This window comes from Pseudorca crassidens, chromosome X, assembly GCF_039906515.1.
Source record: "Pseudorca crassidens isolate mPseCra1 chromosome X, mPseCra1.hap1, whole genome shotgun sequence".
Classification (NCBI taxonomy): domain Eukaryota; kingdom Metazoa; phylum Chordata; class Mammalia; order Artiodactyla; family Delphinidae; genus Pseudorca; species Pseudorca crassidens.
This window is the reverse complement of record NC_090317.1, coordinates 45,817,800-45,961,978: the sequence shown is the minus strand read 5'-3', so window position 1 is coordinate 45,961,978 and position 144,179 is coordinate 45,817,800. Positions and strand designations below refer to the sequence as shown.

Genomic DNA, 144,179 nt, shown 5'->3' with positions numbered 1-144,179 from the left:
TGGAGCTTTGTACCTCTGTGTATCCCCCAAAGCACCCTACATAGTGCTGTGCTACAACAGATGCCAAATAAATACTGCATAAAGGAATGGTGCCAGGAGCACTCTGTGTGTGTGGTATGGGTTTCCTTCATTCAAAACTTAGTTTAAAATTCTCCTCCTCAGGGAAGCCATTTCTTTTTTCTTTTTTTAAATTGAAGTATAGTTCATTTACAATGTTATGTTAGTTTCAAGTGTACAGTAAAGTGATTCAGTTATACATATATATATACATATATATATATTCTTTTTCATATTCCTTTCCATTATAGGTTATTACAAGATATTGAGTATAGTTCCCTGTGTTATACAGTAGGTCCTTGTTGTTTAACTGTTTTATATATAGTAGTGTGTATATGTTAATCCCAAACTCCTAATTTATCTCTCCTCCCTGCCCCCCACTATCCCCTTTGGTAACCTTAAGTTTGTTTTCTATGAAGCCTTTTCTTTTTAACCCTCCTTCACTGTGATCACCTCTTCATCCTGGGCTTCCACAGCCCATTCCTGTTCTAGTTGGGTCATATGAATTTGCATTCATTTGTATGATAATTTGCAAATGTAACTATGAGTCATTTGCTATAAAAAAAAATCTTCCTTTCTTCAGCTGGATAGCAAGCACCTTGTAATCATGTGTTCTATCCTTCCTTATCAGTTGTGCCTAGAAGGGGACTGGCATTGCTAATTGTTGAGGCTGTCAATCTCCCACGAGAATCAAAGTGCAGTAACCACTGAGACACAAGAATCTCCACTGCAGCTCTGACTTCTTTACTGGATGCATTTCTCACTGCCTTTCTGTCCTATGCTCTCAGAACAAGATCCCTTGCCTACTGCCTTTTTCTATCTATCACAAAGGAGTGCATAAAGAATGATGGGCTCCAAACAAATGGAGTTTCTTCCCGCCCTTTTGCACTAAAGGAACACTCAACAGTGACAGGTTTTTGAAGGAGATGACAAAGAGAAGCCCTAAAATGAAAGCTGATGACATGGAGATTTCTCTGCATGAGGTCAGTCTCACCCTAATTCCTCCGTGAGCTGAGTTATGGAGCCATCATGGGTCACACAAATTGATAATGCATTTGATAGGGCATTCAAAATAGCATATAGGAAAAATTCTAGAAATAAGCTTTCACCCTAATGGAATTCGTAGAAGAAGGAACTAACCCAGCAGATGTTAACTGAAATGCCAGTTCTAAAACTGAGGGTCTTTCAGTTACTAGTCCCATCTTGACCTAATTCACTGCAGAATGATTTGACATATACAGGGGGTAAACTACAAATTAAATCCACAAGGGAGGCAGAGGTTCAAGATGAGTTTGAAATGAAAATATTTAGTGGGATCAAAGTTCATGTCTTAGCATGTCTATGCATCATCCTGCCAGCATGTGATATGTATGTGTGCTAAGTAGGAGAAGGGGGCGTGATCAGGAGTACACTCTGGATATGATTGGGGTTAATTGTCCTCATCTAGAAATATATAAAATATCAGACCTGATAAGCCCTAATTCAAAACCCTCATTCTATAGATGAGGAAATTGAATGAAGAGAGGGAGTAAATTAGGTCTCAAATCGGGCCTCTGATTCCTAGTTTGTATCTTTCTGCTCACCATAGGATGGGGATTACTATAGGGTAGGCTATTTAATGGCAGTTCTCAACTGATTTGCCCTTTTAATTGTATAAACTATAGTAATAATATCTTTTTGGCCATTTTACCTCCATGTAACTCCAGAACCACTATTCATATTATTGTGTGCCATGACTCTGCAAATTAAACACCCAGTTTCATTTTGCATATGGCACCACTGAGGGATGATGACTAAAGGGACTTTTCCAAATTCACAGAGGTCATTATAAACCCCAGTATTCCATCTTTACTCCCTGGGCTATTTAGAAGATTGGACTTTAGGATAAAAATTAATTCATCTCTACTGTTCCCTGAATATGCCATATGTTTTCTTCAGAGTATACCTTGACTCATGCTATTCCTTTGCCTGGAACATCTTCTTACTAGCCTAGCCATCCTCATCACAGTCTGTCAAAATTCTATCTTTCATGGCACATATAAAGTATTACCTCCTTTATGAAGCTTTCTCTAAACCCAAGCTCTCAAGCAAAATGTCTTCTTTTCTTTGAAGCTACAGAGTCCTCTGTTTATACAGCCCCAAAATACATGTCACATTCTTCCTTTATGATGGTCATTTTTTAATGGCAAACACTGTTGCCTTCTCAACAGATATTTCCTCTACTTTCTTGCCAAAAGAAACCCGGGTTGGTGGAGCAATGTGCCTAGCCCCAGGGAATGAATTCTAATTTACCTAAGCCAAATATGATTATTCCACTTTCCTTTGCCATATAATCTCTAGCTTTGCTTCTCTCACAGCTAGGATTGCCCATATGGAAAAAAATCTGACCAATGAGACTGTCAAGAACAGGGAAGGATCTGAGATTTTACCCTATTTACAAGCTAACAAGTTAAGCTGCCAGTGTTATGGATGCTGGCAGAAGACACACAATTCCTGAGCCAGAGACAAAGACTGTATCACTCACAACAGCATTAGTGATCAGACTCCCCATTTTACACAGGATGATAAAAAGAGAGCTGCACAATGACTGCAGACTCAGTGTGTTAGGTTACAGGAGAAGAACCCTGAATTCAGGAAGCATAAATCATTTATAATGGTCAGTACGCAGGCCTGCCCTTTGCCCTGAAAGAAGACATTATCTCTATCTTCCAAGCTATTTACTACACAAACATCCTTGAAAAAAATAATCCAGAACAAAGGTAGTCATTGTCTCTGCTCACAAGGTATGATGAAATGCAAATGACTGCTGGAGAATTATCTTCCAACAGAGAGGTACGTAGAAATTTGATGTAGAGGTTTTGTGAAAGATTTTTCTCCATAATAAAAAGAAAACTCTGCAAAAAATTAGAGCTCCTTCCATTTTTCCCTGCCTAGAACGCCTGCATGTGAGGACATGATCTTTAATACTTCTGTAGCCATCTTGAAACTCTAAGAAGAGGCCAGAAGAATTCCAGGGATGGCTACCTAGTGCCCATGGATCATCTTGTTCAGAAACACCCCTGAAATAACCTACTTCCATGCTTGATGGTAAGTAACCATATAGTGGCTTTACGGCTTAAACCAGTGTCAGTAGAACTTTCTGTATCTTCAGGCAAAAGTGTCCAACCTGAAACATTTTTCATAGTTCTTATTATTCACCCACTTTCTGAAACTAAGAACTGTGTCATATATAATAATTAAGACAGATATGGGTTTGAATTCTTAGTCTTCTGTTGACTAGCTGTATGTTTTAGATTGTTACCTAAGCTCTCTAAGCCTTAGTTTTCATGTCTGTAAAATGAGTATAATAATAACATAAACTACCTCAGAGAGTTTTTGTGAAGATTAAATGAAATTATAAATGTCAAGAGCTCAGCCCAATGTCTAGCATATAATAAGCATCCAATAAAGGACAGCTATCAGTATTTTTTTTCTCCCATATAAGGCCTAAGACAAAGCCACTTACAGAGTCAGAAGAATGTGTAAAATGAACTGTGCAGGGTCACATAGCCTGAGACTTAAATATAACTACTCCTCAACTCTCTGAGCTAAACAGAAAGAGGAAGAACACAGCTAAATAGTGCCCTTGGATAATCTCTCAAATTCATTTTCATCAGTATTTTCAATTCCCACCCCAATCCCCACTGAATATTTTTTGAACAAAAATTTCCCAATATAACAGTAGAGCATATATGTATAGCTGATTCACTTTGTTATAATGCAGAAACTAACACACCATTGTAAAGCAATTATACTCCAATAAAGATGTTAAAAAAAAAAGTAGAGCATGCTCAGTGTGCAAAATTTGAAAAAAATGCAAAAAATAAAATAAAATAAAATCAGGAAAAAAATAAATTATAGCACCACCATCCAAACTCAACCATTCTTACCGTTCAGTTGCATTTCCTTCCATCTTTATTACTGTGCATTTACATGCATATTTTAAAATATAGTTGTGTTCACTCTCTAAATAAAGGCTTGTGTTTTTTCTCCAGTTAACATTACAACATAAGCATTTCCCCATGTTATTAAAAGCTCCTTGTAAGCACATTTTTAAATGACTGCCTAATAGCACATCATGTGGATATGCCATAATGTACTTAAATATATTCCCACATTCTCAAACATTTTGGTTGTATCCTATATTTGGCCAAAAAGAAATAAGCCACAATGAGCATATCTGTGCTTAAAACTTCACCTACTTAACATCATTTACTTAGGTTATAGAGATTCCCAGAAGTTAAATTATTGCATCAAAAATATAAACTCTGTCAAATTGTTTTCCAAAAGAGTTGTATCAATTTCTACTCCCACTAGTACCATTTGAGTGTGCCTATTTCATTATACCTTCCTTGGCTCTAGTATTTTCATTTCCCCTCCTTTCCTATTTTGATGGGGGGAAAAGTCTTAGTGTTCTAATTTGTATTTCTTTGATTATCAATGAAGCCAAACATTTTTTTTCCATATGTTCTCACTAAACCTTTTGATCAATGATGCTGACATATTACAGATCTTACTGATTCACACTTCCCTTATTCCTACCCTGGAAGCAATCCCCAGAAGACAGGAAGAGGCAAAAAACAATAAACTAGAAAATCCTCAAAAGTCCAAGATGGCTCCTAAATAATCTGATTTGATTGTAGAAATAGTTGACTAGAAGTTCTCCTTCCCATGGTATTTCCTGCCTCTGGGTCTGTACCCCACAACATTCCAGTCACTGACTGAGCTACATCTGAGGTGGGCAAGAAGCGAGGTACTTTCCCACTGCCTCCGGGTTTCATAAACTTAAGCTGTAAGAGGCATATTAAAGAACAAGCAAGAGATGCCTGCTTTGGAAACCTCAACTTAGAAGATCTTGCTTAATAGACCGTTAAATCAGTCATCATGCCTGCTTTTAACTTTCCTTACTACTAAGGGGCCTCTCAATTTACAAGGAATGTAGTACATGCTATAACTCTTTGTGCATCAAGATCTGACATATTTCTCACACTTGCCTCTCACCCCACCTCCCTCACACCCACGCAGTTGTCAGTGGCATGTCCCAAAGTGTGATTTAGGCTGACCTCACTGGCTCACTACTCTATGTCAGAAGAGTTTGCCAGGAGGGAAAGATGTGCAGCTACGCCATGAGTGCTTCTCTCAGGTGACCACCTGTATTTTGAGGACCAGGAAAGTGTCCTGAAAACCCCCTCCACTAGTTCTGCCTGCATACTGTGAGAAATACTTTGCAGTTCCCTACAAAATTTTAGTTGCCTACTTGCCAGTATTGTCACAGTGGTTACCCATCCGGGCCCAGCTACAGACTTTCCTGCCTGAAGGAGATGACTTTGCCTCAAGTCTCTGCACTTGAGGGTATTTTGACTTCTGAGAACCAGTCTGAGAAAAAATTTAAAGCTGTTAGGTATGTGATGTAGAAGTTCACTTCTGCTTGATCAGAATTCTTTTCTCAGCTTCCAAAGTTTAACTGGATCCAAGAACTAGCTCGCATCATTTTCCAAAGCAAGGCCACTGTTGTGTTATCCAGGCAACACAATAGATCAACATGACAGGAGGAGTCACTGAAGGTGTTTTAAGATTCAAACCCATTTACATTTACCCAGCTTGACATAAAGTCGGCACAAGCTTGCATCTCTTTTAAAACATAATGGGCATTCTGTGATGCAGCTCAGTGAAATCAAGAGTGTGAGGCTTGTAATGGAGGCATCAACCTACAACCATTTTCAGGAATAAATCCCAATAATAGATGTTTGCTCTGGGGCTGAATGTACCATTATCATACTATCTTGGTCTGACTATCATGTCCCAGCCCACTTCTCTCAGCAGCCCTCTGATCCACTGCTAACATGTCAGACAAGGCAAAGCCAAGAAATTATGGACTCACCCTCCAGGGAGCATGTTGCAGTTTGACTCAAGGAGATGTGAGTTCCATTCAGAAATCTCTTTGTCATCCTCTGTTGATAATCTAGCTGCCTTTTGTTTTTATTTTTTTTTAAAGACGACTTTCTGTCCTGGTGAGAGTGGAGTGACTGACTTGGGTGTCAGTACCACGTCACAGAAATGATTCTGTATTGGCTTAAGCCACACATTCAGCACCAGAGCTCAGTGCCTGGCATTTGCTTAGCATGCAATAAATGTTGAATTGAATCTAATTGAACTGAACCACATATAATCAAATTGAATTAAACAGAATGCAATTGGTTGGGTGTATTAAATGGGGTCTTTCTTTTCACATATATGGCAGCCTTCCAAGTGCTCTATTTCAAACTTCCTCAAACAAACTGAGAATAACCAAATCATCACTAGAACATACAGCACAGAAAGAACAAAGACAGAGCTAGGTTTTTGGTTTTGTTTTGCTTTTGTTTTTTGTGGTTTTTTTTTGGTAATATCATAACTTTATTTATTTACTTATTTAGTTATTTTCTTCCAGTTTTATTGAGATATATTTGACATACAGCACTGTATAGGTTTAAGGTATACAGTATAATGATTTGATTCATATACATCATAAAAATGATTAGCACAAGTTTAGTTAAAATCCATCATCTCTTATACATACAAAATTAAAGAAACAGAAAAAAATATTTTTTCTTGTGATGAGAACTCTTAGGATTTACTCTCAACAACTTCCATATATAACATACAACACTGTTCATTATATTTATCATGCTGTACATTACATCCCTAGTATTTATTTATCTTATAACTGGAAGTTTCTACCTTTTGACTTGTTTTTGTTTTGTTTTTATAATGATAATCATATAACTAAAGGAGGGGGATAATTGTGCAGTTGGCTCAGAAAGCTGAGAGTCTAAGGAGAAGTCAGCTTTAGAAAGCACTATAATCAGAACAAAGTTTGTCCTCAGAAACCTTGACCTCTCCATTCGGGACCTTTTTCTGGGTCTCTCAAGCTTCTAGTGCCCAGCATGTTTATAAGCTTTCCCCCATAAAAATCCATTCTTGAGAAATGGTGAAATGTACAGACTCATACTAAGATGTAAAGTATCAAAAAGTGTTGAAAGCATTAGCCCTCCTGAAGATGCCTACATGTTATAGGGACTTAAAAGCTTATGCTAAAGGGATGAAGTGGTGTATCAGTAGTCATCTACTGAGGAGAAACATTAGAGGTTGGGGACACCTAGGTGCACTCAAATCATACCACATCACCAGGAAGTAAGTTTTCCTTGAACTGTCACTTGACCCAATTAAAAAGTTAGAGGGTTTTTTGTTTTGTTTTGTTTTGCTCTGATTTGTTTTTTAATTAGGCCAATGGTTTAACCCCTGTGGTCTTCAACTTCCCCATAATAGAAAAAACAAAAAAACACAGAGGCAGTAATCAGACAACTCTTCTTGGTGATGCCTGTGGGCTGAGATGTTTGGGAGTATGTTTCTAAAGAGTTAGTAGTAAAGCAAACCAAATATATACTTCAATTGCCTCATTCTCTTCCCCAAGGAAAATCTAAGTTGTGCACCTGGCAATCCCCCAGTGTAAACTGGTTCCTCTGTCCACTCGCAGAAGGTACTAGCTCCATTCAGACTAGCCAATCTTGGGATAGGAAAAGTTGCTGATGAGTACACTTTTGAATGGAATGAGAATGGCATAAGAAAAAGGATGGACAAAATAAAAAGAGGATTTTTTTTCTTAAAAAACAGTGAGGGAGAAATCACTCTTCCTGCTGTTAAGGCCTACTACATAGCTACAACAATCAAGACAGCTACATATGTGATGAAATTACATAAAACTATACACACACACACACACACACACTAGAACACACACAAATGAGTACAACTATAACTGGTGAAATCTGAAAGAGTTCTGTGGATTGTACCAATGTCAATTTCATGGTTTTGCAAGATGATAACATTGGGGAAGGAGGGGTGAATACTGCATTGGACCTCCCTGTATATTTTTTGCAGCTTATTGAGAATCTATACATATTTCAAAATTTTTAATGTAAGGTGAAACCCCAATTTCAATACGGGGTGCTGCTGCCTTCCACTGTAGTATCCTGCCTTCTAAGCTCCAAGAAGTGTAAGACTGGCTACAGCAAGCATTAAGAAGACAAGTCCCTTTGCAGAGACCTGACCCTGGCCTCTCCCTAGGGGCTAGATGCTAACAGCAGGAGCTAGTCCTGGGCTTGGACTTTTTTCTTGCCTCTGCTAATGTTTTAGATCAGGGCCAAAAGCAAATGAATATAGGGGATTGAGCCTGATTTCCTTGGAGTCCTTGAAACAAGGAACCTGTAAGTGAGAGGAAAAATAGTAGATCTCCCAGAATACTGTGAGTGCTAAGAGCAGAATGAAAATGGATCTTGGGGGCAGGCAACAGGATGCCTCCCTGAAGAGAATCATAGCATTTGGCCATTGCCCTTTTCAAAGACCAAATTAAGAAAGGGGACAGAAGGAGCCTATCTTACTAAGTTGCTTTTAGACTGCAAAATTTTATGCCTGGTTGTTCTACTTGCTAGTTTTCTCTCCTGTGATGTGAAGAAGGAATGAGTTTTTGCTTCACTGAAGATTCTACTTCTAAGTTGTGTCCTTAAGGTATTACATGTTAACAAAATGTTGACAGATCAGACAGCATTTTTAAATGCTTCTTTTTTTAACTAAGATTTTTTTTCTTAAGCAGAAGTACTGCTAGCAGCACCTTCAGTGTTCATTTCATCAAATGACTCTCTAAACATATCGTATATTTATTGCATCTTTGGGAGTAATAATTTTCTTTCCAGCTTTCAAATTACTACATATTTGTCATTGCACCGCTGAGGGAGGAGATCATTTGTTATTAGTTCCTTGTCTGATGTGAAACATTTAATTTGAACTGAAACTACCACACAAGAAAATAAACAGTGCATTTCATATGCAAAGTGTCTGCTTCCCTCACTAGGAAGCACTGGGAATCATTTTGACCGTATGGTGGGTATTTATCGTCTGATGGCTCATAAGCGGCTTTGCTGTCTGCCTCCCTTTTTCCCTCAGACCTGGGCACTGGCTCTTTTTCAAGAGCAAGTGAGGTCAGCTTGATCTTAGACAGAGATTCTAAACCCTGGGAGCTCATCAGAATCCTCAGGGGAGATTTTTTAAAATACCGATGACCAGGCCACATCACTCTCAGGTATGTTGCAAGGGTGGGGCAGGTTGTGAAGTGGTTACTCTCTTGGGCTCTAAAGCCAGATTGCTTGAGTATGACACCTTTGCCACTTAAGACTGTGAGTTGGTAGGCAAGTTATTTAGTATCTCTGGGCCTCAGTTGCCTCAAATGAAAATGGAGGTAATAATATTACCTACATCACAGAGTTACAGTGAGAGAATTCATGTAAAGTGATTAAAACAAAGCCTGGTTCACAGGAAGTACCTGATAATGTTGGCTATGTCCTTTACTGATGAGCACCATGATTCTTTTTTTTTTTTATTGAAGTATAGTTGATTTACAATGTTGTGTTTAATTTCTACTGTACAGCAAAGGGACTCAGTTATACATATATATATATATATATTCTTTTTCATATTTTTTTCCATTATGGTTCATCACAGGATATTGAATATAGTTTCCTGCGCTATACAGTAGGACCTTGTTGTTTATCTATCCTATATATACTAGTTTGCATCTGCTAATCCCAAACCCCCAGTCCTTCCCTCCCCCACCCACCTCCCCCTTGGCAACCACCAGTCTGTTCTCTATGTCTGTGATTCCATTTCTGTTTCATAGATAGGTTCATTTGTGTCATATTTTAAGTTCCACATATAAGTGATATCATATGGTATTTGCCTCTCTGACTTATTTCACTTAGTATGATAATATCTAGGTCCATCCATGTTGCTGCAAATGGCATTATTTCATTCTTTTTTATGGCTGAGTAGTATTCCATTGTGTATATGTACCACATCTTCTTTAACCATTCATCTGTGGATGGACATTTAGGTTGCTTCCATGTCTTGGCTATTGTAAATAGTGCTTCGGTGAACATTGGGATGCATGTATCTTTTCGATTTAGAGTTTTGTCTGGGTATATGCCCAGGAGTGGAATTGCTGGATCATATGGCAACCTTATTTTTAGTTTGTTGAGGAACCTTCATACTGTTTTCCATAGTGGTTGCACCAATTTACATTCCCACCAACAGTGTAAGAGAGTTCCCTTTCCAGCATTTACTATTTGTAGACATTTTAATGATGGCAATTCTAACTGAACACCACCATTCTTAACCTATAATAAGAAAGCTAGGATTTATCCTCCTATAAGTTGTTCTTACCCACTGAGTTTCTCCCCCAGATGCTTCACACACAAACACGCATGTGCACGTGTACACACACACACACACACACACACACACACACACACATTCTACACAAGAAAGGGAAAAGCCCAGAGCCAGTTTCAAAGTAGGCCCGGTGCAAGGCAGATTGGATCCTTTGTTTTGCTTAGAATCAGAAATGTCAAAAATGAGTGAAAAGAATCCTTTGAAGAAAACTGATGCTTTCTATTCAAAAAAAATTTAATACACACACACGTAAAATGCCAAAAAGCTTTGATATTCCAAACTTTATGTCTAAATATCTTTTACCATCTACACATTACTAAAATATCATGTACCAAGTGGGAGAAAAAAGACTCTATCACACAAATGATTAGAGCATTAAGTTATGAGACCATAGACACCTGACAGAATACAGCAAACACCATAGCATCCCTTCTTATACTCAAACTCAGATCTGATAACTCTGGTTATTATGCATCTAGAAACTCACACACATTGCATTTCTGATGTCTTCTAGTCTTAGCCCTATAGGATGAGTCAGAGTCACAGGAGTGCTATTGTCTTGAAACATGTCCTTTGGGCTTCATAATTACATTCAGAGTTATGTGGCTCTTTAGGTTAAAATAATGTTTCTGTAAAGCAGTCTCTTTAGTCTGCCTTGATATTGCAGACTGCCACATGTTAATGAATTGTCAAAAATATAAAATATAAAGAGGATGTGAAGAAGAAGCATATTGGACACGTCTCTGAGGGCTGTCATTTTACGTGTAAGTTAATTATAAGCGCATTTTTTCTTCCCATAGCACCTAGCAGTGCTTTCCACAGAGTAGGTGGTCAATCAAGATTTTGTGGCTTTTGAGTAATATAAAATTTTCTGTACCTCCTGGAGGGTTTACATGTATTTAAGGTACAATGTGTAGTATTATTGTCAATCCCCTTGTTTTACTTTTTATTGCTTAAAAAATAAAAGTTAAAAATGTCTTCTTTCCAGAGACACGAAATGGGGAGTGATGAAACATCTTTTACTTACAGTAAGTTTGGATCTCTTCTGGTGATTGTTTATTTTTTTTCACCACTCATATTCATCTTCTTTTATTGATGCTCAGCTACAAATCATAGCACTGTATTTATCATGGCTTATTCATAACTCAGAATGAACCAGCATTTGATAAGAGGGCATGAATCACTAGCCTCTCTTATCTAAGTCTATCCCTCTACATACTTCTAGTGTCCATTAGCCCATCAGCCATAGGTACAAAGCTAAATATATTAAATATATTACCCTTCCCTGTTAGAGATAAGAATGACACTTTGGCACAAAGTTTAAGGACCCCCAAATCACATTTTTACAGTCATTTTCAAAATATGAATATATTGTATTAAATTTAACCCTCAGAATACATGACTTCAAGTGAAGCTGTTAAAGAAACTAGTTGTATTGTTAAAAGGCTCTGCTTTTTCCACTTCTGGGCACAATAGGAAGTTAACATAATGGAAAGTTACTAACACACAATATTCTTTTAGCACAACCCTCATATTATAATAAGGTTTTACTTTTAGATCTTTAAGCAATTTAACACAGTATGGATCTCATTATCTTAAGAGAACTATTGACCAAAAAAGAAGGTGGGGAGAGGAAAGGAAAAAAAAGCATATTACAATCAGGAGGCTAATGGCCTTATGTGAAAGGGAATTTTGCTAATGCTTTTCCTTTAAAGTGAAATTGGACAAAGGCCAGACTGATTGTTGAGGGAACAGTGCTGCCATGGTTAGGAGGAAGTGAGCTAATTGACCTGATAGGTTCTTTCCGTATGTGATAGCCGTGATTCTATCATTCAATTCTTATGAATGCATCCACAGACAAATGAACTGTGGTCTTTCCATGTGTACGGTACAAGGAAACATGTAACTATCTGAGCCTTGGGTCTCTCAACAAAAGAGTAATGCTGAAATTGACACATAGGAAGGTCTTTTTACTCAGAAGACAATGTGTACTCATTTGGCATTTGCAGGTTCAAAGCCGCTAGACAAGAAACTATCCAGGAAGCAATCTGGTGAGGTGACAAACTTCAGTCTCCAGTGCTCTGTTAATTTCCAGTCCATGCCACTTCCATCTGCTAAAAGCATAGCAGCCCCAGCTATGGCCCCCACACTCCACACTCCACATTAAGAGTTCTCTCTGGAAACAGGTTTCCCTTTTAAAGATGATCCATCAGACTCCATTATAATCTTCTCTCCTGTCATTTACTTTGTTACACTTTTTGTGCCAACAGATTGTGAGGCACCAAACATTTTAAGCAAAGCTCTGTAAAATTGCTAACATCTAGCAATAAATATTAATGCCTAACTGTTACATAACTAGAGGTGGATATAAAGTTGGCTAACATTTGACAATAGTGGCAAATCATTATCTGATATTCACTTTAACAAATGTGATCAAGAGTGAACTCATTACTAGGATAGGCATGAAATACAGTTTTATGAGTGATTCTATTATATTTTCCTTTCTAAAGGGAAAATTATAAAAGATGGCTGAATGAATAGCAAAGATACTTTATTATATTGTAGTTAGTTGGGCTGGAGAGATTGGGGACAGGGAGACTGAGTCTATACTTTCACACTCACAGGCACACACACACACACACACACACACACACAGGGCACTGAAAAAATAAGTATTTCTCCTAATCCTTCAATATAGACTTTTCCCTCCTCTTACAGCCTCTAGAAGAATTTGTTTTTAGTGCCAGGAAACTAAGGTACAGAAAGATTAAGTAACTTGCCAAGCCTGACATAGGCAGTAGACTGGATTTAAACTCTAGGTTGCATGAATCTAGAGATGACAGATTTAGCCACTATGCCATGCTGTTTCTTCCGCCAGGACAGAGTACTAGTTTTGAAAGCCTCTACAAAATGCTACTATGAAAGCAGCCTGCAGCACCAACACAAACTTAGCAGACCTTCTAGAGACATCAGGCCAGCAACATCTAAGAAACTGAGCAGCTAACTTAGGTGGCTTTCAGAGACCCTCACAGAGAAGCACATAGGTCCTGCAGTATGAACAAGCTACCAAATATCATAAAATGATATTAGCTGTTTGAAAGTAGCAAAAACAAAGGCTGGGAGTGGGAAGGTTACAACTTTGTTATTCTGTAAGATGGACTGTGTTCGTGTACTTGGGTAATGTATTTTAAATACTTATTTGGAGAGCACTACATTACTGTAGCTAAGGACATGGGATGTGGAACCCTACAGTTGTTTCATCTGTAAGATGGGGTTTGTAATGTAATCTATCCTTTAGGGTTGTTAGAAAGGTGAAATGAAAGAAAATATGTCAAACTCTTAACACAAAGACTGGAACAGAGTAAGCACTCAATAACTGTCAACTCCTGCTGTTTTTGTTGTCTTACAGTTGATAATTTTTCTGTCTGTGCCTCCAGTTAGTCCATGAGTCTTTGAATGCAAAGACTCTTATTCCTCTTTGAAAGGCAGTAGAATGCAATAATTGAAAGAAGTCTTAGGAACCATACTACCTGGGTGTAAACCTGTCTCTGCACTTCCTGCCAATGAGATCTTGAACAGGTTATTAATCTCTCTGTGTCTTGGCTTCCTTACCTATAAAATGGACTTAAAGATAGAATTAACTTCATAAATGTGTCAGAAGGATAGAGTATAAGTTCCATGAGGACATTAATTTTTGTCTGTTTTGTTCAACCATATGAGCCCAGTGCCCAGAACATACCTGGCACACAATAAGTGCTCAGCACAAATATGCTGAAAGGTTAGACAAAATTCACCTCGAACAGATCCTGTACAGATATATAAAGGTTAGCTATTATTTACATCTCTACCATTGGAGCCTAGTATAGTGCTTTGCACAGGTTAAGCCTTCAAGAAGTATTAGCAGAGTGAATGAATGAATGTTGTCCTTCTAGTCTGGGGCAGCCCTCTCTCATGAGAAACTGTGAAGTTATTGAAGTTTAACCTTTCATGCCCCTGGCCTCCTTTACCTACATCATATACATACATGTGTAAATACCTATAGTAATTAAGAAAAATTTCTGTGGAGCAAATGAAATAGAACGTTAGACATGTAAGAGAACTCAGATCTATAATTCAAGCCTTCCATTTTGCTGATTTATTTTATATTCACTCAATATTATTTTATTGAGTGCCTACAATGGTAAGCAAAATACTTAAGATCCCTGCCCTCGTAGAGCTATGGATCTTATAGCCTCATCATTTCCCTTCTCTGCAGTTCATTTTCCTCATCTGTAAAATTAGGGAGTTGAATGATCAGTAAGGTACCTTTCAGCTAGGAAATAAAATGTAACATGCTGGTTAAAATCACAGGTTTTCAGATAAGGTTACTAGTATTTGAATCTCACTTCTGGTACTTGATAGCTGTTTGAACCTGAATCAAGTAAATGCTCTCCAAGCCTCAGTTTCCTCATCTGCAAAATGGGAATGATGATAATAGGAACTATCTTGCTATCATGTAAGGTGGACTAAATGAGAATATATATATTTCATTTTGATGGTGCCTGGCACATAGTAAATACTCAACAAGTGGTGGTTAATATTATTCTATAATGTGCAATCTCTGAGGCCCCATGTGAGAAGCTGCTCCCTGTAAGGCTAGCTGTGTCTATAGAGGTCAGATAGGGCCAATTTGCATATAAGGACTCTTTTTCTGAGATGTCTTTGGATTTCACCTCCTTTTGATTATCAGATAAAACAATGAAAGCCCTCAGCCCCTGCAATGCTTTCTTACCTGTGTCACATTACCAGGCAGCATCTGTATAGTGGGTCAGATTGTGATAAATTATAAGAAAAATCAGGCAGGGAAAGGGGATAGTAAATGTCTAGGATGTTACTGAAATTTTAGTTAGGGCAGCCAGGGAAGGCCTCACTGGGAAGTGCCACCACAACTAAGTGGCAACCCAAGAATGTGTGTCTATTTCCTTGAGGTTTCCAAATGTGGGATTCTCATTCTTAAAGTGTCCCGGAAAGGAAGGTTTTCTGGTGCTCACTGCCTTCTGACTGAGGCTGCTTTTCTAATCACATTACTCTTTGGTTTATCAAAGCCAGATGCAGCTCCCTGACAAAGTGTTGGGAGAGACTTAAAACATCTTCAGCTGCCTTTGGAAACCTCAGAAGGGATTGATCCAGGCCAAATATTTGACCTGTCATCTGAAAATAGTAAGTGAAAAACTACCATATGCTCAGATCAAGCAGCACCCAGGTGCCGTTTCTGGAGCCCAGCCCAGTCCTCAACATCACTCCCCACAGGGCCAGCCTGTTGCCAATGAGCATGACCCTCCCATATAGAACCTCACTAGTGAGTACTTTGTGTCAAACTGGCTATTTTTTTTTCTATTTAAAATAACTTTTTTAAACCATCTTTATTGGAGTATAATTGCTTTACAACAAAGTGAAACAGCTATACATATACATATATCCCCATATCTCTTCCCTCTTGCATCTCCCTCCTTCCCACCCTCCCTACCCCACCCCTCTAGGTGGTCACCAGGCACCAAGCTGATCTCCCTGTGCTATGCGGCTGCTTCCCACTAGCTATTTTACATTTGGTAGTGTATATATAAGTCCATGCCACTCTCTCACTTCATCCCAGCTTACCCTTCACCCTCCCATGTCCTCAAGTCCATTCTCTATGTCTGTGTCTTTATTCCTGTCCTGCCCCTAGGTTCTTCAGAAACATTTTTTTTTTAGATTCCATACACATGTGTCAGCATGCGGTGTTTGTTGTTCTCTTTCTGACGTATTTCACTCTGTATGACAGACTCTGGGTCCATCCGCCTCAATACAAATAACTCAATCTCATTTCTTTTTATGGCTGAGTAATATTCCATTGTATATATGTACCACATCTTCTTTATCCATTCATCTGTTAGTGGACACTTAGGTTGCTTCCATGTCCTGGTTATTGTAAATAGAGCTGCAATGAACATTGGGGTACACGACTCTTTATGAATTATGGTTTTCTCAGGGAATATGCACAGTAGTGGGAATGCTGGGTTGTATGGTAGTTCTATTTTTAGTTTTTAAAAGAACCTCCATACTGTTCTGAATAGTGGCTGGATCAATTTACGTTCCCACTAACAGTGCAGGAGGGTTCCCTTTTCTCCACACCCCCTCCAGACTTTATCATTTGCAGATTCTTTGAGGATGGCCATTCTGACTGGTGTGTGATGATACCTCATTGTAGATTTCATTTGCATTACTCTAATAATTAGTGATCTGGAGCATCCTTCCATGTGTTTGTTGGCAATCTGTATATCTTCTTTGGAGAAATGTCGATTTAGGTATTCTGCCCATTTGTGGATTGGGTTCTCTAATTTTTGATATTGAGCTGCATGAGCTGCTTGTAAATTTTGGAGATTAATCCTTTGTCAGATGCTTCATTTGCAAATATATTCTCCCATTATGACAGTGGCCTTTTCACCTTGTTTATGGTATCCTTTGCTGTGCAAGTTTTTAAGTTTCATTAGGTCCCATTTGTTTATTTTTGTTTCATTTCCCTTTCTCTAGGAGGTGTGTCAAGAAGGATCTTGCTGTGATTTATATCATAGAGTGTTCTGCCTATGTTTGCCTCTAAGAGTTTTATAGTGTCTGGCATTATATTTAGGTCTTTAATCCATTTGGAGTTTATTTTTGTGTATGGTGTTACGAAGTGTTCTAATTTCATTCTTGTACATGTAGCTCTCCAGTTTTTCCAGCGCCACTTATTGAAGAGGCTATTCTCCATTGTGTATTCTTGCCTCCTTTATCAAAAATACGGTGACCAGATGTGCATGGATTTATCCCTGGCCTTTCTATCCTGTTCCATTGATCTATATTTCTGTGTTTGTACCAGTACCATACTGTCTTGATTACTTTAGCTCTGTACTATAGTCTGGAGTCTGGGAGCCTCATTCCACCAGCTCCGCTTTTCTTGCCCAAGATTGGTCTGGCTATTCGGAGTCTTATGTGTTTCCATACAAATTGTGAAATTATTTGTTCTACTTCTGTGAAAAATGCCATTGGTAGTTTGATAGGGATTGCATTGAATCTGTAGATTCATTGGGTAGTATAGTCATTTTCACAATGTTGATTCTTCCAATCCAAAAACATGGCATACCTCTCCATCTGTTTGTATCCTCTTTAATTTCTTTCACCACTGTCTTATAGTTTTCTGCATACAGGTCTTTTGTCTCCTTAGGTAGGTTTATTCCTCGGTATTTTATGCTTTTTGCAGCAGTGGTAAATGGGAGTGTTTCCTTAATTGCTCTTTCAGATTTTTCATCACTAGTGTATAAGAATGCAAGAGAGTTCTCTGCATTAACTTTGTATTCTGCTACTTTACCAAATTCATTGATTAGCTCTAGTAGTTTTCTGGTAGCATCTTTAGGATTCTCTATGTATAGTATCATGTCATCTGCAAACAGTGACATCTTTACTTCTTTTCCGATTTGAATTCATTTTCTTTCTTTTTGTTCTCTGATTGCTGTGGCTAAAACTTCCAAAACTATGTTGAAAAATAGTGGTGAGAGTGGACAACCTTGTCTTGTTCCTGACCTTAGAGGAAATGGTTTCAGTTTTTCACCATTGAGAACAATGTTGGCTGTGGGTTTTTCATATATGGCCTTTATTATGTTGAGGTAAGTTCCCTCTATGCCTACTTTCTGGAGGGTTTTTATTATAAATGGTGCTGAATTTTGTCGAAAGATTTTTCTGCATCTACTGAGATGATCATATGGCTTTTCTCCTTCAATTTGTTAATACGGTTTATCACATTGATTGGTTTGCATATATTAAAGAATCCTTGCATTCCTGGGATAAACTCCACATGATCAGGGTGTATGATCCTTTTAATGTGTTGTTGGATTCTGTTTGCTAGTATTTTGTTGAGGACTTTTGCATCTATGTTCATCAGTGATATTGGTCTGTAGTTTTGTTTCTTTGTGACATCTTTGTCTGGTTTTTATATCAGGGTGATGGTGGCCTCGTAGAAAGAGTTTGGGAGTGTTCCTCCCTCTGTTATATTTTGGAAGAGTTTGAGAAGGATAGGTGTTATCTCTTCTCTAAATATTTGATGGAATTCGCCTGTGAAGCCATCTGGTCCTGGGCTGTTGTTTGTAGGAAGATTTTTAATCACATTCTCAATTTCAGTGCTTGTGATTGGTTGGTTTATATTTTCTATTTCTTCCTGGTTCAGTCACAGAAGGTTGTGCTTTTCTCAGAATGTGTCCATTTCTTCCAGGTTGTCCATTTTATTGGCATATAGTTGCTTGTAGTAATCTCTCATGATCCTTTGTATTTCTGCAGTGTCAGTTGTTACTTATCCTTTTTCATTTCTAATTCTATTGATTTGAGTCTTCTCCCTTTTTTTCTTGATGAGTCTAGCTAATGGCTTATCAATTTTTTTTTATCTTCTCAAAGAACCAGTTTTTAGCTTTACTGAACTTTATTATCATTTTCTTCATTTCTTTTTCATTTATTTCTGACCTGATCTTTATGATTTCTTTCCTTCTTTTAACTTTGGGTTTTTTTGTTCTCCTTTCTCCAATTGCTCTAGGTGTAAGGTTAGGTTGTTTACTTGAGATGTTTCTTCTTTCTTGAGGCAGAATTGTATTGCTATAAACTTCCCTCTTAGAACTGCTTTTGCTGCATCCCATAGGTTTTGGGTCATCGTGTTTTCATTATCATTTGTTTCTAGGTATTTTTGATTTCCTTTTTGATTTCTTCAGTGATCCCTTGGTTATTTAGCAGTGTATTGTTTTGCCTTCATATGTTTGTATTTTTTCAGATTTTTTCCTGTAATTGATAGCTAGTCTCATAGCGTTGTGGTCAGAAAAGATACTTGATATGATTTCAATTTTCTTAAATTTACCAAGGCTTGATTTGTGACCCAAGATATGATCTATCCTGGAGAGTGTTCCATGGGCACTTGAGAAGAAAGTGTATTTTGTTGTTTTTGGATGGAATGTCCTATAAATATCAATTAAATCCATCTCGTTTAATGTATCATTTAAAGTCTGTGTTTCCTTATTTATTTTGATTTTTGATGATCTGTCCATTGGTGAAAGTGGGGTGTTAAAGTTCCCTACAATGCTTGTGTTACTGTCAATTTACCATTTTATGGCTGTTAGCATTTTCCTTATGTCTTGAGGTGCTCCTAAGTTGGGTGCATAAATATTTACAATTGTTATATCTTCTTCTTGGATCTATCCCTTGATCATTATGTATTGTCCTTCTTTGTCACTTGTAATAGTCTTTATTTAAAAGTTTATTTTTTCTGATATGAGAATTGCTACTCCAGCTTTCTTTTCATTTCCATTTGCATGGAATGTCTTTTTCCATCTCCTCACTTTTGGTCTGTATGTGTCTCTAGGTCTGAAGTGGATCTTTTGTAGAGAGCATATATACGGGTCTTGTTTTTGTACCCATTTAGCCAGTCTATGTCTTTTGGTAGGAGCATTTAATGCATTTATATTTAAGGTAGTTATATGTATGTTCCTATTACCATTTTCTTTAATTGTTTTGGGTTTGTTATTGTAGGTCTTTTCCTTCTCTTGTGTTTCCTGCCTAGAGTAGTTCCTGTAGCATTTGTTGTAAAGCTGGTTTGATGGTGATGATTCCTCTTAGCTTTTGCTTGTCTGTAATGGTTTCAATTTCTCCATCGAATCTGAATGAGATTCTTGCTGGGCAGAGTAATCTTGGTTGTAGATTTTTCCCTTTCATCACTTTAAATATGTCCTGCCACTCCCTTCTGGCTTGCTGAGTTTCTGCTGAAAAATCAGCTGTTATCCTTATGGGGATTCCCTTGTATGTTATTTGTTGTTTTTCCCTTGCTGCTTTATTTTTCTTTGTATTTAATTTTTTATAGTTTGGTTAATATGTGTCTTGCTGTTTTTCTCCCTGGATTTATCCTCTGTGGGACTCTCTGTGCTTCCTGGACTTGACTGACTATTTCCTTTCCCATATTAGGGAAGTTTTCAACTATAATCTCTTCAAATACTTTCTCAGTCCCTTTGTTTTTCTCTTCTTCTTCTGAGACCCCCATAATTCCAATGTTGGTGTGTTTAATGTTGTCCCAGAGGTCTCGGAGACTGTCCTCAATTCTTTTATTCTTTTTTCTTTATTCTTCTCTGCGGTAGTTAATTCCACTATCTTATCTTCCAGATCACTTATCTGTTCTTCTGCCTCAGTTATTCTGCTATTGATTCCTTCTAGAGAATTTTTAATTTCATTTATCATTTTGTTCATCATTGTTTTTTGCTCTTTAGTTCTTCTGTGTCCTTGATAAATGTTTCTTGTATTTTCTCCATTCTATTTCCAAGATTTTGGATCATCTTTACTATCATTACTCTGAATTCTTTTTCAGGTAGACTGCCTATTTCCTCTTCATTTGTTTGGTCTGGTGGGTTTTTACCTTACTCCTTCATCTGCTGTGTATTTGTCTTTCTTCTCATTTTTCTTAACTTAACTGTTTTTGGGGGTCTCCTTTTCCGAGGCTTCAGGTTCATAGTTCCCGTTGCTTTTGATGTCTGCCCTCAGTGGATAAGCTTGGTTCAGTGGGTTGTGTAGGCTTCCTGTTGGAGGGGACTGGTGCCTGTGTTCTGGTGGATGAGGCTGGATCTTGTCTTTCTGGTGGGCAGGACCCCATCCGCTGGTGTGTTTATGGTGTATGTTACCTTATTATGATTTTAGGCAGCTTCTCTGCTAATGGGTGAGGTTGTATTCCTGTCTTGCTAGTTGCTTGGCATAGGATGTTCAGCACTGTAGCTTGCTGGTCGTTGAGTGGAGCTGGGTCTTAGTACTGAGAAGGAGATCTCTGGGAGAGATTTCGCCTTTTGATATTATGCAGAGACAGGAGGTACCTGGTGGACCAATATCCTGAGCTCAGCTCTCCCACCTCAGAGGCATAGGCCTGACACCCAGTCAGAGCACCAAGACCCTGTCAGGCACACGGCTCAGAAGAAAAGGGAGAAAAAAAGAAAGAAAGAATGAAGAGAGAAGGAGAGAAAGAAAAGAAAAGAAAGTTATTAAAATAATTTTTTAATTATTAAAAATAAAAAAATTAACAGGTAATTTAAAAAAAGGAAAGAAGGGAGCAACCAAACCCCAAAACAAATCCACCAATGATAACAAGCACTAAAAACTATACAAAAAAAAAAATGGGCAGACAGAGCCCAGGACAAATGGTAAAAGCAGAGCTATACAGACAAAATCACACAAAGAAGCATACACATACACACTCATGAAAAGAGAAAAAGGAAAATATATATATATATAAACAAAAGGAAGAGACCAACCAAATCAATTAACAAATCTACCAATGGTAATAAACTATAAATACTAAACTAAGATAAACATAAAACCAGAAACAAATTAGATGCAGAAAGCAAACTCCAAGTGTACAGTTGCTCCCAAAGTTCACCGCCTCAATTTTGGGATGATTCCTTGTCTATTCAGGTATTCCAGAGATGCAGGGTACATCAAGTTGATTTTGAAGATTTAATCCGCTGCTCCTGAGGCTGCTGGGGGAGATTTCCCTTTCTCTTCTTTGTTCGCACAGCTCCTGGGGTTCAGCTTTGGATTTGGCCCTGCCTCTGCATGTAGGTCACCTGAGAGCATCTGTTCTCGGCTCAGACAGGATGGGGTTAAAGGAGCAGCTGATTAAGGGGCTCTGCCTCACTCAAGCCAGGGGGAGGGAGGGGTACAGAATGCAGGGCGAGCCTGCAGTGGCAGAGGCTGGCGTGATGTTGCACCAGACTGAGGCACGCCGTGTGTCCTCCTGGGGAAGTTGTCCCTGGATCATGGGACCCTGGCAGTGGCGGGCTGCACAGGTACCTGGGAGGGGAGGTGTGGATAGTGATCCACAGGTTTCTTGGTGGCTTCAGCAGCAGTCAGCGTTTCATGCCTGCCTCTGGTGTCCACACTGATAGCTGAGGCTCACGCCCATCTCTGGAGCTCGTTTAGGCAGTGCTCGGAAGCGCCTCTCCTCACACACCCCAAAACAATGGTATCTTGCCTCTTCAGCAGCTGCAGACTTTTCCTGGACTCCCTCCCAGCTAGCCGTGGTGCACTATCCCCCTGCAGGCTGTGTTCATGCCGCCAACCCCAGTCCTCTCCCTGCGCTCCTACGGAAGCCCGAGCCTCAGCTCCCAGCCCCGCCCACCCCGGCGGGTGAGCAGATAAACCTCTCGGGCTGGTGAGTGCTTGTCGGCACTGATCCTCTGTGCGGGAATCTCTCCACTTTGCCCTCCGCACCCTTGTTGCTGTGCTCTCCTCCGTGGCTCCGAAGCTTTCCCCCTCCACCACCCGCTGTCTCCCGCCCATGAAGGGGCTTCCTAGTGTGTGGAAACCTTTCCTCCTTCACAGCGCCCTCCCACTGCTGCAGGTCCCATCCCTATTCTTTTGTCTCTGTTTTTAATTTTCTCTTTTGCCCTACCCAGGTATGTGGGGAGTTTCTTGCTTTTGGGGAAGTCTGAGGTCTTCTGCCAGCATTCAGTAGGTGTTCTGTAGGAGTTGTTCCACATGTAGATGTATTTCTGATGTATATGTGGGATGGAAGGTCCTCTCCTCATCTTACTCCTCCGCCATCTTGAAGGTCTCTCTAAACTGGCTATTTTGTAAGCCAAAGTATAACAGTGTTATCAGTTGGATCACTCTTTGGCAACAATTACTTATCAAAAGAAAGTAAACTTTTGTAGTTACTCCACCCTTCACTTACCCCATCCTAGAACCATCTAAGCACACTTCTCCAAACACACACACTCACATAATTATACTCACACACAAACACACAAATACACATATACACAGCTTTTTTGTCTCCAATGCAATCAAGTTTCAGGGATAAGAAAACTGAAGATGGTACAAAGTTAATTGTGACATTTTTTCCTATGAGAAGGCACTACTGTAAACTGTAAGGACCTTACATCTTTCAACAAAAAAAAGAGCTTGAACTTTTTTTTTTTTTTTTTTGCGGTACGCGGGCCTCTAACTGTTGTGGCCTCTCCCATTGCAGAGCACAGGCTCCAGACGCGCAGGCTCAGCGGCCATGGCTCACGGGCCCAGCCCCTCCGCGGCATGTGGGATCTTCCCAGACCGGGGCATGAACCCGTGTCCCCTGCATCGGCAGGCGGACTCTCAATCACTGCGCCACCAGGGAAGCCCAAGAGCTTAAACTTTTAAAAGTCAACATGCTGCAAAAAAAAAAAGTGGTGAGTGAAAAACAACTACTTGCAAAGTAAATTACTTTTCCTATGGATTTTTACTGCTGAAATATAACAATGATCTCATGCTTCATCAAAAGAAAAAGAGGAAACACCCCAAGTAGAATGACTAAACTGAGCTGAAAACTTTGGGAAGAGAAAAGTTAACCATTAGATGCCAACCTCGTAACCTCTAGAGGGTTACACTCCACCAGCAGCTCAGGGCTTTGTACTTTTCCTTAGTAGATTTTTTCCTAATTCTAAAAGTTATCATTTTCCTTCTCTCTGCCCCTCGATGTTCTTCAGTCTGCAAAACTTGGAGATGTCTCCTATTTCTGGACCAGACTATACTCTGAATCTTCTGATTGCAGGGAAATTAAAATGTCAGCATTCCAAAAGACACAGTCTACCCAGGGTTCCAATTCTCCTTTATTCTCTGTGAAATATAAAGCTCAAGTGTACTGACAAGTATTCTCCTCAAAACTTGTGAAGTATATAGGTAACATCATCTGAGAATTCAAGCTAATGTGCTATGAAACAAGAGTGTCTCTTTCTTCCTCTGAGTTGTGTTCTTTGAAAAGATTCATTTTGTGAAGTTGGCTTGGAGATTGAATTTATGTTAAACTGTGCTTTACTTGTCGTGTATATGTATGTACTTATTTTCATACATAGATGTGACCATTGTATATATTGAGAAAGAAAAAGAGAGAAAGAGATAGAATTTGTTTTGATTGATTGGGGTTTTTTCTCTCTTTAGTGATCGTGAAAATTATTTTCTAGCTCATTGCTTGCTAATCGAGGTTAGATAAACACTTCAGTTGTACTACGAGGGGAAGAAATGTAGAAAATAAGAAGTATGACATATAAAGGGGACACTGGTATGGAGCTTCTCAAGATCTGGGCCTATGGGTAAGGCACTGTATGATATGGAAATATCTCTAGTTAGAGCACTTACTACTCGGGATTGGGGATGAGTTGCTCTGCATGTGAAAACTGGGGGATCTTTGGGGAATGCACAAAGTCCTGGGAATTGTAAACAGAAGTCTTGTACACACCACTACAACAGTAAAGTTTAGTAGTTGCAACAGAGATCATCCAGCCTACAAAGCCTAAAATATATACCATATGTTCCTTTACAGAAGAAGTTTGCTGATCATTGGCATACAGAGTTGAATAGAAAATATCTGAGTGCATTGCAGGTAACAAGGATAATTGTTTGTGGAATGCTTGTTTTAGTTATGTGTGTGTGTGATACTGAGTCATCATGCAAAATGCATTTCTTACTATGCGGAGCAATTCCCCCAGATTGAAAAGCACTCTTGTCCATATTAAGGAGTTTGGACTTCATCTTAAGAAAATCATTGACAGGTTTTAAGCAGAGTTGTGACTTAACCAGCATTTTGTTTTAGCACTATCTTTCTGGCTACAGTGTGAAGAATGTGATAAATAGAGGCAGGGTGGATGAGAGGAGGCAAACTAGGAAACTATTTCAGCCATTCAGATGAGGGATGCTGTGGCCTGGATCACAGTGGTGGCAGAGGAAAGCTTATCAGATATTTGGGAAAAGCTCCTCTGTATTAATTTGGGGACATAAAATGCCTCTGTCTTGGTCTCTGACACTCCATATTTTTCTGCTAAAAGGAAAAAAAATGAATGCTAGAACAGTGTTGGTAAAACATCTCCATGCATAGCATTCCCTGTAACTCAATTCTGACATCCTAAATCCTAAAGAACTATGTCCCAGACTAAGTTCTGGACCGCTGAGGCAAACTGGACAAGATCATTTCAATAACAGGAATTTTAAAATAGGTTTGTCTTTAAATTCTTTATATCAAGGCCTCCTTTTGGGGAACCTGGTATATTCATTACCAGAAACTTCATGCATGTAATTGGGATCATTCCTCTCCTCCCTTCCCATTTTTCTTTGTCTGGCTTCACTTCCTAGTTTAGCTCCGTGTTAAGGCCCTTGCTGACTAAGAAGGACCAGATAAAGGGCATTTGGGGGCCTATCAACACCTCTTCGACCCCATTTGAACAATGAGGCAGGCATGGGAACAAATTCCTAGGCCTCTGGTGGCCAAGTGTTCACAACTAGTGCAGCCACTTTTCTCAGCTAATTTTTTTGACTCCTTGACATCTTTCTTTGCAATAGCCTGGGTTTCAATTTCTTTTCAAGCATGCCACCCATCCCCACCCTCACTACCACCCTGTTTTAGCCTTCAACCTACCTCACTTTCAATCAACTTTTTGGACCTAAAAAAGTCACCAAGGCCTGTTGTGAACATATATTGGGATTGACTCCAGCTGTGCTGACCTGTAACACACATGAATACATCCTTGACAGATTGCTTGAAACCCAGAGAGACAGATGAACATAGGGTTACCAGACCTTCATTTCATGGGCTGTTTACTAGCTAGTGTGCACAGACTCTAAAAGGAGCCATAGTTGTGTCGTGCATGACTAATGCAACTTGAAAGGCAGGTACTGGCTATAGAAGGAGTAGGGAGTTGCCTATGAGGCTGATCAAAAGCCCCCAGCTTAAAAATCCCACTGCTGCAATCACTTCTTTGGACCATGACACTGAGTTCACAAAAATCTCAGTTAAAATGTCAATATGTTTTTCAGATGGATAAATGCCTTAAGATATTAGCATCCATTGTTATTACTCTAGTAAGGAAGAACTTACCAGGTTGATTATTTGTCCCTTAAGAGTAGTTGAGAAGAGTAATAATTTCTAAGTAGATAGACATGGTTTTGAATTGTAGCTATGCTACTTAGTAATTGTGTGACATTGGGCAAGTCTCCTAAGCTCTCTAAGCCTCAATTTATTTGTGTATAAAATGGAGATAGCATCATCTACTACATAAAGTTACTGTGAAGATAAAATGAGATGATGTTTGTAAAACATCTGATACATAATAGGTGCTCAATAAACATTTGACTCCCTTAAACACTAGCAGAAAAAAACCGTAGAAGAGATGGGATTCAGATAAATTTTAGAGATAAAGTAGAGAGGGAAGTAGGGAGACCCTTACAAGAGAGATGAGATCTCTGGTTGGGGAGATGGGGTATATCGGAAAACCTAGAGAGCTAAAAGAAATTCAGGCTTTGGGCACCTGAGGAAAGTCAAGACGCAAAAACACACAGAAAAGGAGAGTAGAGAAGTGTTGGGACCATTAGCCCAGCTCCCGCCTCACTTCTGGGCAGAAACAGCAGGTGTTCCTAACAGGGCCCAATGGACTCCCTGCAGTGCACTGAGCCTTGAGAGAGTGGGATGGGGTTACGGCCAGTGAGCCAGGAATTGCATGTAATGGAGAGAATCTTGTATCACTTCCCACCTATCCTCCTTCTCCACCTCAAAAACACATGAAAGAATGCTCAACATCATTAATCATTAGGGAAATGCAAATCAAAACTACAATGAGATATCATCTCACACCAGTCAGAATGGCCATCATCAAAAAATCTAGAAACAATAAATTCTAGAGAGGGTGTGGAGAAAACGGAACACTCCTGCACTGCTGGTGGGAATGTGAATTGGTGCAGCCATTATGGAGAACAGTATGGAGGTTCCTTAAAAACCTACAAATAGAACTACCATATGACCCAGCAATCCCACTACTGGGCATATACCCTGAGAAAACCAAAATTCAGAAAGAGTCATGTACCAAAATGTTCATTGCAGCTCTATATACAATAGCTCGGTGATGGAAACAACCTAAGTGCCCACCATTGGATGAATGGATAAAGAAGATGTGGCACATATATACAATGGAATATTACTCAGCCATAAAAAGAAACGAAATTGAGCTATTTGTAATGAGATGGATAGACCTAGAGTCTGTCATACAGAGTGAAGTAAGTCAGAAAGAGACACACAAATACCGTATGCTAACACATATATATGGAATTTAAGAAAAAAAATGTCATGAAGAACCTAGGGGTAAGACAGGACTAAAGACACAGACCTACTGGAGAACAGACTTGAGGATATGGGGAGGGGGAAGGGTGAGCTGTGACAAAGCGAGAGAGAGGCATGGACATATATACACTACCAAACGTGAGGTAAATAGCTAGTGGGAAGCAGCCGCATAGCACAGGTATATCAGCTCGGTGCTTTGTGACCGTCTGGAGGGGTGGGATAGGGAGGATGGGAGGGAGGGAGATGCAAGAGGGAAGAGATATGGGAACATATGTGTATGTATAACTGATTCACTTTGTTATAAAGCAGAAACTAACACGCCATTGTAAAGCAATTATACCCCAATAAAGATGTTAAGAAAAAAAAAAAGCAGTACAAGAATGCAGTGTCAGACATGTGCAACTAGGTCATTTGCCAACATGAAGGAAGGTTAAGGACCCAAAACTCTAAGAGGACACCTCTCTGCTTCCATCCTGGAGAATTTTGTTTTGGGGGTTAAGGGTCTGATCCCCTTACAAGCCGTGGCAGTGCATCCAAGATGCTCCTCTCTCAGGCATATCTCTACCCCCAAACCAAAATAGTAAAAATGGTTAGTGCTATCTTTGTTCCTGGAGCAGCTGTCACCTCCTATCAGAAAACACCCTCTTAGGCATCAATTCCCAACATGGTTTCTTGACTCCCAACACAGCAAACCAGTGACACATTTGAGGTAAGTCAAAAGCACTCTGTTAACCAAAATGAAGAGGGGATTATTTTAATGATTTGTTTTATTGTGCTTTATAAATTTGAATAGTTTTGAGGTTACGCCTCTAATCTGGTCACTCTCCCATGTTAGGTAGAGGTACATAGTAGCGGTCCATGACCTTGGATATACCTATGTTGCATATGTGAATGCCCTTCATTACATGAGAATTTATTTACTTATTTATTTATTGCTCATTCTTTGAAGGATCTAATTTTAAAGGAGGAGTTTCCATTTCTTTGGGGACCAAAAAACAAAAGGTAGACGAAAGAGAGTCAAAAAACTTTTCTTTGCCCTCTTAGTGTGGACTAACCCAGAAGCACTCATAATGGCCTTCTAAGACATAATGTCCTCCAAGCAAGTGACAGACCAGCCTCCCTCCAATACACGTTTATGAACATCTGTGAGTCTGTGTGAACATCTGCACCTATACCAGTGTGTGTGACTTGCGTGTCCCCCCATGTCCATGTTTGCTTTCTGATGTAACACCTGCTAAACTGCAGCACCAAATAGCTGGCTATTGCAGCTTTAGGGCTAATTCTGGGAAATAAGATGCAATCTCAATTTAATACATGTTGGTAGCGATAAAAGGAAGATGGAGATCCGGGGAAGCAGTGGATTTCCTTGAGATCATTTTTTTTTTAATTGTCCAGAGAGAGTAGGTCATGCTGAAGCAGCTTAGCCTTTAACCACTAAAGGCAGTATTTGGAAATGGTCTGCCATGCTCCCTTTTTTTCCTCTACTCTGATTTTTTTTTCCTGCCAGTTGCAGCCAGAATGAATACTTACAGCGCAAGTGCTAAATCTCAGAGAATAATAGTTTGGATAAAGAAAGCTTGTCAGGGCTTTCACTGCAGCCTTGTTATGTGCAAAGTCAAAGTCTCTCCTGTTGCTTCTTTCAAACCTGAAGGCATCAAAGGGGCAGCCAGGTCATCTTTGTTTTAAACTCTTTTTTCCCCCCTGCTGTCAGCCTCTACTATTTCTCACCTTTTTTAAAATTAATTCTTCAGAGAAGACCCACTGTGGAGTTGGCCTGAAATGGTTTATTTTAAAGAAGAGTTTTAGTGCTCTTGTGTAAAGTACCACCCAGGAAAGTTGTTTACCACTCTGGATATGAATGGGTCTCCCTCCTCAGAAAAGGGTATTGACTGGGGTGGGAAGGAGAGAGGTACTAAGGAAATGACTGGAGCCTGGCTGAAGGAAGAATCTCCTCTTAGTTGGAGAATTGGTGATCATGTGAAATGAAAAAGGCAAAAGAAATCCTTTGGGTCTGAACATCAGTGAGCCCACCAAGGGCTGGTTCCCTCCTGGGCCTTATAGTCACCCTCACACCTTAGCCAACCAACACCCTCCGAGACAGATTTCACCAATCATTTTTCCATAATAGCCTTTAATACTAAAATGCATTAAATTTTTGAAGCAGAGAAAACACATTAAGGGGAAAACAGAGAACCACCAGATAAAAGGAAACAATGTGGCAGATAACACTGTCTAAAACATAACTGTAATAATTTAATAAAGCTGCTTTATCATCTTCATAAAATAGAGTGGTGATTCTTTTTTGTCTTTTTTCTTTTTACAATGATTCAATCACTGTGAAAATGTACACAACATACAGATCAGCATATACAACAATTTCATCTTCATATAGTCAGCAACAGAGACTGCTTAATGAGACATACTGTACTTGCATCCCTCTAAATTTCCACCCTGGTTTGACACGTAAACAGTAATAGTGTCATCAGGCTCATTCCCCTCACTAGAGGAGCGAAGGCGTAAGCCTTTTGCAACTAATACCTTAGCATTCAAATAGCACAGGAGGTATTTGTTGCTGAATTTCTAGCTCGAGCTAGTCTGGCTCTTGGTCATTAAAGTCTGTATCCTAGCCTTCCTCAGATGAACGCCAGCCAGTGCCAGTAAAAATCTACTTAACCAGTGCTGTAATGGTGTTAGCTGGTTTGTTTGCTAAGGTTGACAGCAACTTTCAGTTAGTAACAAGGTCATCTTTAATTGCCAACACAGCTGGAGCAACAATCAGCATCATCAGTTTTCCCTAATGACCTACAGTGCTTTCCAATCAAGATCAAGTTTTTGTGGGTTGTTCTTTACCAAGAGCGCCTTACGATATATATTTCAGACAAGGTGGTTGATTTTCTTTGTTTTACAAAAGCAATATGAGTTCTATTGGAAATTAATTCACTTTGCACAACATGTGACCCACAGGCCAATTCCAGCCTCACAAGAAAACAAAGAGAGCTGCAATAACTTCATTAGGACAATGTGTTTTGCTCTGGAATATTTCATATCAATATAAAGCCACCCAGTCCCAGCCCCACCCCCACACATCCCCTTTGAATATTACTTTGTTACATACTTAAACTAAAGAACAACATCTCAATACACTTCAGTGTCAGCAGATACAATTTGACTCATGAAATGACATCCCTAAATGTAATTTTACCAAGAAGGCAAACACTAGGACTGTATACAATGGACTTCTTAAGCTCATTTATGCCAGTTTTTCAAAGGCAGGTTCTTATTACCCTGGGTAAAGAGCCAAGTGGACCATACTTGTCAGGATGCTTTGGGGAACATTCAACATCAAAATGATCCCCATAAAGTGAATTGGAATCCCAGCCAGAACTTCTATTATGTACAATAATAATCCTTTTCCCACCCTGAATGCACAGTCAAGCTATCGCTACACCCTTGCCTCTCCCAGAACTGCCCTTTATCCTTGCTGCTTCAAGTGAACTGCTTTTGTTTTGCTTGTTAATACGATAGAGCTATACGAAAAGTTCAGCTGAATTCCCTTCAGACAATCAGTTGTATGCTGAAGTAACACTATTGGGATGACACTCTGGGTGGTTCCAATTTTCAGAGTTCTAAGTTGTATTCCTTTAATATTTTTGATTAGTGGTGAGAGGGTCACCGACTAATCAGTTTAAATGGGCACCTTAGGTGCAATTAGCTCTATTAGGCAGGTTCACACTGGAGCAGTGATACTCAAAGTGTGGTCCCTGGACCAGCTGCATCAGCATCACCTGGGAATTTTGAAATCAGCAAAGACTCAGGCCCCATTCCAGACCTACTGAACCAGAAACTCTAAGTGTGGGGCCCATCAACCCGTGCTTTAACTAGTCCTCAACCTTTAGTGGGCATCTGATCCATATGGATTGCTAGGTCCCACCTCCAGAGGTTCTGCTTCAGTTGGTCTGCATGAGGATGGAGAGTTACCATTTCTAACAAGTTCCCAAGTGATGTTGGTGCTGCTGGTCCAGGGACTACACTTTGAAAATCAGGAACTGCGGGGTCCCTTGGCCCATTACCTATTTGGGCAATAAGGTGGGCCATAATTTATTCTGCTGGCTTTAAGAGAATCAAAGGGATGGTAAGTTTCCTTCTGAACAGGTTCATAGATTAGTCAGTATAGGGAAAAGAAAAAAGAGACTCCACACAGCATGGCTCCCTTCTTCCTATTCCTTGTATGTAGTGTATTCCCATATTTGGGGAGAAGCAATCAATCAATGCAAACTAAAACCTTTATATTGCATGAAGATGTTCATCTGCTCAGGGACGTGCCCAGAACAGTTATTAGTAAAGCAAGTCACGTCTCAACACCAACTCCTCCCCAAAAGGGGCATCAGAATAAATGGAATAGAACTCCCTACGATTTAGGAACTGAAATTGCTGCCTCATATTTAAATGTGTAACATGTTTAGAGAGGAAAAGAAGAGGATATTTGGCCCTCTGGCCTTTGTGGCTTTTCATCAGACATGCTCAAAAGAAGGGGAGAAAAACATGAGCCAAAAGAGAAATTTAGGATCCTTGCACAAAATTCCTATTTGCAGCCACAGCCTGCCTATAAAACCAGCTTACAAAGCCCTCCTAGGATGCACTTGTGCTTCTGGGAGGATGTATACATCAAACAACTGTAGAGGAGAAAAAAAAAAGATATTTTCTTAATGAAGGGAATTCTCTGAACATGCTCAATAAAGGGTTTGGAAGCCAAAAAAATGTCTGACTGCCCATTGTGAACAAGTATTTTGAGAAGGAAAAAGGATTGGTCTATCGCTTAAAACTGAATTCTGGAAAAAAAATTGGAGGAAAATAAACACAAGAGAAAAGCAGAATCAATGTCACCCCTACACTAACATTTTAAACTTGGCTGGTTTAAAATGGTTAGTGTAAAGACATGGCAGCCAGTGGCCCCTCTGGCTCAATAGCCACATAACATTGAATGTTCCCACTTGCCACAATCTTTTCAGCTCCCTCATTCTGACTGAGCATAATAAGAAATACACCTATACAAAAACTGTCAAATCTGACTTGAAAGCGACCTTGAGGTGGTAGCCAACAACATGATATCAGGATGGATCAGGTGAGGAACAGTCTAAATTCTACAGGCAGCCATCATAACTTAAATGGAAAAAAATTAATTTTTAATGTGTTAATCAAATAGTCTATTCACTTGCAAACAGAAATAAATACCTAATTCAAAATCTACTACTAAAATGAAATGAATCAAAGGGGAAAAAAGCAAGAGAATAAAATGATCCAAAATGAAGATGCTATGGTAATTGATTTCTAATTGTGTCAGTTTCAGAGGGAAATTTGCAGCCACACCAATATTTTGCATGAGGTAGTATTCATCACTGAATAAGAAATAAGGATGAATTTGTAGCTTCATTATAACTTCTTTTTCAGAAATATTCTCCCCTACGTAACCCCATCCCCACTGCCTTACCCACCCTCCCCAAAACCATCCCTCCTGCAAAAGAAAATATTCCTAGTAATGTATAAAGCCAGGAACTCAGGCAAAAAATAACTAAAACATTTAAAAGATCAGACTTATCTACCTAAATTTAAGAAAATAAATCCTCTTTTGCATTCTTAGTGCTCTAACCTCTAAGCCTTTTTTTGCTGGATACTCTTGAATTTCAAAAAATGAAACAAATGAGAACATAACCACAAAACTTGTTTCTCTAGAAACAACTCTTTTAAGACCAAGGCAGAGCAAAGGTGACATATTTGTCTATTTTTAAATAATGAACTCTTAGGCTGCAAGAATACTATGTTGGCTAGTGAATATTAATAGACAGTAAATAAACGGGAGTTCGAGGAATGTTAAACAAACAAAAAAAGAATGTGTGTAACAAACTTGTTAATAAAAAAGATGTATTCCTAGCCTACAGCAAAGAGTTAGCTAAATGTAATGCATTTTTGATAGTTTCCTGTTCACATTTTTAATTTAAAAAAAAGTGTTAGTCATAAAAAGACGAGTTCAAGTGTCCAAGTGTCTCCATTTAGAAGGCACAGTAATTGAATTAATGATGCTGTTACCTGTTACCTGTCTTTTCCTAAATGTACACTTTGTACTGCTTACTCTATCCCTATTTATAATCCTACGATACAGAGCAACATGGAGTTCTCAATTCCAGCCCATGACATGCTTTGCAGTCTAATTCTAATCATGACGGGGAAACACTGAATCAGGAAGTGTGTGTCTGAAAAGATGCTTATTTAGAACTCAAAATAGATTCAGTCTTTTTGAGTTTTAGATGATTGGAGATAAGGAATTTCTAAGCCTGGAAACTGATAACTTCAGGAGCAGCTTTCCTGTTCAGGGCCTGAAAATCAGAAAAATTGATCTCATAAAATTTTCAGCACAGTATTTCTGACAGCTGCAAATTAGATAGCAGAATATCCAAGAATGTCTTTCTGCAATGATCTATCATGGATCTGGGCAGAAGACTGAAAGTCAGGAAAAATACCCTGCAACGTGGTGAGCAACCACTCCGTGGGTAGACTCTGTGAGTGAGTATCCTCCAAGTACTCAATCTATATGTGTGGTGTTACTCATTCACTTGTTGTCTCAGTGGTTTGCACTTTGTTTTTATCTGTAGTTTTATTTTAGTTTTTTAAGAAAAAAACACCAACTTCTAAAAGCCTTTTGCCATCACCACACACGTAGCAATTTGCAATATCAAATATGACAATAGCACAGCTAGCAAAAGGGTTCTTAAAGCAGGGATGTCCACAGCAAAGTAGTGGCATTGGAAAGTACTCGAGCTTCAGAAACAACCATTTGGGGGCTTGATTTCACATCACTGAATCAATGAATAGTACACAATAAATGACCATTAACTTGTCTACACTACAAAACAGTGGCGAGCCTATTAAAGGTGTCCAGAGCTTTTTTTTTTTTTTGCTTTTTTAAAATGTAATCCTCCACAAACAATGGTAATTTTTATTATAATTTTGACATACAAAAATATATAAATCCAAACACTTAATACATAATACTTTTCACAACTGAATTTGTCTCTGCTTCCCCAACATCAAGGCCCCATGAACAACTCAAGCCAAAGCTAATTTGCTCCAACGGAACACCCCTGCTGCCTGTTGAAACGAGAGGGATTGTCACAGAATGATAGTCACTTATAAACAATACATTTAGGGAAAGCTCTGAAATACAGCCACTCAAGAACCAACCATTGGTGAGCAATTAAAACGATCAGCTCCTGCTTCTTTGCTAGCCAGCATGGTTTCTATCTCTTCTTCCCCAAGACTGATTTAGAGAATGATATCCTTCAGACGCTTCACGCCAGGAGACTCTTTGTCTCGACCTTCCTTCAGAATAGGGCTGACCTCATGCACGACTTTCTCGCCATCAGCTCCACGGGGTTCAGCTTCAGAGGGACGAGAAGGGCCATTGTTGACATACTGCTCTAGATCGCGGGCCGGGGGCGCCAGGGCAACGGTGTAAGACACAGAAGGCTTAGTAGGCAGAGGGCTCTTGAGGTGCAGAGGGGAGGTGACAGGGCTAATAGCCTCACAGCCATTGCCTGCCTCCCGGATAGCGCCGTTGACTTTGGGGCTGCAGATGGTCACATCAACAGTCCTCCTGCCTTTCAGGGTGGGCTTCTCCTCAGCTGGGTGGTCGCTGACATCCTTTCCAAAGGTTGCAAAAGTCCGCTTGGTGGGGCCGCAGTCATCATAAGCTTCAACATCGGCAGCAGTAGCTTCAATGGACAGTGCAATGATGTTCCTCACATGCTCAGGGGACTTGGAGCGGGTGGGCATGGGGTTCCGGGGCATCCAGCACCTGTCAGAGTGGCCAAGAATCCGGCATTCTTCCCTGCAATGAAATCCTTCATTCTGATCTGTTTGGAGAAAATAAAATGTCAATTTCATCAGCTTTTCCCAGGAATCATTGTTAGTCCCCAGTGTTCTGGTTTCTTAGGTACCCACAGGCCCTTTTGGGAAATGATACTTTTAGATAGTCCTTTATTGCCTTTTGGAACAAGTGTGAAGAATTGGATTTTTAAAAAGCTGCAGATCTCCCCCTCAATACTCTCCCCTTCTTTTTTATTTTTATTTTTGTTGCTGTTCCCACTGCTGACAAAACTAAAAATCTAAAGGAAAACACAGTGTGATGAAAAAATATATTTTTAAGAAGTTTATCCTGACTGTAGAGGTGCTGAGAGTCAGCAATTTTATCAACAACTCTTGTTAAAAATCAACTGTGTTTGAAACTGGTTCCAGCAGAAGAGGGAGTGGAGGCAGAGCAGGGAATCCAACAGTCAGTATATCTGAGAAGTCTTGGCCATGCTTTTGAGCAGTAGCACTGTCAACCACATTCCCACCCTACCTGTTAATGATATGCAACGCTTAATTTTAGATTAGTAACATGCTTTCTTTGAAAACCCAATCATGTCACTTCTTTTTGACCACCAGTCCCACCAGCCAATCTCCTCACTAAACCATTTACATAATTTCATTTCCCATCAGAAGGAATATATTGAGATCTCTTCCTTACATGTGACCCAGAAGGTTCAATTGGCCTTATGCACACATCACTCATAGATTGAACATCATTTAATTATACCCAACTAGCCATCCCTCCTTATCTTTCTTATCTGCAGTTTCATTAGGGTCATATTTCTTAAAATAATTCTTTCTTGGATTACCTTAACCCTATCATAGAAGATCTCAGCAAATAGAATTCATAATTATTGGCAAGACATGCTTTGCTCTTTTCATATCGGTTCATTTAGACTTAAGGTTTTAATTTGGCTCTCAGAAAGGCTTTCTACAGGGGCTTCACTAAAGCATGGACCCAGGGTTAACGTCTACCTGTCCACTGGAAAACTATTAATGTCTGGTTTACAGCTCTAGTTTTCCAGATCAATTTATATTTGTTACATTCTTGCATGAGGATGACCTAATGAAGGTTTTCATAACATTGCACAATGCATCAAAATATTAGCAGCTTAACATTTATAGAAATCTTTGGGGCAGGATCAGAGGAGGTGGGGAGACCACAAGAGATCGCAAGGACAAAAAAGTACATGTTAAAAAAAAGTTATAAATATGCGCTGTGACCGCTTTTTTTTTTTTTGCAGGAAGAAGTCTGCAATTCAGGGTCTTGCCTGATATTAGTCTATATATAACACACCTTCCTTATACAATTGTATTTCTGTGTTTTAGTCTGTTTCTTGATTTTTTTAAAGAGTAAATGACGGAGCAAAGAGGCACTGCTCTGCCTCAATCATCAAAAGTTATTTTGGTAAAGGGGCACTTGGGAGGGGGCTCAAGAAATAATGGTTGAATTGGGTGTATACTTCATCATTTGGAGAAAAAGTGTTAGAAGCAGCTAAACATCAAGGCCTAATCCAGGCTGAGTCTAGATTTCAACACAACTCTGGAAATGGCCTTTAACCTAGTCTAAATATGGAAAGGCCAACCAAAGGTAAGACCTCCTTCAATGCACCTGGACACAATTTGCCGACTTATCTTTAAGATGGCCATTTTAAGCCCCCTTTCAGTACTGAAGAATGAAACTTTCAGAATTTTGCAGAGGTGCAACCAAATAGCAAATGAGCATTATCACCAAGAAGATAAGTGCCTTCCCCATACACAGGACAATGCTTCTGCAATCTCCAGCACAGTTCCATGTCAGGGTTGCCTGGCCACCTCTGCAAAATGAGGGTTTGTCAAAAGCCCTTTCTCTGCCTCTTCCCTGAAAACTCTCAGTGTTGCCATCTGATAACTTATCATTATTCAAAACACATATGTTCTTAGAGAGTGAAGTAAGTCAGAAAGAGAAAAACAAGTATTGCATATTAATGCATATATGTGGAATCTGAAAAAATGGTATAGACAATCTTATTTACAAAGCAGAAATAGAGCCACAGACGTAGAGAATAAATATATGGATACTAAAGGGGAAAGGGGGGGTGGGACAAATTGGGAGATTGGGACTGACATGTAAACATTATTGATACTATGTATAAAATAGATAACCTAATGAGAACCTACTGTGTAGCACAGGGAACTCTACTCAATGCTCTGTGGTGACCTAAATGGGAAGGAAATCCGAAAAAGAGGGGATATATGTATATGTATAGCTGATTCACTTTGCTGTACAGTAGAAACTAACACAACATTGTAAAGCAACTATACTCCAACAAATATTTTTTTAAAAAATACACATATGTTCCTGGGAGGCAGAAAGTATGAAAGTATGGGAAACATGTTGGGATATACTTGGGAAACACTTTGTGTAGACCCAAACATTATGAGTGGAAGAGTCTATAGCTGATCTACCCACATTCAATTTCATCCAAATCTAGTGGATGACCCCAGTATCCCTCCAGTAGGACAGAGTTTCACACCTTCAGAGTTTCCCCAAAAGATGCTTCTTCCTCAACATTTCCTCTGAGGCTTATCTCATAACTCTCTAAGTAATGGCTCTAAAGAATTAGTTTGAGTGTTTGTTTGGAGGTGGGGAGTAAGGAGGTGCAAGTGGGGGAACAGTTCAATAACTAACTTCCATTTCTATAACTGAGTGAGCTCCCTGGAAGTCAGAAAAAAAAAGAAAAGAAAAAAATGTCTGGAAGGCTGTGGGATCCCTGTCCTTTTTGTCCACAATTTAGGGCACAGAGGCATAGAGGCCTTAACCTTTGAGCCATGGAACCACAGCCATATGACCAGCTATGAAGAGGAAATCCCAGCTGACCTTCAGACTGATATTACAGGCCACTTGCTCATATGCCCAGAGCAGAACAGTGATGAATGACAATCTAGTAGAATCTTCTCAATAGGCTCAACATAAAGCTCTCTTAAGTTTCTTTTAAGTTTTTAGTTTCAAGTAGCTATCTTAAAATTTGAAGAGGTACTTCTTTTCTCAACACAATTCATTAAGAGAACACCATTCATGTGCCACCCCAAATCCACATACAGTGCTCCTTCCCTATGGTAGGCTGCTTCAAATGAACAACATAAGGAGACCTGGATCCCCAGCATACACAGAGGGCAGAGACCCCAGAGGTAGATACCTCTAAGATCTTATGAATTGACAAAGACCAGAGCAGGGAACTCAATCATCTCAGAAGCTTCTCTGCAAAGATAGTGCTTGCTTTCAGCTTTCAGCTTACCCACTGCCTAAGTGAATAGATCACTCTCTGGGAAGAGAAAAAGGTAAACTCACTCAGCACCCCCAGGAACGCAATCGGTCTAAGCCTACACACCAATCTCACTAAGCCCACCTCAGCCCTTTGGAAGCTAGAATAATATACAATTTTCTTTGGTTAATTATGTGTACATATTAGGTACACTGCTCTTACCCCATGCAAGTGAAGACTTCAATCTGAAAGACTCATTTACTCACAATGTCTCACTCCTGGTTTAGATCTGATCTCTTTATTTCCTTAAACCCTTAACAAGGGCAGTGACTTGCTGCTTATCATTTTAGTATCAAACAACACTCAGTGACATTTGTGTCCATACTATTGAAACAAAATCTAACCTAGCTTTAGTGTTTATAGACATATGAAATATGAAAGAAAATATGGAGAATATAGATGGACAGAAAGAATGTCTTCCCAGCCCAAGGTAACTTACATTCATAAATGCAATGCAGATGAATTACCTTTAAAAATCAAAACTTCAGTTTAGTAAGGAAACTAAGTGTGCTTTAAAAGTGAGAGGGGGGAACTTCAAGAAAGCGGAGGACTAAGACATGGAGATCACCTTCCTCCACACAAATACATCAAAAATATATCTACATGTGGAACAACTCTTACAGAACACCTACTAAATGCTGGCAGAAGACCTCAGACTTCCCAAAATGCAAGAAACTCCCCACGTACCTGGGTAGGGCAAAAGAGAAAAGGAAAAACAGGGCTTCCCTGGTGGCGCAGTGATTGGGAGTCCGCCTGCCGATGCAGGGTACATAGGTTCGTGCCCCGGTCTGGGAAGATCCCACATGCCGCGGAGCGGCTGGGCCTGTGAGCCATGGCCGCTGAGCCTGCGCGTCCGGAGCCTGTGCTCCGCAACGGGAGAGGCCACAACAGTGAGAGGCCCACGTACTGCAAAAAAGGAAAAAAAAAAAAAAAAAGGAAAAACAGAGACAATAGAATAGGGATGGGACCTGCACCAGTGGGAGGGAGACAGGGGGGTGGGCAGATTCCCACACAGAGGATCCGTGCCCACCAGCACTCATCAGCCTGAGCAGGTTGTCTGTTCACCCGCTGGGGAAGGTGGGGGCTGCAAGCTGAGGCTCAGGTTTCAGAGGTCAGATCCCAGGGAGACGACCGGGGTTGGCTGTGTGAACACAGCCTGAAGGAGGCTAGAGCACCACAGCTAGCCGGGAGGGAGTCTGGGGAAAAGTCTGGACCTGACTAAGAAGCAAGAGACCATTGTTTCAGGGTGTGCGAGGAGAGGGGATTCAGAGCACCACCTAAATGAGCTCCAGAGGCAGGCGAGAGCCGCAGCTAACAGTGCGGACACCAGAGACGGGCATGAGGTGCTAAGGCTGCTGTTGCAACCACCAAGAAACCTGTGTACAAGCACAGACCACTATCCACACCTCCCTTCCCAGGAGGCTGTGCAGCCTGCCACCGCCAGGGTCCCGTGATACAGGGACAACTTCCTCGGGAGAACACACGGCGCGCCTCAGGCTGGTGCAACGTCATGCCGGCCTCTGCCAACACAGGTACGCCCCACATTCCATACCCCTCCCTCCCCCCCGGCCTCAGTGAGCCAGAGCCCCCTAATCAGATGTTCCTTTAACCCCGTCCTGTCTGGGCAAAGAACAGACGCCCTCAGGTGACCTACATGCAGAGGTGGGGCCAAATCCAAAGCTGAACCCCAGGAGCTGTGCGAACAAAGAAGAGAAAGGGAAATTTCTCCCAGCAGCCTCAGGAGCAGTGGATTAAATCCCCACAATCAACTTGATGTACCCTGCATCTGTGGAATACCTGAAGAGACAACAAATCATCCCAAAATTGATGTGGTGGACTTTGGGAACAACTGTAAACTAGGGTTTTGCATTCTGCATCTAATTTGTATCTGGTTTTATGTTTATCTTAGTTTAGTATTTAGAGCTTATTATCATTGGTAGATTTGTTTATTAATTTGGTTGCTCTCTTCCTTTTTTTTGATATATGTGTGTGTGTGTGTGTGTGTGTGTGTGTGTGTGTGTGTGTGTTTTCCTTTTCCTCTTTTTGTGGGTGTTTATGTGTATGCTTCCTGGTGTGAATTTGTCTGTATAGCTTTGCTTTTACCATTTGCCCTAGGGTTATTTCTGTCCAGATTTTGTTGGTTGGGTTTGTTTTGTTTTGGATTTTTTTTTAGTACAGTTTTTAGCACTTGTTATCATGGGTGGAATTGTTTATTGGCTTGGTTGCTCTCTTCTTTCTTTCTTTTTTAATTACTTTTTAAAAATTTTTAATTTAATTTTTTATTATAATAACTTTATTGCATTTTCTTTCTTTCCTTCTTTCTCTCTCTCTCTTTCTTTCTATCTTTCTTTCTTTCTTCCTTTTTCTCCCTTTTCTTCTGAGTCATGTGGCTGACAAGGTCTTGTTGCTCCAGCTGGCTGTCAGGCCTGAGCCTCTAAGATGGAAGAGCCGAGCTCAAGACATTGCTCCACCAGAGACCTCCCAGGCCCATGGAATATCAAATGGCGAAAGCTCTCCCAGAGATCTCCATCTCAACTTTATGACCCAGCTCCAATCAACGACCAGCAAGCTACAGTGCTGCACACACTATGCCAAAAAACTAGCAAGACAGGAACACAACCCCACCCATAAGCAAAGAGGCTGCCTAAAATCATAAGGTCACAGACACCCCAAAACGCAACACCAGACATGGTCCTGCCCACCAGAAAGACAAGATCCAGCCTCATCCACCAGAACACAGGCACCAGTTCCCTCTGTCAGGAAGCCTACACAGCCCAATGAACCAAGCTTACCCACTGTGGGCAGACAGCAAAAACAACAGGAACTATGAACCTGAAGCCTGTGAAAAGGAAACCACAAACACAGTAAGTTAAGCAAAAAGAGAAGACAGAGAAATTCACAGCAGATGATGGAGCAAGCTAAAAACCCAACAGACCAAGGAAATGAAGAGGAAATAGGCAGTTTACCTGAAAAAGAATTCAGAGGAATGATAGTACAGATGATTCAAAATCTTGGAAATACAATGGATAAAATACAAGAAACATTTAACAAGGACCTAGAAGAATGAAAGAGCAAGCAAAGAATGATGAACAACAAAATAAATGAAATTTAAAATTCTCTAGAAAGAATCAATAGCAGAATAACTGAGCCAGAAGAACAGATAAGAGACCTGGAAGATAAAATAGTGGAAATAACTACCACAGAGCAGAATAAAGAAAAAAGAATGAAAAGAATTGAGGACAGTTTCAGAGACCTCTGGGACAATATTAAACACACCAACATTTGATACAAAAACAAGACCCATATATATGCTATCTACAAGAGAACCACTTCAGACCTAGGGACACATACAGACTGAAAGTGAGGGGATGGAAAAAGATATTCCATGCAAATGGAAATCAAAAGCAAGCAGGAGTAGCAATTCTCATATCAGAAAAAATAGACTTTAAAATAAAGACTATTACAAGAAACAAAGAAGGACAATACATAATGATCAAGGGATCAATCCAAGAAGAAGATATACGAATTGTAAGTATTTATGCACCCAACAAGGGAGCACCTCAATACATAAGGCAAATGCTAACAGCCATAAAACGGGAAATCGACAGTAACACAATCACAGTAGGGGACTATAACACCCCACATTCACCAATGGACAGATCATCCAAAATGAAAATAAAAAACGAAATACAAGCTTTAAATGACACATTAAACAAGATGGACTTTATTGATATTTATAGGACACTCCATTCAAAAACAACAGAATACACTTTATTCTCAAGTGTTAATGGAACACTCTCCAGGATAGTTCATATCTTGGGTCACAAATCAAGCCTTGGTAAATTTAAGAAAATTGAAATTGTATCAAGTATCTTTTCCGAACACAACGCTATGAGACTAGATATCAATTACAGGAAAAGATCTGTAAGAAATACAAACACATGGAGGCTAAACAATTCACTACTTAATAACCAAGAGATCACTAAAGAAGTCCAAGAGGAAATCATAAAATACGTAGAAATAAATGACAATGAAAACACGACAATCCAAAACTCATGGAATGCAGCAAAAGCAGTTCTAAGAGGGAAGTTTATAACAATACAATCCTACCTCAAGAAACAAGAAACATCACAAATAAACAACCTAACATTACACCTAAAGCAATTAGAGAAAGAAGAACAAAAAACCCCCCAAAGTTAGCAGAAGGAAAGAAATCATAAAGATCAGATCAGAAATAAATGAAAAAGAAATGAAGGAAATGATAGCAAAGTTCAGTAAAGATAAAAGCTGATCCTTTGAGAAGATAAACAAAATTGATAAGCCATTAGCCAGACTCATCACAAAAAAAAGGGAGAAGACTCAAATCAGTAGAATTAGAAATGAAAAAGAAGTAACAACTAACACTGCAGAAATACAAAGGATCATGAGAGATTACTACAAGCAACTCTATGCCAATAAAATGGACAACCTGGAAGAAATGGACACATTCTTAGAAAATCACAAACTTATGAGTCTGAACCAGTAAGAAATAGAAAATATAAACAGAACAATCACAAGCACTAAATTTGAAACTGTGATTAAAAACCTTCAAACAAACAAAAGCCCAGGACCAGATGGCTTCACAGGAAAATTCTACAAAACATTTAGAGAAAACCTAACACCTATCCTTCTCAAACTCCTCCAAAATATAGCAGAGGGAGGAACACTCCCAAACTCATTCTATGAGGCCAACATCACCCTGATACTAAAACCAGAAAAAGATGTCACAAAGAAAGAAAAGTACAGGCCAATATCACGTATGAACATAGAAGCAAAAATCCTCAACAAAATACTAGCAAAGGAAATCCAACAACACATGAAAAGGATCATACACCATGATCAAGTGGGGTGTATCCCAGGAATGCAATGATTCTTCAATATATGAAAATCAATCAATGTGATACACCATATCAACAAATTGAAGGAGAAACCACATGGTCATCTCAAAAATGCACAGAGAGCTTTCGACAAAATTCAACACCCATTTATGATAAAAAAAAAAAACCACCAGAAAGTAGGCATAGAGGGAACTTTCTTCAACATAATAAAGGCCATATATGACAAACCCACAGCCAAAATCGTCCTCAATGGTGAAAAACTGAAACCATTGCCACGAAGATCAGAAACAAGACAAGTTTGCCCACTCTTACCACTATTATTCACCACTGTTTTGGAAGTTTTAGCCACAGGAATCAGAGAAGAAAAAGAACGAAAAGGAACCCAAATCAGAAAAGAAGTAAAGCTGTCACTGGTTGCAGATGACATGATACTATACATAGAATCCTAAAGATGCTACCAGAAAACTACTAGAGCTAATCAATGAATTTCATAAAGTAGCAGGATACAAAATTAATGCACAGAAATCTCTTGCATTCCTATACACTAATGTTGAGAACTCTGAAAGTGAAGTTAAGAAAACACTCCTATTTACCACTGCAAGAAAAAGAATAAAATATCTAGGAAAAAACCTACCTAAGGTGACAAAAGACCTGTATGCAGAAAATTATGAGACACTGATGAAAGAAATTAAAGATGATACAAATAGATGGAGAGATATACCATGTTATTGGATTGGAAGAATCAACAATGTGAAAATGACTCTACTACCCAAAGCAATCTACAGATTCAGAGCAATCCCTATCAAACTACCACTGGCACTTTTCACAGAACTAGAGCAAAAAATCTCACAATTTGTATGGAAACAAAAAAGACCCTGAATATCCAAAGAAATCTTGAGAAAGAAAAACGGAGCTGGAGGTATCAGTCTCCCTGATTTCAGACTATGCTTCAAAGCTACAGTAATCAAGACAGTATGATACTGGCACAGAAACAGAAATATAGATCAATGGAACAGGATAGAAAGCCCAGAGATAAACCCATACACATATGATCACCTTATCTTTGATAAAGGAGGCAGGAATATACAATGGATAAAAGACAGCCTCTTCAATAAGTGTTTCTGGGAAAACTGGACAGCTAAATGTAAAAGAATGAAATTAGAACACTTCCTAAAACAACACACAAAGAGAAACTCAAAATGGATTAAAGACCTGAATTTAAGGCCAGACACTGTCTAACTCTTAGAGGAAAACATAGGCAGAACACTCTATGACATAAATCACAGCAAGATCCTTTTTGATCCACCTCCTAGAGAAATGGAAATAAAAACAAAAATAAACAAATGGGACCTAATGAAACCTAAAAGCTTTTGCACAGCAAAGGAAACCATAAACAAGACCAAAAGACAACCCTCAGAATGGGAGAAAATATTTGCAAATGAAGCAACTGACAAAGGATTAATATCTAAAACTGACAAGCAGCTCATGCAGCTAAATATCAAAAAAACAAAAAACCCAATCCAAACATGGGCAGAAGACCTAAATAGACATTTCTCCAAAGAAGATACACAGATTGCCAACAAACACATGAAAGAGTGCTCAACATCATTAATCATTAGAGAAATGCAAATCAAAACTACAATGAGATACCATCTCACAGCACTTAGAATGGCCATCATCAAAAAGTCTACAAACAATAAATGCTGGAAAGGATGTGGAGAAAAGTGAACTCTCTTGCACTGTTGGTAGGAATGTAAATTGATATAGCCACTATAGAGAACAGTATGGAGTTTCCTTAAAAAAAACTAAAAATAGAACTACCATACGACCCAGCAAACCCACTACTGGACATATACCCTGAGAAAACCATAATTCAAAAAGAGTCATGTACCACAATGTTCATTGCAGCTCTATTTACAATAGCCAGGTCATGGAAGCAACCTAAGTGTCCATCAACAGATGAATGGATAAAGAAGATGGGGCACATATATACAATGGAATATTACTCAGCCATAAAAGGAAATGAAATTGAGTTATTTGTAGTGAGGTGGATGGACCTAGAGTCTGTCATACAGAGTGAAGTAAGTCAGAAAGAGAAAAGAAAATATCATATGCTAACACATATATATGGAATATAAAAAAAAAAAAAAAAGAAAAAAAAGGTCAGGAAGAACCTAGGTGCAGGACAGGAGTAAAGATGCAGAGCTACTAGAGAATGGTCTTGAGGATATTGGGAGGGGGAAGGGTAAGCTGGGACAAAGTGAGAGAGTGGCATGGACATATATACACTACCAAACATAAATAGATAGCTAGTGGGAAGCAGCCGCATAGCACAGGGAGATCAGCTTGGTGCTTTGTGACCACCTAGAGAGGTGAGATAGGGAGGGTGGGAGGGAGGGAAACACAAGAGGGAAGAGATATCGGGATATATGTATATGTATAACTGATTCACTTTGCTATAAAGCAGAAACTAACACACCATTGTAAAGCAATTATACTCTAATAAAGATGTTAAAAAAAGACACTGATGAAAGAAATTAAAGATGATGCAAACAGATGGAGAGATATACCATGTTCTTGGATTGGAAGAATCAACAATGTGAAAATGACTCTACTACCCAAAGCAATCTATAGATTCAATGTAATTGCTACCGAACTACCAACGGCATTTTTCACAGAAGTAGAACAAAACATTTCACAATTGTATGGAACACAAAAGACCTGAATAGCCAAAGCAATCTTGAGAATAAAAAACGGAGCTGGAGGAATCAGGCTCCCTGACTTCAGACTATACTGCAAAGCTACAGTAATCAAGGCAGTATGGTACTGGCACAAAAAACAGAAATATTGATCAATGGAATAGCACAGAAAGCCCAGAGGTAAACCCACACACATATGGTCACCTTATTTTTGATAAAGGAGACAAGAATATACAATGGAGCAAAGACAGCCTCTTCAATAAGTGGTGCTGGGAAAACTGGACAGCTACATGTAAAAGAATGAAATTAGAACACTCCCTAACACCATATACAAAAATAAACTCAAAATGGATTAAAGTCCTAAATATAAGGCCAGACACTATAAATCTCTTAGAGGAAAACATAGGCAGAACACTCTATGACATAAATCACAGCAAGATACTTCTTGACCCACCTCCTAGAGAAAGGGAAATAAAAACAAATATAAACAAATGGGACCTAATGAAACTTCAAAACTTTTGTACAACAAAGGAAACCATAAACAAGACCAAAAGACAACCCTCAGAATGGGAGAAAATATTTGCCAACGAAGCAACTGACAAAGGATTAATCTCCAAAATATACAAGCAGCTCATGCAGCTCAATTTCAGAAAAACAAACAACCCAATCCAAAAATGGGCAGAAGACCTAAATCGACATTTCTCCAAAGAAGATAGATTGCCAACAAACACATGAAAGGATGCTCAACATCATTAATCATTAGAGAAATGCAAATCAAAACTAAAATGAGGTATCACCTTACACAAGTCAGAATGGCCATTATCAAAAAATGTACAAACAATAAATGCTGGAGACGGTGTGGAGAAAAGGGAACCCTCTTGCACTGTTGGTGGGAATATAAATTGATACAGCCACTATGGAGAACAGTGTGGATGTTCCTTAAAAATCTAAAAATAGAACTAGCATACTATCCAGCAATCCCATGACTGGGCATATACCCTGAGAATACTATAATTCAAAAAGAGTCATGTACCCCAATGTTCAGTGCTGCTCTATTTACAATAACCAGGAGATGGAAACAACCTAAGTGTCCACATCGGATGAATGGATAAAGAAGATGTGGCACATATATACAATGGAATATTACTCAGCCATAAAAAGAAACAAAATTGAGTTATTCGTAGTGAGGTGGATGGACCTAGAGTCTGTCATACAGAGTGAAGTAAGTCAGAAAGAGAAAAACAAATACCGTATGCTAACACATATATATGAATCTAAAAACAAAAAATGATTCTGAAGAACCTAGGGGCAGGACGGGAATAAAGATGCAGATGTAGAGAATGGACTTGAGGATACGGGGAGGGGGAAGGGTAAGCTGGGCCGAAGTGGGAGAGTGGCATCGACATATATACACTACCAAATGTAAAATAGATAGCTAGTGGGAAGCAGCTGCATAGCACAGGGAGATCAGCTCGGTGCTTTGTGACCACCTAGAGGGGTGGGATAGGGAGGGTGGGAGGGAGGTTCAAGGGGGAGGGTATATGGGGATATATGTTTACATAAAGCTGATTCACTTTGTTATACAGCAGAAACTAACACAACACTGTAAAGCAATTATACTCCAATAAAGATGTTAAAAAAAAACAAATGTTAGAAAGTCACAACACAAAGTCCCTTAAGAATAGCAATGATGACAAACCAGATGTAAAAAAGTAGAGACGACTTGTGGAATTGCCTAGAACTGTTAGAGATTATGTGCCTGCCATCATGTAGTTCTGTGGCTGGGGATGGAGCTATGCGACTAGACAGGAATCATTTTGTACTGTCACAAATTAACTGTCAAGATTCTGGCTCCAGCTGAAATAGAGGTAAGCTAACAATTCACTAATTCCCGGCTAAGATTCCTCTTATGAGCCTATCTGTGACTCTATACCTTGCTACATCTTTCTCTGAAAGCATTACCCTGAGACTAGGCAAAGCAAAATGTTAAGACTAAAATCCACACAAAGTTGTGGAAATTTAAACACACTAACATGTACAGATGAATAAAAGCAGGTGTCTTTAATTCAAATACACACATGATTACGGGTGAAAGATGAATTTGCAAATTGGTTTTCCCTGCTTCTGAACTTGTTCCTAGGATTTGCAAATAAATAAATAAATAAATAAATAAATAAATAAATAAATGAAGAGAGTGCATGAGTTTGGAAGAGGACACAAATCTTGAGGCCATGGAACTCCTTAGTTCAAAACAGATCGGATTATTTTAGACAAAAAAATAAATAAAATATAGAGAAAAAATAAAGCTTCTTCAATCTAGGTAGTAATAAATATATTTTTGGTCACAATCTGTCATTAGGGACTTTTGTAAGAGACTCCCAAAACCTCTGGCCAAAAGAAAAATTAAATAAATCTTAATGCATCAGTCTTATGAGAACATGGGAGGCATAAGAGGCTGCAACGCCTAAGTCATGATGGATAAGGAAGTAATTCAAATAGAAAAAGAACAGAATATGTTACTTTGTGCAGATAATAGCAAAACTTTTTGCAGCAATTACTACCCTCCTCAGGACGTGAAACTGCTGTCTCTTCAGATGTGGGCAAACAATATGTTTCCACACACTAGAAAGAGCCTACCCAAGGTCCCAACCAAAGTAAAAAAAGAAAATGATGAAAACACCATCTCAGGCTTTGCTAAAACTTTCAAAGTCTTGGTATAATAGAAGGGTTGAGGGGCTCTGTTGGGTTTGTATAGATGTTCAGCCACAATGGATGTGTTCAATAATGCTGGCAGTTCTTTACCATGATTCAGAGTTTGGTGTATAACTCAAAGATCCCAATGATCAGAGACAAAACTCCAACACTAAAATAGTTCAAGGTAAGAATTACAAGAGCAATGTGTTACCTCCTCAGAAGTGATCTGCAATCAATGAGGCAGAAAGGGAAAGTTAAAATGAGTTCCAGTTCCTGAGAGCTCAAGTAGTTAGCTACATCTAAGTAGCAGCAGTAACATAACTTAGATGCAAGTGATGTGTAAATCAGAAAAGCTTCCTGGATTGTACTCATATATATCCACTTAGCTTACCCTGCGTCATCCCATAAACAAAATAATCTAAGACCAAAGTGGGGCCATTTTTTGTAAGATAAAATAGAAGGGATTGTGGCAAAGATTATGAAGAGGTTAAATGCTGTTAAAATTGATCACATGCACCTAATCAATAAAACATAACTGTCGAGAAGTGTCCCCTCTTGACTTAGCTAACTCCTACTCATCTGAAGCAGAAAAAACAAACTGCCTACCAAACATCCATATCTATTTTTTAACATCTTTATTGGAATATAATTGCTTTACAATGGTGTATTAGTTTCTGCTTTATAACAAAGTGAATCATTTAGAAACAGAACCCCACTTCTGTTAGGACTGGCAATGTGCCAGCTAAAAAACTACATTTTCTAGTCTTTACAGATAGGAGTGGCCATGTAACTAAGAGTGGGTCAATGTTATGGAGGTAGGATGTCAAGAAATCTCCTTAAAAGAGGTGAGCTGACTTAACTGGGGGACCTTTGTCCTTATTTCTCCCTGCTTTGTCCTGTCTGGAATGGAGACATAATAGATGGAGCCACAGCATCCATCTTACTACCATGAGGCAACTCTGAGGATGGAAGCCATGTGCCTATGAATAGCAGAGTAAAAAAATATAAGGACTTTGGGATACTGAAGATATTGTAAACCTACCTCACTAGACACGAACTTTTTTTAAATAAGAGGAAAACTAAGCTTCTCTCTTATTTCATTCAGTGATTTATTTCCCTTAGTGAGGGAAGGGGATGTTTATTACCAGCAGTTTAACACTATTCATATCTGATACATTATCCCTAAAGTCTCAACTTAAATGTAACTTCCTCAGGGAATCCTTGCCTGATTCCTTAGATTAAGGTAGGTCCCATACCACCTCCTATATAGCACTCATCATACTTGTAGTTACTTGTTTAATATCTATATTCAATGCCAGCTTGTAAACTCTAAATGAGCAAAGATTATATCTGTTTTGTTCCCTCCCGTGTCCACAGAACCTAGCAAAGGGCCCAGCAGAAAGCAGGTACTCAATAACAGTTTAATTTAACTGAATGAAAAAGGTACCCAAAAAAGTGATGGCAACAGAACAAAGAATCTTGGTCAACACACCAGATACTGTGCCACTAATACAACTCCTAAAAGTGGAAATAACTAGTATATTCTATTTAGTAGAAACACTAAGGAAACCTGCAAAGAAAACTATGTAGCTTTGCTGAAGGCAATAAAGTAAATGAACACTTGAGAAACATTGAAGTCAAACGTCATCTTGGCCTCTGAGTGGTTTCCTGCACACTATATACAGATCTTAAAGAGATCTATTATGCTCTGATGTCCAGTCGAAAATACATTTGCCATGTACCTTGGAGTTTTTAATTCTAACAATAGTTAATGGGGCCTGTACTCATAAGTTAACAACACGATAAGCAGAAGCGTCTGTTTTATGAAATTAATCTGTTGTCCAAATACCCACCGCAGATGCTGACTCTTCCTGGCAAAACTAATTTAAATACCCATCAAGAGACTACTTCTCAAGTCAAATATGCCTGGGAATTACCAAAGGAAAGAATTATCCTGGAAATAATTCTTAAAAGCATTTTAAGGCCTGCAAAGAGTCAGGAGAAAGAACATCCATCCGTTATCTGTAACTTAACAATGCAAACGAGTAGCAATGGGCTCAGTGGAAAAGGGAGGGAGGGAAGGAAGAGGGAAGAAAGGAAAGAGAGCAGGAAGCACTATCTAGGCTTCAGATATTCCATCTTAGTTTTGATCTGATTGACATATTAAGAGCTAAGCTTCTTTTGGGTATTTAGATACCATTTGAGCATCTAGCAAAAATTCAATAAGGGCTCAGGACTTTGTAAAATCACAACTTCCCAAAGCCTTCCCCTCTTCCAGCTTTAATTCTGGGAGGAATTTACACTCACTTCCTAAAGGACCCAAAGTTTCAGCAAGTAAAGATGGAGTTCCATTTGTAAAATATTCAAGAGCGCACCAGTGAAGGCTGGGACATTTCTAGAGACTCGTGAACCAATGACACCAGGCTATTCTACACCCATTCCAGTGTGACAAGAAGTAAATCACAAATTATGTACACTACAAACAGCTCCTTGTCTCTCATTCTCTTCTTCTCTTTCTTGCAGCATCTTCTGCCATTTTGGTTTCTCCTTCTTTCTGTTCTCCTGTTCCTTAACATCCTGCTAGTTAGCAGCCCTACCTACAGCACTATGGCCAGGCAGACAACATGCAGAAGGGGTAGGACCAAAAACTGTGATTGGCATTCAAAACGCTTATGTGACAGATGCCAAAGAAGAAGTATACAAAAACCAACACTTGTAACGTGGAGAGAAATTCCCACATTTTTCATTCATCTGGATACAGGTATTAAAAGTCCCTGTTAAAATAAGAGGATCCACTATCAAACTGATATCAACAGATTTCCTTTGGTCATAGAGCAAAGCCCTGGGTAAAGGGTACCAGGAGAGGAGAGTTTGATGGGGGTAAGAAAGACTAGAAATGTCTGGAGGCAGAGATACCTCAGGAAAGGCAAGGTGGGGGATAGGATATAGGAACAGCGTTCCTGAGACTGCCAAAGGTATGTTGCCAAAAGAGAGGAGAAAGAGAGAAAGAAAAGTCAGCCTTGATCAGCATAGGTTGGCATTTTCAGGATGGCTAACTAGTTAAACAGCAAGAATTCTGTGAAGTTTAGCTTTAGCTTGCAATAAAGAGGATGGCTGAAAAGACTGATGAATCCCAACCTTGTCCTAGACAATTTGACAGATCAGCATCAGTTAGCAAGTGCCACCCGATATTGGGCCTCTGTGATGCCAAATGGCACAAAGGTCTCTCCCCTCATTCACGGTCTATGCACGTGAAATTCACTTACTCCTGGTGCAACATGAAAATAGATTAAAAAGATGCCTCTTCCTGGGCTTCCCTGGTGGCGCAGTGGTTGAGAGTCCGCCTGCCGATGCAGGGGACACAGGTTCGTGCGCCGGTCCTGGAGGATCCCACATGCCGCGGAGCGGCTGGGCCCGTGAGCCATGGCCACTGAGCCTGTGCGTCTGGAGCCTGTGCTCTGCAACGGGAGAGGCCACAACAGTGAGAGGCCCACGTACCGAAAAAAAAAAAGATGCCCCTTCCAGAATGCAAAGCACTTGAATTATTTTCAATGGAATCTTCAGTGCTGAGTTGGTCGAAAAGATAAAGTTAAAACATATTAAAGTATAAGTGGTTGAGAATTTAATATTTATGATAGATGAGAGTATAGCGTGTACAGTCATACAATCTAAGTTGCAATTTGGGCAATCACAATAGTTCCTGGAGTTTTCATTTTTGTACTGGGGCTCAATTCAATTCAATCCATAAAGAAGAGATTTCAAGATGTTTATAAGTATAAATCATTTGTGCTGATGCATGGGGAGTAAAGAAATGAAGCTGGGGTTGCCTGGAAAATTGAGACTGATAAATAAGAGGCACTGACAGTGACTGAGATAAGCAGAGATTGGCTAGACTAGAATCTTTGTATTTTGGCTTCTATGTGGAGCAAATTACCTGACAAAGTTCTGGACTTCATAGAGGTGCTTCGAAACCATTTGAAAAAGCTTTACAACTAAACTATGAGGTGTCACAGAAGGCCACTGAACTATTCCCCCAAAGGAGGAACATTGAGATACTGCAACTCTGAGAAAAGAGAGTTTCATTCTACAATGTCCACAGAATTAAGTCCTTTAGCCTACATCCATTGGACACCTACAACACCTCATCACTTCTGTGAAGAGTTCGAACCAGCTGTTTAATTTTGTGTAGATGAAAAACAGACAGACCGTTTCACACATTCTACAGGTAGTTGTACTGCTGTGAAGACAAAGGCTTTAGATGATGCTTGCAAGTAGCACTGAACTTAATGTTATTGCCAACTTAGTTTCACTCTTTCCTTGAAACTAAGGAAATTGCTGACACATCATTAGCATGAGAAAAAAAGCCACTTTTATGCTGGTCATAAGTTTCTGGGTATTGGACATAATACTTAGTGAGGATGTCACAAATAAGGCTGGTATGGAAAGCAGGAGGGGCAGGGCACGTTAGCCAAGAAAAAAACCTTCCCTTTTTGAGTGAAAATTTAATGTTGGTGGGGAAAAAAAGGCGCCCAGCAGCTGGTGTTCTTCTTAACAGGAACTGACACTTCCTTCAGTCAAGTCCCAGGACATTCAGTTTTGTGGAACAGGCAATGCCATACATGAGTCAATGAAAAATGTTGCAGCTGTAACTTCTAAATTCTTTAAAGATTCTCGACTGCCAAAATGTTCTTGTTACTGGGTGGGGAGGCTAAGAAACAACATTAGTAATTCTCCAATCACTTACTTCCCATTTGAAAAATAAAGTGTTCAGTAAACCAATCACTGTTTCTTGCAATGATTCAAAAAGATAGTGTGTGTCATGTCATCAGATAGGTAAGAATCACTAGAAATAGTCACTGGAAGCAAATGAGTGTCGGAGGGATTAATATCTATTAACTACCTTAGGTTGGACTATTCATTACCAACAAAAGCCTCATAGAAAAGTCTAGCATTATCTTGATATTTCAGCATAACTTCCGCAACCATCTGGAATACTGTAATTGCAATGACACTGCTTCTGGGTACAGCAAACAGCACAATCATTAAAAAATATGCATTTCAAATATCTTCCTGGAAGCTAATAAATTTTACAGCAGTTTCAATCCTTCCACATAGCAACAAAGAAAAGCTTCGTTCCAGACAAATTAAAAGTAAATTGATTGCCTTAGGGGAATCTATTCAAATATCACTTTTCCATGTTAGAAATCTTTTTTCCTAAAACATTAGAGAGAGAGAGAGAGGCAGAGAGAGATAATGAATCTTGGACGGGGGAGTGAGATGGATGATGGAGATAGTGTGAAAGGGATAGAAGCCAGTATATGAAAAAGACAAAATTGCAGCAGAGGGAGAGTGAGAAATAACCATAATCATTAAATCCTTGTTTGCAAAACCAGGTAGAAATCAACTTAAAATAAATGCAAATATGTCACTGAGGTGCAGGCCTAACATTTGTGCTGGAATTTATGAGTCATAACTATGAATAATGAATACCAAAATTGAAGGGATCAAACGCCACCTTCTATGTTTACTTGTCATTATCCATCTTTCACGGACAATGCTTAATTTTATTCTTTTGCTCTTTTCCTTAAAATTACTTAGAATTATTCTTTTTTCAGTTGTCCACTTAATCATACTAGTAGGAGAAAACAAGCTGTATTTTTCAGGGTGTTGCCTCAAAAGCAATTAGACAAATTCAGAAGCAAAGCCAATATGAGAGGTCAGCTTCTTTGAGGAAGCTTGATCATTTGAAAGCATGAGACGCTAGTCCTGCTGCTCATTTTAGGAAGAAAAAAATCCTTTACACCTTTAGCACATGGTGGTTCCAGTATGACCGCCTGACCTTCAGCTTGTCCAACTCTACTTGGAAAGAAAGAATGGCTGCTCCATCTGAAGCACTGAGGAAGTCTTAGAAACTCTTTGGGCCACAACTGTGAGGGCTTTCTCTGAGTTGGCTTGAACTCTGAATACAGAAGTAGCAGAAGCTTTTCGGTTGAGATGACCTGAGTTCAGACATCCTGACATGGCTCTAGAAAAATCTATGTAAGAGCTGATGCATATTAATCCTAAATTATGGCCATAAAAAAAACTATCACGGACACACACACACTGGATTGGGGGCAGGGTTTAGAAAAGGGTTGGAAAGGAGAAAAGAACGGGGCAGATGCAGAATTATATTTTAAAACTTCCTGCTGGCAATCAATGAGCTCTCTGCTGTTACTAATCACACACACATATACACACAACACAGAATTGTAATGCTGACATAGCTTCCTGGATGAGATACTTATAGGACAGTAACAAAGACATTGACACATGGTTTTATTCTCCTGAGGAATCTTTGTCCCCCTTCTTCCAGAGTTTATGCAAACTGAAAGGTTTATATGTTTAACACCCTGTTATCCATTCCAATATGGGAGGTCAGCGGTATTTCAACAAAGAAACCACTCATGAGTAATGATTTTACGGAGACAAGAGTGGGAAAACGAACGGTTTGAAATGAGTCTAATTCCTTGTGTGATGGCTAATAAAAAGAAACATGTGAACACAGTGCTTGAGAAGCATTTTTGTACTGTTCAACAGACTGAAAATAATAGCCGTTTTTCTGGTCTGCATTACCATTAATAACAGCCTTCCCTTCTGGTCATCTGTGTTTACAGAGGGAATAAAGATTGATACAAGAGCTCGCCTTTCTTCTGCACCACCCAACTAGACACAGACTGTCCAGATGATTTTTTTTAAAACACAAACCAAGTTTTATTTTCAAAAGTAACACTAATCAGGGTACCCAAGTGTTTCAGAAATTACTTAGGAACTGTGCGGAAGCCAAAGAATTGCCAAGATGGTTCTCAGAAAGGTTGTTTGGAGAGTAAAAGGGGACGTTGACATCTCGCCTTTGTTTAAAGAAGCTCTTGAACTGTCCTGAGAGGAAATCTTTCATCTGTTCTATTTACTTTCTTCTGACCACACCCCAAAGACTGTCCAAGGCAGGGAAAGAGTAGATTGATTATGCACCAGATAGAATATTCCAAGGTAGGTTGTCGGTTCCCCCATTGCATTTAAGATGGAATTGCCTTCACAAAATTTCTAACATATTCACAGGCATTGCATAAAGGAAGGTTCCCCTGGAGTTCAATGGACCTTTTATTTCCACCTATAAATAATAAGTGCTCTCATGAATTAATTCTCATTCCTCTTTTCTCATCTCATTTCCTTTGTCTCCATTCCACAGTATTCAACACATCTCTGCCCTGCCCAAAATATCCCCTTTCTTACCATTCTGCTCAGACTTCATTTCTCTTCCTTTAGCTTTGTAGCCTTTCCTCATCACATCAAATCTTTCTGCCTAGAAACTCACACCTCCAGGGAAGCTACAGGGAGGCAATCAGAAATAACAGCAGTGGCCAAATCTCTAACAGAAAATCCCCCAATATGAAAAAGGCCTGTTCCCTGGGACATTTCCCACTTCCCACCAAGGAACCTTCAGAGTAAGCCTGATGGTTCTGTGGGGGCCCCTCCGAATATTAGAAACAGCTGTGTCTGGAAATTCCTTAGCCAGATATGTTACCAGAAACCCTTACAAGAAAAACTTGAGGAGAGGAATATTATCTGTACAACTACATAGTCTGCACACCCTATAAAAGAGCCCACATTTCCCTATTAGGAGAGTGAATGGTTAACATTTATTGTAAAACAAAATTTTAAGACAATTCCCTCAAATTCTAAAAAAGTTGCCGTGAATTTTATGTCTGCCAAAAAAAATCAGAAGGGTATTCAGTAAACCACTCAACTATTTGCTCACTGGAAACACAGTCTAATTTAACACTGGCCCTCTCCTGTCCTTCACGTTAGTATCACTGGGCCATCGGCCAAGGCCTAGAGAAGTGGTAAGCTTCATCTTGGTGAATTGGAATCTCTAGTGTCAGATATAGTCAGTCTGACTAAGGGGAACTACAGCTTGCCAAAATCTACAGTCTCCCTGTCTGTTCCACCCATCAAATATGCTTAGAAGTCCCAAGACCCAAGCCCAGCAGCCTACAGATCCCAATCAACTATCAATAGCTTAAGTGTAAGTGACTGTAGATGAAGTACAAGCCAAATGTGTTTCCTTTTTAGCTTCAGGAATTCCAGTGCTATTATGGCACCCATAATTCTCATACCTAATGATTCAGACAAGTATCCAGGAGCTAAGTTTTATGGGATGCTCTGCGCATCCTACAATTACAGCATTCAGCATAACACTAATAGGCATCCCAGTCTCGAGTTCCAAGGGCACCACATGCACAGTATTGACAGGATTACCCCTCCCATCCCTGGTTAAATATGATGGAAGATGTAGGGGTTCTCACATGCCCTGCTGCTAGTCTGGAGGCCTGTTTCTGCCTCTTCAGACTCCCACAGCTAGTGAACAAAGGAATGCATGTGTATATGTTATAGCCTAGAACTCTCTAGTGGGTCTCTTATTTCCCTAACATCCTAATATTGCATCAAATGTTAATTTATTGAATTTTCCTTCCCTTTCTATTCTTGAACACTACCCATATGATTCAAACTCAATGCTCTATCAAATTATCTTTTCTTCTCAAACCAGAGGCTTCCCATCCTATAAAAGAATATTCCATCTCAGAGACACTACTTCAAAGTGAGCTGCTCAGGAAAACAGTTTTTCAATAGCTAGTTGTATCAGGAGTGAATCTAACTGAGTTATCCCTAAATGCAGCAGCATCCCAGTGCATTTAAAGGGTGCTGCTTTATTTTCTTCCTTGATCAGGACCATATCTTGACATTCATATCCAGAGGAAAGCCAACTGCCTTGTGTTAACTATCATTGACCCTCCTCCAAGAATAACCTGGAAAATCCAAGGCATGGAAACCTGGCATCTCTTCAGAAAGCCCATACCTTGGGGCTCAGGTATATGCATGCCCATGTGCCTCTTTAGAGGGATAGAACAATTACTAGGTCCCAGACTCTATTGAACTGAGCAGAGCCAACTTTGTACATAATTGTGGGTGGAGGGTAGGAATGGAAAAGTTGGATAATCCATAATATTTGTATTTGCTATGGGGAAACCACAGTTCCTTTCACAATAATAGTGATCATATATTAAAAGTCTTTAGCATTATTGAGCTAGTCATTATTTAAACAAATCTCAGGAATAAAACTGAGTCCAGATATCATAACAAATCAGTCCTTTCCAAAGGCAGTATTCTTCTGCCTTTGCTTCCAGTGAACATGGAGAGAATCAAACTGAATATAAATGCAGCTACAATTTCACTAGATATTTTCTTTTCACTGTCATATTTAATCTTTGAGGGTTCCTTATTTTGTCCAACATCTTCCATTTCTTTGTTTCCTAGCACCATAACTGGAACATATTTGAGGATGTGTCTTTAGATTTTCCTAACCTTTGCCTAGTTTTTATCTCCAACTGATAAGAAGCTATAAGACAATATAATTAACACCAGCTGCCCCATCTTCACTTCTGACTCTAGGAGCTGAGCAAGCCAACCTCACAGGGTGTGGACTAGAGTGGGTAGAAAAATGTCTGGCTCCAGCCCAGCCATGGTGGGCCTCTCCCAAATTGCAATCCTCCTCTATTAGATAATACCTAAGTTCTTCAATCATGTTTACACAGCTGGAACTGTGCAGACCCTGAAAATCATGCAAAATGCAGACTGCTTAAGACTGCTGCCTGCTTCATTCTAGATTTAATCCTGTTTATCCAAAGAAGAATAAATGCATGTATTAAATTCCCAGCACTGGGGTAACGGCTACCAGGAAAGAAAACTCCCCTTCCTGCAGCATCCCACAGGTGTGAGGCTTTATGTCTGCTAGTAAGTAAGCAGCAGCCAATACAAGTTCAGTCCAGTAGGAAAAGCAGTAATAACAGGAAACACAATCATTCACATCAGAAAACAATTCACTGTGTGACTACACTGAAAAACTACTTCTAGTGGAGAGACTGGCACTACCTTAGTGAGGCACAGTTTCTAGCCATTCCGGCCCTTGAGAGTATGGGTGAGTCTGCTCTCCCCTTCACAGAGTTCCCACCCTGAGTTTGTCATGTTCCTGCTGGCCAACACCAAGGAAAACCCTCCACACAGCTCCATCAGCTCCAAAAGTAGAGAACAGATAGAGTGTAAGTTTGGTCCTAGGCATTTGACAACCATTCCTGCTGAGGACCTAAAGTCATAGGGACTGGTGAAGAAAATTTTTAGCATTGCTAATTTTGGGGTTGCAGAAAAGCAAAGGCAAACCATGCTGATGCAGCAGTGTGTCCAAAGGCAAGCTTCTCTCCAGATAGAATGAGGTGTATGTAAGTCAGATCTACTGGAGCAACTCAAGACTTAATCTGCTCCTTGCCAAAGGGAAGCTTATCACCCTGCAGCACACCTGAAGCCAGCTTCTCTCAGTGAAGTGTGCATTTGAAAAAGGCACCATCCCTCTCTCCCAGAGGCAGTGTAGCATAGAGTGTAGACTGTAGGCTCTGGAGCAAGACTGCCTGGTTCAAGTCCCAGGTCTACCACTTAATAGCCCTATCGGGAAATTACTTAAAATTATTCTCTGTGCCTTAGTTTTTTTTCTTCTATCTGTAAAATAGGAATAACCCCACTGACCTCCTGGGGTTGTTGGGATGGTTAAAAGTAAAAATGCATGTAAACCAAGCTAAAGAGTACCTGGCACAAAGGAAGAACTCCATACATGTTTAGGTCAAGAAGCTCTAACTCTTTGGGATAGATGGAGTCCAAGCTGGCCTTATCCTTAGAACATGTAGCTAACTACTGGTGGGATATAAAGGAAGGGATGCTGGGAAAGATCCCATGTTAAAGAGATCACCCTCATCAGGCTGCCTTGGTGGCCCAAATGCCACCATTAATTATTCCCTTGTATTATCATCACATTAAGATATCAAATGCTATATGGAAAGAGAGACCAATGAGTTTAGCAGATCCCTTGGAATAATTAGGACCTTGGGGAAATGGAACGTGAAACAGATAAGTTTATATGTGGGAAGTAGGAAACAAAGCCTGAGAATGCAGGGCCCTGAGTGGTGACAGAAACTAAGAAAACCCAAGGGGAGTATTAGATGCCAGTGTTCCCAAATGGAGGGGAAGGAGAAGACAGATATAGTGGCACGATAGACACAATTTTGCCAAGGGCTCGCCCTCGCATACTCCTTCTGAGAATGTGAGCAATGCTCTTTCCCTCTGTGCTTTTTTTCCTCCTAGGCACAGAGCTAATTCTGACTCTCTGCTGCAGTAGAGCTCATCACTTAAGGGGAAAAAAAAAAAAACCACACACGCAGAATGCATTCAAATTTAAAAAATAGACCTCAGAAAGGAAATATTGACAAGATGCCTAATATGCTAAGTATGAGGAATTAAATTGAATGAGGCACTTGGGGCGGGAAAGCAAAAACAGGCTGCACCACACACATTTGGAACGACAGTACTAAACCGACAATACAAAACGCTTTCAGTTGATTAACAGGGAACATAATATGAGAGGGAAGATGGAGTGGAGTGGAGAAGCTGACTTGATATCTTAGATGTAAGGGCAAGCTATGATAAGTGCAATTCCCAACAGTTAACAGTGGAAGTAAGTCATCATAAAATTAAAGGCCAGAGGGGCAGATAACATCAAAGCACCTAGGGAAAAACAGCAATTCTTTCTAAAATACAGGTGTACATAAAAGTAAAACAAAAAAAAACAATGGGCAAGAAGGTTTCTTAGGAATTGAAGTGGAGAATCTGTGAAATGGACAAATGAGAGCCATTTAATTCAGGGGAAAAGTATATTTAGGATCTTTCTTACCCTCTGTTTCTCCATCAAAACCACATTAGAGACATTGGCCTAGGTTCTCCTCATAGATGAATCAGTGTCTCAAAAGGCTGAACAACAGAATCACTGGAGATAATGAGGCAAATGGAGCTCTGAAAGATTACTAAATTCCCCATTTCATGTGAATTAAGACCCCCAAAGATTGAAAGGCACCAAAGGGAACAACTCTGGTCATCAGATTTGGGAGTTCCATCACCAGGAGATGGGCTAGTAGTCCTGAACTAATGAACAGCTAAGAAATTGAAAGAAAGAGCTAATCATTACATTTTGGGAAAGGCAGAGGCAGCTGCCAAAGCATCAGAGAGGGAACAGCTGTGTTCTTCAGTTAGGGGAAAGACCTAATTAAGTTGAAAATTGCAAACTATTCAGAAATCGATGATTCAGTAAGGGAGAAGGAAGATGAGAACATGAATCGGGTGTAAAAAGGAAAGGAGGACCATTTTCACAAAAATGCACGCACTTGAAAGCAGAGTTAAGCTAAACACATGCAAGCAAAAGGCAAAGACAAGGAAGAAACTCAGAATGTTTAATACAAGCTATCTTCACCAATGTTTCACCCTAATTTCACTTGCCACGATGGAAGGATTTTTACAACCCAAAGTCCCATGACTGAGTCATATTTCCCATCCTGGCTTGGTCTTTAGAAATACAAAGGAAAATTCAGCCAACATGCCTTCTACTTCCCCAATAATCGTTTCATACTAAATGAAAATTAAAGAGTCATAAAATATCAGCAATAATGAGCCCTACAAATCATTCCAGTCCAAACTCTTCATTTACAGATGAGGAAACTGGGGCCCAAAATGAGGAAGTAAGTCACTTAAGATCATAAATGGAGTTAGTAACAGATCCAGGACTTGAATTCAGATGCCTGAATCAGGGCTTTTCCCCAAACTACAAAAACCACAATAAAAAGAAAAAAAATAGAAAACACCTTAATAAATACTGGGAAGTCCTCAAGTCCATTCTCTATGTCTGCATCTTTATTCCTGTCCTGCCCCTAGGTTCATTAGAACCTTTTTGTTTTTTTTTAGATTCCATATATATGTGTTAGCATATGGTATTTGTTTTTCTCTTTCTGACTTACTTCACTCTGTATGACAGACTCTAGTGAAGAATGATCACAGGGTGTTTTAACAATGTGGAAAATATTTTTTAAGTCATCTTTGAGAAATGACTGTCACCAAAATGCCCATACAGTACCACAAAGAACAAGCCAATCTAGAATGATTGGATCTCAGCAAGTTTGCAGTCCAATAAGTGAAAAAGAATGAAACCATATGATAAAACTTAGGACATTTATCTTAATGAAAACATTTGACCCAAAATAGCCCAGATCAGAGGAAATGATGAGGGGAACAGAAGCTAAAGATTTGAATTTCATCAGGCATTTTTTCAAGCCCCAACATGAGCAAGAAATCATCAAGGTCAGAGGGAAGGAAACTTCAAGAAGACTCAAGCTGTGATTCAATTGAAGTGTTGTGGTCAATGGAATTGCCAGTGAAACAGATTACACAGCAGACCAACTCAAAGAGTAAAATGTAAGAAACAAAGTGAAAGGCCAATATCTATATAGATATACTGTAGACACACCCAGGTACTATCAAACATGCCCCCTGGGCTAGTTAGGCACATTTCTTTCCTCCCATCTCATAGTAATGCTTCTAACTCCCTGATCTTTCTGGCTTCACTGCCATATTCTGCTGCAATTTCCCTAAGCAACATATCTTCTAAACTGGAGGAGGTAGCCCTTTAATAACAGGAATGAAAATTTCCTGCCAGCCCAATAGCCTTTGAGATTTCAAATGGAAAAACAGAACAATGCCCTGGAGTCACATAACAAGTCCAGGAAACACAAACTCTCTTCTGATCCTTGCACTGTCTTAGAGTAAATCATTTCACCTCCGGCATCTGTAGAAAGGGGTGGATGAGAACTGCCCTGGGGATCAAACATTGGTGGCTGGCATCTGTTGTTTGGTAGTGTTCAGAGCAATGAACTCATCAACATTTGTTCACTAAGGGTCTTCTCTAGTCATAGGAGTGTGCTATGAGCTGTGTGGGAGGAGGGGAAAAGTAATAAAGAAGGCAACTCTACTAAATGAAAAGAAGCCATAAAAATCTCCCATAAAGGAACACTGAACCACTACAACCAAAAAAATTCTTACTCGATGTCATTGAAAACATCTCTGTTTTTCATAAAAATATAATGGTGAAAGAGAAGCTGTCCCTAGAAGAAAAGAGGATGGAATTAGGCTGAGTTTAAAAGGGGGAGGGTTGGAGAAAGAACTAAATAAGAAACATCAAAGGAAAAAGATGGGGGAGGGAAGAGGAGGAGGGGAAGGGAAAGGCTACAGTAAAGTGAGCAGTTTACAACTGACCCCATAGAAGAAAGTACACCAGATTTGGCTTAGAGTATTAGATTTTAAGAACAACAGATTGACTGTGAGAGGTGTGACATGGTAGCCAAGGAGGAGGAGTCTTAAACATTGTTTAAGGAAAATGAAGACAGTTATCAACTAGATATAGCCAACTTGCTTAGGAAAAGAGGAATGAACAGACATTCTAAGTTCATTGTGTCCTTAGACTTATTTGGCCTCTAATACTAGGGTGAAAAGCCCCTCTCTTGGTAGAACTTCACTGTTCCTTACTTTTTAACTGTAATTTTTCCTAAAATAGACAAGTGACCTGTTACTTCAGTTTGATTTTCACTCCATGCTTCATGACATTGCCATTGAGCAGTTTCCAAGAAAGGAACGCCAAAGGGAGAAAATTAAGATGAAAGAGCAATTACCCCTCAAAGCAAGCACACCATACCGTCTGTTAACTTGAGTATGGCACTCATTACAGATCCATTGGCAAATGGCTGTGTACTCAGGAATCTAAAAAGATTGTGCCCAGAACCCAAAATGCAGAATAAAAAGAGCTTGGAAGTTGAAAGGTCCTAACAATTACCAACCCCCTCATTTTACATTTTAAAAAAATAGGTAAAATGCAAATTAATGTGATATAAACTGTGTATATAGTTGTTGAAGAGGTACTAAGTAAAGGAGAGATCAGTCAAGAATGGCTTCTTATAGGACTTAAATTTTGCCCAAGAGGATTTTAAAGTAAGAAAGAGATATGGATAAGTGAAGAGGGGAAGTAAGCCAAGAAGGAGAATGATTTCATTAGCTTCATCTTACCACCATGATTCTTTGTGTGTCTACTATAAGAAAGGTACTTATCTAAGATTTTTACATGCATTATCTCATTTAATCCTTACAATCACCCTATAAGGTAGGTACTACCAATAGCCTCTGTTCTACAGATGAGAAACTCAAAGACTGGACAGGACAAGTAACTTGCATACAGTTGCACAGCTACGAATTTGTGGAATATAACGAGAACCAAAATCCCCTGACTCTCAGGTCAGTGTTTATCTGCTAAACTAGATTGTGCTGATAGTAAAGTGCTCAGGTCAAAAGGTCAAGCAGGAGACGGGCAGAGAAAAAAAATAGCTGATCACAATTATACTGTACCAAGAAAAAGTATTATACACATATAAATAGCACTTTGGTTATTGATCCTAGCAACATTATTGCAACATTGCTCATCAGCCTCTCTATAAATATATGAATTAAGATTTTGAGAGGTTAGTGACTTACCCAGGGCTCTGTGATGAATAAATAATAGAGTGAAAACTATAATTCTCTTTCCCCTGGGCAACATAGTATTAAATCATTTTAGGGCTATAATGATCTTTTTAGCATTTTGCAATATCATGTGGATTTGGATTTTTATAAAGGCAAAAATTATGCCCTTCCAGTTACACTGATCATAGAATGTTATGTTCAAGCTAGGGAAGTTTGGTTTTCTTTTTCAGAATCTGCCTTTTTTAAACACAGTGCGTGTTCCTGTGTTATAAGTCTTTTTTGCATATCCCTAATTCCACACTAGTCTCTGTATGTGTTCTCACTCTCTCCCTCTCTCATTCTTTCTGTCTTTCTTGCTCTCTCCATCTCCATTTATTGGCAAACACAAGCATAAGGTCCCTTACAAGCCAAAGCATTTTATGTCACAAAACCACAGCCTGCCAGCTAAATTCAACACACTATAACCAGTGAAGATGAGCTACCTGACTTACCTTAATATAAGACAAACAGCTCTAAGCCAAGGCATGAGGAAAAAGAAAAAGAAAATTAATTTATCAACTGTGTATTTGAGTGGCTCTCTCCTGGCATTTATATAGAGAGGATTTTATAAGGGGCTTTGGCTGAGTATTTTTCTATCATTAACAAATTCATTTTTTTCATTACAAAAAAGAGGCAGAAATCCAAAGGCACATAAATTCCCATCATTGCTCAGATGACATTGTCCCCATGGACCTGCTGTGAGCTCATTCATATGACAAGGAGATATGACCTTTCAGGTAGGAGCTGGGCATTTTTCAGTCCATTGGCAGAAAAAAAGAATAGAAATGATCCTTTGCAGGGTGACTTCTAGAGGAGAACTAGAAATGAAAAATGTATCTCCTCATTTATTTTTTAATGAAAGTCTGGGCATGAGGTAGAAACAAACAAAGAAAAAAGAATCAAAATGATGGCCCATTAGCCATTTAAGAGCAGTGAGGCAAGAGAAGGAGAGCAGGGAAGGATAAAGCCCCTGGGGGTTGGAACATGCACATTTTTGCAGAGGGAAAGCAAAGCAGAGTCAATGCCAACAGAAAAGAACTAGAACTTTGCTTGCCTCACCACAGGTGTTCAAGAATATGTGCATTTTGTAACATAGATTAACATGGACCTCTCTTTCAAATTCCACAATGAAACCAAGCAGGACACTGTGGGGCTCCTGGGCACAGAAGCCTTTCCATGTCCCCCATTTCTTGTTTGTAGGGAATAGAATCCAGCCTCCATGACCTTCCCTGAGTTTCAAAGGGCAGATTCTAACAGTTGCTAATCAGGGAAGGGAGGGGATGCAGAGACAAAGGAGGAGCAGCCAAGAAACAATAGTGCAGCCTTACGGCAGGGTCCTGTTTCTGCCTCAAGGATACACATAACAATATCTTTGAGCTCTGTAAAGAAATAAAACCCCCAACAAATGGAAGATTTTAGCATTCTTCATTCCAGAGAAGATCACAGTTTGAATATCTAGAGAAACTCATCAGGAGACCACCTGAAACCAGATTAAAGGAGTGCAGGCTCTGCAGACACCCTGATCCTCATCAGCAACCCCACTGTTGAACCATTGCTATAAAACTCCTCACCAAATCCTCCTGGGTTGGGACACACAGTTTTTGAGGCACGAGTCTGCTGTGCCCCCCTTTGCCTGGCAAAGCAACAAAGATATTCTTTTCTACTTCACCCAAAACTCTGTCTCGAAGATTCTATTTGGCACCTGTGCACCGAGGCCAAGATTTCAGCATCGATAAGAACCTTTAGTGGACATCCTTTAATTTCTCAAACCAAAGTCTGGGCTAATTCAGAAACATGATGTGATAGTGAAGGCAGCTTTTCAGCATTCAGATATTTCACAGCAAGTAAATCAAATAATTATCCAGCATTCATTTGGACATTGATAGCTGTGGGTGAACTCATGAGGTTGTCATCTTTGGCACTCCTTTTCTGTGCTTCCCTCCACCTGCTGAGACTCAGTCTTCAATATTCTAGAAACCACCCACACACACACACCAAATTCCAAACTTAGAAACAATCTAATAGCAGTCATTTACAACTTAGTGTGAATTTGAATAAATGCATTCCCTCTTCCCATGGGCTGCTTGAAATTTGAGCTATAATTGTAAAATGAAATGCCTGACCCTCTGTTAAAGGTATCATAGATAGCAGCAAGCAGATGAGAGGCTCTGGACAGTGGTGTCCCTGAAATCATGGAAAGTAGATATTTCACTGACTGAATCTCTGTAGTAATAACAGCACTTTTTATTTTTGAGCACTTACTATGTGCCAGGAAGTAACACTAAGTGCTTTACCTGGATCATCTCACAACCATCCTGATAAGTAATTTCTATGTTTACTCCTATTTCATAGATGAGAATATTGAGGGTTCCAAAAAATAAGTAATTTGAGTAAGGTTAATAGCTATTAAGAAGCAAAGATAAGCATGGAACTTAGATCTGTCTTATTCCAAAATCTGTAGTCACTATGATGCTATGCTTGCCTTCAGATTTACAGGCAGACTAGTGGTGTCGATCTTGAAGAGAATGGAACAGGGTAGAAGTTGGACTTGCTTATACTAGTTGGAGCCTGAATTGATGGGACACTGTCTGTCTGGAAAACTCTAATGACAATTAGCATTCTCCGGTTTACCTATGAGGATTAGCTAGATAGTCTGTCTGGACTATGCCTCTCCTGTCCCTGCCAACCTTACTTTCAACCACAGATATTTGTATCTTATTTCATTTCTCTCAACTCTTCATTCTAACCTTGTCTACCTTTCTTAATCAGCTAAGATTCTGATTTTGAGTCTCATTTTAAATGGCTGTCACTCCTCTGTTAACTTTTTAAAATTCTACACTTGTCTCCCTCTCAGGGTTGCTGTAATAGATAAATGATATAACATGAACTCCCTTTCACGATGATTTTGGGGACTTTTCAGGACTTCAAACATTCTATGTTAAGTGGAAAATTAAGATACCAAAGGGGCCTCTAAGTAATGCTGCAGGTAGAATATTAGGTTCTGTGTCTGCATTTCTGGTATAGGTATTTTAATCTCTAAAGGATCCTACATAATTAACATTAGGCTTCTGGAAAAAGTACCACTTTTCTAAATTAAATAAAACAATGTCTAACTTTGCAAATCTCACTTATTTAATAGACAGCCAATTCCTCATCTAAATGTTCTGTCCCCTAGGATCATGTAAGTTGTTCATTTTAGATAAGTTTTCTTTACGACAATGAGAGAGAAATGAGGCAGTTAAAGGTGCTGTAGATGGATAAACAAAAGCACAGGATGAAGACATGAGTCCAATAGGTTTTGAACGCTTATCTCACAATGCTCCTTCCTCAGTGACACTTATTTCTGAGTGTGGAAACTATCAACAAGGCAGTGGGATGGGGGACAATAGCAGAAAGGAATGCTGCTCCTTCATCTTCATCATGCAGATGTAATCGTTTGAATGTTGGGTAGGCTCAGTTGATAACTATCATTTTTACTTAAACAGCTCTTTAAATATAGAAGACTTCCCCCCTCCCGACAGTACAATTCTCATTCCTTGGCTCATCATCCTGCAGAAAATAAGCAAAACACACCTCTAACACCCTTAGGCAATCAAGAGGAATTTAGCTCAACGCAGAAGGCAGACGGGGAGTCTGGCAGACAGGGTTACAGCCTGGGAATGGGTACCTTCAGACCATCAACCTATAATGTTGGTAGAAACATCTGCCACCCACTTCAATACCACCGGAATCTGGAGAGCATTATAAATTATACCAACTACAGAAGCAACTTTTTCTGGCATTTTAATTGCTGGAACATTAGAGATTAATTAAGCAAACTTTACTTAAATGGCAAGTCAGTCATTTTCCTCCATGAGGGGCACCATACTAATGGAAGCCTTAAAGTAGACTGTGTTTCTTTGAAAACTGGATTTTAAACCAAAGATACAAAGCAGATAGTTTTATGAGTCTCTAATTAGCATCACAAAGGAAACACCAAAAGGTTAATAAGAGATGGTTAGTTTGGAATGGTGGTTTCCTGGTGCCAGCTCCAGCAGCTCAGTCTGTTTGCAAACTCATTAGCTGCCTAGATTGATTATCAGCTGAATTCAGGAAGTGCTCACTTGCTGTGTTAGCAGAAAGCTAGTGTGATTCGATACACCTACCCTACAGCTAACTAGGGCCCAACAGTAAGGTAACATTTTCTGCAGTCAAATAAGGCAGGTTTTCTTTGCCTTCAACTTCAGTTGACATCAATTATAAATCTGAAAGTGTTTGGTGAAGCTCTGAGAGGCATAATGAAACCTTCTAAGTTGACAGTTGGCACAAACAAAGGTCTGGCTCCAGGTCTTTAATATCCAATTTGTGCATCGACACCATATTTCTGAATTCTCATTTTGCTGCTAAGCAAAATCATCCAGTGTAAGAAAACCCAAACTTAATAGAGTACTCACAGATAATCACTCAATTTCTAAAATGTACAGTTTGATGGGCAGTGAGTCAAGCAAAAGAATTTGCACTTTGGGTTTCACTCTGGACTTTGCCATTGATTTGTGTTCTGATGTGAATAAAGTTTTCAAATTCTTGGTGCATCAGTTTTTCTTCCAGAAAAAAAAAATGGAACAGATATTTATACGAAGCATGTCTCTGCAATAAAATGGGTCCTTGAATTAAACGGACTAAATTTTCTAGCTAGTGATGATAATAATAATAGCTCCCCAAATTTAAAATAGTTCACATTTGCATATGAATCATGGTTCAGCTTCTGCATCTGACTTACTTTAGTTTATCAACAGTGGGCAACCTGACTCTTACAAGCTGGAGGCATTTTTTTTCCAATAAGCTGATTTTTAAATTAAATTAAAATCAAAACCATTCTTTTTGTTCACCTCCCAGATTAGAGCAACTGACAGCCTCATTAATGATTAAAAACAGCAGGTGGTGATGTCTAAGAACAGTTTGACCAGTCTGAGTATCTTGGAACCTCTACCATTCCTCTTTTCCCCCTTTTACACGTATTAAAAAGGAAAGATTCTATTGTTCACACAGGTTGGAAACTCCACAGGGTGAAAGAGGAGGGAAGAAAGCAAGTGGTCAAACATCTATTATTATGCAACCTAAGGACAGAAAGGAGAGACTATATGAGCTTAGAAGTGGCAAAAGCGGCCACACATTGGAAAAATGTATCTCTGACACTGGATTTGAATTTGCAAACTCATGGCTGGGAAGCTGCCTTGCTGTAATCAACTAAGATTACCAAGTTTCTCCAGGTGATTATAGTAGTGTTTGTTTACAGATATCTATTCAAAGGGAAGCAGTATAATAGGTTATGCTTTTATTTTAAAGTAGATTACAATTGCACTCCTGCGTGACTTAGAGTCTAGTTACTAAACCACAAATTAGAAGGAATCTAAGGCTTAGCTAACTGGGGTAGGGGGAGATGAATGTGTTTTTAAGGTTTTAACTTCTTCCAAACTGAAAATCTCCCCGTTCAACTAAGAAAGGAACATAAAGAGTCTCATTTGCCATGAAAATGGATATTAAAGATTTAAAAGAACTAACAATAAGATGGTGTCGTCTATTATTTCAGATTTAACAGTTTACAAGTTTGTTGTCTACACTGTTGTGAAGAATAATGGAGTAGAATTATTATTTCTGATAACAAGGAACCCACAAAAGACAAAGTGTCTCTCATGAGGCCACCTCAATGAGACAAAACTTTGAATGAATTCATCCAGAGTTCATTTTATGACAAACTCCTTTGGCCCCTTCTGAATTCAGTGCCTTTCAAATCACCTCTGCTACCTACCATCTCACTTATTCCTCTAACTACAAGAGTAGATCTTTGGGGTGCACGTTTTGGGGTGAAGTCCAGTGTTCATCATAAAATCTAAAATCCCACAACACCCTTCTGACTTTGTCACTTGCACACAAATGTCTAGTCCCAAAGGATTTGCTCCAAAACAACTCTAGAGACTGGTATCTCACTGATAATCTTTATGAGAAGCCGTGGGGAACTGCTTTGTATTCTCTCTGCATGGCAGAATAACTAGTTGGCAGGGAGGGGTTTCCATTCTGCCCAATTGCAAAAGCATCTGTTTTGTCTACCCACTTTAAGCTGTGTGTAAGTCTCTAAAAAGTAACTTTTCTGATGGCTCTAAAGGCCAGTTCAAACCTTTTCCAATTTGGTGCCTGGTGATTTTTCCATGGTTGAAGTTTTATTGGGGGTAAGCCTTGGGGTAGGAATAGAAATTGAATAGACTTTCTTGTCAAGCCACATTTCAAAAGTGGATGTGTCAAATTAGCTTTCCTTGGCCCATAATGAACAAACAGGCAATGAGCCATCTAGTGAAGACAGAGACCAAAATACCTGGGGCAAAGACCTGATCCTGGATGACAAAAAGCATCTACAGTAAGAAAGGAAAGCCATCTCACAAGTATTTTGCCTACAGTGCAATAAAGGAATAATACATGATTTTGGTATTCTTGAAATTGCTTTTTAAATTATGACTTAATTCTTCATATTTATTTCATAATAAAAGGGTTAAAGGGAAGATGACAGAAAAAATACTTCATAAATATTTGAACAGAAAGTTCAGATTTATGTTTTCCCATCCTGATGGAGTTTATTTATGGTCCTTAACCACCTTATGATAGGACAGAAATAATGTTAAATAGATTGAGAGACCCAAAGAAAATAATGATCTTGACATTTCAATGGACTTTTTGAGTATGTGGATCAACCATATGATCTAGCCCTATACAACAACTTGATTTGCTTCTCATCTGTTGTCCTATTGGCAATGTCCCTACTTATCATGGCCTATAGAACTTGCTTCATCATGAAGCAATTGGGAAAAAATTCACCTAGCAAATCACATAGAGCATAATTTTATCTTGCATACTATGTCGGGGCCTGGCTTCCACTCTTCCTCCAAAGGGATCCCATTACACCAAACTGTCTTTTGAAATGTACTTTGCTTTCCAGCTCAAATAATCTTAATTAATTTCTTCACTGATCATATGCAGTCTATTCCATACTGGACCATTTGTGCTATTGGATCATAAACTCCTAGAGAATGAAACTGCTAATTGTTCAGTGTGCTCCCTTTATATAGCCTCCATCCTCCAATGCTTTCCGAGTGTTCAGAAATATAGAAATTCTTAGTGCCAACCAGTAAAGAAAGCCCTTGACATTTACTCTCGTGATGAGTAATGAATCCCATACTACAGGTAATTATTAATAATAATAAATTTTAAAATAGACAATGACTATGAGACAACTAAAAGTTCCAAGTGGATCAGGAAAACATTATTATATTAAGAAAAGGAATAGCGCTTTTATTTCAAAGCAGATGAACAGAGCTGTCTTAAAAGAATTCTCTGACCAAAAGGCCCAGGCCAAAATAATGCTAGTAAACAACTGCTAAGAGCATGGATGTTTCCATTAGTTAAGGACAACATTTTATTCTAGCGGCTACCTTGCCAATAAAATGTAAATAATGCTTTGGAAGGAGTTCAATTATCTGGTGCAGCAATGTAGTTGAAATAAATAAAAGCATCCACCTGTCACTTCTCTTCCCACCTACCCAGCCATTGCTGAGACTGAGAATGGATAAAGGTCCTGGATGTCAGAATGAAAGGGAGACTGGGTATTGAGTATCACTGAGTACCTCTTAACCAGCAAGGTAACTGGGCATGTCAGAGATTAAACCAACCATCTTACAATGACAGTAACTAAAAGTAAGCAGGAAGTTCAATCTCAGAGTAGATGGATTTAAAAAGAAAATGTTTAATATTGTGACACTGTTCAAATTAGAACATCAAGAACCTTTCGTGATACTCTTACTAAAAATAAGATCTTGAGTGTAACAGTCTTCTTTTATTGTTTCTTTTGCTTTATTGGCACAATATTAATAAGGTTTTTATTAGTCCCAGGCTCCATTCTTACGATGATTTCTAAAATCAGAAAGAATTATTCATTTCATCATTGAGCTGACCTTGGTCACCCCAGTAAAACCCGGATAAGCATAGCTAAAAAGATAACTTTCACAGTCAATAACAGAAGTAGTTGACACATTCCCAGAGCCAGACATATAGTGGGCACTCCAAAATATTGCTGAATGAATGAATAATATATATCTATGCATGGATTGTTCCTGTCTGGTTAGAATGCTGTATACCTAAGGCAAGATGAAAAAAACCTGCAAGTCATATATATAGAAACACTGTATACATATACATTACTGTGTTCAAGTAATTAAACATTTTACCTGGTATATTTTCAAGAGGCTAAACACACCTTTAAAAGATTCTATATGAGCAAAACCAGGGGAGAAATAACCACATGAATTGCAAAACAGTATATCTAGCCTGAAAGATGCTAATTCGGGTCCAGGGGGAGCTAATCAACCCCTTTGTTGAAGTAAAGATAAAACTTTTTGACAGCAAATGCTATTCTGATAAAATGGAATTTTCAATTACTCTATGAACATCTGGTTCATGCTACCATTTCTGGAGCCCAGCAGCACACTGCTTTGCAATGTCACAAAATATTCTCCATTGAGAACTCCCTATTTTGCTAAGAGATTAATTGAAATGAGTGTTTGGAAATTTAGTGAGGTGAGAGGTGAGTCGGGGGATAGGTAATAGGATAAGGAAAGGATGTTTAGTCACTGAATCATAATTTCCTTAAAAGCCTAGAGGAAATTAAATTACACATTGTTGGTAGAGTGTTGAAAGTGTAAACGTCTTAATACACCTGTGGTTGAAACTAGAATATGCATAGTATGCAGTCTACAGAACATTTTCATGGCTAATTTGCAAGCAGTGGTTACATTAGACACAGATCAAGTTCTTCAAATCCATGTTTTACACAACAAACATGTTAAATGATATTCAGGCGATGAAACTAGCAAATAAACAAGTTTAGGAACATGCAGAAGAACCTACACTCCGAGAAATAAAGCAATCATTATATTGCATTTTGGTGATTTTAGATGTCAAAATCAGCTAGATGTTATCACAAATTTCTGTATGTTCCTTCCATTTGGTATCAATTAGCATGGGAGGGGAAACCAATTCAGTGTTGTAGTGAACTCCAAATTAGGTGCATATTACAGCAATTAGAGTCATCTTTTCAGCTGATGAATTTATAATCAATAATTAAAATCATAAGGTAAGAGATTGAGTGTGATTTGAAACAAATTAGTTGGGCTTGGGACTAGTATGTATGGTTCTAAGACATGAACCTATAAACTCTAATTTCATATCAGGACTACACATTTGAGTATGCATAATGGGATATCCAAGTCATCACAAATGGGCATGCAAAGAAGCAAGGAGACAAAAGCCTCTTAACCCAGCACTATTCAATCCAAAAATAACCCTGACAGGAAGAGATTCAAGCCCAGTGAAACCCCCAATTGTGCAACAAACCCCTGACAGGAAGACATTCAAGCCCAGTGAAACCCCCAATTGTGCAACAAACCCATGAGCCTCTGGCATCTCTGACCACCCTACTTTTTGGCTATTCTTCTTAGAGATTGTCTGCAGAAATTGCATAGGGAGAAATTTTTGTCCCTGCCAGAAGGTGGTAATTTTACCAAATAACTCAAATTCACGGAGGGAAAACAATGGTTAAAAGATTTGAGTGCGACTCCCCAGCTCAGCACCAAATCACATCAGGAACCAGATCAGGTGGTAAAATCTGCTGAGTGATAACACTTACTTGTTCTCAAGGCACTCTGAGAGCTATAGAGAGATAGCATTGCAAAAAAGTGCCATATGCCAGTAGAAGTACAGGATAAAGAATGTTCCATCACCTTCTTTTCTGGGAAGCCATGACAAGAGCTACAGTATGGGGGACAAGCTGAGACATATTAATTCAAAGGCACTGCAGATGATAAATGTAATTCAGTCACCTGGCAACCAGGAAATTCAGCTCAGCCAGTTCATCAACCCACTGACCTGGTTTTAGCCTTGTCGAGAGTGATACCAGGATTGATAATAATCCAGAAAGAAGAGATTCCTGCCATTCCATCATATCTCCACCCTGACCCAGCTCACAGATGTGTTTGGTTGGGGCAATCAAAATGCAATCAGTGATTGTCTTTCAACCACTGTGCCTTAGGATAAAATGAAAAACATTTATTATATGAATCCAAGTTTGAGAAAATGCTAGAAAATGTTAATTTTTGAATCATTGCTATTGTTTGAGGTAGCAATATTCAACCCAAGTAAACTGGTGACACCACCTATGTGGCTAGCCTAGAGTTGATTGGGGATACAATTAAGTACCATTATGGAAAGCTCAGTAGTACTGGGATATCATAAGGTAGAGCCAGAGATGTAAACAAGGCCTGAATTCCCTTTGTAACTAAACTTTAATGACTCAACCAAATTGAAAAGAACAAACCCGAGGGTTGGTTCAAGGTTTAGCCACTGCTAGAATAATGGAAAAAATGAAGATACATAGATAAGAATCGAATATTGAGAAACAAAATGTAAAAGTGTTGCCAAAACAGAAGAGCAAAAAACTGTGTGTGTGTGTGTGTGTGTGTGTGTGTGTGTGTGTGTAATCCCCATCTTAAACATAGGAGAGTCTTGGGATAATGCCACACATTTGCTTTAGAAGTCTCATTATTACAAATCTACAGTATCTATACACAATACATCCCTTTTGTAAGAAACACTCAGAAAAATTAGCTGCAGTCCACTGGTACTATTTTCCTAGAGACATGTGACAAAAAACTAAAACAAATGTTGTTCTAGCCAGGCACAAAGTGAGAATCAATTATGACTATTTCTTTTCCTGGAGTCATTTCATTTTAGAGAGCATCTAACTAAAACCCTTCCTGATACAAATGAAAAAGCATTTCTTTGAGACACAAGACTAGTAAATGATACATATCAGTCTGTATCCTGTGACACGCTGCTAATCCTCTGGGAATCAAATAGCCTCTGTTTCAGTTATATAAATGTTTGATTTTTTTCATCTTTAGTCTTAGTAAGATTACCCAGAAAGTATAGTATCTCTGCGGATGGCACCACTCACCAATGAGAGAAGGCAGCAGTGCATAATTGGTAGTGACATATATATTATAGACTTTGACACTTGGATCTGCTGGGGAGGGGATGGACTAAACAATTTAATAGAATCTACAGTGACTAACTTTTTCTCCATAGAAAACATTTTATTTTGTGGATCTTACATTTTTTTCCCCTTTGGATTCATTTACAAGACCAAAACAAAAGCATTTAATGATGTTTACAGTGAAATGAAACAGCTGAAGACCAGCACATAATCACCATATTTTGTTTTCTCATCTTTAAGTCTTTTAGCAGTGGGGCTTCCAGCTGAGCTTGCGTCTAGCTTCTCTCAAGACATAGCCAAGCATTCTGAACCTTCACTGAGCCTAAACACCAAGCTGAATTCATAGTTCTTAATTGAAAAAGACAGGCTGTTTGTCCAACATGTTTGCATCAGTAAAACACTGAAAATGACATTTGTGCTCAAGTCCATCTGAACATTCTGCCTTAGCTGAACTCTGCTAATGTTTTTATACCCTGGTTTATGCTTGGCTCCTCTTGCTAAAGCATGTGTGGCTGAGTTCCCAAAAATAGACTCTTCTTCATACATGAGGATGCCGTTCCTGACTTGTGCTTTGAGGCATTTTTGACATGCACAGAATGTTACATTAAGTCAGCCATGTTTTCTTACCCTGGTCTCTCCTATGAACAATGGCATGCATTTGCATGGTAGCTAGTGGGATTTGGCATCACAGCCCCATAGACAAAATGGGAAGTTTTGTACTCTCTCCTCAGTAAAGATTATGCAATCTGTGGTCAGAGAACAGAGTCTCTTTCTGGGTAAAGTTAACCAACTTGATATGGAAATAAAACTCACCCCTTTGGTGTCATAAGTGCTGTGCTCTCTGCAACTCAACTGATCAGTCCAATTCATGTACTAAAGCAAAAAGAGGCATTTATTCCTAGTGAGAAGGCATCTGTTAATTTCCTATGTGTGCAGTGCAGTTATGATCGATGAGTATGTATACAATATGTATAGGTAGTTGGCTTTTTAAATGCCTGAACGTTATATGATCATACGGGATCCACTCATGGAGGGTGAAGAAGAGTCTGGACAGGTGTCAGGACATCTCAAAACCCTGTAGGAAAATACACTCATTACAGTAAAGTAATGCAGTGAGCCTCCAAACATCCTGGGTTCTTTGGAATCTATGGTTGCAACTTACAGCCGATCAGCCCTTACCATGGTCAGGCATCTGAGATCCCATGGAGGTCACGCTGGTGTTCAGCACATCATTGACAGCAGTGTCACAATACAGGCTTCGCTGGACATCATGCTCACTGTCGGTCTGGTCACTCTCCTCATGGCCGCTATCCTTCAGGCTGTTGCCCTCTAAGTCCTTGAAGGTGGAGCTGCTGGGTTAAAGAAAGAATGATAATTTATAACTGTGATAGATCTGATTTTTAAAACTCTTTCAGAGCCAGGATGATGTCAGCTCTGTGGTGAGGCCAACAGCAACTGGATTGTCCAACAGGGCAGGAGGAAGAGAAATTTCTGTTTAAAGATCACGGAACTTAACATTGTAGAGAGGTTCCCACTACTGGATGCTGATGCAGCTAATACTTTCATTCACTTATCTTCATTGCATCACTACTGGCGAGGCGGAAGAAGCTACAACTCTGAAACAACCACCTGCAAAAAATATCATCATTTCAGAAGGTTTTTTTCTCTTCTTACATAATCAAATTAAAATAATAACAGCTAATGTTTACTGAGGGATTACTGTGCATGAGGCACTGTTCTAAGTGCTTGACATGAGTTAACTATTTTAATAATCACAACTCTATAAGAGACAGGTGCTATTAATATTCACATTTACAGGTGAAGAAAAGAGAGGCACATGGAAGTTAAATAACTTGTCCAAGGTCACATAGCTGGTTAAAATGTAGCAGATCTAAGACCAAACCCAGGCAGTCTAGCTGCAGAGCCTGGACCCTTAAACACTATGTATACTACCCCTCCAAAGATATCTACTAACCAACTGTGAAAATGAAAGTGGAAGAAATTGAGGTAATGCAATTCAAATAGAAAGGGTTATCAGGATCAGAGAACTCAGGTCAGTTTTAACTGAGAGAGGTTGAGGGACAGAGTCAAAGAAAAAGAGGAGAGGTAAGAGCTGAGAAGAAGAGAGCCTTCGCGCATGGAAAGTAAGACAAAAGTGAGAACGAGAGAGTGAACTCTAAGGAAACTGTGAGTGTAGCTATGCTAAGAACATGGCAACTTGCAGCTCAAGACTTTGTTTGTAAATTTTTCTTGCACCTATTAAATCAATCCACCATTCAATGCACTAAGCATACTACCCAAAATCCCCACACCATTTCTTACGAAATAGAGAACAATACATTAGGTACATCCATAGAGGCCCCATCTGCTATTTCTAATACTTTGTGTGTCCTGACAGAATCTGCAGCTGTGCTCCACCATGGACCATAAATTATGCATCTGAAATACCTAGTGAATGGGGAATCCATTCCCTAGTCAGTGAGGAAGCTGCAAAGGCATACTCAAGAAAATGTGTTGTTGTCTCAACAAGGGAGAGTGGCACACTTGTGAATTAGGACAAGTCTCAACAGACCTACTCTACCTCTGAAAAGGGAGCCCTGTGGAGATGACACTGCAAACTCGCTTGATCTGCTCAACCTTGAACATCCACAGGCCTGGCTCTCTGAAGCTTTGATAAGAACATTCAGTACATACGATGAAGAGCTATGCCATGGACACAATGGCTACATTGTCAATCTCCACACTTGGTCAAAAGGAAATCACAGCAGATTTTTAACATATGACCAACCTAGATGTAGAATGCTTGCTGCCCTGAATATGAAAAGGAAAAGACCAAAAGGGCAGTAACTGGAAAGCCATAATTGTCAGAAAATGAAGGGCAGAAGGGGGTGAAGCATTGACCTGTTTGCTAATTATTTTCAGAAAGAATAACTGAGCATCAACTGTATTAAAACTAAAATCATTCAATAGGCCAACTCACTCAGCTCCTCCAAATTATGTCATGCAGCTACTCAGCCCTATGGACCCACCAGGATGCAGTCCTATTCAAAACTCAATCATCTTATGAGTCTTTTATGGTCATTAAGACCAAATGGAAACACATGCTTTAAAGTGTGTCACCACCTCTAGTTTTATGGCACAGATTTGGAGGCTTCCTGTAAATACTAATCACACAGCATGAACAGATTCAAAGTTTGTTTTTTAGAAAAAAATCTGGTCCTGCCCACATGCACCCCTGCACCTCAGGAGAAAGGAAACCTGCCTGGATAGTATTACTAGTTCCTACATTTTTATAACAAATAATTTTTTGACCTGCATTTCTGCTATCTGAAGCATGTGAAAATTTCTTTAATCCACAATGCAAAATTGTTACCTTAAACCACAGAATTCAACCCTGAATTGACTGCATTTCAGCAGTTGCTAAAACTTGCTTGAGACATACGATGGTGAGGGGTGTAGAATAAGAACAATGCAATTAACCATTCCTTAGAGCAAGGTTCTCAACCTCGGCACCATTGATATTTTGGGATGCATAATTCTTTGTTGTGGGTTGGGGGGGTGTCCTGTGCATTGTAGGATATTTAGCAGCATCCCTGGCCTCTACCCACTAGATGCCAGTAGTGCCTCTCCCAGAAGTTACAACCAAAAATGTCTCCAGACTTTGCCAAATCACTCCCAGGTGAGAACCACTGCTCTAGGTTCTTTAAACTCTATTCCTGTAGCATATTAGATTTCCTGACTGTAGTGGAAAGAGCACTGAACTTGGAGTCATTAGAACAAGTGATAATCCATAATCTGCCACTTCATCTGTGGGAACCTGGGCCTGATAGCTAATGTCTTGGTGCCTAGACTTCCTTGTCTGTAAAATGCATTTGCTGGGAATTCCCTGGCGGTCCAGTGGTTAGGATTCCATGCTTTCACTGCCAAGGGCCCAGGTTCAATCCCTTGTTGGGGAACTAAGTACATCACTGTTAATCAGCTATAATCCAATTTAAAAAAAAAAAAAGAAAGAAAAAGAAAAAACTTAAAAAAATAAAATAATAAAATGCATTTGCTAAAACCTCTTTCAAGAGGCCATTTTGAGGACTCAATGAGATAGTTCACATGAAGTACCAGGTATACACAAATGCTCAGTAAATGGTTATTGTTTAATATGATCATTACTTCCATATATGGTAATGCTTTCATTGAGTTACTATTAAATATTATGCCCATAGTCTTTTTATAGGATTGATATAGGAAATGTATATATAAATAATGTTTCTATATCTTCTATAAACTATAGTCAGACATTGTCCACTATGTTAATTTCTTCTAAAATTCAGGGACAGGAAAAAAATTCTCCTGTCAAATGTGTATCCTTCCTTTATTAAAAAATGAGAATGACACGCTCTGGTATACTTACCTTTCTGTCTTGGCTTCTCAAAAGCTTCAAGGAAAATATAATGTTTAATTGCAGTGAGTTACATGCCAGGAATCTCTATTTAGCTTCTTGTAATTGGTTTTGGATCTGTCTTTTAAATTTTTGATCATCGTTTTTATATGCATCTAAATATTATAAACCACCTCGGAGCTTTTGGTTTTTTAGGTAGAAAGAAGAGAAATAATAAAATAGTGAAGAATTGGCTACTAGGACTTAAGGGACTGGTAAGGAGAGAATAAGTCATATATTCTCTAAAGAAAAAGCAAGGAGTATTAACCCCCTCCCCCAAACCTTAGAATAGTTAACTTGTTTAAAGCTCAGTTTGCCCATCTGACAAACTAAGTACCACTTACTCTCTAAGTACCACTTTCTCTCTCTCATCCTGTAAGGACATTTAGTGGCTTAATGAATGGATTTCTGTAAGGCAGTTTAAGACAGTAAGTAAGATGCTGCAAATTGTAAAACAGCCTGGTAAACGGCCACTCACCCAAAACAAATAACAATTTATGCCAGGCATAAAAAATGCTGATTCCACTTGCTTTATTACCTGTGTACTTCTTGGTAGATGAACGACTTGTAAACCAACTTTTGTGGGACAATAAATTAGGGTTCTTTTTGCAATGGTATTGTAAATACAAATGTTTCTATTACTTGCTCTGGTGGCCAACAGAGGGACAAGTTTGTCTGAGAAAACTTAGAACAAGATTCTGCACACAATAATTACTCATAAAATTCTTGATGAATGATCATTAATAACATTCTGACCCGTATTTACCCTTTAAAATATTAGAAATCTTTCCAAAAGACAAAAAAATCTGAAAGGAAACAGGTCTTATCTTCCTAGTAGGTCACACCACATACCCAGGAAATACCTTCTGAGAATGAGAAAAGAGTGAAAGTCAAAAGAGAAGGGAAACTATATTTAAGAAACATAAGGAAGATCCCAGAGTGGTTCCTAGACCACCTGTATCACAATCACCTTGGGAACCTGTGAAAACTGGAGATTCTCCAGGGATGGAGCTAGAGACTCTGCATTTAACAAGCCTCCCAGGAGATTCTAATGCACATAAAAGGACAGAAATTGCAGGTTTAAGGGAACATTTAATGCTAGTTTTCAATGGAAAAATGCTGAGGCGTTTTTTTCAACTTTTTTCCTCCATTCCTTCAATAAACATGTACCAGCATTTGTTATAGACAAGGCACCATACCAGGTGCTGCAAAACCCCAGGACAATTTGGGTGGAAAAGGAAAGCACTATGCATGGTTTAGGAGCCAATGCTCATTTTTTTCCCCACACTGCTTCAGTACCATGTTCATTTCCTGTTTTATTTTCTTTGAGCTATAGCCACATGCACTGCTTGATATTGCTCAAAAAGCACTGCAGAAGCAGGTATCAGACAGCAGCACAGAAAACTGGCATGAGGAAAGAGTGTTGCAGCAGGGACAAAGTAGCACTGCTGGCTTTCCTTGCTGAGATGACAGCAAGGAAACAAACATAGCAGGAAGGAAATCTATCCAGAAAAAAATCCTAACTGTCTTGGCTTGTTAATCTGGACTCTGACATAAACCTTGGGTATACCTGCAGGTTACAGGTGACATTCTGAAAAAAAAAAAACTACAGAAATATATTGCTAGATTACTCAGTGCAGAAGATTATGGGCGAATGTGCCATATATCTTCCGTTACCCTTCCAGATCTACTCTTCACCCTTCTCAACCTTGATTTGTGCTAGGAGAACCCCCTTGCCCTCTGGCTTTCCTTTGGTTTACCCTAGGTAGACAGATGAGAGAATAAAAGGAGTCTGAGTGTAAGACAGTTAACAACTGCTGGAGAATGCTAAAAAGAAGGGTCCAAGAAGCATCCTTGGATGGGTAGAAAGTGAAATAGAGGAAGAAAAAATGGATAGGAAAAGAAGTTCTCAAGGTTGGCCTGAAATTGGATTGGCATTTAAAGAAACAAGGACTTGATAATAAAGTTAAAACTGATAATCAGATTCAGAATGTCCTGGTCAGGAGCTTTTTCCATGCATGTAAATGGATCCTCAAGAAACCACATACAGCAAAACACCTTTCAAACATCACTGTGAGCTATTTGAACATGGTTTGTGTGGTTTTATCACCTAGTCACTACTCTCTTAACATTTTCCACACATTTTACATTTAAAATAGTTAGTCCCCCCAAAAAGCATAGCACACAAGATTCCCTGTGTCTTTCCAGGTATTGTGCTTTGTCTAAATTCAATTGATCCTATAAATTCCAAGGCCTTTGTGGTTTTCTAAAGCCCTCAGGGTTCCAAAAACAGAACCTGGCAAAAATGCATGTGTCCCTGAGCTTTCAGATGTTTCCTCTTAATCAAGGTTGTCCCTGGTAAAAAGCCACTATCTTTGATTTCAGGCAACATCAGGAGATTTTTCCACTGAGATCCTATTGAGTCCAGGTTGTGCCTTTTGTGTGTCTGTGTGTGCAAACAAAATCATATAAAGTAATTAATCAAAATCAGAAGTTCAAGTGAGTCCCAAAGCTGCTGTGGAAATACATGTGTCCCGACAGCTAAATGTTCGAACATAAGTTTTCATCTCATCAGTTTGCCTTGTGCATTGGATATTCAGGTCTGACCTAAGACGGTGAGGGTCCCCAGGAGTCTTAGCTTTCTGCCATGCTATGAAAATCAGGCTTATGCTATTAGTTTAACCTGGTCGTAGAATCCCCGGGTACCCAGAGCTAGCCCAAGGGATCTATGAGGATAAGGTAAGTCACTGTTTTTACCAGAAGTTTAAAAAAGGAGCTATGAAATAACAGTTCTGAAGCAGAAAGAAAGCAAATTTCTGCTGTGGTTACTCTAATAAGTGCACAAAAAAGAGGGCTTTTTCCCTCCTAATAGATCAGTCGGATAATTTTGAATTCCTCCCCTTCTGCTTTTATTCTGTAGGCCAAGAAAATATTCAAAATGGATTCCTCCCAACCCCTCAAAAACTTCCAAACAATGCTATGACTGTTAATACTGGGCTATCCATTTTCAGATAATTAACGATCGACACTTAAGGTCACAAGCGATTCCAGACCAATACAGATAAACCTAGCATGTTTTCAGGGTTACTGCAGCATCGTGAATTAAATTAGATCTGAATTAAAGTTGTTTGTACAACAAACTAGTTTATTCCTCGAATCCTACACTCTGGTGATGTAAATTTATGGAATTAGAGCCAGCAAATAATAGAATTTTCAGATCTTCTCTACTGCAGCTCTAACATACCCTGCTTGCTTCTCTATTTCATTTCTATTATTTTAACAATCACACACAGAGTTCAATTTTAGCTGCAGAATAACCACTGGACCATTCAAGAGGATATCTGCATCAAACAGTAATAAAGGCATCATCTGAATGGTCAGTACCAATTTTTCTGCACAAGTTCTCTCCTTAGAGGACTCCCTGAACCCCTTGTCTTGCCTGCCTTGGGCACCTCAGTGCCCACCGCACCAGATAGAAATCTTCCTTGGCAGTATTCAGCTCTGTATTCACATACGTTGTGGCTCCATGGATAACTGAGTTATGACCAACCATTCACACAAATCTCAACTTTGAATGCTTCATTTGAAATACTTCTATTTCAAGATTTACTGAATTAGGCAAATACCTTTTCTTTCCCTCTCTCATCTATAAAGTTTTTTAAAGATAAGGAATTAGTTTATCTGTCATTAAAATAGCCTTAAAATGATTTCAAAGTTGTCAAAATAACAGCCATGCTGAAATTCACTAGAAGTTCCACAGGAGAAAATTTTAATATTAGATTTCTTAATCATCACATAAAGCTGTATTTTAATATGACCCCAATTTTTTTTATTTTGTTAATTATTTCTGTATACAGTTATGTAAATAAACATGATAAAATGTCGACAGTGATTCTAGGTGGCGGAATTACCAGTGATTTTTACTTAGTTTTTTTTAATGCTTTTCTGAATTTTCCTAATTTTCTACAATAAACAGATAGGTATTTTCATTTCAAAATCTGAAAACGGCACCATTAAAAATACTTAATCTTTTTGCTTTTTATATTAAATCAAGCTTAGTTGTAGAAATAGGCAAGCAAACCAACATACCTTTTGATTAAATGGGCTCGGCTGTTCACGTAGTTGGAGTCAAAAGAATAGTTTTCAGTCTGCAGTGGGGGGAAAAAAAGATTAAAAAGGTTACAGAGATGACTCATGAAAAGAGCTAAACTCTCCTGCTTAGGAGGAATTTTTCTACTGGGCAAGAGGCAATGAATGAATCAGAAACCAAGGCCATAGTGGTGCAACAGCCTGACGAATGCCTGCCACCTCCTTGGGGCCCTGGGGGCTCTGTGGAGGCAGCTCTCCCAGGCAGATGAAGATGAACTTGACACAAACATCCCCTAGAATATGCCTGGCTACTGACCATGCAACCACTTAGGGAAGATACAGCATGACCCAAAATCTTTACAGAAACTAATTGCTTCCCATTCCCCAGTGGACACAATTCTGTGCCCATCAAATTGACTGGAAGTTCAAAGGTATTTTTATTAGTAGTAGATAATTAACATGTTAAAATATGTATTCCATAGATATGGAAATGCAAGCAAGGTAATCACTGTGGATTTAAACTGCACTTCCCTTTGTTTTAAGACATTTTGCTCAGCACTGGTTATACAGGAAGGCCTTCGTTTTATCACAGACATAAAGGCAAACAAGTATTATGCCTAAAACGGGATGAAGGGCAGTGCACAGGGGGTGCCAAAGCCTTTCATGTGAAACATGAAGTTTGCAAGCAAACCTATCATAGCACGTTCCTATCATTAAAACACCACTGTCTAATCTGGTTACAGCAGACTGCCTGAACAATGGTTTTACAAAAGCAAATGCAGAATACCTGCCAGATGAAAGAGATGGGCTAACAGCTGATGAGCATCCAGAGGTTGGGGGTGGATTGAAGGGGGGGCAGCCTTAGAAGGGGGAACACAGGGAAAAGTCAACACTGAAGTAACTGAAAGTCCAGTAAAGTGGATCTTACCTCTAACACTAAAGTACTACTCTCCTTGAACCATTGTATAAACTGAAAAATGTCCAAACACATCTCCTCCACTCTCCTGCCAGTCTACCAGAAATTCTCACCATTCTCACCATTCCTTAGGGCCTTCTGAAATCACTTCAACTGAAAGTGCCTGGGAAAGGAAACACAATAGCTGTCGAGCTAACAAAATAGTACATTCCTTTCCGATGACTACTGTCGCTAGGCTCTTAGATGCAGCTTTATGTTTCAAGGAGCTCAGAATTTGGTAGAGGGGAAAACAGGACAGGTGATAGCAGATCTAACTACCACATGAGCACCAAACAGCCAATAGTCAGGATAGGGACCCTAAGTATCTAGAGTAAGTGGGGATGGGGGTGGCGAGTAGGTGAGAGAAAGAAGGAAGAACGTATGGAGAAGAAAACTAAATCCCATCACTGCCCTGTACTTACTCAGGCATGCCCATGCCCTCCACATGCCCCTTATTTGAAGATGAGCTGTATAATATCCACCCACACTGCTTTTATCTAGAGGATAAAATCCCCTTTAATGAAAACCACAAGTAAGTTTTTGTGCTGTTGGAAGGAATGGATTGGGAGAGTGAAAATCAAAAGGGTTAGTTCATTTCTAATTTGTTCATAAGAAAATGGAGGCTGAAATTGTTGCAAACATAATTACAGAAGGAGGAAGCAAACTTGAAGGTGCATGGGGAATACAATGCTGGAAGAGGTTGTCCATCAGTCAGTCAACCAACAAACACTTCTTGAACTGATTTTTATACAAACATAAAATGCAAAAATGGTGTTGGGTAAATGTGCTTTTCTATGATATTCAGTACAATATATAATTTAATAAGTGGAAATCTCCTAACCGCCCCCCCAAAAGCATTCTATCCAAATAAAACAGGGAATTGATTAAGCACTCAGGAGTTTAATTATTAGTTTGTACAACCGGGACAAATTACTTAATTTCTATGTGTCTCATTTTACTCCTCTATAAAATAGGCATAATGGAACACAAATCCAAAGGGGAATTTCAAGTGCATTTATCATGACTCATTGTGGGAATGATGGAAACCCTTATCCTCTGCTTTCTACAGAACCTGGATCCCTGAGTAGGAGCAGGGATTTGACCACATTCGGGCAATAAAAGAGTAACGTGCATACATTCCATCTCAGCCTCCAAACTTCCTAACTCATTTTTTCAAGAAAGTTAATAGATAGAGAAACAGATGTAAAAGAAAAGAGGATACTGGCTTTGCAGGGAAAGCATGAGCAACATCCCAAGATATTGTCATGTTAAAGAAGCCAGTTTTCAAGTAGAATATTTTACATAGACTTGCATATGAGGGTGTCCAATCTGTGTGCACTGTGCATCAAATATGGAGCCCTGTGGAGATGTGACCTCCAGGCACGGTGCCAGAACTCTGGGCAAATAAGCAAAACCATACAAATTTATCCCTGGTGACTGTACTACTTCTTGGTCCTAATGGAATAATATATCTCACCTTGAGGATTCCCACTCACAGGCACTGAGTTAAAAGAGGACACAGGTCTAAAAGGCTTGCTTATGGAAACCTTAACAATTCTCTTTCCCTTGCTGTGATATACAGATGGGTTAACCTGGGCAGAAAAGCCAGCCATGATCTGCCACTGTAGGTAGGAGAGTATCATTGAAGCTTATCACCTTCCTATCTTTCTCCTTTTTCTTAGTCTAAAAGAGTAAACCCCCCTCCCATTCTCGTGGGTCCTGGCCTTCAAATGTAAATACTCCATTCCCCAAACCAGCACCAACCATAATGGACAGATGGCCCATGCTGCATCCTCATGCAATTAGAAGTACTGTTCATGAGGCAGGTTACTAGAACTGATTTTCCCATAATGGATGGTACTATACTGAGTCATCCATTGTCTTTTGCCTCTTTAATCAGTATCAGGTTTCTTTGTGAGGCAGCTTGGTTAGCGTTATGGAAACAACGTATGCAACAGAATTATTCTAATTGGGTAGGATACACTATTCTGGCCTCATTAGAACTATAATCCAAACAACTGAGCTAACTGGCCATAGATGGCCTTTTATGGGTCAGGGTATACTAACATCAAGTGTTCTTGCTCATACCGATTCAAGGCGTGTGCTCAAACCCAACTGTGCACTGAAAGAGTAAATTTTTTTCACACTTCAGGTAGAGCAAACAATGAGACTCAGACCACCCTGAAGAAGGAAATAATCTTTTCTTAATGAATAGTTTGCATGCCTTAAGCCGGTGATTCTCAGCCCTAACTGCACATTAGAATCAACTAGGGAATTTTTTTTTAATACTGTTGTGAAGGTCCCACTCCAAGAGATTCTGAGGTAATTGGCATGGAATGGGGCCCAGGCATTAGTATTTTTTTTAAAAGCTTCCCAGGTAATTCTAACAGACATCCAGAGTGGAGAACTCTCCTGAGCAAAAGATGGGCCACAGGCTTTGACTTGATGTGCTGTGTTTTCTAAGGCAAGCTCAGCTGTTTAGAAGATGGATCTCTTTTGTCAGATTATCTGCCAAGGTGATCTCAATAGAAGATAAAGAATGACAACAGAAATACACTTTTTAAGAAATAATAGAAGAGCTTTTCTTTTTTGCATGAATGTATTGGCTCCTGGTTAGCCTTATTTAATCAAAATTTGCTTGACATTATTCCAATCCCCTCTCTAAGTATTCTAAATGGCAAATAACATAAAACATTTGAGAGGGGAAATTTTCTCTAAATGTCACATTAATTTCACTAGGAAATGTCCCCATCTCTAATGAGACAGCCAAGTTAACACAGGAACACAACAAAGAGACAAGAATATTTGTTTCTGAAAAACCTAAATCTTGACATTAGAAAAAAAAAATGGGTCTAGAGCAAACTTTTATTTTCTGTCTCAGTGGTAAATAAGAGTCACTTTCCTATCATTTAATATATTTCTCCCAAATCCCTTCTCTAATTAGAATTCCTTATCCTAGGATTCACTGAGAGCAGACTTCTCACTTTGTTTAGGTTTAATAAAATCTTGATTTTCTGAAAACCTAAAGAATAAATACTTCTGGATAGCAGAGGGGTTTTTTTTGTTTTTTGTTTGTTTGTTTGTTTGTTTGTTTTTGCAGTACACGGGCCTCTCACTGTTGTGGCCTCTCCCGTTGCAGAGCACAGGCTCCGGACACGCAGACTCCGCGGCCATGGCTCACAGGCCTAGCTGCTCCGCTGCATGTGGGATCCTCCCGGACCTGGGCACGAACCCGTGTCCCCTGCATTGGCAGGCGGATTCTCAACCACTGCGCCACCAGGGAAGCCTGGGAAGCCCCTGGATAGCACAGTTTTTTAGATAGCTTAGTGCTTTCTCCTCTAAGGACTAAAACTTTGATTTAAAATCCTACCCATTCTGCCTTCTTTTTGAACGTTATCACACAGTTCCTTATTGGTTCCTTAGAAGAACCTTTCTAAACATAAATCACTGTACCGTGCAGGTTTTGCCTGTACACTCACTGACCCCAAAGCACTGTGTTTTTTGAGTTCTTACCTTTAATTTTTAACATATGTCTCCCACCAACTTGCTATAAAACACTCAATATTGTTACTTCTCAGTACTATTAGTATATCAAAAGCAGCTCCTCTTCTGTTTCAAGTTTGATATTTCCACTCTGCTGTCTTGGAAACTATATAATTATTAGAACAGTCTAGAAAATGAGAGTTAAGTTCTGGGTAGAGAGCTGAGATGTTTTTCTGAGAGGGAAATGACGTGATCTTTACTATAGGGACTTCTGTGTAATGTTTTGGGTTTTGTTGTTGTTTGTTTTTTTACCTGCTCAGGAGCCTTCTTTGCTAACTACTTTCTACTCGCAGCTCCTTTCTGGATATGGGAGGTTTCTAGAGAGACTTTGGGGTGGGTAGTATGTTATTATGTTAATGAGTCTGGCACATCTGAAGTCAAATACTTCCACTTTGTCAGGCCCCCAAGGTACCAGAATGCCCTACTTTAACTGTCATTTTGCATTACTTTCACAGTTCACTAAGTTGTGCCCTAGTCTCTGGAAGAGTGACTGCGACTCTCTCAGCACCACATTTATCACCAGGAGAGACTTCAGCCCTAAGGAGAAACAAGCCCAATAAATGCAGATATCCAGGACTAGAATATTTGCCCAGCGGCACAAATCCCCAGGTCATGCTACAAAGTTAAAGAAGGTTACAGATGCTGAGATGAAAACAAGAGATTCATCAAACCTTAAGGTTTTCATTTGAAAATGAACAGCCATTTTAAATTACACTTTAAAAGTCCCATCAAACTGAAAAGCATTATAACTGCGATCTGCTAACTAATTCTTTTTAATTTTTCACTCAGTCATCTTATCAAAACAAATAGGAAAACTGGAATCCTAAATCAGATGCACAGCAAAATGATTTTTAAATGCTGGTTCTTGATCAATAATGATAAGATGCATAACCTTTTTCTAAAAGCGATTGCTGCTTTAGATGTTCAAATGGCATCTCCTCACAAAGGCGTTTTTAGAAAATGAATTGAAAAATGACTTTTTCCTCCTTACTATCCTCAACACATAAAAATTAAAATGTAAATTCTATATAAAAACAAAGTCAACATGCCTCCAGTTAGAATGTATATTCAAAGACATCCATCCAGACAACAAAAGCTGGAGGAGGAATTAGTAAAGATGGAATAAAAGGCACCATCCCCAGAGCTGCCATCACTAGAAAGCTCATATTTACCCTGAACTGGAAAACAAGCTAAATAAACTTCCACTAGCCATGCCTATGTACACACCAGCACTAATTCTCATGCACACACACACGCGGTTTGACGATAGTAAGCTAGGTGGTGTAGTGGGGTGACCTGAATTCCCTCCTCATGTTTGTCACTGACTCGTTGATGGCCTTGAATAAATCACTTGATTCCTCTTGAAGCCTTAATTTATCTATCTAGGAAATGAAGAGAATAACCCAAATGATGCCAATGTTCCCTTCGAGCCCCCTCAAATTGTAGGATTCTAAAACAAAATGGGTCTTGTTCACGCACTGATTCATCTATTCATTCATCCATTCAAAACACATGCACCAAACCCTGAGGATGAAAAAAAAGATATAGGCTGTACCGGTAAGGAGGTCACAAATTGATAGACCTCTTGCTGGGGATGGTTAAAATGTCAGCCATTCAGAAAAACATGAAACACACACACACAGAGGCACATACACCTGCAGACACATGCATATACTTGTACAGAGGCTATGGAGTGCAACTTTGGGAATTACACTGCAACTTTATGGAACTAAGTAGCATCCTAGTGGCTTGATGGTAGTAGGTGATGCACATAGGCGGATTTGGCCTTTATATTTGTTACATGTACAAACCCATATCACAAGTACAAACCACATCCCTCTCCTATCAAATGAGTTATAAAACTTATGAAGTTCTTAGAAATAGCATGTGTATACGTCCTTTTGCCTCTACTTCAACAGCTTTCATCACCTTGTGACACTACTTCTTCAGTTCCATTTGCCTTTTCCTCTAGCCCATTTTGCAAAACGTTATGTGGATAATATTCCTCACCCACTATTTTCATCACAGCATTTCTCTTTGCAAGGCCTCAAAGAACCCTTTCAGTGGTTCCCTGTTACATTTAGCACTAAATCTAAATTAAATCTTTAGCTAAGCAGTCATCCAACACAAGTCCTCTATTTCCCTCATATCTCATTTCCTTCATTTCTAATATGTCTACATCCCTGATCATCCCACATAGCTTAGCGTGTTCTCAGCACTTAGTGTACAGACTGTGTGATGTAGTTATGAATTTCCTCAGGTTCTATGATTACTTCAGTGTGTAGCATGTCAGTTCATCCTCCAACTGGATTGGAAGCTTTCATTTGAAGTGTCACTGCCACAATGCTGGACACTTAGCAAGTACTCATGTAATGAATCCATCAATGAAAGACCAGAGAATAAATGGAAGAGGTTTAGAATGAAGCTTCTTATTGCAGTTAAAGCAGGTGACCAATTCTATTAGTCCAAGGTGGTCTTGTTTCTTCAGAAAGTATCTATTCTGCCCACTGTCTTCTGTAGTTACAGTTTGTTTTCTCTCCTCACTTTCAACTATGACCTTATAAATACACAGTAGTCTGGATATAACTGCCAAGGATAAGATGCCACAGTTAGGTGCTTCCTGCCCATCATCCGTCAGTCCTGCCATATCTCTGGGAATGGCAGTAGTGACACATGATACTGTTTCCAAACCAGGGGTAGATAAAATTTCTGTGATAAGGCTTTGCCTTATCTGTAGACTTCTGAGCCACAGATTGACAGCGTGGCAGCTACTTTTCTGCATGTGGAAGGGAACTCTAGAATTCCAATGGCTTTCAGGACAGGGCTATCAGTGGTAGACACAGCCCATTTAGTTAACATCCAAGTCAAGTTGAAAGAGTTCCCCTCTTGGTGGCCTTTTGTCATCACTGCTAAAATTCCACTGGCACCATTGATGTGGTCAGACTACATAGAGGTGACAAAGGCAGCTTAGGGAAATCACTTTTCTCCACCCTCATCTTTTATTGGGTCAAAGTTGTGACTTTAGAAGAGCAACCCAGTGCAAATTTTACTACAAAGGCCTCCTTGAGAAACCTAGCAGCTTTCTTCAGGAATCCATGTAATTCAGAGGCAAAGAGCCTACTGAATGACCAGGCTAAGCACCACCCCATTATATAGATAAGAACAGGCTTCTGAATAAGGCTCTGGGACCATTTTCTAAGTCCTCTGTGGGGCACAGTGCACTTTAAAATAATATCTGCTTATAAAAAGCTCTGAGGAACCAGTTAATGCCTATTCTACACAGGAATGCAAAATCAACAAGACTTCGGTGTGGATACAAGTAGTTTAAATAAAATGACTAACCCAATCACATGAGTCATACTATCTCATCCCACATAAACAAAATTCAACCTGAGAAGTAAATAGCTATCAACCACATTCACCAATGGAACAAACCCTGAAGACCAATCACCATCCCCAAATATGTAACTACAACACATTAAAGCTATTTTGCAGGCTCAGAGTGCCTTTCATCCCCAAATATTAAAGTACTTTACAAGCAGGTGCCAATTGTTACTCTCCCCCTTAAACAGCCAAGAAAACAAACACACAGGTTAAGTGCTACAGCCACGTTAAATACTGACTCAGCTAGAACAAGTCACAAAAACAAGAAAAATCCCCAGGAACACTGTTCTTGGCATTACCTACTACTGAGATGGAAAGAAAACACAAGATGGAAACATCAGGGAAGTGATTAGCCGGCTTTATACCTATTTTTCTCTGAATGACTTTCTTGGCTACTTTCAGTGAGTGGGTCAGGAGAGTATAGTGTAGCAGATAGACAAAAGAAAAATTTGGCACACACTAACTGGAGAAAGTTCTCCAGACCTAGATGGAGGACCCAGTCACATAGCCCAAAGGATCCAGGAATGAGCCACTTTCTTCCCTGCAACATTGGTGACCATTTCAATTGTCCTTTAGAGGCATTTACAACCATCTTTACAAGGTGACCTAAGATGACTAGTGATGACTTATGGGGTAGCTTCAACTTCAGAAGCTATGATTTGGTAAAGCTGGTCTAACTGACAGTTAGAAACCAATATAAGATGTCCCACAAGCAATGGCCCATGGATCCACCATATGAGCTCTCCTGAATCCAGCCTATCTTTAAGCCCTCCTGGCTTAGAGAAGGTCCAGCACTCTGAGCTGGTACATTTCTGCTAAATTCTATTTCATTGGTCTCAATTCTCTACTACTTAGCAGCTACAGAGCCTTGACTGCCTGCAGAGTACAATTTCTATTGAGCAAGCCTTGCCAGCTGAAAAACTTTCATAATATTTGGAGGGAAAGCAGTGTGTGGCCCTGTGCCTGTGGGCCAAAACAACACCCCCAAATCCAGTTCCAGCCCCAATCTCATTATTTATATTATACATCACTTAAAACCCAGTTGTCTCCACAAGCTTATTTAAGCGTGAAGGAGTAACAGCCTTTGGCATACCATTCTTAATTCATTTCCCTTGTATTGGCTTGTTGCTCAAGCCAGTAATGTGTGATCATGCTGACAAAAAAAACCGAGTTATATACCATCTTAGAAATAGTGAATGTGTTAGCTTCTAATATTAATGTTTTCTAATTAGATGCAACTCAATAGATCGTTTTCTTGTTTGTCGTCAATGAAATCCTCCATAGTCCTCTTTTGGTGTAGCTATTTTGATTACCACCATGGCAAACACAGGGGTGTCTCAGTTCACTGGGATGCATAGAGGAAAGGGTGTGCACACACAGCATCCACTACCAAAATATAAACAGATTATTTATTTCTGATCTTAAGTATTAATTTCAAATTTAATGAGGCACAATAAACATTTCTCAAAATCAGACTCCATCGGTTGCTTAACATTGGCAACCCTCTAATTATGACTGGAGTTTAAATAAAGGCATTTGGTTTTGTTGAAATTATTAGGCACTGAAGGAAATCCACAGTAACCTCCAATTTCTAGTGACTTAAAACAAGCATTGCAGCAAATCAGTGTTGGAGACAAGACAGAGCTTACACTTTGGCATCACCTCATGAAGCATCAATGACAAGCAATAGGAAGAGGACTGATTCAAGGAAGTAATGGAAATGTTTACTCATTCTTTCAAAACCCCTACCTGTCCTCCCAAATCCTAACAGATCTTCTTGTTTTATGCCAGGGTGGGGGTGGTGAGGGTAGGCTGGAATTTGACCTGATTTTTTAAACAGAGATTAATCAAAAGGCTACTATCTGACGTTAAGAATGCTGGCAACCATGCACAGTAAATCCATGATTACACCTTGAAAAGTGGCTAATATTATGAGCAGTTTGAAATTGTCAGAGTATCAGAAATCTGTAATGTAGTTATGCAATGCACCAACAGAACAATTACTAAAGCACCTTGCATGTATATGAAACATTTTTCACAAAGAATTTCAGAAAGTTTAAAAAGAGTTTCAGGAGAGAGAAAAAAATGTACTTAACCTTTGAGAAACCATAAGATAGAGGAATATTCTTAGATGGGCAGAAAACAGACACCCAGGTTAGAAACTGGGCCTGAAGGTAGCTACATTTTCTACAGAGGTCATGGCACAGAATTTTGCTTCTCATCCATCCAGCAAGACTTCCAGGAGGTGCTTGATAAGTGCAATAGAGCAGGTGCCTCCTGTCAATATCATCCTGAAAGAATTAGCATTTGGAAATGAACACGATACACAAAAACTTGCCCTTTTTTCTTTTTTTCCCTTTTAACCAACATTAACTAGTTAATTCTCCTGCTACTATAAGTTAAATAAATATTAGTAACCCCATTAACAGCACGACAAAACACGTTAAGAGACTTGCCCTCTGCTAAAGAGAAGCAGTGTCACATCTGCAACTAGAATTCAAGATTTCTCACTGCAGGTCCTGCACTCACACCACTAGGCCACACCTCATTAGTATTCTGGGAAATGCAATGAAATAGAAGTAATTAAGACTGGCTGACTGGATGTACTATTTGGGAGAAAAAAAATACCCTAGCCTGCTTGAACATGACAGGTTCAAGGGCAGTGAACACAACTAGAGCAATTTCCTCCTGCAGGAAGATTAAGAAATAATGAGGGGGAACACCTCAACTTCCCTCTCCCATCAGACTCTCAGCAGCAAAAACCAGGAACAATTCCAAAATTAACTGTCTAAAAAAAACTTAATGCTGTCAGAAACATAACACTGTACTGTGCCTGGGAGTCCTACCACTCAACCTGTACAAGTAACTTCTATGTTGCTTTCTCCACACAGTTCTTAGTGTCCTCCCTCCCCAGCTTTCTCCTGGCCAGTCTTCCAAATACTCTTTTTTTTTAAATAAATAAATTTATTTATTTATTTTGGCTGCGTTGGTTTCTTTTTTTTTTAACATTTTTACTGGAGTATAATTGCTTTACAATGGTGTGTTAGTTTCTGCTTTATAACAAACTGAATCAGTTATACATATACATATGTCCCCATATCTCTTCCCTCTTGCATCTCCCTCCCTCCCACCCTCCCTATCCCACCCCTCTAGGTGGTCACAAAACACTGAGCTGATCTCCCTGTGCTATGAGGCTGCTTCCCACTAGCTATCTATTTTACACTTGGTAGTGTATATATGTCCATATATACACTACCACTCTCTCACTTCATCCCCGCTTACCCTTCCCCTTCCCGTGTCCTCAAGTCCATTCTCTACATCTCTGTCTTTATTCCTGTCCTGCCCCTAGGTTCTTCAGAACCTTTTTTTTTTTAAGATTCCATATATATGTGTTAGCATATGGTATTTGTTTTTCTCTTTCTGACTTACTTCACTCTGTATGACAGACTCTAGGTCCATCCACCTCACTACAAATAACTCAATTTCGTTGCTTTTTATGGCTGAGTAATATTCCATTGTATATATGTGCCACATCTTCTTTATCCATTCATCTGTCAGTGGACACTTAGGTTGCTTCCAAGTCCTGGCTATTGTAAATAGAGCTGCAATGAACATTGTGGTACATGACTCTTTTTGAATTATGGTTTTCTCAGCTCTTTCTCCATTTCTAGCACACTCACTCCTCATCCTGGTCTGCCCAATACTTCTGTCTACTTGATAACAAAGAAAGATTTTGTTTGGGGTTCAACCAGTACAAACAGGTGCGGGCAGTCATATCTTCATTCATAACACACATACAGGTACACACAGATTACATATAATTTTTGTGAGGGAAAGAGGGTTGTGTTTTTGTGTCTCCATATTAAAAAATGCTTGTTCCTGGTCGACACAGCTCAGTTAGGGCCATAAGTCACCCTGGTGATTGTTTCTTCAGGTTGTTTTAAGCTTAGAAAAGAACACAGACTATTCAAAGAAAAGTCCTAGAAACCCTCCAAATACAGAACCTTCAAGGTAAAAATAGCTGTGTGACCTTACAGAAATCACTGAACCTCTCTGACCTGCAATTTCTTAATCTATAAAATGGAAATAGCACCTGTCCTAACTATCTTACAGAGTTGTTATTAGGATCAAATAAAATAATAAATGTGCAGGTGCTTTCTAAAAGTGAACTTCCAGACAAATGACAGGTCATCTGATTATCAGGTTATAAACTTGATCTCTCTTGAATACTCATTTCTATTTGCAACTAAATTTCCATTCAACATCATGAATAGATTTTTTCTGAGGTTTCCTACTAGGATATTTTATCTCATTCTCCCCTTAACTGTACTATCAGAAAAAGAAAGAATGCAGTGAACAGTCTTGTTTTCTGGCATGAGAGATAAAAATATATATACATGAACCCAACTTCTCTAATTGCTGATTCAACACCTTAGCTGGAGTGTGTGTGTGTGTGTGTGTGTGTGTGTGTGTGTGTGGAGAGAGAGAGAGAAAGACAACTCATCTAAATAGAGTTGAAATGACCTCATAACATCTGAAATTATGTGAAAGGCAAGATTTGAGACACTTTAAAATCCTTTATAAACTAGTTTTCCTTCGCCCCATTTGCTTCCCCTGTTATGATTGAACTGTCATGGAATCTCTTTTTAAAAAGAAGGAAGGAAGGAAGAAAGAAAGAAAAAGAAAGAAAGAAAGGGAGGGAGGGAGGGAGGGAGGGAAAGGGAAGATGAAAGAAAGGAAGAAAAAAGAAAGAAAGAAAGAAAGAAAGAGAAAGAAAGAGAGAGAGGGAGGGAGGAAGAGGGGGAGGGAGGGAGGGGGGAAGGAAGGAAGGAGGAAAGAAAGAAAGAAAGAAAGGAAGGAAGGAAGGAAGGAAGAAAGGAAGGAAGGAAGGAAGGAAGAAAAAAAGAAAACCTCATCCCAGGATTAAGTAAAGCACATTAGCATGCATAATTCAGAGCAGTCAGCTGGAAAGGAGCCATTCAAAACCTAGTGTAGTGTGTGGATAGAAAAACATGGTTAAAGGGCTGGAGCAGCTTGACCAGGGCCTTCTAAGTTCCAAAGAAATGAGAGAGTTCAACTCAGGACCACCCTGGAGCCTACTGTGGGCTCATTCTACCATTCCTTAGAGCTGTGCTGTCCAATGGCATAGATACCATGTCCAATAGCACAAATATATGTAGTACTTTAATTTAAATTAGCAAAAATCAAGTTAAATTTTTAGTTCCTCAATCACAGTAGCCATCTTTCAAGTGCTCAGTAGGCAAATGTGGCTAGTGGCTCGCGTATTAAACAGCACAGATATAGATATTTCCATCATCCCTTAAAGTTCTATTGAACAGTGCTGCCTTAGAGAGACTGTTGGCCTGTGACTCAGGACTCTCCAGTTATGAAATGTGATGCTCTTGGTGACCTAACGAAATATAAGGAGTAGACTTACCTCTATCACATCATGTAATACATTTTATTACCTATATGTCAGCCCCATGAGACTGGAAACTCCTTGAAGGCAAGGACCACGTCTTTAGTGTCTGTATCTTCAGTGCCTGTCACCATTCCTGGAACAGAGCACGTACTCACCCACTACTTGCTAGTCAGCTAACAGCTGATGTTAGACCTGTCCATCAGATAGGAAGAGCTCATTTGTCTCTTCCATAGATGAAATGTAAGGATTTGCAAAATTCTTTTAAGAAAGGCTACTCTGCTTCCTAGACTTGTATTTGTTTCAACATTTCTCAAGAATTTAGATTATAGGGAGGACTGGCTTAAGTTAAAGCTACCCTTCTGTCTCCCACCCCTGTAAACCCATCTCTTTCATTCATCCAAAGAATCACTTGTGAACCTACAAAATTAGAATGGTATGTTTATTAACATTAAGATACCAGTGTATAATACACGTCATGATGAACATGATACAATCTACACATTTAAAGCAAGTTTTTACAATCTAATACAGTGAGAAACACCTGTAGGGCTGTGTCTCTCAATGGCCCAATTAAAAAAAAATTATTTTCTTAAATAGCACCTTGTTTCAGTATGGTGACTGTTTTTCACACAGCCTTTCTCTATGCTCTTTTCCAATAACCACAACAGTCTTAAGAAGTACATAGGCAAGGTATTATTTTCCCTTTTTAACAGATGGAAAATATGAGGCCCAGAGAGTTTTTGAATCCAAAATCAATAGCCAATTTTTGGCAGAGTCAGAGCAAGAACCTGAGACTCTTGCTTCCCAGACCAGGGGACCTTCCACCCAGTCTAACTTTATAGACAGTAGGAAATGGAAACCCAGTTGGCCAGCACTGCTTTTGCTTTCAATCTATAATCTCTTCTGAGTTCTATCTTTCATAAATTACAAAGAAATACATCCTTTTATGCAATATTAATTATTTCTTCAGATCATGATAGAGCCCTCAGTTGCTTTTCTGCCAAATGTGGTCATTTGCAAAGGTTCTTGAAATCATTATTGCAGTCTGACCATGCTATGCCCTAGGCTTTGAAAAATTCCCTTTTGGCCTCATGACCATCACAGAATCAGATACTCAGAGAGCATTAAAGCTCAAAAAGATCTTAGAGAGTATCTAATTTCTCTCTGTCTCTCTTCCCTCGCTATCTCTCTGTTTCTCTGTCTCTTTGTCTCTGTCTCTCTCTCTCACACACACATGCACACACACACGCACACACAGTCAATATTTTTAAGACAAGGAAATGGGCCCAGGGAACCTCACCACCACCCTCAAAGCATCACAGCCGGTTATTAGAAACCCAGACATAAGTTTAGAACTCATCTCTTTGGGCACCCAGGCCAGGGCTCATCCCTTTCCACCTTCCCAGCTCCTTCCTCTTATTTCTTCTAAGAAGTCCCCAAAGAGTAAAACCTAATGCTGTAAATTCCATCAATAAAATTTCTAAAGGGAGGGAAAAGTAAAATTTAGTGCAAATGATGTTTGTAAATCATTTTTTGTCAATGTCCTATCATTAAGAAAAGTAATTGTTCCTCAGGATACTGCAGAAAGAGGATGTATGATCCACCCAAGGAAACAGACTGTCTTTAGCTGAGTGATCCGAAAAAAGTCTAATGATAAAGCTCGATGAAATACAGCCTCATTCTAGCAAATGACTTGCTTTGTTGCCGCTTAAATTGCTCATCTATAATTGCTAGAGATAAACTGCAATCAAAATACAGTATCTTCTATTAGTTTTGCCCACTGGGGATTGTTTGATCATACTGAAATTATTGAAAAGGTAAATTTGCTCATTTTTACTGCCTCAGTGGAAACTGGCATTAGACCACTGAGGGGGGCTAGACTGATAGCAAGTGTTGCTTCCTGGTGAGGGAGCTTTTCTCATCTCTGCATAGGACTGAGGTCCTGCCTCTGTGACTAACAACTAAGCAGGAAAGGAGGAATCTGCTCTGCCCACTTCCTCAAAGCATCATTCTCAGGCTTACTTGCTTCACCGTGTTGGAGTCATACCTTTGTAGTTCAGATGTCACTAATTCACATTTGGTGATCATTCTGATAGAGCTAGGCTGCTGTATCTATTTTTTAAAACGTTTGCTGGGCAAATTATGGTGTAAACAAGATTACAAGGGAAGTGTTTAAACCACTCAAGAGAATAAATTGTTTTTAAGCACTTTAGAAGCAATTTACAAACAATAAATATGTTAATTGCACATCATTCTTATTTATTCATTAAAGAAGATCCAAGGACTTCTACTTGGCAAAACTTCCTGGCAAGGGCTTTGTTAGTCTACTTCTTATTGCTCTATGAACTTGAAAGTAATAAAATTGCATTTCATTTCTATCTATAATTCCGACTGGCCTTCCCTCAAGTTAGTCTCAATTAATCAGATTTGACTGTACTAAATAAAGGCTGAGTAAAATGACAAAGCCATCAGCCCCAGGTCAAAAGACAAAAAAGTCACAGAAAATCCAGCGCTATGTTTAAGACTTTTCTTTGCACAAACTATAAGCACCCAGCAGTGAAAAATGGTAGATGGGAGTAATGGGGGAGGGGGGATAGAGGGAAAAGCAAAAAGATCATTCAGAGCCTTCCCCACAATTGAAAAGAGTTGCCTCATGCTCCCTGGCTGTCCTTGACTGCTGTTTAGAACAAATGGAAGCAATACACAGCTCAGGCCTGAAATAATTTAATTCAATTCAACAAATACTATTAAAACTATGTGCCAGGACCCATAGTAGATGCTAAGTGTACGGAGATGTATCAGATTCCACTCCTGCCCTCAAGGAGTCCACATTTCTAGTGTTGGGGACATGTAAGTAAAGGCAGAATTAATAATGCCATGTTGTAAGTGCTATGACAAGGGTATATATGTGTGGGAGCACAGAGGAGAGAGCAACAGAGAAGAAGTTTCCTCTAGGTGACACTTGACATCAGAACTGCTTTCAGACACATTCAATCTAAGGTGGGGGATGGAACTAGGGAAATCATTTGTTTGGGGGGAAGAGTTTTCTTCTCTCTAGCTCTAATTCTTGATTTTGCAAGCTACGTGTGAGTGTCAGGTGTGAGAGAAAGAGAGCATAAGCCATGCTTAATAAAAGCAAGCAACTTCCCTACAGCCACAAATCCAACTGGATTTGGGTTGGCTCTTCTGTCAAGTTTGAAAGACAAGTTAAATTCAGTACAAGTGCTCAAAAAATCAATGTCCAAAGGGGTAGCTAATTAAACCACAGAGACTTATATTTGAGCCAGGAAAGGTTTTCACCAGTGGTCAGATGTTCATGACCTTCAAATTCTTTTTTGCAGCCTTTGCATAAAGATGAGTCCCGAGACAAGTCGACCCTAGCTTGGATAATCTCTTAAAAGGTGCCCTAGTCCACTTGTCAGAGGTAGGAAAGAAGATGGAGCTCTTTCCTACAGCAGCCTGCAGGTGGAGACTTTCACTTTCCTTGCATGGCTGACCCACTTGCTCTCAGCCTTACAAGAGATTACCATAAAACTTGCACATTTGGTGGGGAGCAGAGTGAGCACTTTCTTTTCTCCTTTCATGGAATCTAAGAATGTGGATTTTATGCTTTTTCCATTCCTCTTCTGATTGCCTGACATTGTGCGTTTTTTCCAGAAGAAGCTGAAAGTTCTTGGGTCACCCTCTTGCCTTCCAGGTACTACTGGATCCCTAGTTCCTCCCTATCACCAGGTAACTGAGTGCCATCCCTGGAGCCCTGATCCCATCCAGTACCTCAAAGTGAGGGAAGGTCACAAGAGGAAACAAGGGAAATCTTGGCTTGTTCACAAACACTGTCTCTGCTCTGGATGACTCTCAAGCCAGACTCTTTCTGTCTACTACAGGCCTTAAGCCAACATGTACACGTTGTGTTTCTGTGCAAACAAAAGATTACTTTTATCTCTTCCCTCACAAGTTTTCTCCCCTGTGCTTTAAAAAATAAATGAATAAGGCATGAGAAGATAGACAATTAATAAATAAAGGTATGAGTGACCTCTCCCTACGTGTTCTAAAAATAATGAGGATCCTATGGAGGTCAAGCATTTCATAAAATTTGCCTTTTGAACATTTCTTTTCATAAGTTAATATTTCTTCTGCCATTTGCGATGATGATGATGATGATTAGAAGTGTTTTTTAGAAAAAGAGCCTATAAACCAGAAAATCTCAAAATTTCCCACTACATGCTCACCTTCTCAATATTCCTAAGAGGAAAACAAACAACATTCAAGGTTATTGCAAGATACTAACTCCTTCCTAACTCCACTAAAAGCACACCACTACAAAGCTGCAAAGGATGTCAAGATGGAAAACAGCATACTAGCAATCAGTCCATCCTTTCTAGGACCTTGCCTCTGGCAGTGGTGTTAAATGATGAGAATATTAAATATAGCACTCTACAAGAGGAAGGGAAATCCCCATGATCACCCAAGGATCCATGAGGTTTTAGCCTTATACCTGAGAACTGATCTTCCAGGCTGAGTACGTAAAGGCTGTTGTGCTGGTCGAACAATTAGCTAGTACTGGGTTCAAACAGTATATATTTTTACTCAAAGTAACTAATTCAAAGTTCAAACATTAGGAAGAAGAATGTTTTATACTTTTGTGACATTTTGGTTTCAGTATCTGCATTTCAACACATTTTCCCAGTGCAGACCAATGATAATGTTGGCTTCATGCAACTGACTTTTTGCCTCCATCATAATGAAGCAATAGAAATGTTGTTCCACAAATGACGTGGTTTCCTTGATCAGTTTCTTAACCTTCTTTGAAGCTTACTCTAGTCTGTCAGTGTCCTACTTAAAATAAGGCGATGCAGGATTGAACATAATACTCCAGATGTAATCTGAGCAGCAAAGAGTTCAGAGGAGCTAATCCTTTCTATAATCGGCAAACTATACTTCATTAATGAGGCCTAAGATCCTATCTGTTTTAGCAATCCACTTAACCTCAACTTGCTCTCCTCATAACATTTCTATCCTTCCTGAAGACTCCTTCCATTTTGGCATTACCAGTCCCACTCCAGATTGACATTGGGTTGGAACTTTCAAAAAAACCACCAGATAGGCAAGCAGAGCCACTGAAGAGTAGACCAAAAGGGAAAGTAACAGAACTCCCAAACAAAAGAAATTCTCCTGAAAAGGAAAGCGAACAGGCTAGCTAATAGGGTTACCAGCTAACAGGTTACCTAGATAAAGAGGACAATTGGAGACTGCCAGATTTGACGACATGGAGAAGAATGTCATAGCCTTGCCTGTTGCACTCCTCACTTGTAAACAGCTAATTACTCCTGCTCACCAAAGTAACACCACATGGACATAGAGATTATCATACTAAGTGAAGTAAGCCAGACAGAGAAAGACAAATATCGTATGATATCGCTTATATGTGGAATCTAAAATGTGATACAAATGAACTTATTTACAAAACAGAAACAGACTCACAGACATAGAAAACAAACTTATGGTTACCGAAGGGGAAGGGGGAAGGGATAAATTAGGAGTTTGGGATTAACATATACACACTACTATATAAAATATTAGATAGCCAACAAGGACCTACTGTATAGTACAGGGAACTATACTCAATATTTTGTAATAACTTATAAGGGAAAAGAATCTGAAAAAGAATACATATATATTATATATGTATAACTGAATCACTTTGCTGTACATCTGAAACTAACACAACATTGTAAATCAACTATGCTTCAATTTTTAAAAAATGAATTAGGGACTTCCCTGGTGGTCCAGTGGGTAAGACTCTGCGCGCCCAATGCAGGGGACCTGGGTTCAATCCCTGGTCAGGAAACTAGATCCCACATGCCACAACTAAAGATCCCACATGTCGCAAACGAAGATCCCGCATGCAGCAATGAAGATCCTACATGCCGTAAGTAAGACCCAGTGCAGCCAAATAAATAAATAAATATTAAAAGAATAAATTGTACCAACAATGCAGGGAACATTAAAAAAAAAGTAACACCACATAGCACATAAAGGCAGAGATCAGCGTAAATAACCAAACTGTTGTCTACTTGAAGAATAAATGGAAAGAAAAAAAGTTAGCTAAACTATATTCCACAGATGTCAATTTAAAAGTCATAACTTTATTATAAGTCATGCTCTCCTGGACACACATTCCCCTCATGTCTCCTTTTGCTATTCTATTCTCCACCCACTAGCCTTTCTACACTATAAAGAATTTGGTAAATATAGTTAATTATTCTAAAGGTGCCCAAACTCTCATTTCAACTTGTTTCCCAGTTAATGTACCATAGCAGAGAATGAATCGCTATTACAAGGAACTGAAAATAAAAATGTTTCAGAGTCCGTAATTGGCTTGTCTTGTTGGTCTTTTTAGGGAGCCAAAGTACCAGTTCCAGGATATTAGCCCTTGGTTCATAGGAGAATAAAATATTTCATGAAAATACTTTGCTCTCCATGGTTTAAAAATAAAAAGGATGCATTTTATCCTACAATCTTTCATTTTAGGGGGTTTTGAATCTTTGCAGGCACAATGAAAGGAGAAGAAAAAATAAATAGGCACTCTGCTCCGAAAGTCAGCCATTACTCCATTAAAGCTTTCCCTCCTTTTAAGTTAGTTTATCTAGTAACCCCACAAATTCACCACATCAAACAGTCATTAATTTGTTTTCCAGAAAAATACAGTCGTATATGTGTGTGTGTGTGTGTTTAAAATCAAATGCTAGTAATTATCTAGGATGGAGGCTGAAGGTATCTGTATGCAATTATGGCAATCAGATATTTGAAATCACAAATATGTGGATCCCTAGATACAACCAAAATCAAATGAGACTTGCTGTTTTGTAATCATGTCATCATGGTCCTTCCTACTATAACCCTATAATCCAGTGAGATCAAATGTTCAGTGGTTTGTCTATGGCCTTTAGCCTCACAGAGTTGGTAGCTGTGTCCTGGCCTCCATGTGTGGTACATGTTAGTACCCTGTACTGCTTTCCATCACACTTATCATGATTGCAAGTAATTATCTGCGTAACCATTTTTTACTGTCTCCTGTACTATACTCTGGGCTCCATAAGGGTAGGAGAAATATCTGTTTTGTTCTTAAATGCATATCCCATGTAGGATACAAAGGTAGTAGGTAGGGTAGGTACTAATAAATGAATGAACTATGGGCCTGGCTGGAGAAGAGTCTGTGTGTGAAGTGAAAAGGAATAAAAATAGGTTTCACTGAAGCCTTACCTAACCACCCTATTTAAATTTGCAAAATTTCTCCAATACTCACAGTCCCTCTTTTCTGTCTTTCTCCATAACATCCATCTTCTAAAATATCATATATTTAACTTATTTATTTTGTTTATTATCTCTTTCCCCCTACTAGAATGTAAACTCCATGATCTTAGGAATTTTTGTCTGTTTTGTTCACCGCTCTTCCTGGAACCCTGAAAACACTGCCTTGCGTGAAGTAGGTATTCAATAGCTACTTGTTGAATGAATTAATGTTCTTTATGGACTAGGCAAATGACAAAAAAAATTTTCATAGTAAATGTGTGATACTCATTCTAAATTTTGTAAGGGCACACCAGAGAAATGGGCCTACACTAGCCCCCTTTGTCAGTTTTTGGCTTCCTAAGATGTCAGAACATGGTCCTGTTTTACTAGAGGACCCCACCCACCTCCATTTCCCATGTGTCCTATGTCTTCCAAGCATCACCAAGCCACTTCAGGCAACACAACGCCTTTCTTTCCTAACAGGGCAGTTGTAAGTAAAATAGAGAAGGAAACTGCCTTTTCCTGGTAATGAGATTCCGTTGCGACATGGGAAGAAAGTGCTGTGGTCATTTCTAAAGTATTAGCCTAATGCCCTCTACTAAAAGTTTTTCCTAGAATCGTCCCCCAACTCAAATTTTATGAGTCAGCCAGAATGCTGCCCCCTGTCCTAGAAGTCTCAATTGCCAAAGAGGCAGAGAAGCAAATTCCAGATGTCAAAGAGGGATCTGGAATTTGTACTAGAACTACTAGAAGCCTCTCGCTTTTCTGGAAAACTCTGCTAGCTTTCTGCAGAAGAAAGGACTCTGGATCAGAGAGACTTGGGTTCAAGTCCTGATATATATGTGACCTCAGGAAAATTACTTAACCTTTAAATACTTCAGTTTCTTCATCTGTAGAAATAGGATAATACTGTTTCCAGTCTCAAAGGGCTGTTGTGACTATCGTTAGTTAATATAAGAAAGGATCAAGCCCAAGAACTGATTCAGTGATTCAATTGATTCAGTGTCCAATTAATGTCCTCAGTTCCCTTCCCTCCTTGGATCCCTTCTCCTTGTTTTATGGGAAAAACAGGGGGAAATCGATTTGCTATTCAAAAGCACTATAAAAAATCTTGAATTCTTGTTGCGCACAATGGTATCCTCTGAAAGGATGATCTCATTGGGGAAAACTGGTTTCATTTTTAACGTCTCCCTTTGTCTTTTCTTTGCACTATAATAAGGAAAACAACTTAATATGCTGAGATACACAGAGAAGAAACTTGGACTTTTTCCCCTTACTCTTCCAGGAGAAAGCTCTTCAGAGCTAGCCCCTTTTCCTTTCTTTGAAAAAAGAACAAACCACCACCAGGCAATGTTAGATAGTCCCCAAGGCATTAAATTTAAAAAAGGCCTCCAACAAAACTAAAACTTGGAAAACCTCAGAGGGGCAACTTCCTTGTGAGGGAAAAATAAGAAAACCAATACAATGGACAAGCTAGAGAGCAAGGCAAGAAAGTTCTAGATGAGAAAGAAAACAAAGCAGGGCTCTGCCAAAAGTGGAAGCCAGAGGGATGGTCCTTTGGGGGCTCTCACAGGTGACTAAAAGGAAAGCAGCAGCCTCAGGGAAGCTCCTCTTTTTAACTACATTTTTTTCCAGTGTGGCTTGTGCTTGCTGGCTCTGAAACCTCCAAAAGCAAGAGAAGATTCCCTAAAATAAGGGTTTCTCTAGGGGAGCCACCTTTGGAGGCAGGGTGGTTTTCATTGATTTAAAAAGTAGCTTTCTTAGAAGAAAGCTTTATGGAAGAAACGGGGAAATCGATTTTGCCTTCCAGAAAACAAACTTTTTTAAAAATTTTACCTCTCCCCTTTTGATAATGCATAGGCAATACCTTGGGAAAAGGGGGCCAAATAACAGTTATTAATTACCCTAATTAACGCAATTCATGAGACATATTTGTATGGCTGTCATGACAACTGCTTTGACTAAATTGCCAAGAATAGCTTAGCTGTCCATTCAAATAAATCCCTGATAATTACCCGTCTAGTTTACTGGGCTTCTGTGATAATAATAATTAGTGCTACTGTGCAAAAGGTCACACTAAACAATTTATGAATGATGCATTTTGCATGGTGATTATGTGAGTCACAGGCAATGTACAGAATGTTCACCATTGTGCTATTAATGTGGAAGGAGGTGGCCAAATTTGAGGCAGTGACTGACTCTATGGTCTTTATCGCTAAAAAGGAGCAACAGGGGGAAAGTGGTAACTGTACTATGAACTAAGACCTGTCCAAAGAATGGCAGGGTACACTGTAACCGACTCTTCCTCTGAATCCATAACCCATAAGTGATGGTCACAGTCTTGGATTCAAAAGGGGATGAAATATGAAATAGTTGAGTTATGGAAGTACATACCCTGGTAAGAGGGTTTGAGAGGGTAGGTATGCTGTGTTACACATAGTAGGAGCTCAGTAAAGCCTCAGGAACAGTGTTCAGGGATAATAAAGTCTGCGTCCAGATGTGCATGTTAAGTCCTATGCAATAAGGACAAACCTCAGAAAAGTCCCCTTAACAACTGGTGATGACCTTGGTCAAGTAAGGAGGTAAGGCATTTCAGTTGAAAGATCAATGTTTTATTATTCTAATGAAACACTGTTATGGTCCACATGTTTGAAAAGTAACACATCTTTGAAAAATGAGTTCTGAATGTCGCTGTCACTTTTCCATACTAGTAAAATGTCTTTACACTCCACAATTAGAATAGGAAATACAGATATCATACTCTGGGTTTTAGATGCACTATAAATTTGACTAGTTAGAAAAGATTGAGTCAATTGCAAAAACATTGGTCCTGCCTCCTCTTTCTACTTTGCCTTACTTTTGTTTCCCTCTCTTCCAGGGATTTTTTTAAATGGCACAATATTTTGGTGTCAAAGAAAAAAAATTAGACCAAAGTTTTGTTTTTTGTTTCATTCCTATATCAAATAATTGTATTTATTAGCTAGGTCTTTTTCTAAACTGCATTCCTTCTGAGATCACTGTCATTTCAGGCTTCAGACTGTGCTCTAAGTACTGTTCACATCAAATTAGAAATTTGGCGTTAATGAAGCGCTCTGGTTGAGTTGGCAGAGATACAAAACACATCCCTTTGTTGCCAGTAAACTTGGATTTTTTTATCGACAGCAAATGCAGAGAAGGTTCATTTATGGTGAGCAATTACTAAGATGCTGCAATGAAGCGCTTGGAACCATGCCTGGCATGTGGTGAGTGTTCAAGGAATGAGGAGCTACACGAAGAAGGAATTAGGTAATATTTACACTAATGTGGGACACAGATTGTGATTTTGCCACCAGCTTGAGACTCTTGAGCATTAAGATCACAATTGGTAACACCTGTCCCCTTGCTGATGCTTGTGGGAAACCATGACTGACTCCATTTTCCATTCCTTTTGGTTCCCTCCCTTCCAGGGATGAATTAAATTGTATATATTTGGGTGTCAAAAGAAAAAGATATAGACCCTAGTCTGTACGTAATGTCAAGGCCTGTTAGAGAGTAATCTACATATGAATTTTTATTACTCTATGCCTGATGGGAATCTCTTAGAATCACATGAGTTCTAATATCATACTAGGTACATATGCAAGCAGGATTGAGTGTGTTAAGAGACCCCAGAGTTTTATCGCAATTCTGTCAATACCTGCAGTGGAACCCGGTAAAATGTCCATATTTCACTCAATTGTGCTTCATAATTTTTTTTTCATTATGGAACAGAGTGGTGGCAATAATGGCATTATAAGTAACAAGTTGCCTTCTAAGGTGCTTTAATTAGGCCAAATATAAACTGTTACTAGGGAAGTGGTAAAACCAACACTTACTCTTCATGCACATAGTTTTTCATCTTACGTACTGCCCTGTCCTAGCCCCGCCCAGTAGACTGTAAACTCCTTGAAGGCAAGGATTATTCCCCACTCACTTTTGTAGACTCTGCAGCCTCGAGCACAGACTGATGCACAGGTGTTCAATACCACACAGCTGAATTGAACCAAACCTGTGAGCAGATAGGGCTGCCTGAGGCACTGAAGTGGCAGTCAGAGCTCATGGAGAGCTGTACATTAAAGAAGGTTCAAGAGAAATGAATCTGCAAGTGTGTAATTAACAACTCAGTGACTGCTGATGGGAAAGAAAATTCAATACTACGCAGCACCAAACACAACTTAACAAGCAGCGACCCATGTAAGGGAACCTAATACTCTCCACATTGTGGGGAGGAAAATCCTGCTAGGCAGTGAGGTGTAAGGGAATCTAATCTACTATGAATGGATGGCAGCCTAATAGGGTTTGATGTGATTGGAAATCCAATGTACTGGAGTAGAAGGAAACCCAATACGGAATAGTAGGGAACAGGGAATAAGCACAGTGATTAACCAAACTGGTCACTGGAAGTTTCCCTTTTTCCAAAGACACAAAACCAAGCCGGATAAGTATTCAACACAGGATTGCAAGTCTATTGAGAAAGGGCAGGAATGACCCTGACTATACAAACACTTTTTTTTAAGTTGTTCATTTATAGCACACAAACCAAGGAGTAGTAGCCTAGGCCTGACTCCTAATCTTGCTCCCATCATACGGAAGCCATCCAAGAGAGAGCAAGCTGGCAGCACCACTCACTCCATCAGTAACAGTTACTGTGTTAAATGCCCTTTGTGTTTAAAGTATTAGTGTTTTGCTGGTATAGAAAAGAAGAATACTTCTACTGGGCTCATAAGCTAACATGCAATGTACCCATGTGGATCTTAGAAACAAGGGGGGCAGCCCAGAGCCCCAAGGGGAAAAGCTGAAAAGCATTTTATTGGGAAATCATTCTGCTTTTTAAATAACCTGTTCTTCAACACAGCTCTTTTCCAAACTCGCTAACAGTCAGAAAATTTACATGGAAAATGGCCTTTCAGAGCTATCGCTATTATTTATGAGAAAGCTATAACTGTGCCTGGTGCTTCACAATAGGCAGAACATGCTAAACTAAACCTTGTTCATTCCTCGTGTGGAGTTATTACAAAACTAGTTAGTTATAAAGCTCCCTGCACTTGTATCAATGTGCTAGCCAGTATAACTACCCCCGGCCAAGCAATTCTTTGTGACACCAGAATCATTTGAGCAAAGCAGAACAAAAGTCAGGTTAAGACATCAGAAGGAGATTGGCACTAGGAGCAGATGAACGTGAAGTGCGTGGGCTTTTGTCAGAAGTTGGTACTAAGCTGCACACCTCCTCACTCCCTGCAGCTGGGCTGTGGATGTCTTCTCCGATTATGTCATTGACACAAACAAGTCTCCACCTTCGTCAGCACTGCCATGCCAAGACATCTTCAGAGGAGCTTAAACTAGCTCTCCTCTGCCTCTCACACATCACACACAGAACTGTCACAGGCATATGTGGTTTGCCTTCTACGGCCAGTGATGTTGGAGGCAGACAGGCTCCAGCTGGATTCTCTGACCTTGGGCAGAGTGAACAGAGCACACGGTTAAAAGGAGACAATCCTCTTTGGACTTCAGCAAGGAGCAAACTCAATGAAGAGGTCATATTTGGGGAAGAAGGTGAATCTCTCCCTGGCCATATCATCCTCATTATTAAGACATGTCAGGAAGCAGGGCAGCTGCTATGAGGACAACAACCCAGGGAAAGCAAAGAAGAGGAGCCCAGACATTCTGCCTTGTTATTGGCAAAATGAGTCCTTCCCAAATGAGTCACAGAGGGTACCAGCAATTCTGAGATCTGTCACAGTTGCACACACACACACACACACACACACACACACACACACACACACACACACAATATGCTCCCAGATCTCAGGAATACAATCCAGTTCTCTCTTTTTTTAAAAAAATGTAGACAGTAGCTTTTTCCCACCTTTACAAAATAGGTGGGGAAATGGTTACCCTTGATGAAAATATTAAAAGAGAAAAGGCCAAGATGCATCCCTATCTCTGAGGAATGTAAAGATGAAGAGATAAAGACAATGAAATTACTGTGGCCAGAGGAATAAAGGCTGCATTTTAGTGCATTTGTGCGCCCTCTACTGGCTATTGGGCAGAACTTCACAGAAAAAGAAGAAGGAACAGAAAGGGAAGAGAGAAAAAGAAGCCGAGACATAGGGGAAGAAAGAGTTCTTTCTTCTCTGGGGCCTGCTGTTTATTTATCCAGAGGGAAGATGAAAAGGAGGAATTCTTTGCCTTCTTCTCTATCAAGAGCAGCCGGGAAAGAAGATAAAATCATAAATAATGCCTCGACACTACTGATTCATGTTGTAAATGTAACTTGATAAGCCTGCAGTGTGCCACAAACACTATGTCACAGAGCTCATCAGTACACCACTCACTAATGTGTGTGGATGCAGCATGAACACAAAAGGCCATCGAGCAGAGTGGGCTTGAACTACAAACCATCCATCTGAATCTGGCTGCAGGCTGCTTCTTTCTCTACGTTAAAATCGATCCTTTCCGTGGCTACTTCTCTGAAATGAATTTGTTTTCTGCAGAATTCACAGTAGACTCTGTGCACCACCCTCCTGCCTCAACCCCTTTTCCCTTTTTCAGCCAACCGCTATGTGTGGGATTCCAGACGTCAGCATTCAGATTCACACCACCTGGGGGGAAAGAACAACTTCCTGAAATTCAGCCAAGGGTTTCATTCCAGATCCACACCTCACCAGCCACAGCATGTGATGTTTTCCCACTTACCCACCTGCTTTGATTTCCCTGGCCCTCTCACTCCGGCTCCAGCAAGCTCTTTCCCACCTAAGGGTCTTCATACAAGCTACTCCTTTTCTCAGCTTTCAACTATCACCCCATCTCCACACCTTTTTGCATCACCAACTCTTGTTCATCTTTCAAGTGTCAACTCAAATATGACTTCCCTAATCCCCCAGACTAGCTCAGGTTCTCCCATTTTCTTTCATAATAACATGATCCTTCTTTCATAGCACTATGACCTTATATTGGGGTTTTTGTTTCCCAACTCCACAAAGGCAGGGATTATGTCAGTTTTTGTCACCTCTCTTTAACCAGTATCTAGAACACTAAGAAAACACTGGGGAAAAAGTATAGAATAAAATAAATGAATATATCCATAGCAAAGCAAGCTAAACTATGCAAGAAAAGGATTTTCTAATATTGACATAAGCCTTAAAAAGCATTTTGGAACACTTCCCCCAAAATCTCTGTTCTTTGGTTCTTATTCCTCCCAAACACCCAGATATACTTAGTTACATCAAGAAATGCTGGCAGAACCCTTATGCCACAACCTGCTTTCTGCTTCAATTACCTTTAATTCTGTTTTCAAATTCCAAATCAAAATCCTGTTCCCTGCTACAACTTACCACTCCAAGTGCTTATGCTATGTTTATTTAATTTTGCAAACCAAGGAATCAATAAAACATATTGATAACATAATTTCATTGTATCCTGCAAACAGGCCATCAGCTGATGCTTAACCAATTAATATTGAACTCTATGTATTCTCATTTGATCTAATAGTCACATACAGTATTTACATAGTCCATTATTCAGCAATAAAAAGGCCTAGAATCATTTGATCTATTTCTGACTTTTATGTTCTAAGAAATCTTTTTTTCCACTTTGAAATATTATCTATACAGCCTTTCACCAAATTATACTCTGTATGCAGTATATAAAGTCCATGGCCAAAGACAAATGTTATTTTAAAAAAATCCTTCCTACTAATAGATGAGTATACATGACCTATTACCTAGTCTTCAAATGTTTAACATTGGTAAGAAAATGCCAGAAGGTCTTAGCTTAGTGGAATTTCACCTACCTGACTTAAAGATGGGTTAATGCAATCCACCAACAGAGACATTTTAAAGTCTTCTGTATGGCATACATTTACCATCACAAAAGACAGCATAATCTGACAAACTGAAACCCCGGTAAAACCAGTGAGTGATTTGTATCCAAGCTTCTTGTCGTCATTGAAAGCAGATTTTTTCTTCCTCTTCCACTCAGCCATAGGGAAATCAAATTTCATTTGGGGTTAATGCTTACTTGATTTGATGTAGAGGGAATTTTTCTCCCCCTTGGTTCTTGCACCAAGAGAAACTACATCCCATAGAATGTTTTAGGTAGACTGTCAAGGTTATGGAGCACAATGTATATGATACACTTCTCTCTGCTACATTGTTATCAATCATTAAATTACATTGTGCCTGAACAAGAAAGCAAGAGCAAAGGGGGGAATCTGCTTTGTGCAGGGAATCACTTCTAAAATTACATTAAAAGGAACTATCCACCTGAAATGAATCATCAGATAAGCTTTGTATTTTGCACAGTTCACAATGGTTAGGATGATGTAATATGGGCAATTACACACAAGCAACAAGAAACTTGTAGTCCAAAATAGCTACAGCACAGCTGAGGTTTACGCTGGGTCTGTGGTTTACAGCAAAGCAACAACCTTCCTTACGCACAAAAGCCACTACAAATTCGCAGGAAACCCTGAGCTGTATGTGGATATTATTTTAATTGTATGCACATGGATTACAACTCTATAAGCTAGAAAGGAAAACAAAAGAAAGAAAGATCAGCCTGTATTTAAATAAACAGAAAGTGATTGATACTCAACTTCTAACTCTATAGGGAACAATATCTAGTCATTTAAAAAAGCAAACTAGTGTATCAGGACTACGTACAACCTGATTAGGAAATAGTGGCACCCAGCTACCTATTGTTTTGTTGGCATCAATCAATGAGTGAGACCATGCTTGCCACGGTTCACACTTTCCATTCAGGTGAAATATATTCACTCAGAGTAAAGCCATGTTTGCCAGGTTCACACTTCTCATTCACATTAAATATTATACTAGAGAATCAAGCTTTGTTCTCCCTTCCTACTCCCACTCCCACTAACTTCCTGGCATTTCCCTGAAACTCCCAAAAGTATAAAATGGTCCCCAAGTGGCCAAAGTAGAATTGGAGCCCCTGTCCTAGGCCCTTATCTTCCTTCCCAAAAGTTGAGAAAAGAGTATAAAGTATCCCTCAAAAAGAGACACCAGGAACTGGTTTCCTGGGTGGAAGGAAGGCATGTCTGGCACAGAGCACAGTCCTGGGAACGTGAGCTCAAAATTTCCTCACCATGAACTGGCTATTTAAAATTCATTTGTAAGTCACTTGCATGAAAGAGAGAAGAAAAAGCAGTGGGCCTCAAACAGAGCCCAGGTCTGTGGAAGCAGCAGGTCACAGGAGAAGAAAGGCTTGGGGCAGTATTTATTGAAGTGCAAGTCACAACCCCAAGCCAGTGGTCCATGAAATTGCCATCTCTAGAGCTTCCTAGCTAATGGAGATGCCCAGCACAGAGTCACGCAGGAGAAAGGTTGAAAAATGCCAGATTAAGGCCTAAATTGATATCCACTGACTTTGAAAAGAAAATACAAGGAGATAACATCAGAGAAGAGCTTTTTGCTCTCCTGCCAGCACAACTAGCTAACTCTGATACGTGTAGGACCTCCTGCAACTTCACAGTTGAACTAGAGATGAGTATCATAGTAAAGAGCAATGAGAAACCTTGAAGGAGCCGCTAATGAAAAAACTAAATATTGTCGTGCAAAAGGGACTTCATGTAACTAATAGCAAAAAACGTATGCTGGGGTGGAATTTATTTGTAATAATTAAATAGAGGCAAATGGAAGTTTTCCTTAATTTCAAAATTGGATTGTGTTGCCCTCTACAGTACATGGTTAGGGACATGAGATTCTGATTGCTTCCTTTCAAATAGAGAGGTACAAATTAGATACCTTCTTAGGCATAAAGAGATGATGATAATAATAATAGCTACTTGATATTTATGAAAGGCTTACTATGTGCCAGGTACTTGAATACTCACAAAAATCTATGAAGTAGGTTGTATTATTCTCATTTTCAATGGAGGAAGCTGAGGCTCAGAGAGTAACTTCCCTTAAAGTCACTGGCTAAAGACTAGCGTGGTTAGAATTCTTATAGTCTGCATCCAGAATCCAAGCTCTTTCCACTATCCTGCCTATTCTATGCCTAGATGTATAAGTCCAAGCCCTGCCTTTTTGTCTCCACAAAAGGAACTTTTCACCCAAGTGAAAACCATGTCTAAAAAAAAAAAGCTAGATACAAAATATAGCTGCAAAATAGCTACAAATGTCAAGAGCTCTCCTACATACTCTACCAGCTTTCCAATTAGGAAATGTAATGGGGAGGATAGAAAGCCCAGAGATAAACCCACGCACATATGGTCACTTTATCTTTGATAAAAGAGGCAGGAATGTACAGTGGAGAAAGGACAGCCTCTTCAGTAAGTGGTGCTGGGAAAACTGGACAGGTATATGTAAAAGTATGAGATTAGATCACTCTCTAACACCATACACAAAAATAAGCTCAAAATGGATTAAAGACCTAAATGTAAGGCCAGAAACTATCAAACTCTTAGAGGAAAACATAGGCAGAACACTATATGACATAAATCACAGCAAGATCCTTTTTGACCCACCTCCTAGAGAAATGAAAATAAAAACAAAAAGAAACAAATGGGACCTAATGAAACTTCAAAGCTTTTGCACGGCAAAGGAAACCATAAACAAGACCAAAAGACAACCCTCAGAATGAGAGAAAATATTTGCAAATGAAGCAACTGACAAAGCATTAATCTCCAAAATTTACAAGCAGCTCAGTAACAAAAAAACAAACAACCCAATCCAAAAATGGGTAGAAGACCTAAATAGACATTTCTCCAAAGAAGATATACAGACTGCCAACAAACATATGAAAGAATGCTCAACATTATTAATCACTAGAGAAATGCAAATCAAAACTACAATGAGATATTACCTCACACCGGTCAGAATGGCCATCATCAAAAAATCTAGAAACAATAAATGCTGGAGAGGGTGTGGAGAAAACGGAATACTCTTGCACTGCTGGTGGGAATGTGAATTGGTACAGCCACTATGGAGAACAGTATGGAGGTTCCTTAAAAAACTACAAATAGAACTACCATATGACCCAGCAATCCCACTACTGGGCATATACCCTGAGAAAACCAAAATTCAAAAAGAGTCATGTACCAAAATGTTCATTGCAGCTCTATTTACAATAGCCCGGAGATGGAAACAACCTAAGTGCCCATCATCGGATGAATGGATAAAGAAGATGTGGCACATATATACAATGGAATATTACTCAGCCATAAAAAGAAACGAAATTGAGCTATTTGTAATGAGGTGGATGGACCTAGAGTCTGTCATGCGGAGTGAAGTGAGTCGGAAGGAAAAAGACAAATACCGTATGCTAACACATATATATGGAATTTAAGGGAAAAAAATGTCATGAAGAACCTAGGGGTAAGGCAGGAATAAAGACGCAGACCTCCTAGAGAACGGACTTGAGGTTATGGGGAGGGGGAAGGGTGAGCTGTGACAGGGCGAGAGAGAGTCATGGACATATACACACTAACAAACGTAGTAAGGTAGATAGCTAGTGGGAAGCAGCTGCACGGCACAGGGATATTGGCTCGGTGCTTTGTGACAGCCTGGAGGGGTGGGATAGGGAGTGTGGGAGGGAGTGAGACGCAAGAGGGAAGACATATGGGAACATATGTTTATGTATGACTGATTCACTTTGTTGTAAAGCAGAAACTAGCACACCATTGTAAAGCAATTATTCCCCAATAAAGATGTTAAAAAAAAAAAAGTCATGTGGCATGACATTTATTTGAAAACATAGAAAATAAAGATGAGTAACAATATTAAAAAAAAAAAGAGTCATGTACAAAAATGTTCATTGCAGCTCTATTTACAATAGCCAGGAGATGGAAACAACCTAAGTGTCCATCATCGGATGTATGGATAAAGAAGATGTGGCACATATATACAGCGGAAAATTACTCAGGCATAAAAAGAAATGAAATTGAGCTATTTGTAATGAGGTGGATAGACCTAGAGTCTGTCATACAGAGTGAAGTAAGTCAGAAAGAGAAAGACAAATACCGTATGCTAACACATATATATGGAATCTAAGAAAAAAATATCATGAAGAACCTAGGGGTAAGACAGGAATAAAGACACAGACCTACTAGACAATGGACTTGAGGATAAGGGGAGGGGGAAGGTTAAGCTCGGACAAAGTGAGAGAGTGGCATGGACATATATCCACTACCAAACATAAAATAGATAGCTAGTGGAAGCAGCCTCATAGCACAGGGAGATCAGCTCAGTGTTTTGTGACCACCTAGAGGGGTGGGATAGGGAGGGTGGGAGGGAGGGAGACACAAGAGGGAAGAGCTATGGAAACATATGTATATGTATAACTGATTCACTTTGTTATAAAGCAGAAACTAACACACCACTGTAAAGCAATTATACTCCAATAAAGATGTAAAAAAAAAAAAGATGTGGCACATATATATATAATGGAATATTACTCAGCCATAAAAAGGAATGATATTTAGTTATTTGTAGTGAGGTGGATGGACCTAGAGTCTGTCATACAGAGTGAAGTAAGTCAGAAAGAGAAAAACAAATACCATGTGCTAACATATATATATGGAATTTAAAAAAAAAATTGCTTCTGAAGAACCTAGGGGCAGGACAGGAATAAAGACGCAGATGTAGAGAATGGACTTGAGGACACAAAGAGGGGGAAGGGTAAGCTGAGATGAAGTGAGAGAGTGGCATGGACATATATACACTACCAAATGTAAAATAGATAGCTAGTGGAAAGCAGCCGCATAGCACAGGGAGATCAGCTCGGTGCCTTGTGACCACCTAGAGCAGTGGGATAGGGAGGGTGGGAGGGAGAGACAAGAGGGAAGAGATATGGGGATATATGTATATGTATAGCTGATTCACTTTGTTATAAAGCAGAAACTAACACACCATTGTAAAGCAATTATACTCCAATAAAGATGTTAAAAAAAAAAAAAAAGAAAATGTAATGGGGAAAAGAGCCCCCTCAAAATAACAGCAAAACTATAAAGTAGCTGGAAATAAGGTTAACAAGAAATGTAAGGAGAACTGTATAAATTTAATGATGACAATGGAATGAAACATGACTAAATGAAAAGATATCATGTTCCTATAAAAAGGTATTAAACACTATATGTACATCAGTTCTTCCTAAATTTATTTCCAATCAAAATCCCAACATAATCATTTTTAAATTTAACATGATTCCAACGTTTATCTGAAAAAAATACAGAAAAACTAAAAGTTTTTTTTGAAAAGATAAATAAGGAGAAACAAATCCTACTATTTATTAAAATTTATTATAAAGTATCAGTGATTAAATCAGTATGGTATTAGTACAAAAGTAGAGAAACTGGTCAATGGGAAAAAATGAACAACTCAGGTAAGTTCCTAGTATATATAAAAACTTAATATATGATGTTTTTAAGAAGCAACAGAAAGCAGTGGAGATGGAGGAGAAATAAACAATAAATGATACAAAGTCAACCAACTAACCATCTAGAAAAATATTTTTTTACAGTCACCTCCAACCACATGCCACAATAAATTCCTAATGAATTTAAAATGTAATGAAAAAATGAATTCATAAGAATATTGGAAAATGTGATATATATATATGCAGATTTGACCAACCACAGATGAACAATATTTGAAAAAAATCCAGAAATTTCCAAAAAGCAAAGCTTGAATTTGCCACATGTTGGCAACTATTTACATGGCATTTACTTTATTAGGTATTATAAATAACCTAGAGATGATTTAAAGTATACGGGAGGATGTGTAGGTTATATGCAAATACTGTGACATATAAAGAGACTTGAGCATCCACGGAAACAATCTCCTACAGATACTGAGGGACAACTGTATATATATAATCTCGGGGTTGGAAGAAAGTTTCATAGCTTAAAAGGAACAAAAGATATCACAGACTAAAAGGCTGATATATTTTTCTATATAATGATTCCAAAACACTGTAAATAAAAAATAAGCATAAACAGAGTTAAAAGTCATACAACGCACTGAAAAAAAGTCTTTGCAACAAATTATAAGGGAGATTTTTTTTTGAAAAATCAAAGAAATACAAATTTAAACTAAAATTAGATACCCATTTTCATCTATGGAACTAATAATTTTTCCTCCCATTCCTGTGCCCTATACTCTCATTTGCCATTTTCCCAACAGGTACCCATTCTAATTAATTTCCTGTTTATCGTTTCATACAATTTCATGCATATATAAAACAATAAAATGTACATTTTTTCTCTCCTTTTTCACACAAATGATAGTGTGCTTACATATTTTCCTGAATCTTCCTTTTGTTAACAATATATTTAGAGATCTTTCACTATCAATACATAAAACATTCATTTTTGAAAGGGTTATATTGCTTGACATACATATTGTTTTAATTTTTGCTATATCGAATAATACATTAACGAATAATCTTGTATTTACATAATTTTGCACATGGTCAAGCATATCTATAGGATGAATACCCTAAAAACATAATTGCTGGGTCAAAATATATCATTTGCAAGTTTGAAGAATGCTGTCAAATTGTCCTCCGTGGGATTGGTACCAATTTATACACCCAACAACAATGTATGAGACTGTCTGGTTCCCTATGGTTTCATCAGATTGGTGATGATATTTTATAATAATGCTTTGTGAGTACAGTGAAATGGGTTCTTATACACTGTTGGTGGGACTGTACATTGGTACTTTTCTGGGAGAAATATATATATCAAAAGTCTTAAAAATATATAAGCCTTCAGATAAAACAATTTCACCTCTAGGGAATTTATTCTAAGGAAACAATCAGAGATAACAAGGAGATTTATACATAAAGATATCTATTACAGTGCTATTTATAATATGACAAAAATTTAAATAAATTTAAATAAATTTAAAAGATCCACATTAAAAGTTATTTGAGTAAAATAAATCCTATCTATAGAAAAGAATACAATTCAACCACTAAAAAAATCTTGCTTATAAATATTTTCTACTGATATAGAAAAAAACTCTTATGATATAATGTAAAGATGGGAAAAGAAACAGAATGATCTCAACTAAAGTGATTCCAATTTTAAAACAGTAAAACCGTGGAAGTTTTTTCATTAATTCACTAACTTTTATTGAGCATTTATTTTGTGTCAGGCACTGAACAGAAAGTTAATGGTGGTTGCCCCTGAGTGGTAGAATTATGGATGATTTTCCAACTTCCTCAAATATTTCTGTTATTTTCCATTGTTTTCACAATGAAAATGAATTGATTTTGTAATGAGTAACCAATAAGAACAATAATAAAAAAGACACTGGGGGAATTCCCTGGCAGTCCAGTGGTTGGGACTCTGCGCCTCCAGTGCAGGGGGCATGGGTTTGATCCTTCGTCAGGGAACAAAGGTACCACAAGCCCTGTGGCCCCAGACTACTTTTCCCCCAGAGAGCAACAGGTTTCTTAATAATTGTCAAGTTAAAGTCAGCTAGTATACTACATTCACTCAGGACATTAACAGATGTGTCTTTAAAGATACTAACCTGTGAGATTACCATTTGTGGCAGGGGGCTTTTGTGTGCCTATATCTCCCTACATGGCTCAATCTCCCTCATAATTGCACTAGTAATCAAGAACTTCTCAGCCACAAAGTCTAATCAATTCTGTTCTTGGGCCCTAGGCAACAACAGTGTGGAAAGTGGAGGGTAGGGAGAACTTCAAGGTCTTTAGACCTATCCATGGCCCATAGGCAAGTTCAGAATCAGAACTTCACACACATACTAGGCAGCAGCATGTGTTTAGTAGGGCCTTCTTCAGAGCCAGTACCAAACCCCCACAGATAGGCAACCGCCAATAGGATCAGAATTCAGTAAACAAAATTCCTTGCTTTCAATCTTCTTATCACCTTCTGGAGATTTACACTCTAGTGGTGATACGAATTTACATAGTATTACATTTTATTTTTTCAGGTAGAACACTCTGCTTTATCACATTAACTTCTTTCAATTAAATATTTTAATTTCCTGGGAATTCTTTTCTAATCCAAACAACCTCATCTTCAAGCCATATGAAGGAAAAATGTGAATCTTTTTTAAGTTGCCTCATAATCGTTTCAAGCATTCTCAATATTTCTTTAAATGAGGACTTTTTCATTAAAGATCTAAGATAGAAAAGAGGAGGGCTGAGAGGAAGGTAATGGTGTTTCCTTTAATTGCCCTTAATTTTTAGTCCCTTCTTCCTGTGACCACACTCACAAAAAAGAAACAGCTATTAAAAAAAAAAAAGAAACAGCTATCTATTTCTATCAAATACTCCATGTTATAACATGAAAAACACAATTTGAATAGAAACTCATCTAGTTAAATGACTGCACATATAAGAAATACAGTTCTACTGAAGTCCATAGTCTCCATTTATCCAAGGGACAGACTACAGAATTAGGCCACAGATGTTTTCCCATAGCTGGCAAACACTTCATCTACAATCAGGGTGACATTGTACAGATGACATTCTCATCTATTAGCTATGGTGGCGGGTGGTGGGGTGAGCATCTGTTTGTTTGTTTGTTTGTAATGAGAATTTTCTTTACAATATCTAAATAGTTCTGCTATCTACACAGGGCCACTGAATAGTCATTTTACATACTAAGTGCAGTACTTAGTATGTGAGAAGTTTACACAGCCATCATTTAAAAGGTGTCCCAATGGATACTGGGTTTTGTAGTATTTATGCTGTTTAAGTTAGGCTACTAGATGGGGAGGCAATCAAATAAATGAGCATTTCTTTAAAAGGATTGAACTCATTCAATTTTGGGGGGAAAAAACAGTGCATTTAGTCAAGGCTGAAATTTGAAATTTTGAGTATCTCAGTGACCACCAACTCATCAACTCCCTCATTTTTATTGTTTCAAATTGTCAGGGCTATCCTATGTCTTAGAGCCAACAAACCCAAACATGAAATCAAATACTGAGGAGTATAAAAAAGTTCTCCTTTGAATTGGCTATTTGGTCCTGAAGAGGGCACTGAAAAATATATTTTGTGAAAACTGGCCCTTAGAAAAAGTCTACACCATTTTTATAGTATTAAAAATCTGTATGGATTAAAGTTAAATGTTACTATTTCAAAATCCCTCATTCTAAAAATAAATTTTGTGAACCAGATGTCTAACACTGGTGAAATAAATCTACTTTTGCAAGAGTATACATATGGGTAAGAAGAATGAAGGAGGAAAATATATTTTTCATAACATTATTTCTCACACTTAAAATGTAAACTGTAAAGAAAAGGGTTATTTTTAAATATAAACCTTCATACCTGTTATCATCTGAGAGAGACCTCCAAAAAAGGAAAAATAAGAAGAAAAATTCAGAAGGTATAATCTGACTGAAAAATGAAATTGAAAAGAATAATTGATCTGTCCCTCCTCATAATAACTTACAATCCTGTTTATGCCACCTCTTTGTTCCTTAATAGTTACTGTGTAATATAGTAGTTAACTTTTTAAAGTAACTGCTTTCCGATGTCAAAGATAATACATGTTCAATGTAGAAAAATAGGGAAATTAGAAAAGTATATTTAAAAAGTATAAAAAGTAAAAATCACCTGATTTCCTGAACTTGAGATAACTATTAACACTTTGGTAATTTACCTTCCAGTGTATTTTCTCTGCATATGTATTTTAAACAACTGGAATCAATCTATACATGCTGTTTTGTTTACTTATTTTTTTCAATTAATGTAAAACATGAGCATTTTCCTGTGTCACTAAATATTCCTCAAAATATTATATTAATGGTTTCATAGAATTCTAGCAATATATGTACCATGATATATTTAGTCATTCACATATTGATGATATTTAGGATATTTCCTATATTTTATTTCTATAATCTATGCTGAGATTGACACCCTTGAACATAAATTTCTAAGCAAATCTAAAGTTATTTCCTTAGGATAACTTCCAGAAGAAGAAACACTACATATTCAAGGACATTTTTTTTTTTTTTTTTGGTACGCGGGCCTCTCACTGTTGTAGCCTCTCCCGTTGCGGAGCACAGGCTCCGGACGTGCAGGCTCAGCAGCCATGGCTCACGGGCCTAGCTGCTCCACAGCATGTGGGATCTTCTCGGACTGGGGCACGAACCCGTGTCCCCTGCATCGGCAGGCGGACTCTCAACCACTGCGCCACCAGGGAAGCCCTCAAGGACATTTAAATATCGACAAATTGCACCCCAAGAAAGATTATATTAATTTCAGTTCTATCAATTATACTCCACGTATGATAACCACACTCTTGCCAATGCTCAGTATATTTTTTTTAATCTTTCCTAATTTGATAAGTAAAAAATGACATCTTGCACATCAAATTATTGTCTGTGGTTCCCCTGAGGTAATGGATGGGTGAGAAGAGAGTTGTGAAGACTTCAATTCTATTTTGTACACTCCTGTACTGCTTGACTTTTTAATAAGTATATATAGTGTCCATAATTAAAAGTTAATAATGGCATTCCATTGCTATTATTTGGTTATTAAGATTGAAATATTTTCATATACTGGTCATTTGTACAGCTTCTTTATGAATTACCTATTTGTGTCCTTTGCATAATTTTTTAATTAATTTATTTTTGGCTGTGTTGGGTCTTTGTTGCTGCGCACAGTCTTTCTCTAGTTGCAGCAAGTGGGGGCTACTCTTCGTTGCAGTGCACTGGCTTCTCATTGAGGTGGCTTCTCCTGTTGCAGAGCACAGGCTCTAGGCACATAGGCTTCAGTAGTTGTGGCACGTGGGTTCAGTAGTTGTGCCTCACAGGCTCTAGAGCGCAGGCTCAGTAGTTGTGGCGCACGGGCTTCACTGCTCCGCAGCATGTGGGATCTTCCCAGACCAGGGCTCAAACCCGTGTCCCCTGCATTGGCAGGCAGATTCTTAACCACTGCACCACCAGGGAAGTCCCATAAATTTTATATTGTAGTATTTGTCTTATTGATTTTTAAGAGCTCTTTATATTTGAAGGGCATTGCTTAAATGTCCCCTTATCCAAGATGTCTTCCCTGACCTCCCTAGAGAAACTTCATTCCTGGCAGAGCATGTGCCCTTTACCATTCCTTATTTTTCTACATATCACCACCTAACATATTATATATTTATTTGTTTATTATTTGTACCCATAAAAATATAAACTCAATGGGGACAGAGACTTTTTTGTTCACTGTTGCATCCCCAGCACTTTGAATAGTGATAAGCACACAGTAAGCACTCTATAAATATTTGTAGAAATAATAAATATAGGTTCTTTGCTATATAAATTGAAAATATTTCCTGGCTTATAGTTTATTTTTTATTTAGCTTTTGATATTTTGGGACATACAGACATTTCTAAATTTTACTTAGCCAGAGCTGCTGGTATTTTTCTTTGCATTCATTTACACTGCTTTTACACTTCTGAAGTCCTATTCAGTTTCAAGGTTAGATGGATATTTATTTGTTTTCTTTTAATAATTGTATTATTTGAATTTTCATCTTAAAGTTTTAACTCTTTAAGCCATGTGGAATTTATTTTGACATATAGTGGGAAATTAAAACTTTTTTTAATTGTTAATCAATTACATGTCACCACTTAGTGAATAATCCTTAGTTTCCCCATTGACTTTTTAAAATGTTTAACTTCTCAGTTTGTCTCCTCAATGACAATATAAGCTATGAGGGTAGGCACTGCTTATACTTGCTCTTTGTCCCTCAGAGCTGAGTACTGGCTGGTCAATAAAGGATGATCTACAAATATTTGGTGGATGGACGAATGGGTGAATATTTTCAAGCCAAAATATCTTTTTGAAAAAAAGTCTAACTAATTAAACAGGAAGTCCATTCACTAAAGTCTGGAAGTAATCCACATAGAGGGCCAGGCTTTACCTAGAATAAATGAATACCCTTTAAGATCAGGGCACAATAACCACCACAGAAACTATATAACTCACGAGTAACAAAACACAATAACACCTGACACTGTACAGAAGGAATTGCACAGAATTGGCCCTGCCTTCAAGGAGCCCCTGAAAAATATTCTTTAGGGGGCTTAAAAGTAAAACAGAGCTTCCCAAAAGCTCCCCTACTGACCTCTCCTTCCCCTGAAATAGCAGTTTACTCTCTGAAAGAAGTAGATTGCTTTGTTACAGATAGTGCCCCAAATCCTGCTAAATGCAATCCGCCAGCCTCCAACATGCATTGAGTTTAATAATTCTGGAATCAAATCTACTTTAAAAGAAAATCTACCTCATTTTTGATTCTCAAGAAAAACCCCAAGTGCCCCCTATATATTGATTCTGTAGGGCTCAGTTAGCCTCCTATGGCCTGAAATTTAAAAATAACAGCAAAAACAAAAATACATGTTTTTTTTGAATTCTGGCTCTTTGCTGATTATCTATAGCAAACAGCAAAATAAGCAAAGCCATGGTGAACTGCCTCTCATGCCAACAAATGCCACCAAAAAAATGGACAATCACGGAAATATATTGTTAAGCATGAATAGTAGCTAAAAAATATTTATCTCTGTTGCAAGGTATTAAAATGAGAAAACTTTCAAAGTTGAAGCTTCAAGCAATTGCATTAGAAGTTGCATAATTTAGTTAGACTGACCTTAGAATGGAATAAAAAGCTGCTTATTTCCATAATGTTGGCCTTCAAAAGTATGAAAGGTTAGATAATTTATCATGATATACAAAACAGTTCTCAAGAATACCTAACTTAAAAAGGAGGTCTTGGTGACTTACAGCCCTGTGAATTTTTCGGTAGCATGATAATCAACATAATTTATACTTAAGTGAATTTGTGTTCTTCTGAAAGGTCTAGCTGGCCAGGCAAGAGAAGTGTATCTCCTACTCAGCCCTAGAGCAAGTACAGACCAACTGAAGCCAGGTTAATGTACTCATTGCTGCCTTTATGACAGAACTCACATTGGACAAGGAGACCCATTTGAATAGGGAGGCTACTGACTTTTGACGTACATACAACTTACATTAGACACAGAATATCTTGCCCTCATGTAAAAGCTAAAGGGCCGTATCTATTGTGTCACCTGTCATAGCTAAGTTCCTTAGTCTCAATACCACCATTGTGGTAGCCATTGTAGCAGCCATTGTCATCACAGACTCAAACCTTAATGCAGTTATATGAAACCCTTCAAACCAATACTGCAAAATTCAAATTATACTCAGAACTGCAAAAGAACTTGGAGATCCCCTGACCCAGTCTCCTTATATGTTTGTTCCAGGATTGGTGCCGTTTGGCATCTGTTTGGATTTTTCAGAATTCTCAATGTCTTGGAGTCTGCTTTCCTAAGTAATAATAGATTTCAATAAATTAAAGCTCTTCTTTTATGAGGTTTTTAATTCTGTTTCACCTGTTTTGCTAGTGACCTCCTCCTCCCCTATCCCAGAATTATAGATTTCTAGATTATCTTTGGGAATACAGTGACTAGGGGTGACACACACATTAGGGATAACTGTCCCAATGGAGCTTTCTAGGCTCAAAGGGTGAGGAAAACAAGGTATTGCAAGTGTCACACACATATTTGACTCCAAATATGACACCATGCACAGCCACAAACCTTTGCAGTTCCGGATGAACCCTTGCAGTTCAGTTTCTCTCCACCTTCCATGATCACTTCTTGAGGGCGCTAGATGATCAGATGTGCAAACACCAAGCTTTACCAGTTTTATAAGATTTTGCTCTATCAGGCCCCTACATAGAGTTCGTGCAAAAGCAGTTTAACTTTCTTTCCATTTCAGGCATTTCCTTATTGTATTTCTTGCTGCAACAAAGCACACACCTTTTTCTGTTTCTAAAGAATTACCAGTAGAGGCAAAATTAGAAAGAGTGACCTAGAGATGTAAGGACACACATCCCATTAGCAGGCTCACAAGCCACACAGAAAATTGATGTTTCATATATAGCATTTGAGATTTGTTTCTAAAGAGTCATAACTATCATAAATTGTTTTGCAATTAAAAATCAGGCAAAATCTCACTATGAAAAGGACATTATTTAATACTAATGCCATCCTGTTCTCTTCCCTAAGGTCTTAGGAACAAATGTTGCCATTAGCATACTCCATCACTTGAAAGTCCATACTTGAGAAAACAGAAATGCACTAATTAAAGAAATGACCAGGATGGCAAGATCAGAGTCAGTGACAGTCTTCTGAGGGCAGCATGCCTGTGTCCTCACCATGGCCTCTGTGCCTGGCAGCACAGAGAAGGGAATCAGTCTTCCAACAAGTCATTCAACATTACCTACAGCCAGATGCCTCTGCTTGTCCCTGCATTTCCAGAGCCCTGTATCCCTCAAGCATGTCAAGCTTCAAATATGAATGCTAGATTACAGGCATCTTTAGTTATAAAAAAAAAGTTGCTTAAAGGTTAAGTCAATCCCTATGAATGCAGTCTGATCTAGTCTCCCTACTCATACATCTCACTCAGAAAAGATATGGTTTTATAGCAAAGTACCTATACACATAGGCAGCCCAAACCAGATTTCCTTGAGCCAAGTGAATTAAAGAGGAAGACTTTAAACAGAATTATGCCCAAAAAAGACAGAAAGAGAAACTGAGACTCAGAAAATCATTTCCAAGGAACTGAGATTCCCTGTAAGGTTTTCTTAAGCTAGGTTGTATGCACAGCAATGTTTATTTGACTGCTTCCTACTCAGAGCTCTCAATTAAAAATAGTCCCCAGGATATCTGTCCCTGGGCTATATCAAATTGGGGTGCCCTGGCCTCACATTTGGGGGATCACACCCTGCTGTGATGAGGTTTATAAGCATTCCTCAGGGAGATAACCAGCAGAGTGTCACAGTGGGGAGGGGAGCTCTGAGAAGCTAAGCTCATAGATATGTATACAATCAGGCCAGCTCATAAAGGCTCCATCACCTCAGAGGCAGAATAAGTGGGTGAGACAAGTAGATATGTCCTCTCTCTCTCTCCCTCTCTCTCTCTCTCTCTCTATCACACACACACACACACACACGCACACGCACACACACACACACACTCCCCTAAAGGGAGAGTCTGGCCTTTGTATTGAACTTATCTTCCCACCAGCTTACACAGGGAATCCATTTTGTTCAGAAGAGCAAACTACACAATCTGAGATGAAGTGCCCTTCATGCTCTGGAAATCAAATTTACAAGCAAAAATAATCCAGAAAGCAGAGACTGCCAAAACCAGTGCTGGTGGCAGTGAGGGAGAGCAGCTTGCCACAGAACAGTGGCCAGATGGGGCCCGGTGGGAGAAGCTGAAAACTGGCCACCCTGGCATTCGGAGACTTAATGGAGCATCCGAAGACTATGCACATCAAGGCAGTGCTTAAGCATCTGACATGGAGAAGCCCCAGTGCTAGTCCATGTACACTGAGCTCAAGGAGAATGCAGGCTTCACACCAAGCTTCTTGCCTGCTTCAATCCCAAATGGTCTGCTCAAAACTCAAGATAGCTGCCCCTGACACCTGTCTGTCTGTCAATCTGTCTAACTCTCACTCTCACTTATTTTCTTTCCAAAAAGTAATTTTCTCCCTCCCCAAAGGCTGAATTTTTTTTAACATCTTTATATACTACCAAAGGCTGAATTTAAAGCAAGCTTAAGAGAGCGTTTTCATTTTCCAAAGTAATTCCCAGGCTCTACTCAATCCAGGAGACCCATATTGACTTGGGGAGGTTTTAGGACCTGGGGCTGCAAAATGAGAGCCATCTCTTTCAGAAGCGAGCTCATGAGGCTAAGACAAAACGCACCAAAAACATTCCTGATGGGTTGCTGTTCTTCCAGCTACAGACTTACAAAGAATGGATAGAGGGAGAGGAATAGAATGGGAAGAGGATAGCTGTAACCTTTAATTTTTTAAAATCTGGAGCAAATATGAAATGTTAACATTTGTTAAATCTGGGAGATATTATCTGTCTTCTCTGGACACCATGTATTTTAGATATTACATAATTACATTTTGTAATTAAGTGAGATTCAACCAGGAAGGCTAAACAGTGAGAAGTCAAGGGAATAATGAATTGGCCCACCTTTCAAAGGCTTTGTAAATCTTGCCAATGTGAGGAATTGCACTTTAAGCAAACAAGATATGTGAAAAATCCAGATTTACAAAGGAAATCGGTAAGGAGTTGATTACTCACATTACACAAGGGTTCTTTCCTTTATGAAGGAATCCGCCACAGTGTTTCTATGCGGAATGCCACTACTGTGGTTAACAGGGGGTCTAATTTACAAAACAAACACTTCCTGCTGCACAACTTTTCAGGAACACAACTAAGGGCCAAAGGTATAGCCACAGGTCTTCTTGTGGAATCCAGTCAAGTTTTCTGTTACGTGACAGAAATCACTTGGAAACTGCAACAGAGGAACTGCTATCGATCCAAAGGGACCCAGTTTGGCCCCAAATGATGTGTGCCTGGGCAACTCATCTGCCTTCTCTGCAACTCCATTTTCATGATTATAGAGTAGAAATACTGGTCCCTTCTGACACCTCTTCCAGGAGTGCTGTGGCGCCGTGTGGTCCTAACCAGTATCCTGAATGCTGCTGAATGATGGCAAATGAGATTTCCTCATGGGACCCCAAGTTCCTAGAGCTGGCAGAGCTGTTATCCAGTTTCAGGCTGCAGTACTTTCCTCCTGGTTTTCTGGGGGGACATACGAAGGCACTAGCAGCCTGGGTACACCCACTGGAAGCAGAGTGACCCTCACCATGCAGCCCACACAAAAACCACTCCTAACTACACAACAGCCAAAGAGGAAATGTAACTTGAAGAGCATTTCCCTCTACAAACAACTGATCCTCTGGGACTTTTCACTTCAAGCCTATCAATTGTTCGAAGTAAATGAGGCTCACATTAAAGGCCAGCCAGTCACACATCAAGAAATCAAGCCTCCTCTCAGTGGGGGAAAATGGCTGCTCCAGAGCCAGCCTCCCGCCTCTTATACACAGGCCTTTTGTACAAATGGCTTCATTTACCCACATCTGAGACACTTGATCCAGCCAAGCTTGGCCTCCCCTAAGCCCTAGAAGCTGAGATACACATGCAGAGGGGTCAACATCTCAAACTCCAAGCAGACGCCTCAGATCCACTGCAGCACCATAATTGAAAGACTCCAGCTTTGCCAGGAGGTGACTTCATCCTCTTTCAGTCTTCCAATTCCGAGCAAGAAATCCCCCAACCCTACTGCTTCAGCCTCAGGGCATGGTATACCAAAGCCACATCAAAGACTAGGGCAAGGTTAGGGGAGGAGAGGTCTGCAGCTCCTCCCACTTTATAAATCTGACTGACAGAGAAAAACCAGGTAGGGTGACTGGGACCCAAAGCAAGTGGTCCTCTGATAAGAGGAATTCCAAAGGCTCAGAATCCTCTATGGAAAATGTCCTGCCTCCAGTCCCCTAGGGAGAGAAATCTCAGGATCATTAGCAAGCTCTCTGGCTGAGCTCAACTTTAGTGAAGGTGTATGGGGAGAGAGGTGATCTCTAAGGTAACCAGTTAATTGCCAATAAGGAATGATAATAATAAATTAGCAAATACTAATGTAAACTAACTCAGTTCTGCAGCAGTTGCATGGAGATGACAGAGGAACAGTTTATTCTGGAACACATCTTGCAAGCGGATCCCCATGGGAAACGCACTGCTTAGACTAGATGTGAAACGGGCCAATAAGATGCAATGTAGGCAATGGGTGGCCCTAGACTGTCTCTCAGTAAAAGTGGAGCCTTTGATTTTTAAGAAAACTGGAGTGAGCCTTGAAAATATGTGGGCTGCACTGTTTTGCATTGCTTCCTTCTGAAGCCTGAGGGGTACTTTTGACCCTTAGGGATAAGACTCAGATGGTTCCAAGACCCTGTCAAAACAAGGAAATTACAATAAAATTGCTTCCTGAAGCGTTTGTTGGTTTGTTTTAATTGGAGGGGGTGATTTGTGTCATTACCTTGCTATCCTAACCAGCCTCATTGTACCTATTAATTTTCTAGTGACTTCTGAACCTGACACCTGATAGGTTTGTGGCTGCTTTTCTAGCTCCTTAGCTCAGAGTTTCACTCAGATCACTGCAAATCCCTAACTTTTAAAACTCTTTTTAGGGACCAAAGCATGCTATTTCTTTCTTATTTTTCTTCAAAGCCTAACTGATGTTTTAGTTTCATTATTTGCACTAAGATAACACGCACTGAGACTTTCAGTAGGATAATTGGAAGCATTCAATTTGGTCTGCCACATACATCCTTGTCCTGCAAACTCATCCACTGCTACCGCGCTGCTACTTATGAAACTGCTCCGTGAGTGACCATAGCAGACCACGCACACACCCTGAGGATGTCTTATATCAAAGATGTTACAGTTTGCTAGTGAAAGAAGGAAAAATAAAAAGAGAGAGCTCAAGATGGAGTCTGAAACCAAAATTAAATCCCTATGCACCCTATGACTAGAATTCTGGAAGCTCTTGCCCACTATCACTCTCTTAGAATTGTCAGCTCTGAAACATTCAATATTTAAAAACTCAAATTAAAAATATCTCACCAAAGAGACTGGATGTTTGGCCATTTCACCCCTCCTGAAGGCAGGAAGAGGTCCCACCCAAGTCTCCATTACCAGCAGAAGAAATGAGTTTCATTTTCTTCCTTCAACAGTGACCATGGCCTGGGTGACAAAAAGGGTAATGCAGGAATGTTGATGTACAAAGTAGTAATACTTTGTAGCATACAGAGACACCCAGAAGGCATGCCACCATTCCATAAGATTGGAAGAAAAATTATTTGCCGTACTAAGGAGGCTCTAAAAAAACTGGACTAGGGCTTCCCTGGTGGCGCAGTGATAGAGAGTCCGCCTGCCCATGCAGGGGACATGGGTTCGTGCCCCGGTCCGGGAAGATCCCACATGCCGCGGAGCGGCTGGACCCGTGAGCCATGGCCGCTGAGCCTGCGCGTCCGGAGCCTGCGCTCCGCAATGGGAGAGGCCACAACAGTGAGAGGCCCGTATATCGAAAAAATAATAATAATAAAAAAAACTGGACTAAGTTTAGAAAAATCTTAGCAAACTGGCAAAACTACTTACTTTCTTCTCCATTATCTATTTTTTCAACCTCCTTTCCCCTCTCTTCACTATCCCCCCACCCCATACACCCATATGCATGTGCACACACACACACACATTCACTTACATATACACTAAATCTATGGACTAAATAAACCAGGATGCCAAAGAATGCAAATCTCACCTTCAATTTAAAATATTTAAGAGATACTTGACATCACTAATCCTACAAAAGTCTTCTGTAAACAGCAAAAGCATCCTCCACGTTCCCTCATCAAATTTGTGTACAAAACCACAAAATCCACACAGCTGACCTCCTGACCAACATCAGAGGACAGGTAAATGAAGACAAAGAATTCCAGGCAAGGGCTTCCCTGGTGGCGCAGTGGTTGAGAGTCCACCTGCCGATGCAGGGGACACGGGTTCGTGCCCTGGTCTGGGAAGATCCCACGTGCCGCGGAGCGCCTAGGCCCGTGAGCCATGGCCACTGAGCCTGCGCGTCCGGAGCCTGTGCTCCACAATGGGAGAGGCCACAACAGGGAGAGGCCCGCGTACCGCAAAAAAAAACAAACAAAAAAAGAATTCCAGGCAAGATGGTCTCCATAATTCTAAAGGCTGAGTTCCAATGCAACTCATTTCTTCTGCTGGTAATTAATAGAGACTTGGGTGGGACCTCTTCCTGCCTTCAGGAGGGGTGAAATGGCCAAACATCCAGTCTCTTTGGTGAGGCATTTTTTAATTTGAGTTTTTTAATATTGAATGTTTCAGTGCTCCATTCCCTTTGCCTTTTCCTACCTAACTGCCTTTAAAGTCACGTTCCCTTCAGTTTCTAGAGCCAACAATATTCAAATGTGGCTAGGTCTGCACACTGATGCAAAAGTTACCCTCACATCAGCACCAAACTTGAGAGCTCAACAGTAAATCTACATATAAATGATGGCTGCGCTGCCAGGGAAGGAGTAGCAGGAGAGTACTAAGCAGGCTGCAAAGTGACTGGAGGTTAGAAACCCTTTTGTGTTGCTTACAGGGAAATCATGTGGGTGATCTTAGCTCCCCAACCAAACTATGAACTCTGAAGGCAGATGCTACATCTTATATTTATTTGGGATCCGCATGGTACCTGCCACACAGCTGAGCACACAGTGGACACTCAAACAATGTTTAGTGATTTGATTTAATGCCATGGTGATAAACTTTAAAGTGTGATGCAGCGCTGTGAGGGAAGCAATTCTCACTCCTCTGTAATGCCATTGCCAGTAAGCCCTGTAACCGACGCTGCAGCTAATGAAGGGAGTGAGTTTGTCCACAAGGTAGCCCAGCAAAGGAACCTAATGCGTAGTGACCTTTGGTCCCAGTCTGGTGAGTAAGAATGTAATATGTGCTCAGTAAAGACATGTTCTCCTGAACTGAAATGACCTATTTACTTGTCTGTCTCCCCGTAAGCTCCCTGGGGTCAAGGATCAAGTGTTTTATTTTTGTATCCTTGGCAAGTTATACAGTGTCTGGCATGTTCTAAGTGTGCAATAAATGCTCCTGGGTTGAGTTAATGAATAAAAAATGGTTTAATGAAATAATATAGAGAAAAATGTACATGACATAATAAGATTTAATACAGAAATTTCCACAGAATCTTATATGTATCACATGGTAGCACTTAACACTCTGTGCTATAATTGCTTAACAATTGTTGGTTTCTTAGATGGATCAATTAATTAATTAGGAAAAATATAAAGAAAAGGTAGGAAATACATTATGATATTATTATCCTAGTAATGGAGACTATCCCATTGTACCTGATAGTAGCATCTATCACTCCATACCGCAAATCACCTATTTGCTTATCTCCCTCACTAGAATGTGCATTCTTTGAGATCAGAGGACATCTTTTTCATTTCTCTAACACCAGAGCCTACAACAGAACCTTACAAAGAACAGACACACAACAAATATTAGTTGAATGTATGAATCAATCATCCCTACACCTCTACAGATTTCACTGTACCTAAGTATTCTACCTAGTCCATGTTCAAGGGCCTCTGGTATGGGAAGAAAAGAAGTGTCATTTTCTCCATGCAGGACTTTGTGACAGATGCAGGTTTAAATGGCCTGATTCATGCTCTGCTGTGAGTGGGTCTCTCTCCTTCTGAATGGGTTTGTCAGTTGAACTCTCCGGGACTGCATGTTAGAAATACACAACCTCACCATACCTAATATATGCTGTCTTGGCCCTGACTAGCCCTAGACGCTAGGTCTGCATGACTTTGTTAAATAAGAGAGTATCTTGCTTTGTGAGTCAGAGATAGGATCAGAATTCAGACTTTCAATGGCTTTTCTAAATAACTGAAGCAATACTTTGTTTAATTTTGTCCACAGGAGAATCTCAGAAAGAACACCAAGATCTCAAGTAAACCATGCAGATATAGTCATATATCTCTTGCCCCCTCAAAGCATCCCATAGACACCAGGGCTTATGTTTCTCTACTACTTTGAATTGATTGCATAGTCACCAAGCCCTCAGGATTCAATTCTTTTGTCCATCTCCACTGGCAGCAGCAGTCAGCACCTAACCCAAAACCTTGGCATTTTTTACCTCCATTATTTAAAAGTCCAGTATGAATACGGTAACCGCACCACTTTGTAGATCTTCTCTATACAGAACCAGCCTAAATTCCTCTTTGGTTATAAGTGCCTAGGGAGTTACACTCAGGTATGCAGGCCATTACAATAGTCACTCTTCAATTATTGTCTGGTGAAGAGACCTACGATTCAGGGGGTACCTATGTGTCAGTCCCCTTACATTACATAATGCCATATTATTCCTTGGACCAACCTTGCATGACAGATGTACCCATTTTGTAGATGAGGAAACAGAGATTCAGAGGGATACCATAGCAAGACATGTCCCCCAGATTCAAAATCATGGTCTATCTGATTCCACTACATAGCACTACCTCTCCCTCTCCGTTGTTGAACTCTTGGTGGTCCATGAGTAGTCCTCCAGAAAGTCTATGGTCTAGTCCCTAGTAGTATCCACTGACATTCATAATTATAACTGAGCCTACCTAGCATAATACTGGATTTTCAATAAATCCTTACTTATAGATTGACAATATTGGTGTCTCTGTTGCTAGAAGAAAATCATCAGTTTCTAAGGAAAAGCACTGCTTTTTGGCCCCATTAATTCTGATGAGAAATATTTTTCAGGAACTAGGAGGAGCAGTCGATAAAAGTGATCCTAAAACCCTTTGCCCTATGAAATTGATATAAATACTATCAGGCCATTTTATATGCATCCCAGCCCAGGTATGTTAGGCTGAATTATTTCTGAGGCAGGGAAGTGTCACTGAAACAGCACTCGCCAGAGTTATAGAGCCCTGCAATCTAGTCCTTCCTCTCTCTCTCTCTTGATATCCCTGCCCAGTGAGTCTGAACAAGTCCCTTAGCATCTCTGGACCTCCTTTCATCATCTACTGAAGGGCAACCTATTAAGATACCTGACTGTAAGGATCAAAGAAGACAAAGGTTGTGAAGTGCTCTCCAAGTATGTAGTATTCCTTTCATTAGTGGCCTGGAAGAGGGCATATGCCTCCCAGTGCATTAAATTTCCAACCAAAGAGGGACTTAAGCAATTCAAGGAAAAATGAAATTAACTTAAGAGCTGTTATTTATAGCCTTCCACCCAGCCACCAACCTACCATCATCCACGTTACTACCCTACTACCCTGAAAAATTTCAATAGACAGCAAACACCGGACCACGTAGTGTCTAAAAAAAAAAATGCTTCCATTTGAAAACATTCATTCCTGGTAAAGAGAAACAGAGCTAACTCAAATACATAGTTAATTCCTGAAATTTTCATTATTAGTGACAGTTTCAACCTCCTCATTTGTCAAATGTCACCATAAGAACTATTAAGAAACAGCAATGTGGCTTTTTTATAGTTTTGTTTTGCCTCCCTTTAACCGGCCCATCCATATTCTCAGCAAAGCACGTTATGACCAAAGAAAAAGCAAAAGGGGGCTTCAGAAGGCTGAATCACTCTCACACTAGGAAACTGGCCCCCGAGCATTCTAGGGCTCATCTATCTTTAAGACTACTTGTTGATTCTTAGCCACTTTAACTGTTGTACTGGTACAACAGGCTGGCAAGCGTACTGTATTTGCAACAGGTGGTACAATTCATATTACGCCAAAATACCATATAGGTATTTCAAAGGCTCAGACCTTGAGCTCCTACTCCCAACATCCACCCCTACAAAGGCTCAATATGTTGGGTTACCCTCTGCCCCAAGAAGCACTGGTAGCAAACCCTGACTTTGGAAATGGGCTTAGGCAGAGAAGTTCTCCCACCCCTGCCAGGGAATGTGCCACCATAGAGGCTGATGGGGTCCAGCGAGCAGCATGGGAAAGAGGCCTCGGAGGACCTCACAGAGCCGCTTAGCTGCACTCACCTCGGGCAGAGGCACACCGTTGATGATCAGGTCTGGTTGCTGGGGGCCCTGGCTGTTGAAAGAGTGATGGTAGATGTGGTTGGCGCTGGTATTGCGGGTATTCTGGTTCTCCACATTCAAGAAAGTGCTCTCAGAGCGGCGGCAGCCCAGAGGAAGGGTCTGCTGGTGGTAGTCGAAATAGTTGAGGGACGAGGTCAGGGAGGAGCAACTGACAACGTTCATCTTGTCTGTCTCCTCCACATCCCGGGGTACCAGGCGGATGTCATTCTTATTGATTTTTTTCTTCTTGCTTGATTTCTTTTGATGCCCATAGGAGTACTCAGCGATTCTATGTGACAGAAAAGGCAGCATGTATCGCTAACGCCCTCCCAAACCACGCATCGATTAATAAACATTAAGCACCCCAGAGGGTTGCACCCCATCTCCGCTCCAGCTTCTTATTCTGGTGCATTACATCATCAGGTTTCTCCCTGTGCTTTCTACGTGTGAAACCAAGCTGAGGGCTGTAAAGTTTTTATATTAAACATAGTAACCTCCCACTACCCCTCCCCAAAGTTTCTATACTTTAGATTTGGAATTCCTCATTGTGAGTGACCATTTAACAAGGGTGTGGGGACGGGGAAAGTTGAGCCTATGGGAGAGAAAGCATGAAAATGCTCAAATCGGGAGCTTTTCTGGAAGCCAAAGGAACTCCTGGGTGAAATAAGAAGCTAGTTCTAATTTAACAGAAGAGGAGATAGAAAGAAATAAAAACTAATCCCCTTTCCAGTTCCTCCAAGCAATTGCCATGTGACGAACACCCTCAATCAGGTTCCTTGGTGATTGAACTGATCGATTTTGAACGGGAGCAAATCAGACCCTGTCCTTTGACAAATTCTCAGCTCCTCTCCTCCACACCCTCGTTCCCACTGCCCTAGCCCTGCTCCCTTCTACTCCCCACCCCACCCCCCACCTCTCCTCAGGAAATCTGATAGCCAAACCCATTTGAACGAGGGGAAAAGACTTTTTACCTCTTTCCCCTTAGGCTCACTTTCTCCTCAGCCTTTTTGTCTTGCTCCTTGCTAATGGGAGAAACCAAGATGCAATGCAGACACTTGCTGTTTTGTCCTTTTTTAAAACAGCCGAGGAGACAAATGATGGTTAAACAATTACTGCAAAGGAATTTAAAGGTTAGTGCATTCAGCATCCCTCTCCATTCAGGTGTACCTACAAGCAGCTGTGCTGGAACATAAAGAGCTCAATTTAATTAACACTGACACAGACCCAGCAACGCGCACCAAAGACACCAAGCATTAAGAGACTTGTCAAAAGAAATACATTTAAATGTAGCCAGATTCTCAAAGTCATTTATTACTTTGCACACAATGATTCAGCTTATTGTCTGGAAATTCCATTTCTGAGCAATAATCAGCAAAACAATAGGGTTAATAAATAATACAGGTTGATCTTTACAAGGGAAAGACTGTGCCTGTATTCTCCCTCGACAAAGCTAATTGTCTGAATACAAAAAGGGAGCCCAATTCAAACAGCAAGTGCAGATCATCTCGCAAGTATCATAAATGAATGCATTTCAGGAAGAGGCTCTGCAGAGGCTGAGAACAAGAAACCTCTGCTTAATACACGGAAAGACAAGCTCTTAAACTTTAGGTTTCTAAAAAGTGATCAGACCAGGAGATTGCCTATCTCCAGAGGCACATTCTTGCTATGTCCCAGGGATCTTCCTAGAGCTGAGCAGTTGCCTTCCCCTCACCCTTTCTCTCTGTGCTCAGGCAGACTTGCAGTGAGGGCAAGCTGATGCTATTGGGGCTTGGGAGCAGATAAAATCCCAAAGACCCCAGGACTGGGGTTGATTTTCTTTTCTAATCGTTTAGAATCAATGAGAAGTTCTAATCATTTTGTTTACCCACGATGGGTAAGTTTGGCAATGCCCCGTCCAATTATTCAGCTGAGGCATTCATTGCACAGCCCTTTCTGTATCGAGCAATTATTTAATTAAACTGTACTTCATTAATCCCAAACCAGCGCAGGAAACAGAGCTCTTTACAAAATACACATATGAGTGAAGTTGGAGAGCACTGAGATTCACTTTTTTTGATTTTTTTTCTTTTCATTTCAAATGCTCTCCTCCCTGTTTAATGATCTCCCTGGCAAGCTCTCAGAAAGAGCTCTCACTTTGAGTCATACATCACCAAGAGGTGGCAAAGCCTTCAATATCTTTATTTCAACCTGATTTCTTTTCATCAAGGAAAGGGTCTTATGCATTTACTTTATGCTGAGGAAATGGCTTAAGAGTCCCCTCTATCATTATCTCCATATAAATAAAATTTTATAGACTCCTCATTTTTCTCCTATAAAAAATGCCACTGGCAGTCACAGGTTTCAAAGGTAAGAGTAATATTAATTTCCATTTCTCCCATCTGAAATGACTCGGAGCTGAAGGAAAGAAAAGTCATGGCCATTTCACTAGCAACAGGATTAAAGCATTTATGAGGCATTGCAGCTGCTCTTTTATGGCACCTGATTGATATTCATGTGTGGTTAGCATTTGTCTACTAACTTGTGTAACGCAGAGAATAGTAAAAGGGAAACAATAATTGCATGGCTGTTACATATTCAGGGGGCTCTGATTCACAGAAGTGTGCATTTCAGTTGATGTCAAATACAAATTGGACCTACAGGAACATATTTTGACTGATTAACATGCAAGCACAGATGGCACAAAAGACACACTGGATGTGTAGGTGTGTTGAAAGCACACACACACCTTGGTTGGAAATAGCAGCATCATTCATTTTCAGCAAACTAAAGAAACAACTTTTTTTTTCAACCGTTTCAATGAGACACTGCTGAAAAAAAATTACATGTATTATCCTAAATTGGATATTGTAAGGAAGGGCTTCAGTAAGACCCTCCAAAGTGCTTATCAGGAAATCTTTTTCTAAAAAAATTACTACGTGTCATTCCAGTTTCCACATTTCTATTCCCCCTCCCTCCCTCCCTCTCTCTCTCTCTCTATCTCCCTCCCTCCCTCCCTCCTTCCCCCACCTCCCTCTCTCTCAGGCATACCACACACATATTCTGCACACATTTCAAGGGAAACTGTAACACCACAGCCCATAGTGACATCCACTGGTAAGGACCAGCTCTTAGGGCCACAGCAGAGTTCCACATTAGAGGAAAGAACCATCAACTCCAGAAGATTGCTACTTTTAGTGAAACATCTGGATGCAAAAGTCCTGTTCCTCATTGGGATGTTTGGTCTCTACCCAATAACCAGATATTTGAAAACATATAGATGACTAGTAGAATTTCACTTCACATAGCCAGATGTTTGGGGACTGGATACAAAATAAGCCAAGAACACACTAAAAAACTCTAATCGCCTGCTTCCCCACACACTTCTGTTCTCTCTTCCCCCAACTTTGTTTCCTACCTTAGACTCCCACTCACAGGCTTTCTTCAGAGGTTCTCTCTACAACAGGACAGGGCAGCTGCCAGTACTCCCTTTCCTTTCAGTACCTGTCCCCAAAACACTACAGCCCCCAAATCAAGTTGTGGTATCAAGGTTCTGCTAAAAATCAATCAATCTTTCTCTCTCTCTCATATTAATTTTTTTCTGCCATAACTTCATGGAGACAGCTGTGCAAATTTTAAAATGATAATTGCTATTCTGCTCATCATCATTATGTGACAGAATCCATTCGAACAGTAAATGATTGTCTTCCAGAAAACTGTCAGTTCAAAAGAATTGATCAACTTGGGCTGACATAAACTCCCCCCTCCCTCCAAAAAGAAGCGCTGTAAGTAGGGTGCATGTATTTAAATAGGAAATAAAAGCACTGGGGTTTTCACACAGAGACACAGATACACATTATTCACCCAAGACAAAGAAGGAAAGAAAGAAAAGTTGGCTCTACCTGCAGTTGTAGGTCCGGATTTCTTTGTTGTCTCTCTTGCACTTGATCGCCACAAAGATCATAGTGACAAAGAGGATGCCAGCAATGGAGCCCAGGGCGATAATGAAAATCAAGGACAAGTTCACCGAACCCATCGACTCTTGGGCGTCGAGAGCAGGGGATAGGTAGATTAGGACGAGCGCAGAGGCGGAGAGAGACGTCTTGCCGTGGTCGTGGGCCACCACAATAAGCTCGTAGGAAGCTTTGGAGCTCTCGCTGAAGGTGCGAGTGGTTCTGACCTCGCCATTGACCTGGTCTATTTCAAAGAAGCCGCGGTCGCCCTCTGTCATGTCATAGGTGACCCGGCCATTCTCGCCCTCATCGTAGTCGTCTGCTTTGACAACGGTCACCAGGTAGCCTATGCCCGAGTTGCGGGGTATGTAGACTTCAGCGGTGCCGTTGATCAGGGGTGGGGCGGTGATGACTGGGGTATTGTCATTGACGTCGAGGATGATGACCCGAACAGTGGAGTTGCTCTGCAGCGAGGGCAGGCCGCCGTCCTTGGCCAGCACCTTGAATTCAAATGCCTTGTTCTGCTCGTGGTTGAAGGATCGCAGCGCATAGATGTCACCCGAGTTGGGGTTGATGGAGACATAGGTGAAGACAGGCATGTCCCGCACCTGCGACGGCACGATCTGGTAGGAAACACTGCCATTGAGACCCAGGTCGGGGTCTCGGGCCGACACAGAGAGCAGATAGGCACCGGGAGTGTTGTTCTCCTGCACAATGACCTGGTAGTAGGGCTTGGAGAAGTGCGGGTGGTTGTCGTTCTCGTCGGTGATGCGCACGGTAAAGGACTTGGAGCTCTGCAGCATGGGCACGCCGCCGTCGCGCGCCTGGATCGTGAGATTGTACTGGTCGTGCTGCTCGCGGTCCAGTCGTCCGTCCACCAGGATAGTGGAGAAGCTTTCATACTCCTGCAGACGAAAGGGCACGTTGCCCAGCAAACGGCACTGCACGCGCCCATTGAGGCCGGAGTCTCGATCAGACACCCGCACCAGTGCAATCACGTAGCCCGGTGGGGCGCTCTCGCTCACCTCCACCAGCTCGCTGTTGACCGACAGCAGGTTGATGACCGGCGGGTTGTCATTGGTGTCCAGAACGCTGACGGTGACCTTGCAGTGTGCCGGGATGGAGTTGGGCCCCAGGTCCTTGGCCTGCACATCCAGTTCGTACACATGGCCCTCTTCATAGTCTAGGGCACCAGTGACCGTGACCAGGCCGCTGTGCGGGTCGATCTGGAAGAGTTCTCGAGTGCGGTCGTTGACGTAGCCATAGAAGGAGTAGACCACCTGGCCATTGGTGCCTTCGTCTGGGTCACTGGCGTTGAGACGGATGACAGGCGTGTTGGGAGGTGAGTTCTCTGGCACGGTCACTAAATAGGTGGACTCGCCAAACACAGGGTTGTTGTCATTGGAGTCGGTCACCTTGATGCTGAGGCCAACAGTGCCCAGGTGCGGCGGGTCGCCGCCGTCGAGCGCAGTGATGCGAAAGCTGTAGTGCGACTGCGTCTCCCGGTCCAGACTCTTCTCCACCACGAGTTCTGCAAAGCGCGAGCCGTCGCCGCGCGTCTTGATCTCCAGGCCAAATAGCTCGTTAGGCGTGAGCTCGTACGTCTGCACGCCGAAGCTGCCCGAGTCCGGGTCATAGGCGCTGTCCAGCGGGATGCGCGTCCCAGGGCTGGCCGCCTCTGAGATCTCCAGCTCAATCTGTGCCGCCGGGAAGCTGGGCGCGTTGTCATTCAGGTCCTTGATCTCCACCTTAATCACGCAGATCTCCATTGAGCTGGACATGACCTCAAGCGAGATGATGCACTTGGGGCTCTGGCGGCACAACAAGTCACGGTCGATCTTCTGCTTGGTGACCAACAGGCCCGAGCTGGGGTTGATGTCCACCAGGTGCGGAGCGGAGTTGGACACCACACGAAAGGCAGAGGCCTGCCGTGGGTCCAGTGCAAAGCCCGCCTCGCGCGCGTCCTTGGCCACGTTGGCGATCACCGTCCCGGCGCGCTGCTCCTCTTCTACCGAGTACTTGAGGTTAATGAGGGCGGCCGCCTGTGTCCACAGTACAGCCAACAGCAGCAGCACCGGCAGCAGGAGCGACTCCATGGCTGCGCGGGGCTCTGCCTGGCCTCGCCTCTCCACACCCCTCCGAGGCCGACGCCGCCGGCGCTCCAGCTTCCCGCCGACTCGGGCCGCCTGTTGCGCGCGCCCCGGGGCCCCGGAGGCCGCCGGAGGAGTCTCGCCCAGGGCGGCCCGGCGGCGCGGGGGGGACACCCGCGCCGGCTCCAATGCTGAGATTGCGGCGGACCGGGCGGGGGCTCGCGGGGGACCCGGGGGCTCCGGGGGGCCGAGGGAGCGCCGCGCGGCCCCGAGCCCCCTCCCTCCAGCCCGGCTACTCAGTTTTCCCCCTTCAAAGTTAGCCGGGCTCGACTGGCCGCAGCGGCGCAGGGCTGCGGGTCGGACGGCGTCTGAGCGGCCGGGTCGACGCGCTGCTGAGTCCTGACCGCGCTTGAGGCGAAGGCGGGGAGTGCAGTGAGGGTACAGCCTCTCAGGCAGTGCCCGGCCCGCCGCGGCGCACCTGCACTGGGGCTGGCTATCGCGTAGTCTGTGCACCTGGCATGCGCAAGGACCTCCCCCCAGTGCTCCTGGATCACTGCGGAGACAGGACCCGCCTGGAACGCGCCCTCCAGGGTCCGGGGGGGTCACGCTGGCCTTTTCGAGGCCTGTTGGGGAGAAAGGGGGGTCGCAGGAGGGAGTCTGAGTTGCTGTCAAGCGCCGCAGCCGCCAGAGTATCCGGCTGAGCGGGATGGCTCTCCCCGGGCCGGCAGAAGAAGGGGGAGGGGAGAGAGGCTGCCGAGACGAGAACGCGCTCCCTTGCACTGTGGTTGGCTTCAGAAGGCTTGAGGGGCGCGTGTGTCCAGGATCGGAGATGGGCACGGAGCCACCCCCACAGAGCAGTTGGACTGCGGGCGTTTTCGTCTCGAAAATCACAGTTACCAACGCAGTCCGAGCCTCCACGTCAAGTTTGCGAAAGCTGGCCGATGGCAATTTGTCCAAGAAAATAGAAGTCCGGGTCTTTCCAATGGCCCGGGGGGCGGGGAATGGGGAGGAGGGGAGGCAAAGCGACAACAGTACCGGCCAGGAGAGGCGGGGCCGACGCCGCAGGTACCAGGGGCTTCTCCTCTTCCCTCAGTCTGGGCTGGGGTGTCGCTCCGAGGGCCGCCGCCGCCGCCGCCGCCGCCGCCGCCGCGGTAGGAAGCCCTCCTAGCTCAGTTGCATGTCGCTGGGGTCCGCCTCAGCAGCTGCCACGGTCGACGGTTATGTCGCCGCCAAAGTTTACTTGCGGGAGCGTCTTGATTCCATCCTCCTGGAGAGGCGCTGGCCGCGCTGCGTTGGGCTCACTCCCTCCCGGGCGCTCCAGCACTCGGAGGTCTATCTCGCAGTCTCTTTCTGTCTCGGGCTGTGGGTGAATGTGTGAGAGAAAGGAAGAGTGAGTGTGTGGTGTGGGGAGTGTGAGTGGGGAGTGTGAGCGAGCAGGGGTGGGAGGTTTCAGATCGCCGATAAATCCGCTCAGCCAGAATGCCGCGGAGCGTAACGCGCCAAGGGCCCGTGCCAGGCTAGGGACGCGGGTGCCAGTGTCCCCCGGGCAACCGGGGCATGGCGCGCGGGAGCCGTGCTACCGTCTGTGCCCGCTCGTCAGTCTACCCACTGCGCCCACCGCCGCCGCTAGTGCTGCTGCTGCTCCTGCCGATGCCGCAAACTACTGGTCGTGGAGTCTGGAGAGAGCCAGAGAAAGCCCGAGCTGCCTAGCCCGGCTACGCCAGGCGTTAGCCAATCAGCGCGCAGCCCAGCGGGCTCCGGGCTTGGGGAGGGGCCAATGCGCGGGAGGGGGCGGGGCGGGGCCAGCCGGAAACTTACACACTGGCGGGACCAAGTGGTACCCCAGCCAGCGGAGCCGCAGCAGGAGTCAGGGGAGGCCAGGCGGGCAGGCCCAGCCAGGGCAAGAAGGCAGGGTGGAGCAAGGAGAGCGGCGTGCTGGCGCTGTAACTT

At 40.1% G+C, this 144,179-nt stretch overlaps 1 protein-coding gene across 2 annotated transcripts; it reads right to left on the bottom strand.

Moving 5' to 3' along the window:
• Window positions 1-32,148: 32,148 nt before the first annotated feature.
• PCDH19 (protocadherin 19) lies at window positions 32,149-142,304 on the bottom strand. Of its 2 annotated transcripts, none has more exons than XM_067722519.1 (5): window positions 140,089-142,304; window positions 136,172-136,499; window positions 84,088-84,146; window positions 76,746-76,918; window positions 32,149-35,409 (listed from the first exon to the last, which is right to left on the bottom strand). In XM_067722519.1, the coding sequence occupies exons 1-5, from the start codon at window positions 142,233-142,235 to the stop codon at window positions 34,820-34,822; spliced, it is 3,297 nt and encodes a 1,098-aa protein (XP_067578620.1). In that variant the 5' UTR covers window positions 142,236-142,304; the 3' UTR covers window positions 32,149-34,819. The 2 variants fall into 2 exon arrangements, with proteins under 2 accessions (XP_067578620.1, XP_067578621.1); XM_067722520.1 differs by having other exon boundaries at window positions 76,746-76,915.
• Between the last annotated feature and the right edge of the window lie 1,875 nt (window positions 142,305-144,179).

Excerpts from the sequence above, each read along its gene's own strand:
- PCDH19 (XM_067722519.1), bottom strand. The coding sequence starts at position 142,235 with ATGGAGTCGCTCCTGCTGCCGGTGCTGCTGCTGTTGGCTGTACTGTGG. Across the intron at positions 136,500-140,088 it reads ATCCGGACCTACAACTGCAG|AATCGCTGAGTACTCCTATG; the intron begins GTAGAGCCAACT and ends TCTGTCACATAG. Across the intron at positions 84,147-136,171 it reads ACGGTGTGCCTCTGCCCGAG|ACTGAAAACTATTCTTTTGA; the intron begins GTGAGTGCAGCT and ends CCCCCACTGCAG.